This window comes from Ylistrum balloti, unplaced genomic scaffold (genome assembly GCF_031769215.1).
Source record: "Ylistrum balloti isolate Yb309-2 unplaced genomic scaffold, AGI_CSIRO_Ybal_v1 Utg370448, whole genome shotgun sequence".
Classification (NCBI taxonomy): domain Eukaryota; kingdom Metazoa; phylum Mollusca; class Bivalvia; order Pectinida; family Pectinidae; genus Ylistrum; species Ylistrum balloti.
The window spans coordinates 811,935-945,885 of record NW_026782298.1 but is presented as its reverse complement, the minus strand read 5'-3'; the positions used below and the strand labels follow the sequence as shown (position 1 = coordinate 945,885).

At 39.4% G+C, this 133,951-nt stretch overlaps 3 protein-coding genes across 3 annotated transcripts; 2 read left to right on the top strand and 1 right to left on the bottom strand.

Moving 5' to 3' along the window:
• Nucleotides 1-30,397: 30,397 nt before the first annotated feature.
• Nucleotides 30,398-79,569, top strand: LOC132554885 (aminopeptidase N-like). The gene is made up of 20 exons (XM_060219218.1): nucleotides 30,398-30,831; nucleotides 34,250-34,405; nucleotides 41,243-41,434; nucleotides 48,478-48,506; nucleotides 48,922-49,100; nucleotides 49,691-49,804; nucleotides 51,449-51,583; nucleotides 52,084-52,149; nucleotides 53,016-53,081; nucleotides 55,575-55,759; nucleotides 57,497-57,597; nucleotides 57,913-58,046; nucleotides 58,787-58,842; nucleotides 60,031-60,178; nucleotides 60,340-60,416; nucleotides 62,415-62,528; nucleotides 63,077-63,244; nucleotides 63,680-63,820; nucleotides 70,849-70,930; nucleotides 79,423-79,569. Exons 1-20 carry the CDS (start codon nucleotides 30,398-30,400, stop codon nucleotides 79,567-79,569), a joined length of 2,724 nt encoding a protein of 907 aa, XP_060075201.1.
• Nucleotides 79,570-86,096: 6,527 nt separating this feature from the next.
• Nucleotides 86,097-93,325, bottom strand: LOC132554848 (pulmonary surfactant-associated protein D-like). Its single transcript, XM_060219171.1, has 7 exons — nucleotides 93,176-93,325; nucleotides 92,534-92,623; nucleotides 92,241-92,292; nucleotides 90,226-90,261; nucleotides 89,268-89,482; nucleotides 88,726-88,912; nucleotides 86,097-86,833 (listed from the first exon to the last, which is right to left on the bottom strand). The coding sequence occupies exons 1-7, from the start codon at nucleotides 93,323-93,325 to the stop codon at nucleotides 86,097-86,099; spliced, it is 1,467 nt and encodes a 488-aa protein (XP_060075154.1).
• Nucleotides 93,326-93,412: 87 nt separating this feature from the next.
• Nucleotides 93,413-94,860, top strand: LOC132554847 (GATA zinc finger domain-containing protein 14-like). Its single transcript, XM_060219170.1, has 2 exons — nucleotides 93,413-93,416; nucleotides 93,722-94,860. Exons 1-2 carry the CDS (start codon nucleotides 93,413-93,415, stop codon nucleotides 94,858-94,860), a joined length of 1,143 nt encoding a protein of 380 aa, XP_060075153.1.
• Nucleotides 94,861-133,951: the final 39,091 nt, after the last annotated feature.

Here is a 133,951-nt window from a genome sequence, read left to right as displayed (position 1 = left end):
ACCATGTCACACCCTCTGTCACCTCAGGTGACACAACCATGTCACACCCTCTGTCACCTCAGGTGACACAACTATGTCACACCCTCTGCCACCTCAGGTAACACAACCATGTCACACCATGTCACACCCTCTGTCACCTCAGGTAACACAACCATGTCACACCCTCTGTCACCTCAGGTGACACTTACACTTATGTCACATCCTTAGTCACCTCAGGTAATACATCATTTGAGACAGACCCTTGTGGACACAAATCGTTTGAGACATACCCTAGTGGACACAAATCGTTTGAGACATACCCTAGTGGACACAAATCGTTTGAGACAGACCCTTGTGGGCACAAATCGTTTGAGACAGATCCTTGTGACACAAATCGTTTGAGACAGACCCTAGTGGGCACAAATCGTTTGAGACAGACCGTTGTGGACACAAATCGTTTGAGACAGACCCTTGTGGGCACAAATCGTTTGAGAAAGATCCTTGTGACACAATTCGTTTGAGACAGACCCTAGTGGGCACAAATCGTTTGAGACAGACCGTTGTGGACACAAATCGTTTGAGACAGACCGTTGTGGACACAAATCGTTTGAGACAGACCCTAGTGGACACAAATCGTTTGAGACAGACCCTAGTGGGCACAAATCGTTTGAAACACGGCCAGGTTGACACAATATTTTAGGATCAGTGTCTTTCTAAACATTTCTGTTTTGCTTCCTTTAATCTTTATTGTGATGGGAACGCGTCTGTATAATACTAGCAAGTTGTCATTTACAAAGAAAAGCTGTTCCTTGATGATGTTTTGGGAAACCTTCATTAAAACCATAGATCGCCAATAATAACAAATATTCAGACCATGATAATTAAAATATTATATGGACAATGTTTCCGTTCTTCTGTATATGTGATTCACTGTCTATCGCGTAAAGTCTTGTAAATATTGGGAAGCGGTTAGTGATGTAGCCACCGGTTACTCCAAAGATGCCCGGTCTGACCACGGTTGATCACGGTAGATAGATAGAGTTTGTTTGACTCTGCTAGAAATGTTGAGAGTGAGTTGTTCCCTTACCGGAGTTGGTTTGACACTGTTCAGAAATGTTTCGGTTGAGTTTTCCCCTCAATTGAGTTCGTTTTGCCACAAAAAACTGTAAGTTGTCATTTTCCTACTGCAGTCTTAGACTACAGTTTGTTTTACTACTTCAGTTTTCGATAAAGAAATTAGTTTTCTTCAATTAACATCTATATAATGCTGTCAAGTCTCCTGTAATCATTTACATCAATTTGTCATACTGATTTTAATCTCAAAGTTATCTGTGTTGTATAAGCCTTTCTCAAGAACAACCAAACCACTTCCTGGTCTGTAAAAGTCAATTTGACAAGCCGGATACACTTTAAAAGTTTACATAAATAACGATACGCATGAACGACACTTTCTATACCTTTTCCTGGTAGCCTCATTTTCTTTGTTTATCTCCTATGACACCCACGAGGACTTTTCTCTTTAACCATTAACTTATCTGTTCATTCCCCCTCTCTCGCTCTCACCATCAAGTTGTCCAGCCATTTTCCCCCTCTCACCATCAAGTTGTCCAGCCATTTCCCCCTCTTACCATCAAGTTGTCAAGTCGTTTCCTCCTCTCACCATCAAGTTGTCACGTCGTTTCCCCCTCTTACCATCAAGTTGTCAAATCGTTTCCTCCTCTCACCATCAAGTTGTCCAGCCGTTTTCCCCTCTCACCATCAAGTTGTCCAGCCGTTTTCCCCTCTCACCATCAAGTTGTCAAGTCGTTTCCTCCTCTCACCATCAAGTTGTCAAGTCGTTTTCCCCTCTCACCATCAAGTTGTCAAGTCGTTTCCCCCTCTCACCATCAAGTTGTCCAGCCGTTCCCCCCTCTCAACATCAAGTTGTCAAGTCGTTTTCCCCTCTCACCATCAAGTTGTCAAGTCGTTTCCCCCTCTCACCATCAAGTTGTCAAGTCGTTTTCCCCTCTCACCATCAAGTTGTCCAGCCGTTTTCCCCTCTCACCATCAAATTGTCAAGTCGTTTTCCCCTCTCACCATCAAGTTGTCAAGTCGTTTCCCCCTCTCACCATCAAGTTGTAAAGTCGTTTCCCCCTCTCACCATCAAGTTGTCCAGTCGTTTCCCCCTCTCACCATCAAGTTGTCAAGTCGTTTCCTCCTCTCACCATCAAGTTGTCAAGTCGTTTTCCCCTCTCACCATCAAGTTGTCAAGTCGTTTCCCCCTCTCACCATCAAGTTGTCCAGCCGTTTCCCCCTCTCAACATCAAGTTGTCAAGTCGTTTTCCCCTCTCACCATCAAGTTGTCAAGTCGTTTCCCCCTCTCACCATCAAGTTGTCAAGTCGTTTTCCCCTCTCACCATCAAGTTGTCCAGCCGTTTTCCCCTCTCACCATCAAGTTGTCAAGTCGTTTCCCCCTCTCACCATCAAGTTGTCCAGCCGTTTTCCCCTCTCACCATCAAGTTGTAAAGTCGTTTCCCCCTCTCACCATCAAGTTGTCCAGCCGTTTTCCCCTCTCACCATCAAGTTGTAAAGTCGTTTCCCCCTCTCACCATCAAGTTGTCCAGCCGTTTTCCCCTCTCACTATCAAGTTGTCAAGTCGTTTTCCCCTCTCACCATCAAGTTGTCACGTCGTTTCCCCCTCTCACCATCAAGTTGTCACGTCGTTTCCCCCTCTCACCATCAAGTTGTCAAGTCGTTTCCCCCTCTCACTATCAAGTTGTCCAGTCGTTTTCCCCTCTCACCATCAAGTTGTCAAGTCGTTTCCCCCTCTCACTATCAAGTTGTCCAGTCGTTTCCCCCTCTCACCATCAATTTGTCAAGTCGTTTCCCCCTCTCACCATCAAGTTGTCAAGTCGTTTCCCCCTCTCACCATCAAGTTGTCAAGTCGTTTCCCCCTCTCACTATCAAGTTGTCACGTCGTTTCCCCCTCTCATCATCAAGTTGTCCAGCCGTTTTCCCCTCTCACTATCAAGTTGTCAAGTCGTTTTCCCCTCTCACCATCAAGTTGTCACGTCGTTTCCCCCTCTCACCATCAAGTTGTCACGTCGTTTCCCCCTCTCACCATCAAGTTGTCAAGTCGTTTCCCCCTCTCACTATCAAGTTGTCCAGTCGTTTTCCCCTCTCACCATCAAGTTGTCAAGTCGTTTCCCCCTCTCACTATCAAGTTGTCCAGTCGTTTCCCCCTCTCACCATCAATTTGTCAAGTCGTTTCCCCCTCTCACCATCAAGTTGTCAAGTCGTTTCCCCCTCTCACCATCAAGTTGTCAAGTCGTTTCCCCCTCTCACTATCAAGTTGTCACGTCGTTTCCCCCTCTCATCATCAAGTTGTCAAGTCGTTTCCCCCTCTCACCATCAAGTTGTCACGTCGTTTCCCTCTCTCACCTTCAAGTTGTCAAGTCGTTTTCCCCTCTCACCATCAAGTTGTCACGTCATTTCCCCCTCTCACCATCAAGTTGTCCAGCCGTTTCCCCCTCTCACCATCAAGTTGTCAAGTCGTTTCCCCCTCTCACCATCAAGTTGTCCAGCCGTTTCCCCCTCTCACCATCAAGTTGTCCAGTCGTTTCCCCCTCTCACCATCAAGTTGTCAAGTCGTTTCCCCCTCTCACCATCAAGTTGTCCAGCCGTTTCCCCCTCTCACCATCAAGTTGTCAAGTCGTTTCCCCCTCTCACCATCAAGTTGTCAAGTCGTTTCCCCCTCTCACCATCAAGTTGTCCAGTCGTTTCCCCCTCTCACCATCAAGTTGTCAAGTCGTTTTCCCCTCTCACCATCAAGTTGTCAAGTCGTTTCCCCCTCTCACCATCAAGTTGTAAAGTCGTTTTACCTCTCACCATCAAGTTGTGTGGTCGTTTTTTACACCTCTAACCACTCACCAGTCCGTAGTGATATCGTGATTTCTCATCTCACCAGTAGGATTTGCTATCGTGTATTTTGCACTAACTAGTAAGTTGTGCTGTCGTGATTTCTGCACTCACTAGTAAGTTGTGCTGTCGTGATTTCTGCACTAACTAGTAAGTTGTGCTGTCGTGATTTCCGCACTAACTAGTAAGTTGTGCTGTCGTGATTTCTGCACTCACTAGTAAGTTGTGCTGTCGTGATTTCTCCTCTCACTAGTAAATTGTGCTGTCGTGATTTCTGCACTCACTAGTAAGTTGTGCTGTCGTGATTTCTACACTCACTAGTAAGTTGTGCTGTCGTGATTTCTACACTCACTAGTAAGTTGTGCTGTCGTGTTTCTCCACTAACTAGTAAGTTGTGCTGTCGTGATTTCTGCACTCACTAGTAAGTTGTGTTGTCGTGATTTCCGCACTAACTAGTAAGTTGTGCTGTCGTGATTTCTGCACTCACTAGTAAGTTGTGCTGTCGTGATTTCTGCACTCACTAGTAAGTTGTGCTTTCGTGATTTCTGCACTCACTAGTAAGTTGTGCTGTCGTGATTTCTGCACTCACTAGTAAGTTGTACTGTCGTGATTTCTGCTCTCGCTAGTATGTTGTGTTGTCGTGATTTCTGCACTAACTAGTAAATTGTGCTGTCGTGATTTCTGCACTCACTAGTAAGTTGTGCTGTCGTGATTTCTGCACTAACTAGTAAATTGTGCTAGCGTGTCTTCTCCTCTCGACATTTAGTTGTGTCGTGTTGTTTTCCCTTATAGCCTGTAACTTGTGCTGTCGTGTTTTTTCGGCAGAAAGTTGTGCTTTCGCCAGGAAAATGTTCCTGTCAGAGATAAAGTGCTCGTCAAAAGTAAGTTAGTTAGTTCGACTCTTGTTTCTATCTCAAACCGATAGAATCAAACAATCAAACTTCTCATTCCAATCGATTTCCTCCGTAATCGGGATTATACGCCCCTACTTCAGGGCGTGACGAGTTTGACAAGCATTAAAGGAGATATTCTTTGCATAAATCACGTTATTGATTGAGAAAATACGTGTAGTGTGTGTTCTGACAGTCCTTCACGGCAGCTCAGATTCAAAACCATCAAACTGTGTCTCTTGTCTATAAAACCCCCTTAATATCAAAACTGTTTCTAGACAATAGCATTCCTCATATAATAATTCTCTCGTTGTAGTTTTCAATATCCTTGATATGACACAGCGACAACCCTCATAAAGTAACAAAATTTCCTTGGCACGTTGTCTTCATAATATGGATAATATGGTAATTGACTTTTAGGTATCAAATCCACCTAATTATATAACACTGTACACAATGCTACATCCATAAAACTCTTGAACATTGAACACAATGCCGCGTCCCTAAAACTATAGAACATTGAACACAATGCCACGTCCCTAAAACTATAGAACATTGAACACAATGCCACATCCCTAAAACTATAGAACATTGAACACAATGCCACATCCCTAAAGCTATAGAACATTGAACACAATGCCACATCCCTAAAACTATAGAACAGTGAAAATAATGCCACACCCCTAAAACTAAAGAACATTGAACACAATGCCACATCCCTAAAACTATAGAACATTCAACACAATGCCACACCCCTAAAACTATAGAACACTGGACGAAATGCCACATCCCTAAAACTATAGAACAATGGACAAAATGCCACATCCCTAAAACTATAGAACATTCAACACAATGCCACATCACTAAAGCTATAGAACATTGGACACAATGCCACATCCCTAAAACTATTGAACATGGAACACAAAACCACATCCATAAAGCTATAGAACATTGAACACAATTCCACATCCCTAAAACTATAGAACATTGGACACAATACCACATCCCTTAAACTATAGAACACTGGACACTATGCCACACCTCTAAAACTATAGAACATTGAACACAATGCCACATCCCTAAAGCTATTGAACATTGGACACAATGCTACATCCCTAAAGCTATTGAACATTGGACACAATGCCACATCCCTAAAACTATAGAACATTGAACACAATGCCACATCCCTAAAGCTATTGAACATTGGACACAATGCCACATCCCTAAAACTATAGAACATTGAACACAATGCAACACCCCAAAAGCTATACAGGACTGAACTTCATTCCACATCACAGAAACCATGATTTAACAGTGAAAAAATATACGTATTCAATATGATAACGAAATCTTCCGTAAATCCAGTTTGATCACCTCTAGTCTGCTTGTGTATCCTCCAATATTTGCTAATTTCGAAGTTTGCGCCAATCGATAACGCATTTTAGCTGCAATGCTAATGAATCAGTCAGACAGTTTTTTTTTGTATCAATCTGATCAAGGCTTATCTAACAAGAACAGCTTATTGATAAGAGTTGTAATCATGTACACATACTTTTACCAAATACATGAAACCTCTTTTTATTTATTTTTCTAGTAAAGAGTCTCCTGATTATCTGACTATTATTCAGTAAAGAGACCCCATGTTGTCTAATTATTATCCAGTAAAGAGACTCCATGTTGTCTGATTATTATCCAGAAGAGACCCCCATGTTGTCTAATTATTATCCAGTAAAGAGACTCCATGTTGTCTAATTATTATCTAGTAAAGAGACTCCATGTTGTCTAATTATTATCCAGTAAAGAGACTCCATGTTGTCTAATTATTATCTAGTAAAGAGACTCCATGTTGTCTAATTATTATCTAGTAAAGAGACTCCATGTTGTCTGATTATTATCTAGTAAAGAGACTCCATGTTGTCTAATTATTATCTAGTAAAGAGACTCCATGTTGTCTAATTATTATCTAGTAAAGAGACTCCGTGTTGTCTGATTATTATCTAGTAAAGAGACTCCATGTTGTCTGATTATTATCCAGAAGAGACCCCCATGTTGTCTGATTATTATCCAGTAAAGAGACCCCGTGTTGTCTGATTATTATCCAGTAAAGAGACCCCGTGTTGTCTGATTATTATTCAGTAAAGAGACCCCGTGTTGTCTGATTATTATCCAGTAAAGAGACCTCGTGTTGTCTTATTATTATCCAGTAAAGAGACCTCGTGTTGTCTGATTATTATCCACTAAAGATACCCAAGGTTGTCTTATTATTATCCAATAAAGAGACCCCGTGTTGTCTGATTATTATCCAGTAAAGAGACCCCGTGTTGTCTGATTATTATCCAGTAAAGACCTTATGTTTCTGATTATTATCCAGTAAAGACCTTATGTTGTCAGATTATGATCCAGTAAAGAGACCCCGTGTTGTCTGATTATTATCCAGTAAAGAGACCCCGTGTTGTCTGATTATTATCCAGTAAAGAGACTCTATGTTGTCTGATTATTATCCAGTAAAGAGACCCCGTGTTGTCTGATTATTATCCAGTAAAGACCTTATGTTTCTGATTATTATCCAGTAAAGACCTTATGTTGTCTGATTATTATCTAGTAAAGAGACTCTATGTTGTCTGATTATTATCCAGTAAAGAGACCCCGTGTTGTCTGATTATTATCCAGTAAAGAGACTCTATGTTGTCTGATTATTATCCAGTAAAGAGACTCCATGTTGTCTGATTATTATCCAGTAAAGAGACCCCGTGTTGTCTGATTATTATCCAGTAAAGAGACTCTATGTTGTCTGATTATTATCCAGTAAAGATACCCAAGGTTGTCTGATTATTATCCAGTAAAGATACCCCGTGTTGTCTGATTATTATCCAGTAAAGAGACCCCCATGTTGTCTGATTATTATCCAGAAGAGACCCCCATGTTGTCTGATTATTATCCAGAAGAGACCCCATGTTGTCTGATTATTATCCAGTAAAGAGACCCCCATGTTGTCTGATTATTATCCAGAAGAGACCCCCATGTTGTCTGATTATTATCCAGTAAAGAGACCCCATGTTGTCTGATTATTATCGAGTAAAGAGACTCCATGTTGTCTGATTATTATCCAGTAAAGAGACCCCGTGTTGTCTGATTATTATCCAGTAAAGAGACCCCGTGTTGTCTGATTATTATCCAGTAAAGAGACCCCGTGTTGTCTGATTATTATCCAGTAAAGAGACCTCGTGTTGTCTGATTATTATCCAGTAAAGACCCTATGTTTCTGATTATTATCCAGTAAAGAGACCTCGTGTTGTCTTATTATTATCCAGTAAAGATACCCAAGGTTGTCTGATTATTATCCAGTAAAGAGACCCAGTTATTATTATCCAATAAAGAGACCCCGTGTTGTCTGATTATTATCCAGTAAAGAGACGCCGTGTTGTCTGATTATTATCCAGTAAAGAGACTCCATGTTGTCTGATTATTATACAGTAAAGAGACCCGTGTTGTCTGATTATTATCCAGTAAAGAGACCCATGTTGTCTGATTATTATCCAGTAAAGAGACCCACGTGTTGTCTGATTATTATCCAGTAAAGAGACCCTATGTTGTCTGATTATTATCCAGTAAAGAGAATCTATGTTGTCTCATTATAATCCAGTAAAGATACACAAATTTGTCTGATTATTATCCAGTAAAGAGACCTCGTGTTGTCTGATTATTATCCAGTAAAGAGACCCCGTGTTGTCTTATTATTATCCAATAAAGATACCCAAGGTTGTCTTATTATTATCCAGTAAAGACCCTATGTTTCTGGTTATTATCCAGTAAAGAGACCCAAGGTTGTCTGATTATTATCCAGTAAAGAGACCCCGTGTTGTCTGATTATTATCCAGTAAAGATACCCAATGTTGTCTGATTATTATCCAGTAAAGAGACCTCGTGTTGTCTTATTATTATCCAATAAAGAGGTGTTGTCTGATTATTATCCAGTAAAGAGACCTCGTGTTGTCTGATTATTATCCAGTAAAGATACCCAAGGTTGTCTGATTATTATCCAGTAAAGAGACTCCATGTTGTCTGATTATTATCCAGTAAAGAGACCCAAGGTTGTCTGATTATTATCCAGTAAAGATACCCCGTGTTGTCTGATTATTATCCAGTAAAGATACCCTATGTTGTCTGATTATTATCCAGTAAAGAGACCCCGTGTTGTCTGATTATTATCCAGTAAAGAGACCCCGTGTTGTCTGATTATTATCCAGTAAAGAGACTCCATGTTGTCTGATTATTATCCAGTAAAGAGACCCTATGTTTCTGATTATTATCCAGTAAAGATACCCAAGGTTGTCTGATTATTATCCAGTAAAGAGACTCTATGTTGTCTGATTATTATCCAGTAAAGATACCCAAGGTTGTCTGATTATTATCCAGTAAAGAGACCCCGTGTTGTCTGATTATTATCCAGTAAAGAGACCTCGTGTTGTCTGATTATTATCCAGTAAAGAGACTCCATGTTGTCTGATTATTATCCAGTAAAGAGACCCCGTGTTGTCTGATTATTATCCAGTAAAGATACCCCATGTTGTCTGATTATTATCCAGAAGAGACCCCCATGTTGTCTGATTATTATCCAGTAAAGAGACCCCCATGTTGTCTGATTATTATCCAGTAAAGAGACCCCATGTTGTCTGATTATTATCGAGTAAAGAGACCCATGTTGTCTGATTATTATCCAGTAAAGAGATTATTATCCAGGGTTGTCTGATTATTATCCAGTAAAGAGACCCCGTGTTGTCTGATTATTAACCAGTAAAGAGACCCTATGTTTCTGATTATTATCCAGTAAAGAGACTCTATGTTGTCTGATTATTATCCAGTAAAGATACTCCATGTTGTCTGATTATTATCCAGTAAAGAGACCCCGTGTTGTCTGATTATTATCCAGTAAAGATACCCTATGTTGTCTGATTATTATCCAGTAAAGAGACTCCATGTTGTCTGATTATTATCGAGTAAAGAGACTCCATGTTGTCTGATTATTATCCAGTAAAGAGACTCCATGTTGTCTGATTATTATCCAGTAAAGAGACCCCATGTTGTCTGATTATTATCCAGTAAAGATACCACGTGTTGTCTGATTATTATCCAGTAAAGAGACCCCGTGTTGTCTGATTATTATCCAGTAAAGAGACCACGTGTTGTCTGATTATTATCCAGTAAAGAGACTCTATGTTGTCTGATTATTATCCAGTAAAGATACCCCATGTTGTCTGATTATTATCCAGTAAAGTAAAGATTAGTTGTCTTATTATTATCCAGTAAAGAGACCCATGTTGTCTGATTATTATCCAGTAAAGATACCCCATGTTGTCTGATTATTATCCAGTAAAGATACCCAAGGTTGTCTGATTATTATCCAGTAAAGAGACCATGTGTTGTCTGATTATTATCAAGTAAAGAGACCCCATGTTGTCTGATTATTATCCAGTAAAGAGACCTCGTGTTGTCTGATTATTATCCAGTAAAGACCCTATTTTTCTGATTATTATCCAGTAAAGAGACCCCGTGTTGTCTGATTATTATCCAGTAAAGAGACCACGTGTTGTCTGATTATTATCCAGTAAAGAGACTCTATGTTGTCTGATTATTATCCAGTAAAGAGACTCTATGTTGTCTGATTATTATCCAGTAAAGAGACTCTATGTTGTCTGATTATTATCCAGTAAAGAGACCCCGTGTTGTCTGATTATTATCCAGTAAAGAGACCCCGTGTTGTCTGATTATTATCCAGTAAAGAGACTCCATGTTGTCTGATTATTATCCAGTAAAGAGACTCCATGTTGTCTGATTATTATCCAGTAAAGAGACCCCGTGTTGTCTGATTATTATCCAGTAAAGAGACTCCATGTTGTCTGATTATTATCCAGTAAAGAGACCCCGTGTTGTCTGATTATTATCCAGTAAAGAGATTATCCAGTAAAGAGACCCCGTGTTGTCTGATTATTATCCAGTAAAGAGACCCCGTGTTGTCTGATTATTATCCAGTAAAGAGACCCCGTGTTGTCTGATTATTATCCAGTAAAGAGACCCCATGTTGTCTGATTATTATCCAGTAAAGAGACCACGTGTTGTCTGATTATTATCCAGTAAAGATACCCCGTGTTGTCTGATTATTATCCAGTAAAGAGACTCTATGTTGTCTGATTATTATCCAGTAAAGATACCCAAGGTTGTCTGATTATTATCCAGTAAAGAGACCACGTGTTGTCTGATTATTATCCAGTAAAGAGACTCCATGTTGTCTGATTATTATCCAGTAAAGAGACTCCATGTTGTCTGATTATTATCCAGTAAAGAGACTCCATGTTTCTGATTATGATCCAGTAAAGAGACCACGTGTTGTCTGATTATTATCCAGTAAAGAGACTCTATGTTGTCTGATTATTATCCAGTAAAGACCCTATGTTTCTGATTATTATCCAGTAAAGAGACTCTATGTTGTCTGATTATTATCCAGTAAAGATACCCAAGGTTGTCTTATTATTATCCAGTAAAGAGACTCTATGTTGTCTGATTATTATCCAGTGAAATGACACATATTTGATTAATCTGATTACCAAAGAGACCCAAATATCGTCGATTTCTTCTTCCTGTCATAAAACATGTTAGGTATTTGTAAACACTATAACCTCGGTCTGACGGCTTTCATTAAAAAACAGAAACTGAAATGAGAGATTTTTAAAGTAAAGTAGACATGAACCCTGTACAGAAACACATATCTCTCGAAGAAAAATTGATATAAAAATCAAATTATTTTTAACATCGCAAATAAATGTATTGCTACATGGGTGTAGTACAATTTCATTGTACGTTTGTTGTGAGTGTTAAACGAACACGATGTGCTGTCAGAGAGGCGATATCTGAAATATCTATGTATATCTGACAGAGAACAGATGTACGTGTGACGGGATTTCTGTAATCCCCAACATTCCGCTGTACTAGTTTACGGTTGGATGTCTGTGACTCTCCTCGCTTAATTTGGAAACTTATGGAACGATGTTATAATCTTTCTGCAGCATTTCCCTTGATACCGAATGGATATCTTATTATATATAATGGGGTCTATTTCCCGGGAAATTCATTGAGACGTGTCTGTTTTAAGTTTTAGTAGTTACTGAGATGTATGAGGCGCTCTACCAGAAATCTATCTAAGGGTTCTTCCTCTTTCTCGGTTTTTCCCTTCCCTTCATACCCCTCCATTACACATCCTACCAACTTTAATATCTCCATCAGCTCCCATTTGCTACTGTATTAATTTCGATTTTATTCTATTCTCCCTCTCTTCTTCCTAACACCACCCCTCTTTCCATAATCAGCACCCCTCCCATCACCGCCCCCTTACCTTCTCAGCACAGAAGTGACCGTGAAACAGAAGTGATGGAGTGTACACGATCAGATGTGCACAAACAAGGCCTCAATTAAAACAAATTAGGCAGGCAGGGGAGGCTATATTAGGAACAAGGGGGAGTAGGGGGACATGTATTCAGAGGGAGGTAAAGGTGGCTATACTAGAAACAGAGAGGAACGTGTATTTAGAGGGAGGTAGAGGTGGCTATACCGGGAACAGAGAGGGGACATGTATTTAGAGGGAGGTAGAGGTGGCTATACCGGGAACAGAGGGAACGTGTATGTAGAGGAAGGTAGAGGTGGCTATACTGGGAACAGAGGGGAACGTGTATTTAGAGGGAGGTAGAGGTGACTATACCGGGAACAGAGGGGGACGTGTATTTAGAGGGAGGTAGAGGTGGCTATACCGGGAACAGAGGGGGACGTGTATTTAGAGGGAGGTAGAGGTGACTATACCGGGAACAAAGGGGGACGTGCATTTAGAGGGAGGTAGAGGTGGCTATACCGGGAACAGAGGGGGCGTGTATTTAGAGGGAGGTAGAGGTGGCTATACCGGGAACAGAGGGGGACGTGTATTTAGAGGGAGGTAGAGGTGGCTATACCGGGAACAGAGGGGAACGTGTATTTAGAGAGAGGTAGAGGTGGCTATACCGGGAACAGAGGGGGACGTGTAATAAGAAGGCAGTTTGCGATTCCGTGAGATTGTCCCTTTGATAATTGAGAATGGCTGTGTGTCAGTAGTTTTGATATAGAGATAGGTTAACGTTAAAACACTTCACCATATGCTTACATCTCATTTAATTCTCATTCCAAACTGATGAAGGTCGACCACCAGTTTAACCTTCACAAAAAAAGTGTGTGCTCTTCTCCCATACACAGAGTGATCATCTACATATATATATATATCTTTCTTGGTACTTTTATCCGACTTCTCTATTCAAGTGATTAATAAAGAAAAGATGGGCGTGGCTTCAAGTAGTCATGATGTTTAACCATTTCAACTTGGCCGTTCTGTCTAGGTAGGATGTGTCGCCATTACACCAGGGACACCATGTCTGTCTTATCTAGGTAGGATGTGACACCATTACACTAGGGACACCATGTCTGTCTTATCTAGGTAGGATGTGTCACCATTACACCAGGGACACCATGTCTGTCTTATCTAGGTAGGATGTGTCACCATTACACCAGGGACACCATGTCTGTCTTATCTAGGTAGGATGTGTCACCAATACACCAGGGACATCATGTCTGTCCTGTCTAAGTAGGATGTGTCACCATTACACCAGGGACACCATGTCTGTCCTGTCTAGGTAGGATGTGTCACCATTAAACCAGGGACACCATTTCTGTCATGTCTAGGTAGGATGTGTCACCATTACACCAGGGACACCATGTCTGTCATATCTAAGTAGGATGTGTCACCATTACACCAGGGACACCATCATCAGACTGTGTATTGAGAGACACCCCATCAGACTGTGTATGGAGAGACACTCCATCACACTGTATGGAGAAACACTCCATCAGACTGTGTATGGAGAGACCCCATCAGATTGTGTATTGAGAGACACCCCATCAGACTGTGTATGGAGAGACACACCATCAGACTGTGTATGGAGAGACACATTCCATTAGACTGTGTATGGAGACACACTCCATCAGACTGTGTTTGAAGAGACACCATCAGACTGTGTATGGAGAGACACACCATCAGACTGTGTATGGAGAGACACATTCCATTAGACTGTGTATGGAGAGACATTCCATCAGACTGTGTATGGAGAGACACACCATCAGACTGTGTATGGAGAGACACACCATCAGACTGTGTATGGAGAGACATTCCATCAGACTGTGTATGGAGAGACACATTCCATTAGACTGTGTATGGAGAGACATTCCATCAGACTGTGTATTGAGAGACACCCCATCAGACTGTGTATGGAGAGACACACCATCAGACTGTGTATGGAGAGACACACCATCAGACTGTGTATGGAGAGACATTCCATCAGACTGTGTATGGAGAGACACATTCCATTAGACTGTGTATGGAGAGACATTCCATCAGACTGTGTATTGAGAGACACCCCATCAGACTGTGTATGGAAAGACACTCCATCACACTGTATGGAGAGACACCCCATCAGAATGTGTATGGAGAGACACCCCATCAGAATGTGTATGGAGAGACACCCCCATCAGACTGTGTATGGAGAGACACTCCATCACACTGTATGGAGAAACACTCCATCAGACTGTGTATGGAGAGACCCCATCAGACTGTATATTGAGAGACACCCCATCAGACTGTGTATGGAAAGACACTCCATCACACTGTATGGAGAGACACCCCATCAGAATGTGTATGGAGAGACACCCCCATCAGACTGTGTATGGAGAGACATCCCATCAGACTGTGTATTGAGAGACACTCCATCAGACTGTGTATGGAGAGACACTCCATCAGACTGTGTATGGAGAGACACCATCAGACTGTGTATGGAGAGACACACCATCAGACTGTGTATGGAGAGACACATTCCATTAGACTGTGTATGGAGACACACTCCATCAGACTGTGTATGGAGAGACACCATCAGACTGTGTATGGAGAGACACACCATCAGACTGTGTATGGAGAGACACATTCCATTAGACTGTGTATGGAGAGACATTCCATCAGACTGTGTATGGAGAGACACACCATCAGACTGTGTATGGAGAGACACACCATCAGACTGTGTATGGAGAGACATTCCATCAGACTGTGTATGGAGAGACACATTCCATTAGACTGTGTATGGAGAGACATTCCATCAGACTGTGTATTGAGAGACACCCCATCAGACTGTGTATGGAAAGACACTCCATCACACTGTATGGAGAGACACCCCATCAGAATGTGTATGGAGAGACACCCCATCAGAATGTGTATGGAGAGACACCCCCATCAGACTGTGTATGGAGAGACACTCCATCACACTGTATGGAGAAACACTCCATCAGACTGTGTATGGAGAGACCCCATCAGACTGTATATTGAGAGACACCCCATCAGACTGTGTATGGAAAGACACTCCATCACACTGTATGGAGAGACACCCCATCAGAATGTGTATGGAGAGACACCCCCATCAGACTGTGTATGGAGAGACATCCCATCAGACTGTGTATTGAGAGACACTCCATCAGACTGTGTATGGAGAGACACTCCATCAGACTGTGTATGGAGAGACACACCATCAGACTGTGTATGGAGAGACACATTCCATTAGACTGTGTATGGAGACACACTCCATCAGACTGTGTTTGAAGAGACACCATCAGACTGTGTATGGAGAGACACACCATCAGACTGTGTATGGAGAGACACATTCCATTAGACTGTGTATGGAGAGACATTCCATCAGACTGTGTATGGAGAGACACACCATCAGACTGTGTATGGAGAGACACACCATCAGACTGTGTATGGAGAGACACACCATCAGACTGTGTATGGAGAGACATTCCATCAGACTGTGTATGGAGAGACACATTCCATTAGACTGTGTATGGAGAGACATTCCATCAGACTGTGTATGGAGAGACACACCATCAGGCTGTATGGAGAGACACTCCATCAGACTGTATGGAGAGACACTCCATAAGACTGTATGGAGAGACACTCCATCAGACTGTGTATGGAGAAACACTCCATCACACTGTATGGAGAGACACTCCATCAGACTGTATATGGAGAGACACTCCATCAGAAAGTTCGGGAAGATGCCACATACGTGTATTAAATTTTTTTAATAGAAATGGATTAAAAAGCATTTTCCACGTGTACTCTTTGAGTCGTAATGATGATCGTGTTTTCATATTTGTCTTCAGGGAAATAAGGTGAACATCTTCTGTATCACATTTAATACAATACCAGTCAGCTGTCTGTTTCACTGATCACTCGGCCGTCTATTATTTCCCCACGGTAAATAACTTGTATCACATCGTGGACGAGATGTCGGGCAAAATTACCATATTTCTCCAACTTACTAAACGACGAGTTTCGTTTGCGGTAAAAAATGACATCTAAACATGACAATTAAAATTGATAGCAACGTCACAGCGAATCGAGTTTTCCGAGTAGTTTGAACTTCTCTGCATTAAAAAAAACGCCAGCGAGTACGAAACTACCACGTTTAAACACGAAATGAACACGAGACAATAATTTGACGATCGCTTTCTTTAGAAAATGTAACCATGTATTTATTCTTTATTTACCGATGTGCATTGAATTGAATACTAGGATGACTACAGAAGATAAATGATATACTTGTGATGTTATCGTACACAGGAAAAGTTCAATTATATTTCATTGAGACATACATATATCACTGTATCTTTCCTTAACAGTCGTTTTGCTATGCGACATAGCGGGTGCTTGTATCAGAAACTACCGCTATGACGTTCTGCTCATGTTTGATGTGAATATCTCCTATCAAAGGTGCAAGGTTAACAAAACGGTTGGCATGGTGACGATAATAATTCGGATTTAATGCGTTGATGTAGACACTGTACACACTGTGATTAAACTATTTGATATAGTCCAAGTTCGAATTAACAATCATGCAGAGTACCGGAAGTACACCACGGTTTTTAACAACGCATGGTTAAAAGTTCAAAAGAAAATTTCTTAATGGCTTTCATTTCTGCCAATATAACCATGATGATTGGCGATATTCTTTGTAATTGGCGGTAACACATAGAAACCGACCCCACCTCGTTCCGGGAACCTCGATCGGCTGGTACACATAGAGCAGCGACCCGCCTCGTCCCGGGAACCTCGATCGGCTGTAACACATAGAGCAGCGACCCGCCTCGTCCCGGAAACCTCGATCGGCTGTAACACACAGAACACCGACACAACTCGTCCCTGGAACCTCGATCTGTTGTAACGCATAAAGCAGCGACCCGCCTCGTCCCGGGAACCTCGATCGGCTGTAACGCATAGAGCAGCGACCCGCCTCGTCCCGGGAGCCTCGATCGGCTGATACACATGGAGCAGCGACCGTCCTCGTCCCGGGAACCTCGATCGGCTGTAACGCATAGAACAGCGAACCGCCTCGTCCCGGGAAATTCGATCTGCTGTAAAAAGACAGAACAGCAACTCGTCTCCTGCCAGGAAGCCCAAGGAATACTGTTATTTCACTGTATAACGGTGCATATTTAACTGTGGTTGATTTGCCGAGGGCGGAGTTACTTTAGTTGTGATGAATTAAGTCTCAAATATAGATCAGTGTAGGTCAGGGGTCAGGGGTGTCAGTATGTGATATCATATTACTGTAGGTCAGGGGTCAGGGTGTCAGTAAGTGATATTATATTACTGTAGGTCAGGGGTCAGTGGTTAGGGGTGTCAGTATGTGATACTATATATTTCTGTAGACAAGGGGTCAGTGGTGTCAGTATGTGATATTATATTACTGTAGGTCAGTGGTCAGGGGTGTCAGTATGTGATACTATACTACTGTAGGTCAGTGGTTAGGGGTGTCAGTATGTGATACTATATATTTTTGTAGACAAGGGGTCAGGGGTGTCAGTATGTGATATTATATTACTGTAGATCAGGGGTCAGGGGTGTCAGTATGTGATATTAAATTACTGTAGGCCAGGGGTCAGGGGTGTCAGTTTGTGATATTATATTACTGTAGGTCAGGGGTGTCTGTATGTGTTATTATATTAATGTAGGTCAGGGGTCAGGGGTGTCAGTATGTGGTATTATATTACTGGAGGTCAGGGGTCAGGGTGTCAGTATGTGATATTATATTACTGTAGGTCAGGGGTGTCAGTATGTGATATTATGTTACTGTAGGTCAGGGGTCAGGGGTCAGGGGTGTCAGTATGTGATACTATATTAATGAAGGTCAGAGGTTAAGGGTGTCAGTATGTGATATTATATTTCTGTAGGTCAGGGGTCAGGGTTCAGGGGTCAGGGGTGTCAGTATGTGATACTATATTACTGTAGGTCAGGGGTGTCAGTATGTGATATTATATTACTGTAGGTCAGGGGTGTCAGTATGTGATAATATATTACTGTAGGTAAGGGGTGTTAATTCTTATATTTCAGAGTCTACAGGTCAATAACACGGCTTTGTTTAGATTTCGTCACAATGTCTGTGGGTTTATTATCGGTCCTTAATTTTGTTCCCGTGCGTGTTTCTTCAAGACATTTGTGACGTAACAAATCAGACTACAAAACTGGAAAGAAATTGTAAAGATAATCACTACGGAGTCCCCTGGTGCGCTCACCGCTATTTTTATCCTCGCACGCCTAGAACTAATTACGATATTACAAGTGAGACACCTAAGGAATGCACGAGAGAATTCGTGCGTTTTTTGTGTATTGTTTGTATTTGTTGTTTACTTCTGTTCGTTGAATGACATTTACAATGGAGATATTTGATGTAGTAAGACAGTGCTAACTTTACTTTTTTTTCATCCGGGAACATCACGCTCCCTGCTCGCCTCTCTCTTTTTAAGACCCTAAGATCGGTAAACTCTTTTCAAACATATGTGTACATTTTTGTGTCTTGCTTCCTTCCACTAATCTGACTTGCTATCATTTACGTCTTTTCTGCACTACGCCGTCCTTTCACTCCACCGTCCCATAATTCATCAGCCAGACTCCTTTCGGTCAACCTTTCACTCCACCGTCCCATAATTCATCAGCCAGTCTCCTCTCGGTCATCCTTTCACTCCACCGTCCCATAATTCATCAGCCAGTCTCCTCTCTTTCATCCTTTCTCTCCACCGTCCCATAATTCATCAGACAGTCTCCTCTCTGTCAACCTTTCACTCCACCGTCCCATAATTCATCAGCCAGTCTCCTCTCTGTCAACCTTTCACTCCACCGTCCCATAATTCATCAGCCAGACTCCTCTCTTTCATCCTTTCACTCCACCGTCCCATAATTCATCAGCCAGTCTCCTCTTTTTCATCCTCTCTCTCCACCGTCCCATAATTCATCAGCCAGTCTCCTCTCTTTCATCCTTTCACTCCACCGTCCCATAATTCATCAGCCAGTCTCCTCTCTTTCATCCTTTCTCTCCACCGTCCCATAATTCATCAGCCAGTCTCCTCTCTTTCATCCTTTCACTCCACCGTCCCATAATTCATCAGCCAGTCTCCTCTCGGTCAACCTTTCTCTCCACCGTCCCATAATTCATCAGACAGTCTCCTCTCTGTCAACCTTTCACTCCACCGTCCCATAATTCACCAGGCAGTCCTCCTTGTGTCTTTCCACCTTCATTTACCCATATTATCCACTGTTCAGTTACCCAAACTCTCAGCTAATCAATTTAATCGTTACCAAAGTTTGCTATTGACAAAATTACCAGAAGTTGTGAAAAAAAAACCCTTTGAAAATGGATTATTGAGTTCCTGAACCGACTTAAGTAGAACTACGTGATTACTTTCACCTGGTGTCTTTCTCTGGCATTTTGGTCACATAGGCTTAATTATAATAGAGAATAAAAATTATAGGAATAATAATCCCCTGCGAGACGGTGTCGTTACTGTGAAGGGAATAAAATTCACGGTTTAGAACCCCGAGAAAATGATTTTGTAATGTGATGTTGAAAATACAATACCTCCCAGGGCATAGATTGGTTAGAGATTCTGTATCAATTTTCGTAAGCATCACGTAGATAGTGTGTATATATCGCGGACGTGTTTGTTGTGTAACATTGACATCCAGTATGGGAGGGTGATACATCACAAGTGTGGGTCACGCACCGGTGTCTCAACACCGCCATCTATCACACTCAACACAATCACCTAAATAATTCATGCGAGATCGGTTTGTGTTCCTTGCTAACTTCCAGCGTAGGTTTGAAACCCGGTAACCTGTTGAGTTACATTCATTCAAAGTATTGGTATAACATGTAAACCATTCTGAAGACAAGATAAACCCATTTCAGGGACGTACATATATTTGTCTGTAAATTATCGCTCTTCAGAAGTCTCGTCAATTCACTAAATCGCTCGGCAATAAATGAATGCTCTCCTTTTCTAATTTTATCATAATTGCATTGAAGTGGGTTGCCTAATAACCCTAATTAAAAGGGGGGAGTTATTGCGTGTGTCTACAAATAATAAAGTAATTTGGGTTAAGAACCTGACATAATTAAACCCTCGTGCTCCGTCAATCGACGTGATTGTCATGCATTAGTCACGTGATGTAATCTATCACCGCCATGACACAGACGTGCAAGGTGACCGGTAACTGTCAAATAAAAACACAGTTTCTTAAGATATCGAGTTAAAACAAGCAAAACGAAATACAAGTAGCCGTTCGTAATCAGCTGTTTCCTGTGTTCTAGTTCCTCGTCTGATCTAACAAATCTCTCGCGGACCTCGTTTCAATGTGAACTATTCTCTCTCTCTCACACCACGTCTGTATGAAACATACACCCCCGTTCCTCGTCTGTATGAAACATACGCTCCCGATCCTCGTCTGTATGTAACATACATTCCTGTTCCTCGTCTGTATGAAACATACGCTCCCGTTCCTCGTCTGTATGTAACATACACTCCTGTTCCTCGTCTGTATGAAACATACTCTCCCGTTCCTCGTCTGTGTGAAGCATCCTCTCTCTCGTACCTCGTCTGTGTAAAGCATCCTCTCTCTCGTACCAAGTCTGTGTGAACCATCTTCTCTCTCGTACCTCGTCTGTGTGAACCATCCTCTCTCTCGTGTCTCGTCTGTGTGAACCATCCTCTCTCGTATCTCGTCTGTGTGAACCATCCTCTCTCTCGTACCTCGTCTGTGCGAACCATCCTCTCTCTCGTACCTCGTCTGTGTGAACCATCCTCTCTCTCGTACCTTGTCTGTGTGAACCATCCTTTCTCTCGTATCTCGTGTGTGTGAACCATCCTCTCTCTCGTACCTTGTCTGTGTGAACCATCCTCTCTCGTGCCTTGTCTGTGTGAACCATCCTCTCTCTCGTGCCTTGTCTGTGTGAACCATCCTCTCTCTCGTACCTTGTCTGTGTGAACCATCCTCTCTCTCGTAACTCGTCTGTGTGAACCATCCTCTCTCTCGTATCTCGTCTGTGTATACCATCCTCTCTCTCTCGTACCTTGTCTATGTGAACCATCCTTTCTCTCGTACCTCGTCTATGTGAACCATCTTCTCTCTCAAACCTCGTCAGTGTGAACCATCCTGTCTCTCGAACATCGTCTGTGTGAACCATCCTCTCTCGTACCTCGTCTGTTTGAACCATCCTCTCTCTCTCGTACTTCGTCTGTTTGAACCACTCTCTCTCTCTCTCTCTCGTACCTCGTCTATGTGAACCATCTTCTCTCTCAAACCTCGTCTGTGTGAACCATCCTCTCTCTCGAACATCGTCTGTGTGGACCATCCTCTCTGTCGTATCTCGTCTGTGTGAACCATCCTCTTACTCGTACCTCGGGTGTGTGAACCATCCTCTCTCTCGTACCTTGTCTGTGTGAACCATCCTCTCTCTGTCTTACCTTGTCTGTGTGAACCATCCTCTCTCTGTCTTACCTTGTCTGTGTGAACCATCCTCTCTCGTACATCGTCTGTGCGAACCATCCTCTCTCTCGTACCTTGTCTATGTGAACCATCCTCTCTCTCGTACATCGTCTATGTGAACCATCCTCTCTCTTGTACATTGTCTATGTGAACCGACCTCTCTCTCGTACTTGTCTGTGTGAAACATCCTCTCTCTTATACCTTGTCTGTCTGAACCATCCTCTCTCTGGTACCTTGTCTGTGTGAAACATCCTCTCTCTGTCTTACCTTGTCTGTGTGAACCATCCTCTTACTTGTACCTCGTGTGTGTGAACCATCCTCTCTCTCGTACATCGTCTGTGTGAACCATCCTCTCTCTCGTACATCGTCTATGTGAACCATCCTCTCTCTCGTATCTGGTCTATGTGAACCGACCTCTCTCTCGTACCTGGTCTGTGTAAACCATCCTCTCTCTCCTTATCTCGTCTGTGTGAACCATCCTCTCTCTCATATCAACTTTCGGCTGTGAACTATATTTTGATACACGTTCCTCGTCAGTGGTTAACCTTAGTGTTACAGACGTTCCTAGGCGGTGAGGACTATCTGCCATACATTATGAGATATTCGGAATGTTTCGAAGTGACAACGGTTTGGAATGAAATGTCTTTAAGCTTCGTGCTATCAGTGGAGAAATCTGCATTACGTTTGGGCACGACGGAATATTTACAAAATATGAGAAGTCGCTGGTGTCTGTTTGCCAAGAAGTATTGGGGGATCTGAAGGATTAGATTTTGGTATGAAAGAGAGCAAATTTGTTAGAATTAAAATGACATGACTTAGCAGATATTCAGTCCGCTATTGTATGTGATGATATCTTCAGCATGACATGTGACCTGCCTAACCAATCTTAACAGCCAATACTCGTGACCTATCATACTATATACATATTACATACCTTTTTGTTTAAAGATTGTTACGAAATTCAACAGACCTACCCGTGACCCTTAATTCCTGTGACGAAACTGTGATTTTAGTGTCATTTAGTGTCATTTTAGTGTCACATACTTGTGTCATTTTGTTCCTAAATTCATCGTGAACATCGAACGTTTCCTTAACATTATTTCCAATCTACCGTGTAATATCGTTATAATCGCGCCTTACTCTAATTTACCAAGACTACTGCAGCGACCTGCTTCTGCTATTTACCGTCTGACTGTACCATCTGGGACGAGGGTCCGGTTACCATAATTCACACGTGAATTGTTTCTTGTCAGAAACAATGGGGTGTAGAAGTGTTTGCTTTAATAGTAATGGCCGACAGTATGGACTGTTTATAGTCTACTAAGAGAACCTCTGTCTCACTTCAAAGCTACACGGGGGTTCCGTCCTGTCCCATGGCTGAAAAGTGGCGTTCGGATGCACTCTTACTTATACATTAAACAAGGGAATATGCTCGTTATGGTGTATTTACGAGCACTTCTCAATCACTTGGGTCCGGTAATCCTGTAGTTAGTGTCCGGTATATTACTCCAGTTGTGTAAATAAATAACTTTATTGTACCGTGATATCTATAAACAAGGTAATTGAAATTTTTACTTTAAATAGAAATGTTGGTAATTTCAACAGAGATAAGCAACAGGGACGAAATATCCTAACTTTGTTTACAGTCCGGATGCTACACACTATATAAAACATTCCAGACTCCACTTTCCGACATTTTTAACAAGTCTTGTACATGCCGTGAGAATCCAACACCAGTCGAACCGCCTTTGTAGCTTGTCAAGGATTGTAAAACGATTAACCAGCGCTTAGTGAAAGCTTCAATTAGTTGTCACAGGGAATACAATTAAGGCAAAGTAAAAGCTCAACATTTGACAATCTGACCACCACAAATATAAAGCCATGATAAACGGTGTTCCCAATTTTGTTTAACACATGTTTGAAAAATTCGACTAACCATTGGTTATCTCTAACTGGTCCGATATATGTAGCTAGTTTCTACTGGTGTCACTATTATCAACTCTCTCTCTCTTTAACCTTTGGCCTCTAATAACTAGCCAATCTCTTAAAAACTTTTGGTATCTTATATCCAGCCAGTCTCTTTAACCCTTTGACCTCTAATATCTAGCCAATCACCTTTAACCATTGATCTCTGATATCTCGCAAATCTCTTAAACCCTTTACCTCTAATATCTAGCAAATCTCTTTAAAAATTTGGTATCTTATATCCTGCCAGTCTCTTTGACCCATGATTTCTGATATCTCGCCGGTCTCTCTAACCCTTGACCTCAAATATCTAGCCAGTCTCTAAAATACATTCGGTGTCTAATATCTAGCTAGTCCCTTTCACCCTTGACCTCAAATATCTAGCCAGTCTCTTTAACCCTTGATCTAGCCATATCTAGCCAGTCTTTCAAATCCTTTATTTCTCATATCTGGCCAGTCTTTTAAAGTTTTGATCTCTGATATCTAGCAAGTCTCTTTAACTTTTGATCTTTAATATCTGGACAGCTTCTTTATCCTTTTGATTTCTGAGACCAGCTTTTCTCATCCTTGACCTCAAATATGTAGCTTGGGACTCTAACTTTCGAACACTAATATCTAGCCTGTCTTTCAAACTTTTGGCCTGTATTATGAAGCTAGTCTTTTTCACCTTTGAATTCTAAAATCTCGCCTTTCTTTCACACACTGGGCATCTTGCCTGTCTTTGTAACCCATGACAACATCTAATATCTCTGATGTCTCTTGATCCTCGGAAATCTAGTCAGTTCATCATTGTGACAGAATCCAAAATATCTTTATTTTTCTCCAAAAAAGTCTAATTACTTTCATTTCCTCGTGAAAGCAGTGATTGACAGCACTGCTATAACGACATACATACATCGTGATCTTCACCACTGTCACTAACACCCTAAGATATGTACACACATTTACACGATTCGTTAAAGCAGGAGCACGCGCGAGCTCTGACAGAAAACATCAAGGACATTGACTGGAGTTAAACAAACAAAGTACGTGTATATATATTTATGTAGATGAGCATGTTTTTGGTTGTGATAGATCTCAGTCTCCCGTGTTTCGAGACGTCCCTTACTGATCCGCCGTGTGACCTTTGAACCCGAAGTTACGTCTTGAATAAATTACCATAAAGGTAATGACGTTGAGTACTGGTTGGTGTGTACAGAATACTTGTTGTTGGTGATCTGAACAGTCTATGTATACGGTGTTTTTTTATCGTCCGTGTTAAATGTCTCCTGCATCGTCTAATCCATGGAACAATGATGTATCACCAGCGGTACAACCACTCGTCAACTGTTGTGATATCAAATTTACATTCAAGTTCTCTTTGTTTTGATGTTCAATATTTCGAGCGAAAGTGTTTTGATTGAAAATAGTTCTGTAGATTAAAGCTCTGCTCGCTTCATGTTGTTGTTGGATGAAAATCCGCAAAAATTATGATTATGGAATATATCATTCTTTTATCATACAACTGTTAAATATTGAATATTGCAAAAGTATAGAACTATGAATCACTACTTTTGACAAAGAGTTGGATGTATGTCTTTAAGTCCCATGTCCTGTGTATCTGATGTTTAACGTTAAGGCACTCAAAACTCCGAAAGCTAGCTAAAAGAAATTATCTTGACCCATATTTAGGGTCACAGCGGTCAATTTTTTTTTAAACCTTCAAATGGCACCTTGTCCATAACCAAAAAGCCTACAACCACGATAAATTGCTGGTAGGATAAAATTGAAAGAAGTTTTCGAGAAAATGAACTTGATCCATATTCAAGGTCGGTCACAGGGGTCAAGGTCAGTCACAGGGGTCAATTTGACCGGTAAGTTCATGGGATGCAACTCTACAAAATTCAAAAATAAATTATGTCGATCTGTGTTCAAGATCACAAAGGGTATTTAAAAAAAACAACTTTCAGATGACTTCTTGAAAATAAAATGAGCCTAGGACAATGATATTGGGCAGGTAGATCCTGTGGTAAAGTCCGACAAAGTTTGTGAATGGCCTTATATTCAATGAATGGCACTGGTTAAGTTAAAACTTTTAATTCTGATTAATCAAACACATATACTCTTGACTGGGCAGATTTCTGGAGTGAAGTCCAACAAATTTAGCAAAAACGGGTGACCTTGATTCATATTCAAAGAAACAAGTACCACCTTTGTTTAAACCTTCAAACGACTTTTGATCAGTCAAAATGCCTAGGAGCTTGATACTGGGTTGATAGGTCACTGGGAGGATTGTCTATGATGAGAAGTAATAATGTATTTGTGAAAATGAATAGTAGGTGAGCGATGCAGGCCTATTTGGCCTCTTGTTAGGTAGTAACGCAGTCTTTTTCCAGCGTGTGGATCACACGCGTCTGTTCTGTATGCGAGTTTTCCTTCCGAACCAGTTTGATGGAACTCATCAGATAGTTTTCTTCTGTTTTTAAGCTAGCATTTGGTAAGATGAAGGAAGGAGAAAAGACTTCCGCCAAACGCGTATGAGGCGGAAGCGAATCGCCAAAGATCGTTTTATCATCAGATAAAAAATGAAACACTGTCTAGTGAATATGTCTGACTAGTATCTATAAATGTCCAGCTAGTACATGGTATACAGAAAGGTAATCCAGCAGGGCCAATACAAGAGGAATCAAATGAACTCTTTATAGAACAAAACAAGCAGGAGGTCGCTATACTGCCAACCTCGTGATACTTGTTATTACATTATGACGTCAAAGATTTACTATAACGTGACCTTCAGAAACAGTAATAACCCTGGATAGAGGCGGGTCCAGATGGCTACATTCCGTTCAACAAGGACGGAGAGTGAGCAACGTTTTCGGGTCTGTTGTGCGCTGTGTAGTCTAGAGGAAGTGTCCCGTTCGATCATAAAGAATGTCACATGTCGTTAAACAATGGTTTTCTTCAGATTCGGAATGTAAAGGACTTAGCAGACATAATCCAGTTCTTCATTTTAGTTCAGATTCTGCCTGTGGCCCCTCCATTCATTATCATTCGCTATCTACCTGGTACTTTGATGCTCACCATGTCAGTCAAAATAAGATAGGTGGTCGTCCCCGCAAGCCTGTGAATAAAGCCCTGTCAGAGATCGTAACAAAGTCTGGAATCCAGTCAGTGCACTGAGGGAATTAAAGCTGCTTATAATTTTGGAAGAGGGAAAGGGATATAGGGTAGGGGGTAGAGGGTAGGGAGTAGAAAACAGAGGGTAGAAATAGGGGTATGGTAGAGGGTAGAGGGTAAGGATTAGGGTGTAGAAAACAGAGGGTAGGAATAGGGGTATGGTAGAGGATAGAGGGTAAGGATTAGGGAGTAGAAAACAGAGGGTAGGGGAAGGGGGTGGAGGCACGTCTTTATCACTAAGCGTGCGCATCACTGACGTCCCCGTCTGTAGCACGTCTTTATCACTAAACGTGCCCATCACTGACGTACCCGTCCGCAGCACGCTTTTATCACTAAACGTGCCCATCACTGACGTACCCGTCCGCAGCGCGCTTTTATCACTAAGCGTGTGCATCACAGACGTACTCGTCTGTAGCACGCTTTTAACACTAAACGTGCCCATCACTGACGTACCCGTCCGCAGCACGCTTTTATCACTAAACGTGCCCATCACTGACGTACCCGTCCGCAGCGCGCTTTTATCACTAAGCGTGTGCATCACAGACTTACTCGTCTGTAGCACGCTTTTATCACTAAACGTGCCCATCACTGACGTACCCGTCTGTAGCACGCTTTTATCACTAAACATGCCCATCACTGACGTATCCGTCTGTAGCACACTTTTATTACTTAACGTGCGCTCACTGACATTCCCGTTTGTAGCACGCTTTTATTACTTAACGTGCCCATCACTGACGTACCCGTCCGCAGCACGCTTTTATCACTAAACGTGCCCATCACTGACGTACCCGTCCGCAGCGCGCTTTTATCACTAAGCGTGTGCATCACAGACTTACTCGTCTGTAGCACGCTTTTATCACTAAACGTGCCCATCACTGACGTACCCGTCTGTAGCACGCTTTTATCACTAAACATGCCCATCACTGACGTATCCGTCTGTAGCACACTTTTATTACTTAACGTGCGCTCACTGACATTCCCGTTTGTAGCACGCTTTTATTACTTAACGTGCCCATCACTGACGTACCCGTCTGTAGCACGCTTTTATCACTAAACGTGCCCATCACTGACGTACCCGTCTGTAGCACGCTTTTATCACTAAACGTGCGCATCACTGACATTCAAGTTTGTAGCACGCTTTTATTACTTAACGTGCGCTCACTGACATTCCCGTCTGTAGCACGCTTTTAACACTAAAGGTGCCCATCACTGACGTACCCGTCCGCAGCACGCTTTTATCACTAAACGTGCCCATCACTGACGTACCCGTCCGCAGCGCGCTTTTATCACTAAGCGTGTGCATCACAGACTTACTCGTCTGTAGCACGCTTTTATCACTAAACGTGCCCATCACTGACGTACCCGTCTGTAGCACGCTTTTATCACTAAACATGCCCATCACTGACGTACCCGTCTGTAGCACGCTTTTATTACTTAACGTGCGCTCACTGACATTCCCGTTTGTAGCACGCTTTTATTACTTAACGTGCCCATCACTGACGTACCCGTCTGTAGCACGCTTTTATCACTAAACGTGCCCATCACTGACGTACCCGTCTGTAGCACGCTTTTATCACTAAACGTGCCCATCACTGACATTCCCGTTTGTAGCACGCTTTTATTACTTAACGTGCGCTCACTGACATTCCCGTTTGTAGCACGCTTTTATCCATAAATGTGCTTACCACTGACGATGTCTCTGACACCTCTGAAGGGAAGTTCTATGAATGAATCAGAATGTTATGATCGTACGCAATACTATGTAACTGTTTATCAGATGTCTGCGGTTTTGTATATCAGAGACAGTGCTAATCAGTTTGAAGTAAACATGTATTATAAAGTCAGGACGCTCTCATTAATCGGCTTTAGTTCCTGGTGTTCGATGCTGTAAGTCTGTTTACGTATCCTCCGATATACAAACCACACAATGTGTCACAACATCAATAAGATGTTAATTAAACATGACCGACATAACCATTGTCGAGATTTGTCAGCTCTGGGGAATAAAATCATAAAAAAGCAAAACTCGGAAAGTACATGCAAAAGGATGTACAGAGCTTACACAAAGGATGTATAGAGCTTACACAAAGGATATATAGAGCTTACACAAAGGATATATAGAGCTTACACAAAGGATATATAGAGCTTACACAAAGGATGTATAGAGCTTACACAAAGGATATATAGAGCTTACACAAAGGATATATAGAGCTTACACAAAGGATGTATAGAGCTTACAAAAAGGTTATGTAGAGCTTACACAAAGGATATATAGAGCTTACACAAAGGATGTATAGAGCTTACACAAAGGATATATAGAGCTTACACAAAGAATATAAAGAGCTTATACAAAGGATATATAGAACTTACACAAAGGATGTATAGAGCTTACACAAGAATGTATAGAGCTTACACAAAGGATATATAGAGCTTGCACAAAGGTTATATAGAGCTTACACGAAGGATATATAGAGCTCACACAAATGATATATAGAGCTCTCACAAAGTATGTATAGAGCTTACACAAAGGATGTATAGAGTTTACACAAATGATGTATATGCCTTACACAAAGGATACATAGAGCTTACACGAAGGACACAAAGGAGTGTATTTGTTACTTTGGAAATTAAGTAACGAGAGACAAGCACTTGTTTGTGTGACCTTATTCCTTTGTATTGGGGTATCAGTGTCAATCCGGTCATTTCAGAAATACGTGGAAATATAAGAAATTCATTACAAATCATACTTAATATCAAATAAGTTTGTTCTCTTCAACGCAATACGCTTGTAGAAATCCCATCCCCTTTTAAGCTTCCAATTCGTGTGTTTGTTTGTTTTTGAAATAACAATTGATGTTTTAATGAGTGTCTAATTACAATATATGCGTTTGTTTTTATTGCTAGGATGTTTTATTAAACTGACAAACTTTCATTTAACTATTTCACTAAATTCTGTTCGGATAACCGGGGACTCGAGGCCTTGGAACAGACCTTCATAGTGAGAGTTGGTACACCCGACATGGAGACTGACCCATTGTCAATAGTTCATCATTAATTGTATCAATCTGGTTCTGTTTTTCATGAACTGTTGTTCTATCTAATAACTAGTTATAATAGCCTTTAATTGTTTATCGTTATGTCGACGCAGGCACGTGAAAGTCTACAAAAGTACTATAATGAAACTTAATTAATTTATTTTTTCAATTCCATTTCACCTTAAACTTTTTAAATAATATAACACATTAGTTCCTTTGTTGTAATGTATTAATGTTGTACTAATGAAATATATTTCCTAATGCAAGCTTTATTGCATTTTGTTAATTCAAATCTGTGATATTTATATGTTTTTTTTTCATAATAATAGCATTTCTGAGACAATGTCATTCTTTTCCTTGGGATGTACATGGCGTCCATTACTAAAGGGATTTGTGGCGTGTCACGAAATGGCGTCAAAGCGAGGCTCTCCGCCATCACAGTGAATTACCTAGGTTTTAAATTTGCTGGGTTGTTATGATCATTCTTTTTCATCATTACAGGTACCGCATGTCCGGCTGTGACGTCACCTCCAGATACGACAATGGCGCCATCTGTCACAACGGAAGCGCCCTCTCAGACTGTTGATGTACGGCTGCCCACTTCCCTGAAACCTGAACTGTATAAAGTCGAATTGAAACCGAACATGTACGCGGACGACCCGTCGACCTTCACCTTTGACGGAGACGTAGATATACGAATGGAATGTGTACAAGCCACTCGGAACATTACCGTACATATCAACCTTCTCAATATCACCGCCGGAAGTATACAAGTTACAGCGGAAGACCAGACTGAACCTGCGCTATCAATGACGAGCTTCGAGTTGGACACGGAACGACAGTTTTTGATCGTCCACCTCAGCAGGGATCTTGTACCGACTAAGTTTTATCATCTAGCTCTGGCTTTCGTGGGGCCATTGAAAGATGACTTGCACGGACTGTATCTGAGTTCGTACAAAAGGGGCAACGAATCTGTGTAAGTAACCGTCAGCTACAATTGAACTTAGTAAATAACTCCACCCCATGGTCATTATTAAGTTAAACTGTATAAATGGATTGATCTAAAGTCCCAATGACACACATACATGTTATGGGCAAACTCCCGCCATAGGCACAACATATCAGAGTCGTCTTATATGGTTTAGTATCGGCTTCTTCGTGGTTGTCATTTTCGTTCCCGCAAACCCAACTGGTCAGATTAGAACGACTCGGGACGGGATTGGACAGGAAAGAACGGTTCGGCACAGACTGGTCGGAGTAGAACGGCTCGGGACGAACTGGTTAGTGTAGAACAGCTTAGGACGGACTGTTTAGTGTAGAACGGTCCGTGACGGACTGGTCAGAGTAGAACAACTCGGGAAAACAGGTTTTAGTAAACTAGCTCGGGACGGTCTGGTCAGAGTAGATTGGCTCGGCTCCGACTGGTCGGAGTAGAACGGCTTGGGACAAACTGATTGGAGTAGAACGGCCGGGGACGGACTGGTTAGTGTATGATGGCTCGGGACGGACTGGTTAGTGTAGAACGACTCGAGGAAAACTTGTTAAAGTGGACTAACTCGAGACGGTCTGGTCAGAGTAGAATGGCTCGGGACGGAGTGGTTAGTGTAGAACGATCAGGACGGACTGGTTAGTGTATAATGGCTCGGGACGGACTGGTTAGTGTAAAATGGCTAGGGACGGACTGGTTAGCGTAGAATGGCTCGGGACGGAATGGTTAGTGTAGAATAGCTCAGGACGGAATGGTTAGCGTAGAATGGCTCGGGACGGACTGGTTAGTGTAGAATGGCTCGGGACGGACTGGTTAGCGTAGAATTGCTCGGGACGGACTGGTTAGTGTAGAATGGCTCGGGACGGACTGGTTAGTGTATAATGGCTCGGGACGAACTTGCTAGAGTAGAATGGCCGGAACGGACCGGTTAGTGTAGAATTGCTCGGGACGGACTGGTTAGTGTATAATGGCTCGGGACGAACTGGTTAGCGTAGAATGGCTCGGGACGGTCGGAGTAGGACGGCTCGGGACGTGCTATAGAATGTACATTTGTGACTCATTAAGTCCGTTAACTTCTCATTTTATTTTATCCTTGTACACATAACTCCAGCCTATTCTGAATCAGTACCTTTAGTGAAAGTCTTTTTTTATATTAGTTAATTCATTCATTTTGCAGACTTTTGAAATGTATCCTTTTTTGTTAACAGTACGATGACAATTTTTCAAACGATTCTCAGCCGAGAAAAACATTAACCCCTGAATTTTTAATGATACTTAAGAAAAAATGTCATTTTGCTTCAACATGAATTTACACTCTTTTCCAGCCAACTTTTTGGTAAGCAACCCCTATATATTTAGAATCATTGGAATACAAACTTTCTAATTCTTTTGACAAATAACATGTTTTACAAATGATTCCACTATGAACAGCTACAATGGCAAGCTAGTTAGACTTGTAAATAAACAACAAGGACTCAATAGGAATTGAAATTGGCCGTTTTTATTAACGACGTATATATATATATAAATGTACATATGTAAATTCTCCTGAATGTACATCATATATCAAATTATTTTGTTAACAATGTTATGAAAAAACATTAAACAAGTCTAAGATGGGAGTCAGAAAAACGCCCCTCGACATATGTACACCAAAACGCGTTTGTTAAATGAAACAATGAAATGGGAAAAAAAAACAGACAAGCAACTAGCCTTGAATGACGGAAAATAACCCCTTTATTGAGTATTTAAGATATATCTAAAGAGATATACAACATGTAATAAAGAAACTTCAGTTCACGACGAAGTCATAAGATAAGCAAATAAGAATTATTTCTTTAACCACTATAGGAAAATAAAAAGTAGGCCATAACAAAGTCAAAAAGTATGCAACAACTACAAGGTAGTTATTATGTAACCAACAGACAAAATAAGTACCACAATTAATGAAGATGACGGGAGGACCGCAGGGGGAGGAGGTGGGAAAAGGAATTTAAATGACAATAAACTTTGACAGCAAGTCATATAAATAAAAGATGCTACTGACCTTGTTCCTCCATGATGTCCGAAAGGTCTCTGACCAGTGGTGGTCAGTGCCCTTTACTTATATAGCGTGCTAAAAATAGCACCAAATTACTGCATCCCTAGACCCTATCACCTCCTTCCAAACGGTTAGCATCCGCTCACACATAACGTAACTACAAACATTATATAGTTCCATCTATAAACTTAGTCAACATAACAAAGAAATAAAATATATGTGGAACATTCATAAATGACATTAAACCAATGATTTAATAAGTATTTATCAATAATTATGTTACCATAGCAACCAGAATTTTGAAAATTTGAAAAAATGTTAATTTCATATTAAAAAGTGACATTAAACCAATGATTTAATAAGTATTTATCAATAATTATGTTACCATAGTGTAAGGTACACGTCTGGTACAGAGAGGTGTTTGGTGTTATAACATTGTAAGGTACACGTCTGGTACAGAGATGTGTTTGGTGTTATAACATTGTAAGGTACATGTCTGGTACAGAGATGTGTTTGGTGTTATAACATTGTAAGGTACACGTCTGGTACAGAGATGTGTTTGGTGTTATAACATTGTAAGGTACACGTCTGGTACAGAGATGTGTTTGGTGTTATAACATTGTAAGGTACACGTCTGGTACAGAGATGTGTTGGTGTTATAACATTGTAAGGTACACATCTGGTACAGAGATGTGTTGGTGTTATAACATTGTAAGGTACACATCTGGTACAGAGATGTGTTGGTGTTATAACATTGTAAGGTACACATCTGGTACAGAGATGTGCTGTTGACATTATGTACAGTATACTACTGATATACACATTTGTCGGGTTGTTAAATATGTCAGTAATTAAATATTTACATAATATCTATTAAGTAATCAATATCTTTTCTATTCTCTATTAGTATATTGATGGCGGGATGAATTTTGATCTACAATTTATCAACATGAATCCAGTGAGAAACCTTCTGTACAGGTTAACAGAACCCTATACTGCTGCTTTATTTTTATATACAAACGATTTCCTTAGGCACAATACTGTCCTGCTGATACCTCCATCACTTCACCGAATGACCGAAATTTTCACCTGATTTAGGAATGGCTGATAACATTCTGCTTATTTCACAAGGACATCCATGTGCAAATAACTGATAATGTTTTTCATAAAGTATATGATACATATCAGTCGTCGTATAGTTTCATAGTTTCAGAAAAGGATCTGTTGTCCGTGCGAAATAGAATATACAATGCGATGTGTATTCTTATTATAGACTCCCTCCCTAGTGACAGTAACTCACTTCGGACATTTATATCCATATTGGTCCCCCCGTTTTCTGTCCGAATAACCAAGCTTGTGTTTCAGGTACATAGCCACGACTCAGTTCCAGCCAACTGATGCCAGGAAGACATTTCCGTGTTTTGATGAGCCCGGGATCAAAGCCAGATTTGACATCGTATTGGTCAGAAAAAGTCACATGGTATCACTATCAAATATGCCAATTATCACGACAGAGAATAGGTGAGATTGATGAAGAATGCGCCATGAATGAATCGGAACACCTCTGCAATCTTGGCCATCTAATACACAAGATGCGAGAGGTTTCGATTGCTGTTTGTTACGTTACCGACCTCTGTATGGGCTGTTTTTTAACGCTACCCCACTAACAATTGTTGCATTTTAGCTTAAAACCTTTTGCCCCAGACTATCCAGCAGATGACCTGACATCCTTAACAGGAGAGACCATGGAGTAATCTCCCTTGTGTGTACTCTCCTGATAGCCCGTTTTGTGCTTTTCAGATACCTGTGCGCCACCTTCCTAGCCCCAGTGGCTGCTCGAAATGTCATTCCATGTTTCGACGAGCCCGCTTTGAAAGCCCGCTTTGACATTACTATAATGCGAAAAGGATCTGTAAAAGCCATATGTAATACTCCACTCAAATATTCAGAAGAAAGGTAAGATAGTGACCTTGACCTTTACAATTTGACCTTAACAAGATATAAATTTTAATTAATGTTTGTGCTCACGATTCCAACCATTAGGCAATAAACGAGTGATTAGAATTTGAAATATGAACTGCCACTCCCCCTCCCAATCCCCAAACCTGTAGTCGCTAGTTCAAAAACTATAAACATTTTTTCCCAAGTGTAATAGACTCTTCGGTCAGCTTGGATACGAAATAAATTGTAGGGGTCAGAGGGTCAAGGTCATAGTTTAATGTTTAAATTGTATTTGCTATACATTTTCGCCATTGAATGTTTTTTTGTTGAATTTTGGGCCGGAGTATTATATACGTGTATTTACGTTTCCTTTCATTTTATGCACAAGGCTCTGTATACCTCACTACTTGTCTACAACAATCACAGGCAGCGAGGATCCAAATCTAGCAATCATTTGATAAAGAATCAAGAAATTCCAAAACAATCGTAAATGCAATGTTTAGGCAACATGTCGCAGCCACGTCATCCTCCTACATGACGACGATGTAATCTCGTCATCATAACCAAAATGGTTTTGTGTCTCGGTATTGGTAGACGTGGTCCCTCCCCTGTGTATTGATATAGAGATACTGCATAAGATATAAAACTTTGTAACGCCAATTTGTCTTGTTTGTACGTCCTGTCTCTGTGTGTTGTTTGTATCTATGTAGGGGATGACTCTGTGACACATGTTGTTATATGTACGTCCTGTCCCTGTGTGTTGTTTGTGTCTATGTAGGGGGAGACTCTGTGACACACGTTGTTATATGTCCGTCCTGTCCGTCTGTGAGTATCATTGTTTGTATCTATGTAGGGGATGACTCTGTGACACATGTTGTTATATGTACGTCCTGTCCATCCTTGAATATCTTTGTTTGTATCTATATAGGGGATGACTCTGTGACACATGTTGTTATATGTACATCCTGTCCGTCCGTGTGAATCATTGTTTGTATCTATGTAGGGGGTGACTCTGTGACACCTGTTGTTATATGTACATCCTGTCCGTCCGTGAGTATCATTGTTTGTATCTATGTAGGGGGTGACTCTGTGACACATGTTGTTATATGTACGTCCTGTCCGTCCGTGAGTATCATTGTTTGTATCTATGTAGGGGATGACTCTGTGACACATGTTGTTATATGTACGTCCTGTCCCTGTGTGTTGTTTGTGTCTATGTAAGGGGAGACGTGACACATGTTGTTATATGTTGTTTGTATCTATATAGGGATGACTCTGTGACACATGTTGTTATATGTACGTCCTGTCCGTCCGTGAGAATCATTGTTTGTATCTATGTAGGGGGTGACTCTGTGACACATGTTGTTATATGTACGTCCTGTCCGTCCGTGTGTATCATTGTTTGTATCTATGTAGGGGATGACTCTGTGACACATGTTGCACAATTCAATGCAATTACGATATTCTGTGCATGGATATATAATTGAATTTAAATATGATATAATGAACTGAGGTTGAGATTTTCGGCATGGCATGAAAGACCTTTGAACATATTGCTAATCCTTTGTACCTCCTGTGTTCGCACGTCCATCTGTCCGTCGTTTATCACGTTTGAATGTTGGCATGTGTGGACGTAAATATTTAAACAAAGAGAAGGATGAATTGTAGTGATTCTTGCAGGTGGTTGAGGTTTTCCCTCAGCAAAATCGTTAAAATTCACTTGACCTTGATCCGCTTCAAAGGTCACCAATGCGAAATACAAACGTCATCATATTGAATAACGCCTATATGTGTGTTTTTGTAAGTATGTTTAAGGTACAGTAACCATAGCAATAATTCATCGTTATTCACAAGGGATCTGTTGACATTTACAGATCTATTGGTATTTACATAATTATTTACAATATCCGTGATGTCTCAAGGGAGCCCGTGTAAATAGTTTATATAATGCTGGCCCACAATACACGAATGTGACAGTGACAGTACGCGTGATGCGGCCGTGTGTCGTCCTGTTATAGTGTCAGCTACTGCCGGACACCGTTAACATTGCTCCAAGTACGGAAATTGATTTTCTCTTGATTGGCGATAGTTTAACGTGACAGAGGTGTCATTATCTCCCTTGATTCGAGAAAATTAGAGACAATGATCAGATAGCGTGTCAGTAATTAACGAACGAGAGCGTGATAATCAACCGAAATTTGAGGTACAGAGGGGTAAATTTACCCGACAGGAACTAGAAGGGAACGAGGCTGTATCGATAGTATCCAACAGATGGGAGCGAGGCTCTATCTGTACAACGTAGAATTTAACAGGTATAAATGAAGCTGTACTTGTTGTATTTAATAATAAGGAATAAGACTGTGAAAGAAGTATATATCTTTGCTATCAAATAGGCGGGAACGAGGCTGTATCTGTAGTATCTGATGGAAGGAAACGAGATTGTAGCGGCGGTATCTGATAGGCGAGAACGAGGCTTATTTGTTGGTGGAGGGAACGAGGTTGTACTTTAGGCAGAGGAAACAGGGCTGCATTTGAAAGAAGTTGGGTCAGTAAGTGGAGGGAAAGAAGTTGTATATATAGGAGGAGGGAAAGAGGTTTATCTGCAGGAGACGGAAATAAGGTTGTACCTATAGAAGAAGGGAAAGAGGTTGTATCGGTAGAAGAAGGGAAAGAGATTATATCTGTAGAAGGAGGGAAAGAGGTTGTAACTGTAGAAGGGAACGAGGACGTATATGCAGGAGGAGGGAATTTGTTTGTATCTGCAGGAGGAGGGAAGAAGGTTGTCTCTGTAGAAGGAGGGAAAGAGGTCGTATCTGTAGAAGGGAATGACGACGTATATGTAGGAGGAAGGAAAGGGGTTTTATCTGTAGGAAGAGGGATTGAGGCTCTATCTGTAGAGAAAGGGAAAGAGGTTATACCGGTATAAGAAAGGATCGGTCCTGTATCTGCTGAGAATAGGAAACGAGGTCAAACGAGGTCATACTAGTACCATACAGAACTCTCCATCAATAGCTATGTATGTTTAATGACACGGACGGGATACAAGATGGTCCCATGTATTTAAGGATCAGTTTAAATTATGTTTCCGTGTTTGTCATCCATAACATAAAAGATTAATGTACTCTAAATAAACCGCGCATTGGCAAAACTTGTTTATATGGATGTCCCGGTATACACAGAACGGTGTAAGAGAGGTATGGATGTCTCTGTATACACAGAACGGTGTAAGAGAGGTATGGATGTCTCGGTATACACAGAACGGTGTAAGAGAAGTGTGGATGTCCCGGTATACACAGAACGGTGTAAGAGAAGTGTGGATGTCCCGGTATACACAGAACGGTGTAAGAGAAGTGTGGATGTCCCGGTATACACAGAACGCTGTAAGAGAAGTGTGGATGTCTCGGTATACACTGAACGCTGTAAGAGAGGTGTGGATGTCCCGGTACACATAGAACGCTGTAAGAGAAGTGTGGATGTCCCGGTATACACAGAACGCTGTAAGAGAGGTGTGGATGTCCCGGTACACATAGAACGCTGTAAGAGAAGTGTGGATGTCCCGGTATACACAGAACGGTGTAAGAGAAGTGTGGATGTCCCGGTATACACAGAACGCTGTAAGAGAAGTGTGGATGTCTCGGTATACACAGAACGCTGTAAGAGAAGTGTGGATGTCCCGGTACACATAGAACGCTGTAAGAGAAGTGTGGATGTCCCGGTATACACAGAACGCTGTAAGAGAGGTATGGATGTCTCGGTATACACAGAACGCTGTAAGAGAAGTGTGGATGTCTCGGTATACACAGAACGCTGTAAGAGAGGTGTGGATGTCCCGGTACACATAGAACGCTGTAAGAGAAGTGTGGATGTCTCGGTACACATAGAACGCTGTAAGAGAAGTGTGGATGTCTCGGTATACACAGAACGCTGTAAGAGAAGTGTGGATGTCCCGGTACACATAGAACGCTGTAAGAGAAGTGTGGATGTCCCGGTACACATAGAACGCTGTAAGAGAAGTGTGGATGTCTCGGTATACACAGAACGCTGTAAGAGAAGTGTGGATGTCCCGGTATACACAGAACGCTGTAAGAGAGGTGTGGATGTCCCGGTACACATAGAACGCTGTAAGAGAAGTGTGGATGTCCCGGTACACATAGAACGCTGTAAGAGAAGTGTGGATGTCTCGGTATACACAGAACGCTGTAAGAGAAGTGTGGATGTCCCGGTATACACAGAACGCTGTAAGAGAAGTGTGGATGTCCCTGTATACACAGAACGCTGTAAGAGAAGTGTGGATGTCTCGGTATACACAGAACGCTGTAAGAGAAGTGTGGATGTCTCGGTATACACAGAACGCTGTAAGAGAAGTGTGGATGTCTCGGTATACACAGAACGCTGTAAGAGAGGTATGGATGTCTCGGTATACACAGAACGCTGTAAGAGAAGTGTGGATGTCCCGGTATACACAGAACGCTGTAAGAGAAGTGTGGATGTCTCGGTACACATAGAACGCTGTAAGAGAAGTGTGGATGTCTCGGTATACACAGAACGGTGTAAGAGAAGTGTGTATGTCGCGGTATACACAGAACGCTGTAAGAGAAGTGTTGATGTCTCGGTATACACAGAACGGTGTAAGAGAAGTGTGGATGTCCCGGTATACACAGAACGCTGTAAGAGAAGTGTGGATGTCCCGGTATACACAGAACGCTGTAAGAGAAGTGTGGATGTCCCGGTATACACAGAACGCTGTAAGAGAAGTGTGGATGTCCCGGTATACATAGAACGCTGTAAGAGAAGTGTGGATGTCCCGGTATACATAGAACGCTGTAAGAGAAGTGTGGATGTCTCGGTCTACATAGAACGCTGTAAGAGAAGTGTGGATGTCCCGGTATACACAGAACGCTGTAAGAGAAGTGTGGATGTCCCTGTATACACAGAACGCTGTACGAGAAGTGTGGATGTCTCGGTATACACAGAACGCTGTAAGAGAAGTGTGGATGTCCCTGTATACACAGAACGCTGTAAGAGAAGTGTGGATGTCCCTGTATACACAGAACGCTGTAAGAGAAGTGTGGATGTCCCTGTATACACAGAACGCTGTAAGAGAAGTGTGGATGTCTCGGTATACACAGAACGCTGTAAGAGAAGTGTGGATGTCTCGGTGTACACATAGAACGCTGTAAGAGAAGTGTGGATGTCCCGGTATACACAGAACGCTGTAAGAGAAGTGTGGATGTCCCGGTATACATAGAACGCTGTAAGAGAAGTGTGGATGTCCCTGTATACACAAAACGCTGTAAGAGAAGTGTGGATGTCTCGGTATACACAGAACGCTGTAAGAGAAGTGTGGATGTCTCGGTGTACACATAGAACGCTGTAAGAGAAGTGTGGATGTCCCGGTATACACAGAACGCTGTAAGAGAAGTGTGGATGTCCCGGTATACATAGAACGCTGTAAGAGAAGTGTGGATGTCTCGGTATACACAGAACGCTGTAAGAGAAGTGTGGATGTCCTGGTATACACAGAACGCTGTAAGAGAAGTGTGGATGTCTCGGTATACATAGAACGCTGTAAGAGAAGTGTGGATGTCTCGGTATACACAGAACGCTGTAAGAGAAGTGTGGATGTCTCACAGAACGGTATGTGGATGTCACAGAACGCTGTAAGAGAAGTGTGGCTGTAAGAGAAGTGTGGATGTCTCGGTATACACAGAACGCTGTAAGAGAAGTGTGGATGTCTCGGTCTACATAGAACGCTGTAAGAGAAGTGTGGATGTCCCGGTATACACAGAACGCTGTAAGAGAAGTGTGGATGTCTCGGTATACACAGAACGCTGTAAGAGAAGTGTGGATGTCTCGGTATACACAGAACGCTGTAAGAGAAATGTGGATGTCCCGGTATACATAGAACGCTGTAAGAGAAGTGTGGATGTCCCTGTATACACAGAACGCTGTAAGAGAAGTGTGGATGTCTCGGTATACACAGAACGCTGTAAGAGAAGTGTGGATGTCTCGGTACACATAGAACGCTGTAAGAGAAGTGTGGATGTCTCGGTCTACATAGAACGGTGTAAGAGAAGTGTGGATGTCTCGGTATACACAGAACGGTGTAAGAGAAGTGTGGATGTCTCGGTCTACATAGAACGTCTTTTGTGAAGAAAGTTTTTGCGTCTTAGTCTTTTAATTAATCCTATCATTATTAGAATTAAACGTTGAGAAAACCAAGGTTATTTCAGTAGTTCGGTATGTTTTCGTGAAAAGTCTTTAACGTTGTAAAAACCTCGCTTTCACTCGACGTTAAAACGATATTTACAAATTTGAGGATTGATTGTTTTATATAGAGTTTGATGTGATTTTTGCTCTAATTATTGAATGAAAATTTAGAGGGGAAAAGTGATTTTCTGACGATTTACATTACAGAGCCGATGGCTGGTTCGCCGACGTGTTCGATACAACACCGGCAATGTCGACATATCTCTTGGCCTTCATTGTATCCGACTTCGAGAAAACCAGTAATCTGACGCGAAACAATGTAATGGTGAGTCTCGAATTATCACAAGGAATAATAGAACGTAACGGCTGGTCTCAACCAATCACAAGGGACGTGACAATGTAACAGTAAGTCTCAACCAATCACAAGGGACGTGGCAATGTAACAGGAAGTCTCAACCAATCACAAAGAATATAACAATGTTACGGTAAGTCTCAACCAATCACAAGGGACGTGACAATGTAACAGAAAGTCTCAGCCAATCACATGGAACGTGACAATGTAACGGTAAGTCTCAACCAATCACAAGGGACGTGACAATGTAACAGTAAGTCTCAACCAATCACAATGAATTTGACAATGTTATGGTAAGTCTAAACCAATCACAATGAATTTAACAATGTTACGGGTGTCAGACATCCTTTAGTGCGTTATCAATAGACGATGAGTGCTGTTTCTACCGACCTCACGACACTCGTGGATCACGTGACTACCACAACATTTACTCCTTATTAGCAAAACGTTGTATGTCTTATGAACACTAATGAAATTTTAAACAATTGTACTTTTTCCGTGTGTACTATTCCCGTAGAAATTGGTGTTTCCTTTAATGAAAAAGAATCATGGCTTGATGGTCTATAGGGGCTATGAGCGGCGTGAACAAGGCTGCTAGCTAATGAAAAGTACACACTAATTTCTTTATCTAATTGTAAGCATCAATTGTGCCTTATGTTTTGCATTCATTTGAACGCCGTGTTAATTGGATTGTCAATCAGGGATATACAGAGACAGAGTGGTTAGTCGAGGCCAAATCCTTTAAGACGTGTTAAATCGCATATCTAGTTCGAGGTTAAAATTGAAAATGTGATCTGTATGTAATCGGCCTGCCGTCTTCAGCAGTCAGTCTTTACGTGTAAGTTAAGATAAACGTTATTTCCGGGAGCTTTATAACAAAGTAAACCGGAAGCATTCCAATATTTTGATAACAGATGTGTTAATCATACATTGTTTACTCCGTAAAGTCTTATTAAAAGTTGATACACAAGAATTTTACGATATGGTCTAAGTACAGAAATAAGCTTTTATTTCTATTTGTGATGCTTGGAATGTTGACTTTGGATGATCATACTAAGGAAAGACTTTCGCTATCACCTATACGCCACTGGTTGTAAAATTAGGACCCCTCACCTGTACCCCACTGGTGTTAACATTAGTACCCCTCACCTGTACCCCACCGGCCTTAACATTAATACCCCTCACCTGTACCCCACTGGTGTTAACATTAATACCCCTCACCTGTACCCCACTGGTGTTAACATTAATACCCCTCACCTGTACCCCACTGGTGTTAACATTAATACCCCTCACCTGTACCCCACTGGTGTTAACATTAATACCCATCACCTGTACCCCACTGGTGTTAACATTAATACCCCTCACCTGTACCCCACTGGTGTTAACATTAATACCCCTCACCTGTACCCCACTGGTGTTAACATTAGTAACCCTCATCTGTACCCCACTGGTGTTAACATTAATACCCCTCATCTGTACCCCACTGGTGTTAACATTAATACCCCTCACCTGTACCCCACTGGTGTTAACATTAATACCCCTCACCTGTACCCCACTGGTGTTAACATTAATACCCCTCACCTGTACCCCACTGGTGTTAACATTAATACCCCTCACCTGTACCCCACTGGTGTTAACATTAATACCCATCACCTGTACCCCACTGGTGTTAACATTAATACCCCTCACCTGTACCCCACTGGTGTTAACATTAATACCCCTCACCTGTACCCCACTGGTGTTAACATTAGTAACCCTCATCTGTACCCCACTGGTGTTAACATTAATACCCCTCATCTGTACCCCACTGGTGTTAACATTAATACCCCTCACCTGTACCCCACTGGTGTTAACATTAATACCCCTCACCTGTACCCCACTGGTGTTAACATTAATACCCCTCACCTGTACCCCACTGGTGTTAACATTAATACCCCTCACCTGTACCCCACTTGTGTTAACATTAATACCCCTCATCTGTACCCCACTGGTGTTAACATTAATACCCCTCACCTGTACCCCACTGGTGTTAACATTAGTACCCCTCACCTGTACCCCACTGGTGTTAACATTAGTACCCCACACCTGTACCCCACTGGTGTTAACATTAGTACCCCACACCTGTACCCCACTGGTGTTAACATTAGTACTCCTCACCTGTACCCCACTGGTGTTAACATTAGTACCCCACACCTGTACCCCACTGGTGTTAACATTAATACCCCACACCTGTACCCCACTGGTGTTAACATTAGTACCCCACACCTGTACCCCACTGGTGTTAACATTAATACCCCTCACCTGTACCCCACTGGTGTTAACATTAGTAACCCTCATCTGTACCCCACCGGCCTTAACATTAATACCCCTCACCTGTACCTCACTGGTGTTAACATTAGTAACCCTCATCTGTACCCCATAGGCCTTAACATTAATACCCCTCACCTGTACCCCACTGGTGTTAACATTAGTAACCCTCATCTGTACCCCACCGGCCTTAACATTAATACCCCTCACCTGTACCTCACTGGTGTTAACATTAGTAACCCTCATCTGTACCCCATAGGCCTTAACATTAATACCCCTCACCTGTACCCACTGGTGTTAACATTAGTAACCCTCATCTGTACCCCACCGGCCTTAACATTAATACCCCTCACCTGTACCTCACTGGTGTTAACATTAGTAACCCTCATCTGTACCCCATAGGCCTTAACATTAATACCCCTCACCTGTACCCCACTGGTGTTAACATTAGTAACCCTCATCTGTACCCCACCGGCCTTAACATTAATACCCCTCACCTGTACCTCACTGGTGTTAACATTAGTAACCCTCATCTGTACCCCATAGGCCTTAACATTAATACCCCTCACCTGTACCCACTGGTGTTAACATTAGTAACCCTCATCTGTACCCCACCGGCCTTAACATTAATACCCCTCACCTGTACCTCACTGGTGTTAACATTAGTAACCCTCATCTGTACCCCATAGGCCTTAACATTAATACCCCTCACCTGTACCTCACTGGTGTTAACATTAGTAACCCTCATCTGTACCCCACCGGCCTTAACATTAATACCCCTCACCTGTACCTCACTGGTGTTAACATTAGTAACCCTCATCTGTACCCCATAGGCCTTAACATTAATACCCCTCACCTGTACCTCACTGGTGTTAACATTAGTAACCCTCATCTGTACCCCATAGGCCTTAACATTAATACCCCTCACCTGTACCCCACTGGTGTTAACATTAGTAACCCTCATCTGTACCCCACCGGCCTTAACATTAATACCCATCACCTGTACCCCACTGGTGTTAACATTAGTAACCCTCATCTGTACCCCATAGGCCTTAACATTAATACCCCTCACCTGTACCCCACTGGTGTTAACATTAGTAACCCTCATCTGTACCCCACCGGCCTTAACATTAATACCCATCACCTGTACCCCACTGGTGTTAACATTAGGACCCCTCACTTGAACCCCAGGTTAGCATTTCCCCCCTTCTCAACCTTCTATATCTAGACCAACAGCTAATTTACAAAATGTACCAAAACACATTAAATTAAGTAAATTACTTAGACGATAATTTGTAATTTGAAAAGTTCCGTGGTCGTAAATGTAATATCTATTAGAAATGAGTTTTTTATGGTGTTAACACCTGCTATTACTTTTTCTAGAGTGAAACTAAATCCGAAAGTTACGGCAGTCGTTGATTAGTTACAAGAAACTTAAGGCATACATTCTCAGGTATAGAAAGGTCTTTAATACCACTTTGATAATACTTCTACTAATTTAATGTCCCACAAACATAGATGGATTTTCGCAAGAAACCATGTTGAATCATACTCGTCGTAATTCCCGGAGAACGATTTGTCCATTTTTCACAGAAAAATAAACTTCCAACCCCAAACAGAAAGAAATATTCATTTATGATTCAACGCGTGTAGTTTTCTTAGTAACAACATTGAGGTTTGATCCAAATTACTCCTCAGAAAAAAAAACGGAACGAAAACAAAAATTCTCACACGTTAACCGGAATTAGAATTGACATGACTCTATAAGTTTTAATAACCAATGTACAGTTACTGAGGTTGATGAATTCGTGAAAGTTTGATTTGATGACCAAATTTCACGAGATCTTATTATGGAGGGGCTGAATTTAGTAGTAGATTTGTAATCGGAGACGAATCCGTCATTAATTTCATTCCCCTTACATAGTGCAAACTAATGAGAAGGCCGATGTAGCAATGTCACTCTCCTGTATCACAAGGTGGGTATGTTAATGACATATACAATGTTCATGGGGCCACACGATATAGCTTTAATACATGACAATGACAAGAAACGTCATGGTAACTATACAAGAAAAAATGTCAGGGTAACTATACAAGAAATCAGTTACTGTCAGGGTGACTATGACAAGAAATGTTGAAATGTCAGGCAACTTTAGGCAAGAAATGTCAATGACTAACTATGTGACTAACAAATGTCAGGGTAACTATACAAGAAATGTTGAAATGTCAGGGTAACTATACAAGAAATGTTGAAATGTCAGGGTAACTATGAAAATATGTTGAAATGTCAGGGTAACTATACAATTATGTCAGGGTATAAAATATGTGAGATGTCAGGGTAACTATTCAAAAGAAATGTCATAACTTACGTATGTATGGACAGAACTACCTAGGTATGTATGGACAGGAGATCCTACCTAGGTATGTAAGGAACTATCAAGTCATGGTAACTGTACCTAAGTATGTACTATACAACAAATGTAGGGTAACTATACAAGAAGTGTGGAAATGTCAGGGTAACTATACAAGAACCTGAAATGTCAGGGTAACTATACAAGACCTATGTTGAAATGTCAGGGTAACTATACAAGATGTATGTTGAAATGTCAGGGTAACCTACAAGTAAATGTCATGGTAACTATACAAGAAATGTCAGGGACAACTATACAAGAAATGTATGTCAGGGTAACTATACAAGAAGTGTGGAAATGTCAGGGTAACTATACAAGAAATGTTGAAATGTCAGGGTAACTATACAAGATATGTTGAAATGTCAGGGTAACTATACAAGAAATGTCAGGGTAACTATACAAGAAATGTCAGGGTAACTATACAAGAAATGTCAGGGTAACTATACAAGAAATGTTGAAATGTCAGGGTAACTATACAAGAAATGTCAGGGTAACTATACAAGAAATGTCAGGGTAACTATACAAGAAATGTCAGGGTAACTATACAAGAATGTGGTCAGAAATGTCAGGGTATGAATGTCAGGGTAACTATGAAATGTCAGGGTAACTATGGACAAGAAATGTTAAATGTCAGGGTAACTATACAAGAAATGTCAGGGTAGGTATACAAGAAATGTCAGGGTAACTATACCTAGAAATGTCAGGGTAACTATACAAGAAATGTCAGGGTAACTATACAAGAAATGTCAGGGTAACTATACAAGAAATGTTGAAATGTCAGGTTTACTATACAAGAAATGTGGAAATGTCAGGGTAACTATACAAGAAATGTCAGGGTAACTATACAAGATATGTCAGGGTAACTATACAAGAAATGTCAGGGTAACTATACAAGAAATGTTGAAATGTCAGGGTAACTATACAAGAAATGTTGAAATGTCAGGGTAACTATACAAGAAGTGTGGAAATGTCAGGGTAACTATACAAGAAGTGTGGAAATGTCAGGGTAACTATACAAGATATGTTGAAATGTCAGGGTAACTATACAAGAAATGTTGAAATGTCAGGGTAACTATACAAGATATGTCAGGGTAACTATAAAAGAAATGTCAGGGTAACTATACAAGAAATGTCAGGGTAACTATACAAGATATGTCAGGGTAACTATACAAGATATGTCAGGGTAACTATACAAGAAGTGTGGAAATGTCAGGGTAACTATACAAGAAATGTTATAATGTCAGGGTAACTATACAAGAAATGTCAGGGTAACTATACAAGAAATGTTGAAATGTCAGGTTTACTATACAAGAAATGTTGAAATGTCAGGGTAACTATACAAGATATGTTGAAATGTCAGGGTAACTATACAAGATATGTTGAAATGTCAGGGTAACTATACAAGAAATGTTCAAATGTCAGGGTAACTATACAAGAAATGTTCAAATGTCAGGGTAACTATACAAGAAGTGTTGAAATGTCAGGGTAACTATACAAGAAATGTTATAATGTCAGGGTAACTATACAAGAAATGTTGAAATGTCAGGGTAACTATACAAGAAATGTTATAATGTCCGGGTTACTATACAAGAAATGTTGAAATGTCAGGGTAACTATACAAGAAATGTTGAAATGTCAGGGTAACTATACAAGAAATGTCAGGGTAACTATACAAGAAATGTCAGGGTAACTATACAAGAAATGTTGAAATGTCAGGGTAACTATACAAGAAATGTTGAAATGTCAGGGTAACTATACAAGAAGTGTTGAAATGTCAGGGTAACTATACAAGAAATGTTGAAATGTCAGGGTAACTATACAAGAAATGTTGAAATGTCAGGGTAACTATACAAGAAGTGTGGAAATGTCAGGGTAACTATACAAGAAATGTCAGGGTAACTCTAAATGTCAGGGTAACTATACAAGATATGTTGAAATGTCAGGGTAACTATACAAGAAATGTCAGGGTAACTATACAAGAAATGTTATAATGTCAGGGTAACTATACAAGAAATGGGGAAATGTCAGGGTAACTATACAAGAAATGAGGAAATGTCAGGGTAACTGATCCATCATGGTTGATGGGAGATAACTCTAACATTGTGTGGTTTTGATATAACACAGATCGGTAATAAGTATTCGGTAATATAGAAGCGAGATACACACACTTCTGAGAGATTACCAAATTTGGTCATCGGCTGGCTGCGTGGAAAATTTCTTTACCAAATTTTGCAAAGGAAGCGAACAGAATACAGTATTCAATTATTTGAAGGGAGTGATTTTCGATAAAGTTGTTTAGAGAGTTAATGTTTCATATTCTCTGTACTTCGATAACAACAAAGTTGAAAGCTCGGACTCCAGATACGTTTAAGTTATGTAATGTCTGTTACAGTGAAGTTGTGTGTCGTATAGATAGATGGAATTCCGGATAAGTTTTAGTCACATGATGTCTGTTACAGTGAAGTTGTGTGTCGTGTTGGTAAATGGAATTCCGGATAAGTTTTAGTCACATGATGTCTGTTACAGTGAAGTTGTGTGTCGTGTTGGTAAATGGAATTCCGGATAAGTTTTAGTCACATGATGTCTGTTACAGTGAAGTTGTGTGTCGTGTTGTTAAATGGAATTCCGGATAAGTTTTAGTCACATGATGTCTGTTACAGTGAAGTTGTGTGTCGTGTTGTTAAATGGAATTCCGGATAAGTTTTAATCACATGATGTCTGTTACAGTGAAGTTGTATGTCGTGTAGATAGGTCTTGTCCCGGTTTAGTTATGAGACGACGTTATCAAAATGTCGCTGTTAGATCATCGTAAAGAGTGCTTTACTGTTTCTACACCGCAGACATGATCGCTATCCCTGACTTCGCTGCTGGCGCCATGGAAAACTGGGGACTAATAACCTACCGAGAGACAGCCATGTTGTACGACCCAATGGAGTCATCAGAGGTTAACAAACAAAGGGTTGCTGTAGTTGTCTCCCACGAACTTGCTCACCAGGTATATATGAGTAGCTGTTGTTTCAGAGGTATACTGTCTCACAAGGTAACGACCAGGATCTGTAGTTGTCTCACGTGAACTGACTCACAAGGTAACGACCAGGATCTGTAGTTATCTCACGTGAAGTGACTCACAAGGTAAAGACTAGGGTCTGTTGTTGTCTTACGTGAACTGTCTCACCAGGTAACGACCAGGGTCAGTTGTTGTCTCACGTGAACTGACTCACCAGATGACGACCAGGGTCTGTTGTTGTCTCACGTGAACTGACTCACCAGATAACGACCAGGGTCTGTTGTTGTCTCACGTGAACTGACTCATCAGGGTCTGTAGTTTTCTCTCGTGAATTGACTCCGCCTGTTAATTACCAGGAGTTGCCCGATCCTATAACCACAATGTTTGCAAACTTGATTGTGTTATGATTGTCTTTAACCTGCTTGCACTTTGTAAGTAGTGTTGTATCAATTATCTGTAACATCTAATTTTTATAATTTTTGCGTACTAATCATATCATATTTTCCCCTGACATATGTTGTTCTAATAACAGATAATTACCTGTTTAAATACTATATCAACATGTCTTTGTGTTACAGTGGTTCGGGAATCTTGTCACGCCGTCCTGGTGGGACGATCTATGGCTCAACGAAGGATTTGCCAGCTTTGTGGAGTACATGGGGGTGGATTATGTTCATCCAGACTGGAAAATGGTTTGTACCCCACTAGATATATAGATTATATAACTGTTGTCCTCAGTGTTCACGTACAGACTGGAAGATGGTTTGTCCCCCACTAGATATATAGATTATATAACTGTTGTCCTCAGTGTTCACGTACAGACTGGAAGATGGTTTGTCCCCCACTAGATATATAGATTATATAACTGTTGTCCTCAGTGTTCACGTACAGACTGGAAGATGGTTTGTCCCCCACTAGATATATAGATTATATAACTGTTGTCCTCAGTGTTCACGTACAGACTGGAAAATGGTTTGTACCCCCACTAGATATATAGATTATATAACTGTTGTCCTCAGTGTTCACGTACAGACTGGAAGATGGTTTGTCCCCCACTAGATATATAGATTATATAACTGTTGTCCTCAGTGTTCACGTACAGACTGGAAGATGGTTTGTCCCCCACTAGATATATAGATTATATAACTGTTGTCCTCAGTGTTCACGTACAGACTGGAAGATGGTTTGTCCCCCATTTGACATGAAGATTATTTAACTTGTCCACCCTTAAGTGTTCACGATCGCGCATTCACTGATTTAATAGTGTTTTCTGTATAATTCTTGCAGTGGTATTCCGTTGTGCAGTTTTCAAAACTTTCATCGCATTCAATTCAGAGATTTGGGCTGAGCAGATTTAAATATGACTGAGCTGACGATATCGTTATAAATCTTAATGTATTTGCCAATATTTGCGTTTGGCTGTAAAAGTCCATAGCGCTTAACGTACCCAGATTTAAAGGATATAAAATGCATTACAATTTGATAAATAGATGGATGTCGAGTTTATGTTAATTTTTATAAAATTAAGCGTGTTGTGATGGATATATGTAAATATTTAGAGCGCGTGCGTAATGATGGAGAGAGGACGTGAATATGTTAACGTATAAAGTGTAGGGAGAGCTAACCTCTGTACTGGTCACATGTGCAAGATCACATTTAGTTCACATCAAAGACGAGATCCCAGGACATGATCCATTCGGAACTGAAAGGCATGGAGCTTCCGAAAGTAAAGGTCATAGAGCATAGGTGATCTGCACTTTACCCGTAGCTAACATTAGTATTAATATTAATTAGCTCTATACCGGTAACATATGTAAACCACGCTTAGTTCCTGTCTAAGACGAGAGGTCCCAGGATTTAATCCATCTGAGAAAAAATATTATGTAAGTGAAAGGGCATGGAACATCCCAAAATGAATGACATGTTTTCTGCCCTTTACCCGTAGCTAACTTTATTACTGATCAAAATACTATGACAGCATTTTCGCTTTGATTGTATAGCTTCTAAATTTCACTAAATATATCGATGATTTAATATAAATTGGCAGAATTAATATCAGTCAAGCAGTGCACGAAAAACGTCACATTAATAGTGAGATCGATCACTCGCTGTAGCGCTCCAATTCCTCATCTCTTGAATCACTGACCATGATGCTTTCAACCGAGTATGTCATTGTGGCATGTAAGTTCGGCTCTTTAAAGGCACTGCCCGATTCCGAGTTTAACCAGTTATACTGATGTAAATTATTTATTTATACTTTAAAACATGATAATTTCAGCTTTTTGTATCAGTTTACAGCTTTATTTCACTCGGCTTTTAATGTTGTTTTCTAACAGTTTGACCAGTTTGTTGTTGAGGATGTGCAGAGCGTTTTCAACTTTGACGGACTGGTGACGTCACATCCGGTGTACGTTCCAGTATCACATCCTGACGAAATCAATGAAATATTTGACCGTATATCGTATGGGAAGGTTTGTAATCATCGATGGAGAATCTCTAAATACGCCATTGTGTCTGTCTGTTTGAAACTTATTGAATAGAATGGAAAAACTTTATGGAATATTTTAAATCTGTTGTATATAACCTGTCTGTAGTTTGTCAGTAAAAGCTAATATAGAGACCTGTGCCACTGACTATAGTAAATTGTGTTCTTGAGATAAACCTGTTTATTGACTCTCAGCATAGATACTATGTTCTCCTATAAGCTGACCTTTTCAGTTCTTACTTTGGTATATCTTATTCCGGTTCGTGACGTCATCACCTATTCGTATTTTCTAATAAGAAATCGAGATTTCTTTTGATTTGACTTATATCTATCAAATGTAATGCTGTTGTTTTATTTCCTAATAGATGTATATATATATATATATGTTTTGAGGGACACATCCTTGTCTACTGCATCTCAATTATAACAATTCACCAGTAATTCACTATATATATATATATTGTGTCCGTTGTGTGTTGTTGACAGGGAGCGAGTATCATCCGTATGATGCGGTTCTTTCTTGGTGAGGACACGTTTAAACGAGGACTAACGGTAAGCTATCAACAGTGGGCTACAGACCACACATATCCTGTCACTTATATCATCCCAAACTGACACATATCCTGTCACTTATACCATCCCAAACTGATACATATCCTGTCACTTATACCATCCCAAACTGACGCATATCCTGTCACTTATACCATCCCAAACTGATACATATCCTGTCACTTATACCATCCCAAACTGACACATATCCTGTCACTTATACCATCCCAAACTGATACATATCCTGTCACTTATACCATCCCAAACTGACGCATATCCTGTCACTTATACCATCCCAAACTGACACATATCCTGTCACTTATACCATCCCAAACTGACACATATCCTGTCACTTATACCATCCCAAATTGACATATATCCTGTCATTTATATCATCCCAAACTGACACATATCCTGTCACTTATACCATCCCAAACTGACACATATCCTGTCACTTATACCATCCCAAACTGACACATATCCTGTCACTTATATCATCCCAAACTGACACATATCCTGTCACTTATACCATCCCAAACTGACACATATCCTGTCACTTATATCATCCCAAACTGACACATATCCTGTCACTTATACCATCCCAAACTGACACATATCCTGTCACTTATATCATCCCAAACTGACACATATCCTGTCACTTATATCATCCCAAACTGACACATATCCTGTCACTTATATCATCCCAAACTGACACATATCCTGTCACTTATATCATCCCAAACTGACGTCTTTGTAGTATACTCACTAACTGTGACTTCTGATTGAAATCACACAAACATGTTCACGTTGATCCTTATATATTCTACTGATTTCTCCACCAGTACAGTTTACTTATTATCTTTCCACAGGCGTACCTCAGTAACCTGGCCTACGGGGCAGCTTTCCACGATGACTTGTGGTTCGCTCTTGGAAACGTAAGTAACGAAGTTAAGTGTGTTTTCAACCAGTTAGAAAGTACCGGCACACCCACTGACAAATCACTGTGACTTTTTACCAGCACACCCACTGACAAATCACCGTGACTCTTTTACCAGCACACCCACTGACAAAACACTGTGACTCTTTTACCAGCACACCCACTGACAAAACACTGTGACTCTTTTACCAGCACACCCACTGACAAATCACCGTGACTCTTTTACCAGCACACCCACTGACAAAACACTGTGACTCTTTTACCAGCACACCCACTGACAAATCACCGTGACTCTTTTACCAGCACACCCACTGACAAATCACCGTGACTCTTTTACCAGCACACCCACTTGACAAAACACTGTGACTCTTTTACCAGCACACCCACTGACAAATCACCGTGACTCTTTTACCAGCACACCCACTGACAAATCACCGTGACTCTTTTACCAGCACACCCACTGACAAATCACCGTGACTCTTTTACCAGCACACCCACTGACAAATCACCGTGACTCTTTTACCAGCACACCCACTTGACAAAACACTGTGACTCTTTTACCAGCACACCCACTGACAAAACACTGTGATTCTTTTACCAGCACACCCTCTGACAAATCACCGTGACTCTTTTACCAGCACACCCACTTGACAAAACACTGTGACTCTTTTACCAGCACACCCACTGACAAATCACCGTGACTCTTTTACCAGCACACCCACTGACAAATCACCGTGACTCTTTTACACAGCACACCCACTGACAAATCACTGACAAATCACCGTGACTCTTTTACCAGCACACCCACTGACAAATCACCGTGACTCTTTTACCAGCACACACACTTGACAAAACACTGTGACTCTTTTACAAGCACAACCACTGACAAAACACTGTGACTCTTTTACCAGCACACCCACTGACAAATCACCGTGACTCTTTTACCAGCACACCCACTTGACAAAACACTGTGACTCTTTTACCAGCACACCCACTGACAAATCACCGTGACTCTTTTACCAGCACACCCACTTGACAAAACACTGTGACTCTTTTACCAGCACACCCACTGACAAATCACCGTGACTCTTTTACCAGCACATCCACTGACAAATCACCGTGACTCTTTTACCAGCACACCCACGGACAAATCACCGTGACTCTTTTACCAGCACATCCACTGACAAAACACTGTGACTCTTTTTACCAGCACACCCACTGACAAAACACTGTGACTCTTTTTACCAGCACACCCACTGACAAATCACTGTGACTCTTTTACCAGCACACCCACTGACAAAGCACTATGACTCTTTTACCAGCACACCCACTGACAAAACACTGTGACTCTTTTACCAGCACACCCACTGACAAATCACTGTGACTCTTTTACCAGCACACCCACTGACAAATCACCGTGACTCTTTTACCAGCACACCCACTGACAAATCACTGTGACTCTTTTACCAGCACACCCACTGACAAATCACTGTGACTCTTTTACCAGCACACCCACTGACAAATCACTGTGACTCTTTTACCAGCACACCCACTGACAAATCACCGTGACTCTTTTACCAGCACACCCACTGACAAATCACTGTGACTCTTTTACCAGCACACCCACTGACAAATCACTGACTCTTTTACCAGCACACCTACTGACAAATCACTGTGACTCTTTTACCAGCACACCCACTGACAAATCACTGTGACTCTTTTTACCAGCACACCTACTGACAAAGCACTATGACTCTTTTACCAGCACACCCACTGACAAAGCACTGACTCATTTTACCAGCACACCCACTGACAAATCACCGTGACTCTTTTACCAGCACACCCACTGACAAATCACCGTGACTCATTTTACCAGCACACCCACTGACAAATCACCGTGACTCATTTTACCAGCACACCCACTGACAAATCACCGTGACTCATTTTACCAGCACACCCACTGACAAATCACCGTGACTCATTTTACCAGCACACCCACTGACAAATCATTTGATGCTACTCAATGTTGTTTCGAACAAGATAGATCCTAGCGTAACAGCGCAAACTTCCAGATCAAAGACATGACGGATGAACTGGAATTTGTCAATGTATTTCATTTTCATGCTTCAACACTGTCATGGGTTTTGCAGTGTCTGTAATTGTCACTGTAGAACACTTGGAGAATTCTATAGCCACTCCCCACAGAGTCTAAAGCGGTGTACATTGTATCAGAGACAGTCGAATGGGTTACTTATACTTCTCAATGCACCCCTCTCTAGCAACACATTAAGGATGGAGAGACTGTGTAACTAATATTTGTCTGTTTCTATAGCAACACATTAAGGATGGAGAGACTGTGCAACTAATATTTGTCTGTTTCTCTAGCAACACATTAAGGATGGAGAGACTGTGTAACTAATATTTGTCTGTTTCTCTAGCAACACATTAAGGATGGAGAGACAGTATATCTAATGGTTGTCTGTTTCTCTAGCAATCTATGAAGGAGAACAAACCACGGACTGACGTGAAGGAAATCATGGACACATGGACACTTCAGATGAATTTTCCGGTTGTGACTGTTACCAAAAACGGCGCCACTGGCCTTAAGGCTACGCAGAAGCGATACCTACGGGACTACAATGCCGTGGATCCAGGGACTTATCCGTCTCCATTTAAGTAAGTGGGACATCCGGTTACCTATCAACCCTAACAAGTGCTAGTCAACGCTAATCTGATTCTTATTCCACGCCCTCCATTTGTGTTTAAGCCGACTACACAGTATCACTCCGTTATCTAGTTCACACCCTCCATTTGTGTTTAAGCCGACTACACAGTATCACTCCGTTATCTAGTCCACACCCTCCATTTGTGTTTAAGCCGACTACACAGTAAGTGTATCACTCCGTTATCTAGTTCACACCCTCCATTTGTGTTTAAGCCGACTACACAGTATCACTCCATTATCTAGTCCACACCTCCATTTGTGTTTAAGCCGACTACACAGTATCACTCCGTTATCTAGTCCACACCCTCCATTTGTGTTTAAGCCGACTACACAGTATCACTCCGTTATCTAGTTCACACCCTCCATTTGTGTTTAAGCCGACTACACAGTAAGTGTATCACTCCGTTATCTAGTTCACACCCTCCGTTTGTGTTTAAACCGACTACACAGTATCACTCCGTTATCTAGTCCACACCTCCATTTGTGTTTAAGCCGACTACACAGTATCACTCCGTTATCTAGTCCACACCCTCCATTTGTGTTTAAGCCGACTACACAGTATCACTCCGTTATCTAGTCCACACCCTCCATTTGTGTTTAAGCCGACTACACAGTATCACTCCGTTATCTAGTTCACACCCTCCATTTGTGTTTAAGCCGACTACACAGTATCACTCCGTTATCTAGTTCACACCCTCCATTTGTGTTTAAGCCGACTACACAGTAAGTGTATCACTCCGTTATCTAGTTCACACCCTCCATTTGTGTTTAAGCCGACTACACAGTATCACTCCGTTATCTAGTCCACACCTCCATTTGTGTTTAAGCCGACTACACAGTATCACTCCGTTATCTAGTTCACACCCTCCATTTGTGTTTAAGCCGACTACACAGTATCACTCCGTTATCTAGTCCACACCTCCATTTGTGTTTAAGCCGACTACACTGTATTACTCCGTTATCTAGTCCACACCCCCATTTGTGTTTAAGCCGACTACACAGTAAGTGTATCACTCCGTTATCTAGTCCACACCTCCATTTGTGTTTAAGCCGACTACACAGTAAGTGTATCACTCCGATATCTAGTCCACACCCTCCATTTGTGTTTAAGCCGATTACACAGTATCACTCTGTTATCTAGTCCACACCCGCCATTTGTGTTTAAGCCGACTACACAGTATCACTCCGTTATCTAGTCCATACCCTCCATTTGTGTTTAAGCCGACTACACAGTATCACTCTGTTATCTAGTCCACACCCTCCATTTGTGTTTAAGCCGACTACACAGTATCACTCCGTTATCTAGTCCATACCCTCCATTTGTGTTTAAGCCGACTACACAGTATCACTCTGTTATCTAGTCCACACCCTCCATTTGTGTTTAAGCCGACTACACAGTATCACTCCGTTATCTAGTCCACACCCGCCATTTGTGTTTAAGCCGACTACACAGTAAATATATCACTCCGTTATCTAGTTCACACCCTCCATTGTTGCATAAGGCGATTCTTCATTAAGTGCAACACAACAGTACCCCTCCCACATCCTTCTTTTGTGACATAGTAGTAAAGAGTTCCGTAATCTGTATCAAATTTTAAATACTTTTGCCAGATCTAATCAAAATTATTCAATTTATGTTACTGATGTGACATAACATTAAATCCATTGACGTCATATGTTATTTTTAGCTACCGTTGGGAGATCCCATTTACCTACACAACATCCACCAGCCCGGTGTTTGACCAGACGGACGCCGATGTTAAATGGATGCGTAGAGACTCGGACACAAGTAAGAATTATTTCAATCAATCGTCTTTTCGTCTTCTTTGAATTCTAAATCATGCTTTTGAAAAAAAACCTTTAGGATTTGCTACCCTGTCTCTAATGACGTATTGCACAACTTCAGAATACGAAGGGTACTTACAGGTTGTGACAGGTCGAGCTGTTCTGGTTTGTTTTACCAATACCGTACGTTGATAAATCGCATTTTCAGCCTTTCCAATACTTTTATAGTAACGGCGAATGTCTCCGGATGATTTGTTTACGTCACTATGAAATTTTGCCACATTAACTAACACTAATGTTAAAAGATACTATTTTCCAGTTTATATTGCTAACGCTGTAAGCAGTGGTGACACATGGTTTATCGCTAACGTGAAACAGTATGGATACTACCGTGTAAACTACGACTCGGAGAACTGGGCAGCGATAGTACAGCAGCTGAAAACTAACCCTGGGGTGAGTACAGCAGCTGAAAACTAACCCCGTGGTGAGTACAGGAACTCAAAACTAACCCTGTGGTGAGTACAGCAGCTGAAAACTAACCCTGTGGTAAGTACAGCAGCTGAAAACTAACCCTGTGGTGAGTACAGCAACTGAAAACTAACCCCATCGTGAGTACAGCAACTAAAAACTAACCCTGTGGTGAGTACAGCAGCTGAAAACTAATCCTGTGGTAAGTACAGCAGCTGAAAACTAACCCTGTGGTGAGTACATCAACTGAAAACTAACCCCGTGGTGAGTAAAGCAGCTGAAAACTAACCCCGTGGTGAGTACAGCAGCTGAAAACTTACCCCGTGGTGAGTACAGCAGCTGAAAACTAACCCTGTGGTGAGTACCAACTGAAAACTAACCCTGTGGTGAGTACATCAACTGAAAACTAACCCTGTGGTGAGTACATCAACTGAAAACTGATTACCTGGTAAGTATTCTAGTTATAAATAGAGGCTTTGATAAATTAACCCTCAGTAAGACCAGTAAGTCTTTAAAATCCAACCCTAATTACTATAAAAAGGCGCATGTGTCTGGAACTACATGCAAACTGCTGTATTTCTAATGTAATAATTCTCCTGTCCTTGACAAGGTAAATCTTGACCTTCTGTTTCATTATATCTTCAAGTTTCCGAGAAATCTAATATTTTGTTATATAGGACGAGATATGATTACGTTGTTTTAATTCTAATGGTCTGACTTCACAGGTGATCGACCCTGTCAACCGAGCACAGATAATCAACGATGCGTGGAATCTCGCGAAGTAAGTCTATTGGTTCATCTCTAATGTATTTAACAAATATTGTTAGACTCCTAAGTGTTTGTAGTTGGTATCCAGTTTAAATTTCTGTACCAAATGACATACAATGTCTTCACTTGAATAACTGTTTGAAATAAGGATATTTCTACATAGGTTACTATAAGACCGAGGTATGTTTGAGAAAATTGTGTAGTTTATATCGATCAGAAATGAACGGGTACAGATTAGTCCAAAGATGATTTTGAGAAGCCCGGGTACATATATAGTGAACTTTTTCATGCTGGTATCCATTAACCCTTTAGGTACAAACAAAACGGTTATGAAATGTGAAGCCCTTGTTATCCTCGTCAATTACAATTATTTTAGACATCACATCCACGAAGTCTAACAGTCTGTATATTATACGTCTCCGTGGTATTTAGACATCACATCCACTAAGTGTAACGGTCTGTATATTATACGTCTCCGTGGTATTTATACATCACATCCACGAAGTCTAACAGTCTGTATATTATACGTCTCCGTGGTATTTAGACATCACATCCACTAAGTCTAACAGTCTGTATATTATACGTCTCCGTGGTATTTAGACATCACATCCACTAAGTCTAACAGTCTGTATATTATACGTCTCCGTGGTATTTAGACATCACATCCACTAAGTCTAACAGTCTGTATATTATACGTCTCCGTGGTATTTAGACATCACATCCACTAAGTCTAACAGTCTGTATATTATACGTCTCCGTGGTATTTAGACATCACATCCACTAAGACTAACAGTCTGTATATTATACATCTCCGTGGTATTTAGACATCACATCCACTAAGACTAACAGTCTGTATATTATACGTCTCCGTGGTATTTAGACATCACATCCACTAAGTCTAACAGTCTGTATATTATACGTCTCCGTGGTATTTAGACATCACATCCACTAAGACTAACAGTCTGTATATTATACGTCTCCGTGGTATTTAGACATCACATCCACTAAGTCTAACAGTCTGTATATTATACGTCTCCGTGGTATTTAGACATCACATCCACTAAGTCTAACGGTCTGTATATTATACGTCTCCGTGGTATTTAGACATCACATCCACTAAGTCTAACGGTCTGTATATTATACGTCTCCGTGGTATTTAGACATCACATCCACTAAGTGTAACGGTCTTTTTGTTTTACAGATCGGGCGATCTACCAATAGAGACAGCTTTAAGCACAGTAGAATATCTTGACAAAGAGCCGGAGTATATTGTATGGGACTCTGCCCTCGGGGAGCTTGGCTATGTCAAGTCTATGCTAGAGAGAACTGAACTATATGGCTCCTTTAGCGTAAGTATGGCGAACTTTCACGTTAGGCTTGTGGAAATAAAAACGTCTCACTTCTGTAGCTGTATGTGGTATGACTATAAGTTGGTTGGATTAGAAAACATGCACACTTGTCGTCCGATATTTCCTGTAGGCATTCTGTATCTACTTTGTTTTTATTTCAGAAATTTATGGAAAATAAGGTGAGGGAACCTTTTACGAACATAACATTGGATAATACTGGTGCATCTCATCTAGAGGCGTAAGTATTCAAGGTCAAAAGGTCTCAACTGTCAGAAAACTGTTAAAGGATATGGTACCTCATCTCAGACCATGCTACTTTTTATTGTGTACCTAAAACCCGCGACGTCACCACAACTGGTGTACATGTACATTTACTGTATGCGCGTAGCGACAGCGTTAACAGGGGTCGGTATCTGAACTAAGTTCATACAAATATGTAACAAATACATATCAACAAAAACTCCATTTACTTTTGATGAAAGGGTGCAAAATAGGACCAAAAGAAAATATTCAATGACGACGCATATAAATAGTGACGTCATGATACTGTAAATCAAGATTTCTCTTCAGGTTACGGTAGACATCAGCGTATCTCACAGTCCGGTATCAGGAACATGAAAACGTAAGATTAATAAAAACCTATCCCGGACGTAATCATAGGAGTCTTTTAATGACTACAGCGGAACATTTAGACCGAACTTTGGCCACAAAGGCGCGGTGTCACGGGTTGACTACAGCTATACGAGTTGACCCAAATTACTTCCGGAATTTTGTTACTTTGTGAACGGTTTTCGTGTCGCGGCTTTCAGGTCGCGGTATTCGTGTCGCCCCTCTCAGGTCGCGGTATCCGTGTCGCCGCTTTCAGGTCGCGGTATCCGTGTCGCCGCTTTCAGGTCGCGGTATTCGTGTCGCGGCTTTCAGGTCGCGGTATCCGTGTCGCCGCTTTCAGGTCACAGTATCCGTGTCGCCGCTTTCAGGTCGCGGTATCCGTGTCGCCGCTTTCAGGTCGCGGTATTCGTGTCGCGGCTTTCAGGTCGCGGTATTCGTGTCGCCCCTCTCAGGTCACAGTATCCGTGTCGCCGCTTTCAGGTCGCGGTATCCGTGTCGCCACTCTCAGGTCAGGTCGCGGCTTTCAGGTCGCGGTATTCGTGTCGCCCCTCTCAGGTCACAGTATCCGTGTCGCCGCTTTCAGGTCGCGGTATCCGTGTCGCCGCTTTCAGGTCGCGGTATTCGTGTCGCGGCTTTCAGGTCGCGGTATCCGTGTCGCGACTTTCAGGTCGCGGTATCCGTGTCGCCGCTTTCAGGTCACGGTATTCGTGTCGCGGCTTTCAGGTCGCGGTATCCGTGTCGCCGCTTTCAGGTCGCGGTATCCGTGTCGCCGTTTTCAGGTCACAGTATCCGTGTCGCCGCTTTCAGGTCACGGTATTAGTGTCGCCCCTCTCAGGTCACAGTATCCGTGTCGCGGCTTTCAGGTCGCGGTATCGTGGTACCGTGACCTGAAAGCGGCGACCTAGTCATGTGTTGTGAGGAATATTAGAAATAGTATTTTGGTACGAGACCTAGTCATGTGTTGTGAGGAATATTAGAAATAGTATTTTTGGGTACGAGATGGCTAGGTCTCGTACCCAAAAATACTATTTCTAATATTCCTCACAACACATGGTTATATCTCGTACCCAAAAATACTTTATCAAACATTCCTGACGATACATGGTTTTGTGGTGCTTACCTTTTAAGGAAACTGCTGATTTAGATAAGTCGAGTCGACACGGTCAATTAATGTCTTGTTTTTGTAAAGTTAAAATAACATTGATAACTATCTAACACTGACAGTTATCTCCCCCTAAAATTTCTCCAAATAAAGCTGTCAGGAGGCCCTCTGTGTTATATACACTTAAAACCTATTATTGTGACATATATACTTACTATGTAATTATTTCATAACATTATATCTTGCAAGATAATTCTTCACGGAGTATAAATTACATAAAACTAACATATTGTATGTATAATCATAATTTGTAAAATCTACATTAAGTTCCACCCTAATTGTATGCTTTTCAAGTTGATTTATTTTGTAATTTGTATGTAATGCTCTTCATCTTTGGAGGAAATAAAGACAATAATAATAATAGTAGTATGTTAACACAATCGGTTCGATTCCAATAGCTTGGTTGACAATTTACTTTACGATTTCTTTTCTCCAAACAAATGATATGAAGTGCTTACCTTGTAGATATCTGCGGGCGACGCTGGCGTCCCAGGCATGTCATTATGGTATCGACGAATGTGTGCTAGAGGCTAAACGGTTGTTCGAATCATGGCTGCAAAATCCGGACGCACCTAATCCGTAAGAAATATTGTTACATTTTAAATCTACTGTTAAAATGAAAAAAAAATTATAACCAGATATTTACGACAACTCATTACAGGTGCTCCTTTCTGGATGTTTTGATTGGTGAATATGTTGTACTTTATAATTCAGTATTGAAATAATCGACGAACAACAACGTCATCATTCGATTCCCACCCGCAAACATGTGTCATTGTCATGTTTCTCTTCAGTATATAGCCACATGTGTTTAGTTACAATATAAAAAGTTATGTTGTCGCCCACGTTAAGGTACGATGGTATAAGTATGGTGCTTACTAATATCTAATGAATTCAATGACCAATGGGGAAGCGAGATTGCGATATCACGATACCACGATGCGATATCACGATATCACAATGCGATACCACGATATCGCATCGTGCTATCGTAGTATCGCATCGTTCTATCGTAATATCGCAATCTCGCTTCACATTAATCGAAGCGATATTACGATGTCCCGAATCAGCCACCATACCTATTATATAAGATGCCCATGGCTCGCTTGATTTCCCTTTTTGTGTAGGATTGATGCGTCGTTACGAGGGACCGTGTACTGTACAGCGATTGCTCATGGCGGTATAGAAGAGTGGGATTTCGCCTATCGTATGTTTAAGGCGTCTAACGTGGCTGGCGAACAATCCCGACTCATGGCTGCCCTGGCGTGTAGCAGAGAAACCTGGGTCCTTAGCAGGTATGACGTCATTAATCACTAACACGTGATATATGGTTACCTTGAGCAGATTTCAATACCTTACAACTTTATAATATAGACAAAGCAATACTTTGGAACCAGGTGCGCGTTACGGTAATTTGTTGTTTTGTTTGTTTTTGTTTTCCTTTTGCAATTTCTGATGCTGCGGAATTTACAGGTGAGTGTGTGATATAAATATAAATATAAACTTTATTTATTTTACAACAATTGCGAAACAAGTTATTTCAACTTATACTAATCACTCTTGTTGGCCCGGATGTAAGCGCGCGAGGGGTCTTATTGTGGGAGGAAACCGGAGTACCCGGGGAAAACCCACGTGGTCGGGCAGGTGACCCCTTACCTGACCACGTGGGGTTTCCCCGGGTGAGTGTGTGACGTGTTTGTTCCTTACTTCCTCCTGTCCATCTATTCCAGGTATCTGGTATATTCCATAAGTCCCGACAAGATCCGGAAACAGGATGCGACCAGTGTTATAGTGTATATAGCTAACAACCCGATCGGTAGGGCCCTGGCCTGGGATTTTGTGAGGGAACATTGGAATTTCCTTATGAATGAGTAAGTATTGCAGAATGATTATGACACATTGATAATCACTTCTGTTATTTATCTCTTACCTATAGGTTGGAGTTTATATTGTAAAGTCATCTGACTGGACATGACATGTGTGTAAGCTATCTCTTACCTAAAGGTCTCACTGACTGTCTGTCTCCTCCACCCTCTCTATGTTTCTCACTCTCTCTCCTCCACCCTATCTATGTTTCTCACTGTCTCTCTCCCCCACCCTATCTATGTTTCTCACTGTCTGTCTCCTCCACCCTCTCTCTGTTTCTCACCGTCTCTCTCCCCCACCCTCTGTATGTTTCTCAGTGTCTCTCTCCCAACTCTCTCTCTATGTTTCTCACTGTCTCTCCCCCGCCCTCTCTATGTTTCTCACTGTCTCTCTCCCCCACCCTCTCTATGTTTCTCACTGTCTCTCTCTCCCCACCCTTTCTCTGTTTCTCACTGTCTTTCTCCCAACTCTCTCTCTATATTTCTCACCGTCTCTCTCCTCCACCCTCTCTCAGTTTCTCACTGTCTCTCTCCTCCACCCTATCTATGTTTCTCATTGTCTCCCTCCTCCATCCTCTCTATGTTTCTCACTGTCTCCTCCACCATCTCTCTCTCTCTCTCTCTCTCTCTCCCCCCCTCCCCCCTTCTCTCTCTCTAGAAAGGCGTTTCTTGATGTTACGAGTACGACGTTAACTGTCATTTGAAGTTAATATGAATATCATATTTCATATACGATAAAACGACGTATTGTTTGATGCTTTTCTCCTATGTTGCGATTCCGTTGACACAAAGGTGCAAAATCCATATCTTATTTATATTTTAAAAAACCAGATTATTTAAATTGTTTATATATAAACTATTATTACAGAAATTCAGGTGGATTATCAAAGTTTGGAAAATTGATATCTGGTGTAACTGCAAACTTCAACTCAAAGTTAGAATTACAACAGGTATTATGTCGTCGTTTAAAGCATGACAGACTATCATCTCACCTCTCCAGCTCTCAACACACAGACAGGTGCTGTGTCACACTTCAATGTTATCCTACTCATGAAATAGCGAAACCAAGAAATATTTCTGAAAAAGCGTCAAAAGTTGTGAATATTAGAGTATTTAATGATACCGCGCGCACTTTACTTTTTGTATTATTACCAAGTAACAGCTAAACTACTTTCAGGTCATCATGATGTGTACTTTTAATGAATATCGGACAGTTTAAAAAAAACTCGGTTATAAACTGACGCAACGAGGTCTGTGACGTAACTCTTAATGTAATAACGGCGCTAATGTAATAATTGTTACATTAAGCGTTGCGACCGTTACGCTTAATGTAATAAACTTATCTTTATTACATTCAGAGTTGCAATTGTTACGCTTAGAGTAATACAAAATAAATTATTACACTAAGGGTTGTGGTTGCATTTAAATTACCGCTAATGTAACAATTTTTTGCGGCGCGTAATGTAATAATAAAAATTATTATTACATTAAGCGTTACAGTTGCCCCGCTTAATGTAATAAAAATAACTTAATTACATTAAGCATAGCCGTTGCAACGCTTATTGTGATAATTATTTCATTAAGCGCAGTTTTACATTAAGAGTTGCATCAGTCTGTAAGCGACTTCAACAGGACCGGGGAAATCCGCGGCAGATCCAGTTAGCGACTGGATATCGTCAAACATTCTACATACAATCTATTACAAAACTGTTTAAAATGGTGATTGATTTTTTTTCTGTGGCTTAGCCTCAAAATGGAGATATTTACAGAATCATAAACAGCCAGCTATTAGAAATAGAAAAATCCATGATTTATTTGGGTATGGTGACAATGTATCTAGCTGAGAGTTATCCCCCATGAAGTCGCAGATTCAGATTATATTTAACAAATATACATACACTGTGTACATTGCGTTGTGACCGCTTGAGAGGGTAGACGGAGTTCAATGACAACAATACTTACGTTTAGGTAAAAATAAGGAAAAACATTTACTGGTGATTTCGCACGGACACCAGACTTTGTATTATTTCCGAAGTAAACACGTCTGCTCGCAGACTAACAGGCCATCATCAAAAGATATATCAAATTCGATAACATATGCAAAGAAATACAACGCATACATTTCAATTTCTTTAATGATGTTCGGACTGTCTAATAATTATTGTGAGCTGGAGAGGTTTGATGTCTGTGTTGATGGTGTCGTGTATGAGACAGTATTTTTGTTAGTTTTTCGTAAAGCTTTCACTTCGAAATTGTGATCAGTTCCACAGCTTTTGTTACTGTAACAAAGCGCTTCTGTTATCAACTTGCTTCAATGCTAGAAAAGGTACAACACTGGACAACTAACATCAAAACGCTTACAACCAGTAGTGTAACGCTTATAAATAATGACAGACAATGGAAGTCACTATACTGACAACCAGTAGTGTAACACTGATAAATAATGACAGTCAATGGAAGTCATACTGACAACCAGTAGTGTAACACTGATAAATAATGACAGTCAATGGAAGTCATACTGACAACCAGTAGTGTAACGCTGATAAATAATGACAGTCAATGGAAGTCACTATACTGACAACCAGTAGTGTAACACTGATAAATAATGACAGTCAATGGAAGTCACTATACTGACAACCAGTAGTGTAACACTGATAAATAATGACAGACAATGGAAGTCACTATACTGACAACCAGTAGTGTAACACTGATAAATAATGACAGTCAATGGAAGTCATACTGACAACCAGTAGTGTAACGCTGATAAATAATGACAGTCAATGGAAGTCACTATACTGACAACCAGTAGTGTAACACTGATAAATAATGACAGTCAATGGAAGTCACTATACTGACAACCAGTAGTGTAACACTGATAAATAATGACAGTCAATGGAAGTCACTATACTCACAACCAGTAGTGTAACACTGATAAATAATGACAGTCAATGGAAGTCATGCTGACAACCAGTAGTGTAACACTGATAAATAATGACAGTCAATGGAAGTCATACTGACAACCAGTAGTGTAACGCTGATAAATAATGACAGTCAATGGAAGTCATACTGACAACCAGTAGTGTAACGCTGATAAATAATGACAGTCAATGGAAGTCACTATACTGACAACCAGTAGTGTAACACTGATAAATAATGACAGTCAATGGAAGTCACTATACTCACAACCAGTAGTGTAACACTGATAAATAATGACAGTCAATGGAAGTCATACTGACAACCAGTAGTGTAACACTGATAAATAATGACAGTCAATGGAAGTCATACTGACAACCAGTAGTGTAACACTGATAAATAATGACAGTCAATGGAAGTCATACTGACAACCAGTAGTGTGACGCTGATAAATAATGACAGTCAATGGAAGTCATACTGACAACCAGTAGTGTAACGCTGATAAATAATGACAGTCAATGGAAGTCATGCTGACAACCAGTAGTGTAACACTGATAAATAATGACAGTCAATGGAAGTCATACTGACAACCAGTAGTGTAACGCTGATAAATAATGACAGTCAATGGAAGTCATACTGACAACCAGTAGTGTAACGCTGATAAATAATGACAGTCAATGGAAGTCATGCTGACAACCAGTAGTGTAACGCTGATAAATAATGACAGTCAATGGAAGTCATACTGACAACCAGTAGTGTAACACTGATAAATAATGACAGTCAATGGAAGTCATACTGACAACCAGTAGTGTAACGCTGATAAATAATGACAGTCAATGGAAGTCACTATACTGACAACCAGTAGTGTAACACTGATAAATAATGAAAGTCAATGGAAGTCACTATACCGACAACCAGTAGTGTAACACTGATAAATAATGACAGTCAATGGAAGTCACTATACTGACAACCAGTAGTGTAACACTGATAAATAATGACAGTCAATGGAAGTCATACTGACAACCAGTAGTGTAACGCTGATAAATAATGACAGTCAATGGAAGTCACTATACTGACAACCAGTAGTGTAACACTGATAAATAATGACAGACAATGGAAGTCATACTGACAACCAGTAGTGTAACGCTGATAAATAATGACAGACAATGGAAGTCACTATACTGACAACCAGTAGTGTAACGCTGATAAATAATGACAGTCAATGGAAGTCACTATACTGACAACCAGTAGTGTAACGCTGATAAATAATGACAGTCAATGGAAGTCACTATACTGACAACCAGTAGTGTAACGCTGATCAATAATGACAGTCAATGGAAGTCATACTGACAACCAGTAGTGTAACACTGATAAATAATGACAGTCAATGGAAGTCATACTGACAACCAGTAGTGTAACGCTGATAAATAATGACAGTCAATGGAAGTCACTATACTCACAACCAGTAGTGTAAGTTCTGTCCACACCGTCAGTCCCTGTCAGAGAATACGGTGATTTCTGTTACAGGTTTGGTGGGGAGTTCAATATTTTAGGGAAGATGTTACGTGGAATAACGTACGAATTCAACACAAACATTGATTTACTTCAGGTAGGACGTGCTTACATGGTGTGACTAGAGTGTGTCCCAATAGTAGCAGTTACCGCCCCTCTCACATGTCCCTAATATCTGTTGTATTAACCGTCTGACTGAGCTATGGTAGTGTTATCAAGTTAATACCTGACCTTGCCTGTTTTGTTTTACATTAGGACCTGTACCCTGACATAACAACTTAATACATTGAACATTTCAGGGATGGACGAACTATTTCTGATACCAATATAAAATATTTCTTTATACTAAAACAAAATTTTACATTTTACCAAAGGTGGGGTCAACATTTGGCCCCCACACAGATTTCTGTTGTTTTTTCGCGATATGTAGATATATGAAAATAACCTACAACTGCATAAATGATTAGTCATTATAACTACTTATAGTCATACTGGACCTCCTTGTATAACACCAGGTTGAGTGACAAAGGTACCCTAACATAATGGCAAATACTTGCTACATGAGAATTTTAAATGAAATTTTTTATATACCAGCCTAAAGTACATAAAATGGCCGTTATTTTGATACCACATATGTTATATTGGCATAGAAATTTGTAAGCATATTTGATTTTTAAAAAAATATGCAAAATTTTCAAAAAATAAAGAATATATCAAAGATTGTCAAGTTCATTTTGTATAGTTGCAATCTCAGTCTATATTTCATACTTAATTAAAAAACTTTCTACGTATATATGCCTGCGGATCATACCAGTTGAAAGTAGCACCCGATATATTGCTGAACATCTGATTCCTGCTGGAGACTTTGAAGTTTGGGTCTATCAGCACGCTGAAAATCTTCTCCGAGGCCAAATCCATTCAAGGCACAAATCAGTCAAAATACTTTGTTTCGATTGCGTTTGACGGAAATGATCAAGATGACCATGTCAAAGATTACTACTGTGTCTGTCCAGCGGGCAAGCGAACCGTTGGAATGTGTGCACATGTCGCGTGCATTTTGTATTTCTTGGGCCTTGTTCAGCAAACTCCAGTCCATGCAACACTCAAGTTCAAACAGGCAATCACTTGAGCAGTTCTGCTATACTAAAACGCAATGTAATGTGCTGCAAACTGCAACTGTTCTATATCTTATTAGCTTCTAAAAGTGCCACACATTATTGATCGGAACTGATAAAGGCAAAACCCGTCACTATTACTGTACATAATCTAACTAATAAGGTCACTTTATTGACCTTCATCAAAAGATAACTTAATCTTCAAATTGTGAAACTTGCACAAAAATGTCTTTATTTTAACAAATTTCATTTGTATGACCTTGAACAAAGGTCATGTTCAGCAATGTTACCCAAACTGATACAAATTGACATGAACAAACACCTTATCAAATGGCAAGACCTACAGACTTTTGGTTATTAAGCTGTCACTATTTAACGAAAATGAAAAAAAAAATCAGTGTTTCTCTTTTTTTTAAAGCAAATGTGTAAAATGACAAATTTACCGGTTTTCATTTTTGCCAAGAATCCTCCTTTTGAAAGATATTATCTTTAAAGCAAGTAAGAAAAATAGACTGGTTTTGGAAGTATGAAAATGGAAGTGTCCAAAACAGTACTTTTCTCAAAAGTATTGGCTTTTTATATGATTTTTGGCTGCATTTTTCAACATAAAATAAACATTTTTCCTGAAATAGTGTGATATGTGGTATCTAAATGTTAGTTGGTACAATGTGCACACATTAATGACATAATTTTATTGAAATTGCCTTATAGCAATGTACTGGAAGGAATTATATAACAACTACTTTAACATCCACCAATGTGTTAGTCAAGGAGCTCCCATTTTATAAGAAATCAATTCCAAGACTAGCTTTTCCGTATTTAAGCTTCTGATACCCATATCTGTTTATGGTTATCATATTTTGGAATTCCAAGTTGGGAGGGGGATGCTAATGTTAAATTCCCATATATGTTGACCCCAGCTTTAAAACTGGTGAGTTTGATTTCTATTTTTTCTATGAAAATCAGCATAGTTCAGTATTTCTTCGAATGTTCACAACTGATGTATGAAATACTGGTAATTTAGCTTAATTTCTCATTAGAATGTATTTCGTAGTGTCTTTGATGCACGAGTTTTATATCTTAACATTGTTGTGTGTGTTCGTGTCTTTATGAACATTGTGTTCTGAAGGAGTGTACTTTTGAACATTGTGTTCTGAAGGAGTGTACTTTGGAACATTTTTGATGCACGTGTTTTACTTTTTAAACATTGTGTTGTGTATTCTGTAACATCTTGATAGTGTACAAATACTTGTTTATCTAGCTATGCTGTTGATGATATTTGTGTCTCTTGTTTGGATGATTTTACAAATTCTTTGAAGCATGTTTCCAGCTGTGTTTGACTGATGCCGGTTACAGGTAAAGTATACGGGTTTAGAGTAATCAGTATGGTTTACAGATATTTGAGATGTATGTATTCATTATTTCTACATATGTTTAACATGCTATCTTGCTAAGAAACAATATTCATTGAACTAAATGGTCTCAACATTTCAGCTTTGGCGGGGGATTATTTTCCTTCAGTGGTTTAATATCCGGACTAAGTTCAAAATTCAACACTGATTTTGATATTCAGCAGGTAAACAAGACTAGGAAAATCTGATAATGACAAAATAGATTCTTGTAGGTAAGCTAGTCTTACAGCTTCGCTACTCATACCACCAACTTAGTCATACAGTAAAGTTATTCATACCGCCAACTTAGTCATACAGTAAAGTTATTCATACAGTAAAGTAATTCATAGAGTAGAGTTAGTCATACAGACCAGTTAGTCATACAGACAAGTTAGTCATACAGACAAGTTAGCCATACAGTAAAGTTATTCAAACAGACAAGTTATTCATACAGACAAGTTATTCAAACAGACAAGTTATTCATACAGTAGAGTTATTCATACATTAAAGTTATTCATACAGTAAAGTTATTCATACAGACAAGTCAGTCATACAGACAAGTTAGCCATACAGTAAAGTTAGCCATACAGTAGAGTTATTCATACAAACAAGTTATTCATACAGACAAGTTAGTCATACAGACAAGTTAGTCATACAGTAAAGTTATTCATACAGACAAGTTAGTCATACAGACAAGTTAGCCATACAGTAACGTTATTCATACAGACAAGTTAGCCATACAGTAAAGTTATTCATACAGACAAGTTAGTCATACAGACAAGTTAGCCATACAGTAACGTTATTCATACAGACAAGTTAGCCATACAGTAAAGTTATTCATACAGACAAGTTAACCATAAAGACAAGTTAACCACACAGACAAGTAAGCCATACAGTAAAGATATTCTGAGAGACAAGTTAGTCATACAGACAAGTTAACCATACAGACAAGTTAGCCATACAGTAAAGTTATTCATACAGACAAGTTAGTCATACAGACAAGTTAGCCATACAGTAACGTTATTCATACAGACAAGTTAGCCATACAGTAAAGTTATTCATACAGACAAGTTAACCATAAAGACAAGTTAACCACACAGACAAGTAAGCCATACAGTAAAGATATTCTGAGAGACAAGTTAGTCATACAGTAATGTTATTCATACCGCCAACTTAGTCATACAGTAAAGTTACTCATACCGCCAACTTAGTCATACAGTAAAGTAATTCATACAGTAAAGTTAGTCATACAGACAAGTTAGTCATACAGTAAAGTTAGTCATACAGTAAAGTTATTCATACAGACAAGTTAGTCATACAGTAAAGTTATTAGTCATACAGAAAGTTATTCATACCGCCAACTAAAGTTAGCCATACAGTAAAGTTATTAGTCATACAGTAAATTTATCATACAGTAATGTTATTCATACCGCCAACTTAGTCATACAGTAAACTTAGTCATACAGTAAAGTAATTCATACAGTAAAGTTAGTCATACAGACAAGTTAGTCATACAGTAAAGTTAGTCATACAGTAAAGTTATTCATACAGTAGAGTAATTCATACAGACAAGTTAGTCATACAGACAAATTAGTCATACCGCCAACTTAGTCATACAGTAAAGTTATTCATACCGCCAACTTAGTCATACAGTAAAGTTACTCATACCGCCAACTTAGTCATACATTAAAGTTACTCATACCGCCAACTTAGTCATACAGTAAATTACTCATACCGCCAACTTAGTCATACAGTAAAGTAATTCATACAGTAAAGTTAGTCATACAGACAAGTTAGTCATACAGTAAAGTTATTCATACAGTAGAGTAATTCATACAGACAAGTTAGTCATACAGACAAGTTATTCACAGACAAGTTAGCCATACAGTAAAGATATCCATACAGACAAGTTAACCATACAGTAAAGTTATTCATACAGTAGAGTTAGTCATACAGACAAGTTAGTCATACAGACAAGTTAGTCATACAGTAAAGTTAGTCATACATTAAAGTTATTCATACAGTAAAGTTATTCAACCAGACAAGTCAGTCATACAGACAAGTTAGCCATACAGTAAAGTTATTCATACAGTAGGGTAATTCATACAGACAAGTTAGTCATACAGACAAGTTAGTCATACAGACAAGTTAGCCATACAGTAAAGTTATTCATACAGACAAGTTAGTCATACAGACAAGTTAGCCATATAAAGTTAGTCATACAGACAAGTTAGTCATACAGACAAATTAGTCATACAGACAAGTTAGCCATACAGACAAATTAGTCATACAGACAAGTTAGCCATACAGTAAAGTTATTCATACAGACAAGTTAACCATACAGACAAGTTAGCCATACAGTAAAGTTATTCATACAGACAAGTTAGTCATACAGACAAGTTAGCCATACAGTAAAGTTATTCATACAGACAAGTTAGTCATACAGTAAAGTTATTCATACAGACAAGTTAACCATACAGACAAGTTAACCATACAGACAAGTTAGCCATACAGTAAAGTTATTCATACAGACAAGTTAGCCATACAGTAAAGTTAGCCATACAGTAGAGTTATTCATACAGACAAGTTATTCATACAGACAAGTTAGCCATACAGTAAAGTTATTCATACAGTAGAGTTATTCATACAAACAAGTTATTCATACAGACAAGTTAGCCATACAGTAAAGTTATTCATACAGTAGAGTTATTCATACAAACAAGTTATTCATACAGACAAGTTAGTCATACAGACAAGTTAGCCATACAGTAAAGTTATTCATACAGACAAGTTACCCATACAGACAAGTTAACCATACAGACAAGTTAGCCATACAGACAAGTTAGCCATACAGTAAAGTTAGTCATACAGACAAGTTAGTCATACAGACAAGTTAGTCATACAGTAATAGTAAAGTTAGCCATACAGTAGTGTTATTTATACAAACAAGTTATTCATACAGACAAGTTAGTCATACAGACAAGTTAGCCATACAGTAAAGTTATTCATACAGACAAGTTAGTCATACAGACAAGTTAGCCATACAGTAAAGTTATTCATACAGACAAGTTAGTATACAGTAAAGTTTTTCATACAGACAAGTTAACCATACAGACAAGTTAACCATACAGACAAGTAAGCCATACAGTAAAGATATTCTTAGAGACAAGTTAGTCATACAGACAAGTTAGCCATACAGTAAAGTTATTCATACAGACAAGTTAGTCATACAGACAAGTCAGTCATACAGACAAGTTAGTCATACAGACAAGTTATTCATACAGACAAGTTAGCCATACAGTAAAGTTATTCATACAGACAAGTTACCCATACAGACAAGTTAGCCATACAGACAAGTTAGCCATACAGTAAAGTTAGTCATACAGACAAGTTAGTCATACAGACAAGTTAGTCATACAGTAAAGTTATTCATACAGACAAGTTAGTCATACAGTAAAGTTAGCCATACAGTAGTGTTATTTATACAAACAAGTTATTCATACAGACAAGTTAGTCATACAGACAAGTTAGCCATACAGTAAAGTTATTCATACAGACAAGTTAGTCATACAGACAAGTTAGCCATACAGTAAAGTTATTCATACAGACAAGTTAGTCATACAGTAAAGTTTTTCATACAGACAAGTTAACCATACAGACAAGTTAACCATACAGACAAGTAAGCCATACAGTAAAGATATTCTTAGAGACAAGTTAGTCATACAGACAAGTTAGTCATACAGACAAGTTAGCCATACAGTAAAGTTAGCCATACAGTAAAGTTATTCATACAGACAAGGTAATTATACGGTACATACAGATATACTGTTAATTAATTATGGCGTGACGTTTGTTATACAATCAGGCTTTTATACGATAAATCTAACTTAACAGATAGTAATACTGAACTTATAACACAGTTAACTTAGGTTTCTAAGACTGCTAGTTAAGCTTATCTCGATGAGTTGGTGGTCTTTTCCTGCATGGAGTAGTATCTGCTTTAAAATGTTATTACTTTGTTTTACTTATCTTAGAAATTCAGGTGTAATCCTGACCTCTTACTCTATCAACTCCTTGTTTGTAATAGATACTCTGTTGACTCCTATATTGTTGTACTCTGTTGACTCCTATATTGTTGTACTCTGTTGACTCCTATATTGTTATACTCTGTTGACTCCTATATTGTTATACTCTGTTGACTCCTATATTGTTGTACTCTGTTGACTCCTATATTGTTGTACTCTGTTGACTCCTATATTGTTGTACTCTGTTGACTCCTATATTGTTATACTCTGTTGACTCCTATATTGTTGTACTCTGTTGACTCTGTTGACTCCTATCTTGTTATACTCTGTTGACTCCTATATTGTTATACTATGTTGACTCCTATATTGTTGTACTCTGTTGACTCCTATATTGTTATACTCTGTTGACTCCTATATTGTTGTACTCTGTTGACTCTGTTGACTCCTATATTGTTATACTCTGTTGATATTGTTGTACTCTGTTGACTCCTATATTGTTGTACTCTGTTGACTCCTATATTGTATATTGTTGACTCTATATTGTTGTACTCTGTTGACTCCTATACTCCTATATTGTTATACTCTGTTGACTCCTATATTGTTATACTCTGTTGACTCCTATATTGTTATACTCTGTTGACTCCTATATTGTTGTACTCTGTTGACTCCTATATTGTTGTACTCTGTTGACTCCTATATTGTTATACTCTGTTGACTCCTATATTGTTGTACTCTGTTGACTCCTATATTGTTGTACTCTGTTGACTCTGTTGACTCCTATATTGTTGTACTCTGTTGACTCCTATATTGTTGTACTCTGTTGACTCCTATATTGTTATACTCTGTTGACTCCTATATTGTTGTACTCTGTTGACTCTGTTGACTCCTATATTGTTATACTCTGTTGACTCCTATATTGTTGTACTCTGTTGACTCTGTTGACTCCTAAATTGTTGTACTCTGTTGACTCTATATTGTTGTACTCTATATTGTTGTACTCTGTTGACTCCTATATTGTTATACTCTGTTGACTCCTATATTGTTATACTCTGTTGACTCCTATATTGTTGTACTCTGTTGACTCTGTTGACTCCTATATTGTTGTACTCTGTTGACTCCTATATTGTTGTACTCTGTTGACTCCTATATTGTTGTACTCTGTTGACTCCTATATTGTTGTACTCTGTTGACTCTGTTGACTCCTATATTGTTGCACTCTGTTGACTCTGTTGACTCCTATATTGTTATACTCTGTTGACTCCTATATTGTTATACTCTGTTGACTCCTATATTGTTGTACTCTGTTGACTCTGTTGACTCCTATATTGTTGTACTCTGTTGACTCCTATATTGTTGTACTCTGTTGACTCCTATATTGTTGTACTCTGTTGACTCTGTTGACTCCTATATTGTTGTACTCTGTTGACTCCTATATTGTTGTACTCTGTTGACTCCTATATTGTTATACTCTGTTGACTCCTATATTGTTGTACTCTGTTGACTCCTATATTGTTATACTCCTATATTGTTGTACTCTGTTGACTCCTATATTGTTGTACTCTGTTGACTCCTATATTGTTGTACTCTGTTGACTCCTATATTGTTGTACTCTGTTGACTCCTATATTGTTGTACTCTGTTGACTCTGTTGACTCCTATATTGTTGTACTCTGTTGACTCCTATATTGTTGCACTCTGTTGACTCTGTTGACTCCTATATTGTTGCACTCTGTTGACTCTGTTGACTCCTATATTGTTATACTCTGTTGACTCCTATATTGTTGCACTCTGTTGACTCTGTTGACTCCTATATTGTTATACTCTGTTGACTCCTATATTGTTGTACTCTGTTGACTCCTATATTGTTATACTCTGTTGACTCCTATATTGTTGTACTCTGTTGACTCCTATATTGTTGCACTCTGTTGACTCTGTTGACTCCTATATTGTTATACTCTGTTGACTCCTATATTGTTGTACTCTGTTGACTCCTATATTGTTGTACTCTGTTGACTCCTATCTTGTTATAGTTCTACAGTTATTCCCGAAAACTTAACACTGGTTCTCACGACTGCTATATGAATCATTATATCAAACTGTAATTCTATTTCTCCATTTAATGATACATGTTTATTGGTATCAAAATACAATATGATTGAAAGGCATGACAAAAATCCTTGTATAGGAGACAGATTAGGCTAATTAAACTACATAACACAATTGTTTCGTCCTTCTAGGACTCGTCATTGATGCTACATCATACAGCTGTTTCGTCCTTCTAGGACTCGTCAGTGATGCTAAATCATACAGCTGTTTCGTCCTTCTAGGACTCATCAGTGATGATACATCATACAGCTGTTTCGTCCTTCTAGGACTCACAGTGATGCTACATCATACAGCTGTTTCGTTCTTCGAGGACTCGTCCGTGTCACTGCATCATACAGTTGTTTCGTCCTTCTAGGACTCGTCAGTGATGCTACATCATACAGCTGTTTCGTCCTTCTAGGACTCATCAGTGATGCTACATCAAACAGCTGTTTCGTCCTTCTAGGACTCGTCAGTGATGCTGCATCATACAGCTGTTTCGTCCTTCTAGGACTCATCAGTGATGATACATCATACAGCTGTTTCATCCTTCTAGGACTCACAGTGATGCTACATCATACAGCTGTTTCGTCCTTCTAGGACTCATCAGTGATGATACATCATACAGCTGTTTCGTCCTTCTAGGACTCACAGTGATGCTACATCATACAGCTGTTTCGTTCTTCGAGGACTCGTCCGTGTCACTGCATCATACAGTTGTTTCGTCCTTCTAGGAATCGTCAGTGATGCTAATGGTCTTAATCGTGAAACGTTTGAGGTGACCGAAGAAAATCAAAGTTAGCTAGAAACAAAAGTAAATTAATACTCTGCCTTTAAACCGCTTACTTGTTAAATTTCAGATTGGGAGGTGTGGTATTCCAGTTTGTGTTAGATTGACGAGTTTTCACGTCAGCACTGAAATAAAAAAAAAAAAACGAATATGACCCCAGAGCTAGGACTATAAAACGTTTACCTGTTTCAGATTGGGAGGAGCGGTATTCCAGTTTGCTCAGCTGTTATCAGGATTACTGAAAAATTTCAATACACAAATTGAGCACGATCAGGTATTGCACTGTGGAGAGGTGTATTTCTCCTGTTGGGGACACTAAATGAACACGCTTCGCTCAATGGGTCATTAGTGTACTATTAACTAGATGTTTGCTTATTGATCGGCAAAATGTATTGGGGATGATATATGGAACTAGGAAGGTAACGTACATGTGTATGACTGGATGCACGTGTATGACTGGGTGCACGTGTATGACTCGGTGCACGTGTATGACTGGGTACACGTTTATGACTGGGTACACGTGTATGACTCGGTGCACGTGTATGATTAGGTGCACGTGTATGTCTGGGTGCACGTGTATGATTCGGTACACGTGTATGATTCGATGCACGTGTATGACTGGGTGCACGTGTATGATTAGGTACACGTGTATGATTAGGTACACGTGTATGATTAGGTACACGTGTATGACTGGGTGCACGTGTATGATTCGGTGCACGTTTATGACTGGGTGCATGTGTAGGACTGGGTGCACGTGTATGATTCGGTGCACGTGTATGACTAGGTACACGTGTATGACTGGGTGCACATGTATGATTCGGTGCACGTGTATGGCTTGGTGCACGCTTGCTTGTGTAATTGTCAGCTGCTTGCATGGTTATATGTTGTTTTATATACAATGACTGCATGTTGCTTATTCATTTAGTTAATAACGTACTTAAGCATGGTTCCCCATCATTACAAGTTTGCCTGGCCGGAGGAAGAAATGAGGTAACGTAAGGGCGCAACGTTCTATCATTGTTCGTCAACTTTATCGTTGTATGAAGTTTTCATGCGATCTAGGTTTTTTGGTTTTTTAAACAGCAGGTTCTGCTGGTGAAGCCCTAAACGCTTATTGTCCTTAATCATGGTCACCGCGTCACATTTTCTCATTTACGCGAGACCTAGAGATCATGGCGAATTTTGTTTATCAGTATTTGCTAGATATATTGGCTACTAGGGGAATGACACTGATTCATTTGGCCTCAATAGTAAGACCAATATCTACATATAGGACAGACTAGCAGTGTTATTTAAATATCTAAAAACTTTTAAAGTGTAAACATATTTCCTGAGAATATTGCTGATCAAGGTAAGAAACAAAGTGGAAAACATGCCTTTTTAATGTGTTAGAGACACCAGCCTATATTATTTATAAATGAGAGATGAAACATGACTTAGACACGTCAACAATTGTCTGATTATTACAGTATTTAAATATCTCGGCTTCGGATAATATCGGATTTAGAAAGGAAAGTGTTGTTGATATCATGTAATAGCGTTTGTAATAGCGCCCCTTCGACATATTTCTAATATTGAGAATTGTAAGTTTTATTATAAATTAATTCTATTAAATGTCTTTATAACATTAACAAGAAGTTAATTTACATCGTCTTTATTCACTTGTACTATTTACTATTAAAACTGAAATAATTTGTAAGTTTTATCTCAGAGCTGTATTAATAGCATGTATTTAACAAGGAACGGTTATATTAAGGAATATTTTACTTTCTTATCAGCTCAATGACTTCCTTGAGAAGAACCCAGATATGGGGTCAGGCACGCGTGCCTTCAAGCAGGCCATCGAGAAGACCACCAGCAACGTCCGATGGATGAATGAAAACTACGGCAAGGTCGAAACATGGCTCCGAAGCCAAGGCTATTGAACCAAAGGTCAAAGGCAGGTCAAGGAAAGGTCAAGGTGAAGAACAGTTCAATCAAACAGCAAAACCGCTTGTTACCATGTAGAGTGATAGAAAAAGATATATTAGTATGAAAATGATTGTACTGTAAACGTCCGGTAATTTCAAATTAAACTTTGATGAAAATGTAAACGGACTGACAGGGACTATAATGGTTTGTAGTATCAGTGAACTTGTGAAGGTAAACAGCGATATTTTGTGGTGCTTGTGGTCTAGACTAATTTCTATCTCAGTTTATTATCGTGCGATTTCAAGTGTAGATATGATCAACTAACAATCGACTGAGGGCTGATTTGGGAATCAGTGATATTGAACATTAAAATTATGCAAAATAATCAGAAAGTATTATAATGAGGAAAACCTCCCACGTGAGAATCCCATCAATGAAAATGACGATAGAGCCTGAAATCACTTTTGTACAAATGACTTATGGAGAACGTGTTCCTGCTGATCATACGCCATGATCTGGATTACTTCATCTGGCGTAATTAAAACTGGTTAAGCAAACAATTATTCACACAGTGACACAGTGACAATTTCAATATTAATGTTGTTTCTTATGTTAATCATGCAACACATGCCGTTTGTCGGATATAAGCCCTGCTGTTATGATGGGTCACGTGATCAAATTAGTTTTAATAAATTCTAGTTAGACCTACAAGAATTCCAACTGAGAAACCATGAAGTGTTTGTTACAACTGTATAACTGGATTTAAAATTTGTATTATTTTTACTAAGCAGATATTGACTTACTGACAGAGTTTACTTTCTAGATGATCGATGACGTCATGTTCTTCAGGTGAGAATTGACGTCACATGAAGGTTGTATTATTGTAACCATGATAAGGTATAATTTTACATCATTTCTATCATCATGTGACTAGTTGTTGTTATAAAGCTAACTAGTTCTTATAACACGGTAGTTTTACTACGTGACGAGTAAAGTTCTAACATCGGGCACCTGTTGCTCAATTTTGTATAAATAACCAGCAGTTAGTGATCATCACCAACAGGTATTGATTTCACGAACCACAAGACAAGCCAAGCTCTGACTAACAGATCAATGTAAGATACGGGTTTTACATTAAGATAACATTAATGTTCAGTACTACTTAGTCACATTGGTTAATTATATAACAGTATGTTATATCGAGTTATCGATAATTTTCTGGAACTTTACCTCTATGTGGGTAAGAAAACCACTAAACAAGATGAACTTTATTTTGTCGATATTTCAACACGAAATTCTGAAGGTTTTCCCGGATTCCTATAGGTAATTTGAATGTTTCCACAAATGTTTGGATCGAAAGGTTTCAGCAGGTGTATTTCCAAAACCTAAACATAATCTTTTATCAACGTGACAAATAATCGTTCCCAATCACACACAGAAATATAAATCGATGGCTTATAACAAATACATGCTGAAATGGAAATACTGACAGTTTTACGAAATAGTTTACTTATTTATATATAGGAGCGCTATAAGCCTGTCTGTAACATCAATCTAAAAATAGGTCACAAAACATCCGGGTACCACAAACGACGAAAACGTAGATCTCGGACATCTCAGAATTCCGTTCAAACAGATTATAGCAATGCTACATAAACATACAGAGTCACAACAATAGTAGTTACAGATAGTAAACACATACACAGTCACAACAATAGTAGTAAACACATACACAGTCACAACAATAGTAGTAAACACATACACAGTCACAACAATAGTAGTTACAGAAAGTAAACACATACACAGTCACAACAATAGTAGTAAACACACACACAGTCACAACAATAGTAGTTACGGATAGTAAACACACACACAGTCACAACAATAGTAGTTACAGAAAGTAAACACACACACAGTCACAACAATAGTAGTAAACACACACACAGTCACAACAATAGTAGTAAACACATACACAGTCACAACAATAGTAGTAAACACATACACAGTCACAACAATAGAAGTTACAGATAGTAAACACATACACAGTCACAACAATAGTAGTTACAGATAGTAAACACACACACAGTCACAACAATAGTAGTTACAGATAGTAAACACACACAGAGTCACAACAATAGTAGTAAACACATACACAGTCACAACAATATTAGTAAACACATACACAGTCACAACAATAGTAGTAAACACACACAGTCACAACAATAGTAGTAAACTCATACACAGTCACAACAATAGTAGTAAACACATACACAGTCACAACAATAGCAGTAAACACACACAGTCACAACAATAGTAGTAAACATATACACAGTCACAACAATAGTAGTAAACACATACACAGTCACAACAATAGTAGTAAACACACACAGTCACAACAATAGTAGTAAACATATACACAGTCACAACAATAGTAGTAAACACATACACAGTCACAACAATAGTAGTAAACACACACAGTCACAACAATAGTAGTTACAGATAGTAAACACATACACAGTCACAACAATAGTAGTTACAGATAGTAAACACACACACAGTCACAACAATAGTAGTTACAGATAGTAAACACACACAGAGTCACAACAATAGTAGTAAACACATACACAGTCACAACAATATTAGTAAATACATACACAGTCACAACAATAGTAGTAAACACACACAGTCACAACAATAGTAGTAAACACATACACAGTCACAACAATAGTAGTAAACACATACACAGTCACAACAATAGCAGTAAACACACACAGTCACAACAATAGTAGTAAACACATACACAGTCACAACAATAGTAGTAAACATATACACAGTCACAACAATAGTAGTAAACACATACACAGTCACAACAATAGTAGTAAACACACACAGTCACAACAATAGTAGTAAACACATACACAGTCACAACAATAGTAGTAAACACACACACAGTCACAACAATAGTAGTAAACACACACAGAGTCACAACAATAGTAGTAAACACATACACAGTCACAACAATAGTAGTAAACACACACAGTCACAACAATAGTAAACACACACACAGTCACAACAATAGTAGTAAACACATTCACAGTCACAACAATAGTAGTAAACACATACACAGTCACAACAATAGTAGTAAACACACACACAGTCACAACAATAGTAGTAAACACACACACAGTCACAACAATAGTAGTAAACACATACACAGTCACAACAATAGTAGTAAACACACACACAGTCACAACAATAGTAGTAAACACATACACAGTCACAACAATAGTAGTAAACACACACACAGTCACAACAATAGTAGTAAACACATACACAGTCACAACAATAGTAGTAAACACACACACAGTCACAACAATAGTAGTAAACACATACACAGTCACAACAATAGTAGTAAACACACACACAGTCACAACAATAGTAGTAAACACACACACAGTCACAACAATAGTAGTAAACACACACACAGTCACAACAATAGTAGTAAACACACACACACAGTCACAACAATAGTAGTTACAGATAGTAAACACACACACAATCACAACAATAGTAGTTACAGATAGTAAACACACACACAGTCACAACAATAGTAGTTACAGATAGTAAGCACACACGCAGTCACAACAATAGTAGTAAACACATACACAGTCACAACAATAGTAGTTACAGATAGTAAACACACACACAGTCACAACAATAGTAGTTACAGATAGTAAACACACACACAGTCACAACAATAGTAGTAAACACATACACAGTCACAACAATAGTAGTAAACACACACACAGTCACAACAATAGTAGTAAACACACACACAGTCACAACAATAGTAGTAAACACACACACAGTCACAACAATAGTAGTAAACACATACACAGTCACAACAATAGTAGTAAACACACACACAGTCACAACAATAGTAGTAAACACATACACAGTCACAACAATAGTAGTAAACACACACACAGTCACAACAATAGTAGTAAACACACACACAGTCACAACAATAGTAGTAAACACACACACAGTCACAACAATAGTAGTAAACACACACACACAGTCACAACAATAGTAGTTACAGATAGTAAACACACACACAATCACAACAATAGTAGTTACAGATAGTAAACACACACACAGTCACAACAATAGTAGTTACAGATAGTAAGCACACACGCAGTCACAACAATAGTAGTAAACACATACACAGTCACAACAATAGTAGTTACAGATAGTAAACACACACACAGTCACAACAATAGTAGTTACAGATAGTAAACACACACACAGTCACAACAATAGTAGTAAACACATACACAGTCACAACAATAGTAGTTACAGATAGTAAACACACACACAGTCACAACAATAGTAGTTACAGATAATAAACACACACACAGTCACAACAATAGTAGTAAACACATACACAGTCACAACAATAGTAGTTACAGATAGTAAACACACACACAGTCACAACAATAGTAGTAAACACACAGTCACAACAATAGTAGTAAACACACACACAGTCACAACAATAGTATTAAACACATTCACAGTCACAACAATAGTAGTAAACACACACAGTCACAACAATAGTAGTAAACACACACAGTCACAACAATAGTAGTTACAGATAGTAAACACACACACAGTCACAACAATAGTAGTTACAGATAGTAAACACACACACAGTCACAACAATAGTAGTTACAGATAGTAAACACACACACAGTCACAACAATAGTAGTTACAGATAGTAAACACATACACAGTCACAACAATAGTAGTTACAGATAGTAAACACACACACAGTCACAACAATAGTAAACACACACACAGTCACAACAATAGTAGTTACAGATAGTAAACACATAAATTGGTTTCGTATGTATTATATATATTATGTTCATCATTATGTTAATCAGGACTAGCTAGCTTTTCATATTAATTACTTATGTAGAGTATAATAAATCTTATTCAGTATGGTTGAATATCTGTCTTTACTGGTCACATATGCATGTACCAAATCTATACAGTAAACACGTGTCATTTAACCTCTACCATATCTGTACAGTCAACACGTGTCATACACCCATGTATCATATATATATACAGTAAACACGTGCCATACACTAATGTATCATATCTATACAGTAAACACGTGTCATACATAAGTGTTCCATATCTATACAGTAAACACGTGTCATACATAAGTGTTCCATATCTATACAGTAAACACGTGTCATACATCAGTGTTCCATATCTATACAATAAACACGTGTCATACATAATTGATCCATATCTATACAGTAAACACGTGTCATACATAATTGATCCATATCTATACAGTAAACACGTGTCATACATAAGTGTTCCATATCTATACAATAAACACGTGTCATACATAAATGTGCCATATCTATACAGTAAACACGTATCATATATATATGTAACATATCAATACAGTAAACACGTGTCATACACTCATGTATCATATATATACAGTAAACACGTGTGGCAATAAATTTTCTCTATATTGAGGACACATGTTATATATTGATGTATCTTTTTTATTAGTAAATGTATGTGAAATGTTCAGTTCTATATGCAATAATACCTCTTTGTGGTTTCTTATTGTTGTAAGTTAAGATTGTAAACGACAAATATCGGTCGCTTTTCTCGTGTTTTTTTTATCACTGATCGAAAACTGACATTATTTGAAATTGAATGTTCTATTTCTCTCGATTGAAAAGAGATGTTTAGAATTAAAGTGATCGCGCGCTGTAAATTCGTCCTACATTTGGTACTGTAATTTAGATCAGTAAGACGACATCAGGGTACAATTTATCCTGATTTGAAGGCTTGACGGTTATAATCGGTATTTGTCGTTTTGTTTATACAGTTTCGATTTACTTGTATATCAAACAAAATCATAACTTGAAATCCACTTCATTAAAACGGATTTTATTTACTAAATATGTCTGGCCTTTTTCCATTGGTATATCATATATGCCAAGCGACCAAACGATACTACAAATTCATAATTATCTTTGCGATGGAGACATGAAGACGACCGCTTTGTGAGGTGACTTATTGTAACGTCCACCCGTGATTAACGGATCGACCGCTTTGTGAGGTGACTTATTGTAACGTCCACCCGTGATTAACGGATCGACCGCTTTGTGAGGTGATTTATTGTAACGTCCACCCGTGGTTGACGGATCGACCGCTTTGTGAGGTGACTTATTGTAACGTCCACCCGTGATTAAAGGATCGACCGCTTTGTGAGGTGACTTATTGTAACGTCCACCCGTGATTAACGGATCGACCGCTTTGTGAGGTGACTTATTGTAACGTCCACCCGTGATTAAAGGATCGACCGCTTTGTGAAATGCCTTATTGTGACATCCACCTGTGATTAACGGATCGACCGCTTTGTGAGGTGACTTATCGTATCGTCCACACGTAATAAATTTATCGACCGCTTTGTGAGGTGACTTATTGTAACGTCCACCCGTGATTAACGGATCGACCGCTTTGTAAGGTAACTTATCGTATCGTCCACACGTAATAACATAATAAATTTATCGACCGCTTTGTGAGGTGACTTATTGTAACGTCCACCCGTGATTAACGGATCGACTGCTTTGTGAGGTGACTTATTGTAACGTCCACCCGTGATTAAAGGATCGACCGTTTTGTAAGGTGACTTATTGTAACGTCTACCCGTGGTTGACGGATCGACCGCTTTGTGAGGTGACTTATTGTAACGTCCACCCGTGATTAAAGAATCGATCACTTTGTGAGGTGACTTATCGTATCGTCCACACGTAATAGATTTATCGACCGCTTTGTGAGGTGACTTATTGTAACGTCCACCCGTGATTAACGGATCGATCGCTTTGTGAGGTGACTTATTGTAACGTCCACCCGTGATTAAAGGATCGACCGCTTTGTGAGATGCCTTATTGTGACATCCACCCGTGATTAACGGATCGACCGCTTTGTGAGGTGACTTATTGTAACGGCCACTCGTGAGTAAAGGATCGACCGCTTTGTGAGGTGACTTATTGTAACGTCCACTCGTGATTAAAGGATCGATCGCTTTGTGAGGTGACTTATCGTATCGTCCACGCGTAATAAATTTATCGACCGCTTTGTGAGGTGACTTATTGTAACGTCCACCCGTGATTAACGGATCGACCGCTTTGTGAGGTGACTTATTGTAACGTCCACCCGTGATTAAAGGATCGACCACTGTGAGGTGACATCGTATCATCCACACGTAATCAATTTATCGACCGCTTTGTGAGGTGATTTATTGTAACGTCCACCCGTGATTAACGGATCGACTGCTTTGTGAGGTGACTTATTGTAACGTCCACCCGTGATTAACGGATCGACCGCTTTGTGAGGTGACTTATTGTAACGTCCACCCGTGATTAACGGATCGACCGCTTTGTAAGGTAACTTATTGTAACGTCCACCCGTGATTAAAGGATCGACCACTTTGTGAAGTGACTTATTGTAACGTCCAACCGTGATTAAAGGATCGACCGCTTTGTGAGATGCCTTATTGTGACATCCACCCGTGATTAACGGATCGACCGCTTTGTGAGGTGACTTATTGTAACGGCCACTCGTGAGTAAAGGATCGACCGCTTTGTGAGGTGACTTATTGTAACGTCCACTCGTGATTAAAGGATCGATCGCTTTGTGAGGTGACTTATCGTATCGTCCACACGTAATAAATTTATCGACCGCTTTGTGAGGTGACTTATTGTAACGTCCACCCGTGATTAACGGACCGACCGCTTTGTGAGGTGACTTATTGTAACGACCACCCGTGATTAACGGATCGACCGCTTTGTAAGGTAACTTATTGTAACGTCCACCCGTGATTAACGGATCGACCGCTTTGTGAAGTGACTTATTGTATCGTCCTCACGTAATTAATTTATCGACCGCTATGTGACACAGGAATGAGCGGTATTATCTAGGTCATCAGTGACAGAAGGAACACGTTGTCTTAAAGACAAAATGAGCGGTATTATCTAGGTCATCAGTGACGTAGGAACACGTTGTCTTAAAGACTGAATGAGCGGTATTATCTAGGTCATCAGTGACGTAGGAACACGTTGTCTTAAAGACAGAATGAGCGGTATTATCTAGGTCATCAGTGACAGAAGGAACACGTTGTCTTAAAGACAAATTGAGCGGTATTATCTAGGTCATCAGTGACGTAGGAACACGTTGTCTTAAAGACTGAATGAGCGGTATTATCTAGGTCATCAGTGACGTAGGAACACGTTGTCTTAAAGACTGAATGAGCGGTATTATGTAGGTCATCAGTGACACAGGAACACGTTGTCTTAAAGACTGAATGAGCGGTATTATCTAGGTCATCAGTGACAGAAGGAACACGTTGTCTTAAAGACAAATTGAGCGGTATTATCTAGGTCATCAGTGACGTAGGAACACGTTGTCTTAAAGTACAAACAAGTAATAACCTACTATATAAGTACTGAATTTCTGGCTAAAATTTACAGATTTCAAAGATGTCTGAATGATTGTAACAAAACGTGTTATGATAGTAACTGGACTTACGAAAATAAGACAAAACAGTATACTGATACCAGTATGAAATATTCTGAAGATCAATTCATCGGTAGTATCTAGATCTGGACAAACTCGGCATGTGTCATTCCTGCCGGAAACGCGTTTTACTGAGCCGTTGTAGTATTACAGGTTTGTATCTGGTTTCCTGAGAGCTCGAACGATATCACCGCCATCAATACAATACAACATAACGAACAAGGTAAAGTTTATTTAACATAGTGCTCACTTTTCAACATGCAATATTGAAGATATGAGTTGACATCATGTGCTTGTGAAAAACCTGTGTTATACCGAGGGAACGGTTGGTGGAATTTTACCTGCAAAAATTTAAAAAAAAAAGGTTGATGAAACTTTTATAACACGTATTTGTCAAAAGAAATAAACATAGAAAAAATGAAGAAAGCAGAACATGTTATATAAACGGTGTATTGAAATAGACACTGATACGAAAATGCAAAATTGTTAAAATTAAACTATTCGGATATTCATAAGTTACAACTTCTGCAATAAAAATACAAATCAAAGCTTACGTATACAGGAACAGCCATCCGACAACATCCGCGTGTCAGTTCCGGCAGAACCTTGTACCCCAGGCGCCCCTTTGGTACCAGCAGGGCCCTGCAATCCAATGGTTCCTTTACTGCCCTTTGATCCAGTGTCACCAGTATCACCATAGTTGCCCTTTGACCCGGGTAGACCTGCACTTCCTTTCGGTCCCTACACAGTAATCCCTAATGTAAGTCTTATCTAACATATATATATAATCTTGATACTTTGTTATCACGCTGGATAAGATATTAACTAGGTTATCATCCCAGTAAGATGTTAACTAGGTTATCACCCCAGTAAAATATTAACTAGGTTATCACCCCAGTAAGATGTTAACTAGGTTATCACCCCAGAAAGATGTTAACTTGGTTATCACCTTAGAAAGATGTTAACTAGGTTATCACCCCAGTAAAATATTAACTAGGTTATCACCTCAATAAGATGTTAACTTGGTTATGACGCTGGATAAGATATTAACTAGGTTATCACGCTGGATAAGATATTAACTAGGTTGTCAACTCACACTACTTCCTTCAATTCCTCTTTGACCTTTATCACCGCGTTGACCTTTCTGACCTTTAGCACCCTGTAGTCCTCGTGGTCCGTTGTCACCTTGTAATCCTGGGTCTCCCTTCATGCCCTTTGCCCCAAGGGAACCTGGATCTCCTTTGGGCCCTGCCTTGCCCGACTGTCCCACTGGTCCTGGTGGACCGCGGTCTCCTTTTGGTCCCTGGTCCCCTGGATTTTATGATCAGCTAAGCTATATGTATTATAATTTTCTCTTTGACCAGTGTAATTATATGCCTCACTTTGAGACATATCAAGGATTTTACGTAAAACTTAATACATGATCAAACACTTGTTCAGTTGATAAATATTTACCTGTGATAAACGATATACCAAACCTAACATGATTTATGCTTTTGTCGCGGTATAGATCAACACTCTCGATGAATTAAAACAGTCGTTTGATTAGTTGATCATTGTCTACGTAAATCAACAGAGCCTACCTGTATAGTGGGACTAACCGTAGACCGACAATAACCAACAAAATAACTAATTACATGTCTGACTCCTTACCCCCCCCCCCCCCAAACGTGTGTTTACTTAAATGCACCTTATGTTCGCATACCTGAACATGATAACACAAACATTGGAACATTTTTATTATAGCCACTCTATAATCTTAATAAATGATATCGTATCCGTTGAATTTGTACTTTCTACACATCCAAGGCTTATACAAAAGGTCTGACAAGTGAAAACGCACTTTTCCAAACAAATTTAGCATTAGATATAGTAATAATAGGTTCTATAGCAATACGTTGTGGTATAGAATAAGCTGTATGACATTATTTAGCTGGATAAACATATGTAGCCCGGATGTCTGAAGGAAAAATGATTGGTTGAGCCAGAAATCAGACATGTGTACTCCAGATTCGTTGTTAATGTAATTTTAGAAATGAAATTAATACATTTACCTTGTGGACCTTCCACACCTCGGCTACCAGGGGCACCTAATGGTAATAAACAAATTATATTAGCTATGTGATATCACTTAATAGCCTAACAGTTCCTGATTTTCACCTTTGATTTCTGTTTCATAAAACGTTACTTAGTTTTTCTCCGTTGTCAAAAATCCATCAGTTCAAAATCAATTTATCCCCGTTTGGAAATTTTCACAATTTCAAATTCTGTCGGTAGGAGTGAGGGGTAATGTTTGAATTTTTTAATGCTATTTCTGACTTTGGTAAAGAAGATGACAACGTGGTTTGATGTCACATTCTCCTAATCTTCTTTTCATCTGACAGCAGTACTGTGTTACCATCATCTCGCTTACATACATGTAGACTGTTACTGCCACACGTGACGGTCACAAGGAGAGTGACATTGTATGAAAGGTCTGGTTATATCTACTGTTAATTCAGATAAAACGGATGGTTGATCATGTGACATTCCTCAGTGATGTATAGTTATACTGAAAGTGACACAAAGACACGTGTACAGAAATACCCAAAGAATTAGCAGGGAACGATATGAATTCAGAATTTTAATGGTTGACTCGTCCATTCCGAGTGCAGCATGAGTATAACGTGTCAGAGCTGTATGTCAGTGCTGTGACCGAGTACTGTGTGTCAGAGCTGTGTGTCAGTGCTGTGTCCGAGTACTGTGTGTCAGAGCTGTGTGTCAGTGCTGTGTCCGAGTACTGTGTGTCAGAGCTGTGTGTGTCAGAGCTGTGTGTCAGTGCTGTGTCCGAGTACTGTGTGTCAGTGCTGTGACCGAGTACTGTGTGTCAGAGCTGTGTGTCAGTGCTGTGTCCGAGTACTGTATGTCAGTGCTGTGACCGAGTACTGTGTGTCAGAGCTGTGTGTCAGTGCTGTGTCCGAGTACTGTGTGTCAGTGCTTTGTCCGAGTACTGTGTGTCAATGCTGTGTGTCAGTACTGTGTCCGAGTACTGTGTGTCAGTGCTGTGTCCGAGCACTGTGTGTCAGAGCTGTATGTCAGTGCTGTGTATGTCCGAGTACTGTAAGTCGGTGCTGTGTCCGAGTACCGTGTGTCAGTGCTTTGTCCGACTACTGTGTGTCAAAGCTGTGTGTCAGTACTGTGTCCGAGTACTGTATGTCAGTGCTGTGTCCGAGTACTGTGTGTCAGTGCTGTGTCCGAGTACTGTGTGTCAGAGCTGTGTGTCAGTGCTTTGTCCGAGTACTGTGTGTCATAGCTGTGTGTCAGTACTGTGTCCGAGTAATGTGTGTCAGTGCTGTGTCGGAGTACTGTGTGTCAGATCTGTGCCCGTCCGAGTACTGTGTGTCAGTGCTGTGTCCGAGTACTGTGTGTCAGTGCTTTGACGAGTACTGTGTGTCAAAGCTGTGTGTCAGTACTGTGTCCGAGTACTGTATGTCAGTGCTGTGTCCGAGTACTGTGTGTCAGTGCTGTGTCGGAGTACTGTGTGTCAGAGCTGTGTGTCAGTGCTGTGTCCGTCCGAGTACTGTGTGTCAGTGCTGTGTCCGAGTACTGTGTGTCAGTGCTGTGTCCGAGTACTGTGTGTCAGTGCTGTGTCCGAGAACTGTGTGTCAGAGCTGTGGGCCAGTGATGTGTGTCAGTGCTGTGTCCGAGTACTGTGTGTCAGTGCTGTGTCCGAGAACTGTGTGTCAGAGCTGTGGGCCAGTGATGTGTGTCAGTGCTGTGTCCGAGTACTGTGTGTCAGTGCTGTGTCCGAGAACTGTGTGTCAGAGCTGTGGGCCAGTGATGTGTGTCAGTGCTGTGTCCGAGTACTGTGTGTCCCGCTGGATTTAATGATACGTATCACCCCGTGCTGGGGGTATCTAATACACCTTATTTGACCCGTTTCCTGTCTCTATATTTAGTTCTGATTATCACATATATATTGTTTTTTTTATACAACAAAATACAAACAAATAGATATAAACATTCAGCGAAGCGTATATGAAAAATAGTATTTGAAATCTCCCGATTTTGTGTTTCCTTGTTAACTTACCATTAGGACAAGTCTTATTATGATCCAGACAATGTTGCTCCAGAACCTGGGCCTGTAAAGAAACTTAACAATTAACATTTTGTGTTAAAACGAAGATGTCATATCAACTGAACACCATCATTAACGGGACTCATCAAAATTCCCAATCAAAATTGGTGATTACATCAAATGCAAACTGAATCAGAGAGCATTTTATTGTCTGTATAATTGAATGGATCATAAACAAATGAAATTTTCGAAATTTTCAATTTTGTCTTCAAATGTAGAGCGATTTGTAATCAATAAGAACAAACCTGTGCGGAAAGAAGGTCTGAGATAAAAGTTGAAGCTCTTTTCACTCTGCTGTTTATGTTAGGATCCTCGTCGAAGCGACTGTACAAGTTCTGAAAACACAACTTCTCTAAAAGTATCTCCTACAATATGACACGAGTAGCTTAGCATAAACAACATTTGATGTCAAACATTACCGTGACCGTAATACCATGTACAACACGAGTGCGACATTATATAAACAACATTTGATGTCAAACATTTCCTAGACCATGATACCATAAAAAAACACGAGTACGGCTTAATATAAACAACATTTGATGTCAAACATTTCCTAGACCATGATACCATAAAAAACACGAGTACGGCTTAATATAAACAACATTTGATGTCAAACATTCCCGTGACCGTGATACCATGTCAAACACGAGTACAATATAGTGAAAACAACATTTAATGTCAAACATTACCGTGACCGTGACACCATGTCAAATATGAGTACGATATTGTATAAACAACATTTGATATCAAACATTACCGTGACCCTGACACCACGATAGACTAGAGTACAGCAGAAGTTTCACTCTTAACCTGAAAGGCTAGAATTACCATGGAACCAGGCATTGGCATCAAACCGATTCATGCTGGAGACAAGAATTAAGTACCTGGAGTCCATTTTTCAATGCCGTATCAAGACCGTCGATCTGGTTAAGATTGCTGAACTGGACAATGGTTACCGTTATAAACGAGAAAGTATGTACACAAGTTAGAAGAAAAAGAGTGGAGAACCATGGGGAGGTCTTGTAGTCCGCCATCTTACTTCTTATCATTAGTTCACCTAGACATCACAACGTTATCATTCTTATCATAGCTCGGAACAACTGGTGCGAGGGTTCAATAAGATGTGTAATTAAAATACTTTATACTTGGTTAATGTAATTATACTATTTATACAATTGATGAACTTGGAAAGTTATGTTTTTACCAGAATGTTTCCCAGGCATGGAAACATTATTTTTATAGAATCATGAATAGTTCGATGAGTTAGAATCAACATACAAAATATGTATAGCAAAACACGCCAAACACAACAACACTAACCCCGCCAAACACTACAACACAAACCCCGCCAAACACAACAACACTTACCCCGCCAAACACAACAATAATAACCCCGCCAAACACAACAACACTAACCCCGCCAAATACAGCAACACTTACCCCGCCAAACACAACAACAATAACCCCGCCAAACACAACAACACTCACCCCGACAAACACAACAACACTAACCCCGCCAAACACAACAACACTCACCCCGCCACACACAACAATAATAACCCCGCCAAACACAACAACACTCACCCCGCCAAACACAACAACACTCACCCCGCCAAACACAACAACACTCCCCCGCCAAACACAACAACACTCCCCCGCCAAACACAACAACACTAACCCCGCCAAACACAACAACACTCACCCCGCCAAACACAACAACAATAACCCCACCAAACACAACAACACTCACCCCGACAAACACAACAACACTAACCCCGCCAAACACAACAACACTCACCCCGCCAAACACAACAATAATAACCCCGCCAAACACAACAACACTCACCCCGCCAAACACAACAATAATAACCCCGCCAAACACAACAACACTCACCCCGCCAAACACAACAATAATAACCCCGCCAAACACAACAAAACTAAACCCGCCAAACACAACAACACTCACCCCGCCAAACACAACAATAATAACCCCGCCAAACACAACAACACTAACCCCGCCAAACACAACAACACTCACCCCGACAAACACAACAACACTAACCCCGCCAAACACAACAACACTCACCCCGCCAAACACAACAATAATAACCCCGCCAAACACAACAACACTCACCCCGCCAAACACAACAACACTCCCCCGCCAAACACAACAACACTACCCCGCCAAACACAACAACACCCCGCCAAACACAACAACACTAACCCCGCCAAACACAACAACACTCACCCCGCCAAATACAACAACACTAACCCCGCCAAACACAACAACACTAACCCCGCCAAACACAACAACACTCACCCCGACAAACACAACAACACTAACCCCGCCAAATACAGCAACACTTACCCCGCTAAACACAACAACACCAACCACGCCAAACACAACAACACTTACTCCGCCAAACACAACAACACTCAACCCGCCAAACACAACAACACTCAACCCGCCAAACACAACAACACTCAACCCGCCAAACACAACAATAATAACCCCGCCAATCACAACAACACTCACCCCGCTAAACATACTTTTACACGGGGATCATAGTACAAATAAAACTATGATATTATTGTAAAATACTAGAATTCATCATTGAACCTTGACATAATTGTCTGCTATAAATAGAATGTTCTGCAGATAACAGTTCTAATGTGGCAGACTATGTCAGTTCCCTATTGATAAGCTCTAGTCAGTAAACGCCATGGTCAACGAGAATCAAATCGCCGCTAAAATTCCCTCCATCCTCGCCCTTCTCTTCGTCACGCTCCACTTGTCAGCGTTTGTATCCGTCACGATTCTGCAATTTCGTCATGTGTATGATTTGGAGAAGACGTTGTCTGTGCGGCGAGCAGACATCGATCACCTGACCGGGTCGTGTGGAAGTCCTGATCAACAGTCCCTGGTATGTGTACACGATCTCACACCTCTTACCTCAGTCAGGTTGGGCAATTTAAGAAATCCTTATTATCAACGTCATCTTGGCTTCCACGTATTTGAAAGCGAGATTTCAGCATGGAAATCTCACCCAGTCCAGAGTGTTTGGGAGTAATGGAAGTGATCCAGTCAAAACATAATCACTGCTGAAAAGTGAGGGAAACAATAAACTATAAAAAGTTAAGATGTCGCATCATCGACACTAAACTAGGACGATGGGTGGAGAACAACATGGTTGAAAAGTACAAAACATTTTAGAATGGACGGTGTCAATGAGTACAGATATTGATGTGTATTTGGGAGATGTCAGAATGTATGTGAGGGTTAGAGATATAAGTAATAGATTCAACGTCAGACCAGAGATATATATAACACAGAGATTGGAAACTCCTTCAATACGATACTACGGTATTCCGAAATCTCGCGTGGGAACGAGATTCAACGAGAACGAGTTATATACGTCTCTAGTCAGACAAACAAAAACCGGGTTCAACTCAATCAATCAAAAATCTGAAAAGTTATCAATTGACTTGGGTTAATTTCGTAACGCTTTACTTTCATGTGAATATTCTTGGTATCCTGAACACTGAGGCCTATTCCGATAGTGGTTATAGAGACATGACGGTCACGGGAACCATTACTGGTACAGCTTAAGGCTAGATATACAATATTATGGTCTGTGTCACCAGTAATCTATTTATTGAAATGTTTCCGTGTTTTAAGTTGTCATTAGATATCACAAATTACTATCGCTTCCATCTGATAAAGGATTGTATGAGAGAACATCGTGTACTGTAAAAATACCACAATCTGTGTAGCTTGACTGACTCAAAATCAACCGTAGTGCCGCCATTACGCAACGTCATATATTGACGTACTTCTCTTAAAATCCAGTGTAAATTCAAGCGTTCGCTCGACCTACCTTATACATGGTTGTTTCTTTTACATTTCAGGGTAAATTCAAGCGTTCGCTCGACCAACCTTATACATAGTTGTATTTCTTTTACATTTCAGGGTAAATTCAAACGTTCACTCGACCACATAGCAAAGACAAACGCTGATTTCCAGGTGACATGGAGACGTGTGAACTCGCGGCAAACCTCTTCTGTGTCATCACTGATGTCAAGCGTTTTACAAGCTCAAGTAAAGGGCCAATTAAACCTATTCTTTTCATTGTAAAAGAGGATTTGATGTGTAAAAATTTGCAACTTTTACAATCGCAGATATCGTTAGTGTCACATATACGGCAGTAGTCTAAAACTATTGCCTGCTATCAATAAAGATAAGTTAGGTTTCTGGTAGTAGAAAAGGTTGCCTACTACGGACAAAAAGGCAGTTAAGGATTTTGAGGGGACAAAATATAGTCTTTTATAAACAAAACTTTTGATAAGGATTCTGAGAGGACAGAATGTCGCATATATACAGACTATAGGCAAAGCTTGTAAATGTCGAATAAGTTGGAGTAATAAGCTTGTAAATGTCGAATAAGTTGGAGTAATAAGCTTGTAAATGTCGAATAAGTTGGAGTAATAAGCTTGTAAATGTCGAATAAGTTGGAGTAATAAGCTTGTAAATGTCGAATAAGTTGGAGTAATAACCTTGTAAATGTCGAATAAGTTGGAGTAATAAGCTTGTAAATGTCGAATAAGTTGGAGTAATAAGCTTGTAAATGTTAAATAAGTTGAGATGATCAGCTTGTAAATGTTGAATAAGTTGAGTAATAAGCTTGTAAATGTTGAATAAGTTGGAATAATAAGCTTGTAAATGTAAAATAAGTTGAGATGATCAGCTTTAAATGTTAAATAAGTTGGAATAATAACCTTGTAAATGTTAAATAAGTTGAGATGATAAGCTTGTAAATATTAAATAAGTTGGAGTAATAAGCTTGTAAATGTTAAATAAGTTGGAGTAATAAGCTTGTAAATGTTGAATAAGTTGGAATAATAAGCTTGTAAATGTTAAAATAAGTTGAGATGATCAGCTTTAAATGTTAAATAAGTTGGAATAATAACCTTGTAAATGTTAAATAAGTTGAGATGATAAGCTTGTAAATATTAAATAAGTTGGAGTAATAAGCTTGTGAATGTTAAATAAGTTGAGATGATAAGCTTGTAAATGTTAAATAAGTTGAGATAAGCTTTTAAATGTTAAATAAGTTGGAGTAATAAGTTTGTAAATGTTAAATAAGTTGAAATAATAAGCTTGTAAATGTTAAAATAAGTTGAGATGATCAGCTTGTAAATGTTAAATAAGTTGGAGTAATAAGTTTGTAAATGTTAAATAAGTTGAGATGATCAGCTTGTAAATGTTAAATAAGTTGGAGTAATAAGCGTGTAAATGTTAAATAAGTTGGAGTAATAAGTTTGTAAATGTTAAATAAGTTGAGATGATCAGCTTGTAAATGTTAAATAAGTAGGAATAATAAGCTTGTGAATGTTAAATATATTCAGAAAATAAGTTAATGTAAATACTTTTCGATGATAAGTTTGTATTTTCGATATCACTGTCTTAACTTTCTTTGAGACAATGTTTGTAATCGACCTATCTCGGGATTGTCTGTGATATTGAAGACAAACCCGGGATCACTAGTCCTCTTTCTGATAACGTAGAATATAATGTTTATTTTTATTGTTACATTTTGTTAATGTCTGGTCGGATCGTGTTTTTGGGATGTTGCTTTGATTGTTGATGTTCCTGTTTTTTAGGAACAGCAGCTCATACAGAAATGTTCAGGAGACGTAAAAATCTGCCTCTCTGGTGAGTAGATCATCTGCATGGAAGTAATGGTAATGTGTTTAGATAATTTATCTGCAAATAGAAAATGGTGATGTGTTTAGATAATTTATGTGCAAAAAGAAAATGGCGATGTGTTCAGAAAGATTATTTGCAGAGAGAAATTGTGGTGTGTTCAGACAGATTATGTAACACGTTCATGAACATTGATATTTAAATGATATATAACAGTTTGTAAATATTCCTGTCAATAATGTCTTTCACGGTTTCAGGTGATGTCGGGAATAAAGGTGACAAAGGGGACAAAGGTAACCTAATTACTTCATATAGATCCTACCACCGACAGTACTCATCAACACAAGTTTGTGTTATAACTTTGTTGGTATCCGGTACATCGTTAACCAAAGTAAAATACTGGAAAAATACCATCAATAGTTGTAATGTGTTGATAATGTTATAATAACATTGTTATCCCAGTCTACAGACCACAATACAGGTAACATTGTTATCCCAGTCTACAGACCACAATACAGGTAACATTGTTATCACAGTCTACTGACCACAACACAGGTAACATTGTTATCCTAGTCTACAGACCACAATACAGGTAACCTTGTTATCACAGTCTACAGACCACAATACAGGTAACATTGTTATCACAGTCTACAGACCACAATACCGGTAACATTGTTATCACAGTCTACAGACCACAATACCGGTAACATTGTTATCACAGTCTACAGACCACAATACAGGTAACATTGTTATCACAGTCTACAGACCACAATACAGGTAACATTGTTATCACAGTCTACAGACCACAATACAGGTAACATTGTTATCACAGTCTACAGACCACAATACAGGTAACATTGTTATCACAGTCTACAGACCACAATACAGGTAACATTGTTATCACAGTCTACAGACCACAATACAGGTAACATTGTTATCACAGTCAACACACCACAATACAGGTAACATTGTTATTACAGTCAACACACCACAATACAGGTAACATTGTTATCCCTGTCTACAGGCCACAAATACAGGTAACATTGTTATCACAGTCTACAGACCACAATACAGGTAACATTGTTATCCCAGTCTACAGACCACAATACAGGTAACATTGTTATCCCAGTCTACAGACCACAATACAGGTAAAATTGTTATCCCAGTCTACAGACCACAATACAGGTAACATTGTTATCACAGTCTACAGACAACAATACAGGTAACATTGTTATCCCAGTCAACACACCACAATACAGGTAACATTGTTATCCCAGTCTACAGACCACAATACAGGTAACATTGTTATCCCAGTCAACACACCACAATACAGGTAACATTGTTATCACAGTCTACAGGCCACAATACAGATAACATTGTTATCAAAGTCTACAGACCACAATACAGGTAACATTGTTATCACAGTCTACAGACAACAATACAGGTAACATTGTTATCCCAGTCAACACACCACAATACAGGTAACATTGTTATCACAGTCTACAATACAGGTAACATTGTTATCCCTGTCTACAGACCACAATACAGGTAACATTGTTATCCCAGTCAACAGACCACAATACAGGTAACATTGTTATCCCTGTCAACAGACCACAATACAGGTAACATTGTTATCCCTGTCTACAGACCACAATACAGGTAACATTGTTATCCCAGTCTACAGACCACAATACAGGTAACATTGTTATCATAGTCTACAATACAGGTAACATTGTTATCCCTGTCTACAGTCCACAATACAGGTAACATTGTTATCACAGTCTACAGACCACAATACAGGTAACATTGTTATCACAGTCTACACTACAGGTAACATTGTTATCACAGTCTACAGACCACAATACAGGTAACATTGTTATCACTGTCTACAGACCACAATACAGGTAACATTGTTATCACAGTCTACAGACCACAATACAGGTAACATTGTTATCCCTGTCTACAGACCACAAAACAGGTAACATTGTTATCACAGTCTACAATAAAGGTAACATTGTTATCCCTGTCTACAGGCCACAATACAAGTAACATTGTTATCACAGTCTACAGACCACAATACAGGTAACATTGTTATCCCTGTCTACAGACCACAAAACAGGTAACATTGTTATCACAGTCTACAGGTAACATTGTTATCCCTGTCTACAATACAGGTAACATTGTTATCCCAGTTCTTACTTCTGAGTTCTATTTGGTAATTTGGAGACGGGGTGTGTGTTTAAAACACTTATTGGGAAGTGAAGAAGACTGAGAATTGTGTATCACTGATCACATGTCTTTTGATTAGATAACGATGGTTTCCAAAGTCATGACTGAAGATTGTTATAAAACATGTTCACTGTTCTACACAATATACAAGTTAATGAATTTGTTTATCACAGGTCTTCTTGGCACTAAGGGGGATACTGGAGCACGCGGTCCCTCAGGCGTTCAGGGCCCGGTAGGGTTAAAAGGAGACACTGGTGCTAGTGGCACGACTGGTTCAAAAGGGGTCAGTGGCAGGAAAGGTTCAGTCGGACCCCATGGTCCAAAAGGTGAAACCGGAAATAGCGGTCCAAAGGGCACTTTAGGTCCCAGTGGTGCTCTGGGACCAACAGGTGCAGGAGGTGATGGAGGGGAAAATGGAGACAAGGGCTCGATAGGTCCAAAAGGTGACCCAGGTCTTAAAGGGAAGCAAGGAACATCCGGGAGTCAAGGTAATGGTTCACCAGACAGTGTATATACGGTTCGTGGCGATATTGAGGATGTGATAAATAGTTGGGTAATTTATAACAGGGAATGACTTGTACTGCTGTGGACATTGATTATAACCTGACCATATTCTACAAACAAGTAACAGGACGTTTGTAGTCAGTAATCACTGGTATATTACCTCATCACAAGGTCACACTAGTAACAGAAATATTCTGTAGTCAGTAATCACTGATATGTTACCTCATCACAAGGTCACACTAGTAACAGAAATATTCTGTAGTCAGTAATCACTGATATGTTACCTCATCACAAGGTCACACTAGTAACAGAAATATTCTGTAGTCAGTAATCACTGATATGTTACCTCATCACAAGGTCAAACTAGTAACAGAAATATACCCGAGAAAATTAGAGAGAGACACTGATTACAATGTGACATTAGTGAGAGACACTGATTACAATGTGACATTAGTGAGAGACACCGATTACAATGTGACATTAGTGAGAGACACTGATTACAATGTGACATTAGTGAGAGACACTGATTACAATGTGACATTAGTGAGAGATACTGATTACAATGTGACATTAGTGAGAGATACTGATTACAATGTGACATTAGTGAGAGATACTGATTACAATGTGACATTAGTGAGAGACACTGATTACAGTGTGACATTAGTGAGAGACACTGATTACAGTGTGACATTAGTGAGAGACACTGATTACAATGTGACATTAGTGAGAGACACTGATTACAATGTGACATTAGTGAGAGACACTGATTACAGTGTGACATTAGTGAGAGACACTGATTACAATGTGACATCAGTGAGAGACATTTTTACAATCATCTTTACATAAACACTGAATCACTCTTGAAATAAACATGTTCATCTCTGCAAGATGATGTTGAAAATATTGTTATTTCAGGACCTGTCGGTTTAAAAGGAGAGGTTGGTGATGTTGGACCAGATGGCGCCCCCGCTGTGTATTCTGGACCCGTTTGTGACTGTGTGGGTATGTACTCTCTCTTCCATACAGCTCTGTTAAGTGCTACATATACCCGTGTCTTATATGTTACTATTAAAGATAATCCCAGAATAGGGAACTGCTGTCGTCACCATTGAGAAGAACCGGAAGTGTGTGTCGTAAAGTAGTTAAAACTGATGATCGTTTCAGCGGCACCATACTTATCCTCATCACAAGACACCGTATCCGGTACCCTAGGGACCAGTCTGAATCTATCTTGTTTAGCAGACGGAAGTCCTGCATCCTCAGTCACATGGTACAAGATCAGCCAGCCCGGATGTAAAATCAATGGTACTTCCGGTAACGTCCTAACAATAGCCAACCTTGAGCCATCCGACATTGGTCAATATGTGTGTGTGGCTTCAAACAGCCATGGTAACGCATCAAAAACTGTTGACGTCACTACTTCAGGTGATCTTTTTACTTCACATATGATAGATCGGTCTTTGAAAAGTGGAATGTTCCATTTATAACTTTTAATTTAGCAAAAGAGCCTAATTAAGTTAAATATGTGTGAATGTAAATTTTCTCGAATGAAGGACTTTTAATCGTTTGTTCATATAAAGTATGAAGTTTAGATATACAGTCTCTGCTTTTAATTTACAAATGAAGAATTTGAATATTAATTGAATTGTTAATTGACTTTTCGATTGTTTTCTTGTAGATTCAATGCAAGTGATGGACTGTAATTTTGAGAATCGTTGTCGTTGGATAAATTCTGAAAACAACCAAGTCGACATGACGATACATACTGGACCAACCAGAAATCCCTCTACTGGTCCAAATGTTGACCACACGCTCTTAACTGGTATGGTAATACTACGGGTAATTACTGGTATCGACAGTAATTATATAAACCGGGCTAATTATGGCGGTAGTCAACATAACCAATATGAAATATTATGTGGTCATATCTGACATAAAGAAGCACCTGTCGCTGAATGTGACGTTGATGTTTGTATTTATTCATCAAATGTTGCAGCTGCTGGTCACTACTTGTATTTGGAATCTCTTGCCACGACCAATCAGATCTCTCGAATCGAGTCGATGACGGTACCAGCCAATCAGATACAGTGTTTCACAATGTGGTACAACATGTACGGCAGAACTATAGGCAATCTCGAGATCTACAAACAGGTACATTTTACACTAGTTCCGGTAAAACGGCAAACGCTCTATTCTGTGGATGGAAATTCAACTTGGTTAAAAAGCATTTTTTTTCAAAAATGCATATATGATCACCTTGTATAGCTGGCTGCAGGAGCTTTGATTTCAGTACAGAATGAAAATTTTCTATCCGTTGATTGGACAAAAATATCTTGACCGAGAAAATGTTTTTCCAAGCTTCCATCTTGAAATTAATGTGAAAACATTCTTAATGTTTTTATTAGTTCCAATAAGTTCTAAGAACATCAACAATAAAGTTTCAAACGCACGTTGCCGAAAAAGTAGAATTTTAGTCAAGATAAGAGCAGAACTGATATGCTGTATACCTATAACGTGTTCCATTCCGCGGAGCGTTCCAGTTGTGCCACTTTCAACTGGTCCGCCAAATGGAACAATCACTTTTTCCGTACATGCGAATCAAACATGGCGGACACAGTTGCTTGTTGTCAGTTTTGCCGCGATCGGCGTGGGATGAAAACGCACCAGAGTTGCACTCTGAATCTATCGTTACAAGCTATAATGAGATGGAACACCAATGTCATTTTTTTCATGGCGCGGAAATCTAATGATTTGAACGTATAACTAATCTTCGCAACATGTAAAGTTGCAATAGCCCCTGAGTGTGGACAAAAGCTTACTACCGTAGGTAATCACCTGAGTGGTTCAGTTGCAAAACCGTTAAAACCGCAAATACTCTATTGAACATTCTCACCGTAACCTCGGAAAGGGTTGTGTTAGCTATAGTATTGAAGCAGCAGGAAGATATTTGGATAAAGTGTTGATTAATAAATCTTTGTGAAATTTAGAAGCCATAAAAAAATCAAAATAATTCAATGACGACACTGTTGGATCCACCTCGGTACCTTCATGTGAGCCGTTTTCACGAACCGGTTCGTTTCACTAGAACGTCACGTTACATTTATCAGAACGACTGGTTCGTGCCGTCACAACTGGAACATTCCGCTAAATGGAACACAATACTAATTTCAAGTTTTACGTTTGGCAAACCCTTCGTCGCTTTCCGTAAACGAGAACTACATATCTCTGAAACGAAAGGTGCCGAAGGGTCCCGATTTGACATCAAACTTACCGCTGTATTATTTGGGTACCGTTTACATTACATTGTATGATAACACGTGATTATTAAAATTCAGTTTCTCTCTTAAATGACCTATAAACGTCATGAAACAAGCAGTTCAAAATTATAAACAATGTATACAATATTTGTATGTATATAAATGTTTCTCTTTATCAATTAGCGGTCGCTGTTCAGCGGCTCCTCTCTGATGGCCTCATTCGTGGCATTCATATTTACGGAGTGGTGTTCAATACGTACTATTTCAGAATTGTGGAAATTCTCAAGAACAGCTGTTGTGGAATAAAGCCGGAAATCAAGGACCACAGTGGCAAAAAGTCTCGGTGACGCTTCCGGCGGATCCTGAAAACGGTGTCAAACTCATCATACAAGCCACGGCTGGGGCGAACAAAGAGGGTGACATTGCTATAGATGATTTAAGCCTGACTGACGGACCATGTAATGTGCGTAAGTACCGTTTAACCAATAAACAAAATATACAGTGAAGTTTTGCATTTGCGATTTTTAGGACAATAAACAGAAAGAAAATATATATGGAATCTGTCGTCTATCCTGACTTTTCTGCTATATTGAAGGCCAGTTTTACTTCCCATGCCTTCATTGCAGGCGGTCACTGTCACAAAGTCCGTTGTCCACAAAGCATTCTGAACAGAAATCTTTGGCCAAAACTTACACACGAAAAAACAACATATTGTTTTAAAACCGTGCCGGCGCAGTTCTCGACAAGAGAGTGGAGAACTCTTCACTTTAAAATTTTGTTATATGATTCCAAGGGAAGCAAATAACCATTACGGTAACAGCGGTAGGGAGTCAGTCATATTGAGATTTCAAATTCAAATTTCAGAGAAAATTGTTCAATAACTTGCGAGAGTCCAGGCCAACAAAGATGACTTAGAAAAATAAATACAGCAAAAAAGGGAGATAATCTAAAGTGACTTTTGATATTTATGTCGTAGTAACGTTTCCGTAGTTATCCATGCATTTCTATCTAAATATAGCACTTCCTGTCATCGCTGGCCCTTCAAACGTCTCATTGACTACGACTATTGGGGCGCACGAGGTTTTGAGCTGCAATGCGAGTGGAAATCCGGATCCAACGATTACTTGGTCCAAACCAACGTCATGTCACACATTATCCGAGACTGGGAACTCTCATTCTATAAACGCTGCCACGTTTGCTGATGGAGGGAAATACACGTGTACAGCGACCAACACAGCTGGAAACGCTACACACGAGATTACAGTGACTATTAACGGTAACATGCTCCTTTCGCGTAAGGAATTTCATTTGATGAGTATTTGAGGTTAAAATCAAAGCGTTTAATTAGGAAGATAATTTTGGAGTTTAACAATCACAGTATCATCTATTGCTGATATATCTGTAGTGTGCGAAATTAATTTAAATCCCATATTAACCAGACATGTTACTGAGTGTATATGAGTGTAATGTTGTAACACATTGTTGTGGGTTATAATTTCATTACATTTTATAAGACAGCATATTGTTGGTTTGTCAGGAAATCTAATCTGTCCCTTTGAGCAAAATAACCTTTGTGGATGGTCATCAGAGACACCTCACACGGATACCTGGCTGTTTCACTCTGGGAACACGGCCTCCAGCGGCACGGGACCGACCCACGATCACACAAAGGGCAACAGTAAGTCAACAGTTTTCGATATTATGACTCTCTGTAGTAAATCACTTGATATTTTGTATAAACATTAAGCATCGTGTACGCGGATTGATTGATAAGTTGTGAGCCTTGTATATAAGAAGTTAAGGGATTTTCTATTTCAGCTCTACTAATCCCTGACTAGTTAAGGATATGCACCCGAAGACTGGTGTCATTTTATCAGTCTATGTTGAAGAGTAGCACTCTAAAGTAAACAAGGCAAGTTACTTTTGCAAAGTGGACAAAATTATTGAAAAGCAGTGATTTAATATTTACGTAAGAAAGGTCTAGCACCTCAGGATATCAATACTGATATGGTAGCAAAACTTGGGAATGATACCCCTTCGTATGCTACAGTAAACACGTGGGTGGCGGAATTTAAAGGTGACAGACCAAATATTACTCTAAACGATGTAAGCACCCTGGTTCACCCCCACTAAAGTAGGCAAAGACTGTTCCATTTGCTGTAAAGGTTATGGCCTCGGGTTTCTGTGATTCTGATGGTAGATTATCTGCAAAAGAGACAAAGAATCATTGACTCATATTATGCATCATTTCTTGGGCAGTTAAGAGAAAACGCAAGCGCCGCAGAAAGCTCAGTGAAGTTGTGTTGTTCCATCGATAATGCCCCTGTTCACAAGTCTGTCGTTGCTACGGCTGCCATTAACGCTTATGGCTTTGAACTGACTGAGCATTCGCCTTATTTACCCGATCTCGCTCCATCAGACCTTCATCTTTTTCCAAAATATAAAATTGCCATTTCCGGTACCCACTTTCGTCACGAAAAGGACTTCTTTGAAAGGTCCTTAAACAGTGTATAGATATTGAAGGAGATTATAATGAAAATATTGCAAGATGTCCGCCAAACCCTTAAATATGAGGCTCACAACCTGCTCTCACATAAACACACCTAAGAAATGGTGTTAATTATCTAGATTAATCATAATTATCTATGATTACCTTATAAGGTATAGGGACGTACCTGTATATGGAAGCGTCCTCTAGATCACCTAACGATACCGTGGTCCTCGTGTCGCCTGACCTCCCGGCCATGAACGATGTCTGTCTTACCTTCTGGTACAACATGAACGGAGCGGAAATTGGGAGTCTGAACATCTACACCAAGGTATGGGAGTCTGAACATCTATACCAAGGTATGGGGCGCTAATACTGTTACATCTACACCAAGGTAGGGGGCGCTAATACTGTTACATCTACACCAAGGTCTGGGGCGCTGATACTGTTATATCTACACCAAGGTAGAGGGCGCTAATACTGTAACATCTACACCAAGATAGGGGGCGCTAATAATAATACATCTTCACCAAAGTAGGGGGCGCTGATACTGTAATATCTACACTAAGTTAGAGGTAGCTAATACTGTTACATCTACACCAAGGTAGGAGGCGCTTATACTGTTACATCTACACCAAGGTAGGAGGTGCTAATACTGTTACATCTACACCAAGGTAGGGGGCGTTAATACTGTTATATTTACACCAAGGTAGAGGGCGCTAATGCTGTTATATTTACACGAAGGTAGAGGGCGCTAATACTGATACATCTACACCAAGGTAGGGGGCGCTAATGCTGTTATATTTACACGAAGGTAGAGGGCGCTTATACTGATACATCTACACCAAGGTAGGGGGCGCTAATACTGTTACATCTACACCAAGGTAGGGGGCGCTAATACTGTTACATTTACACTAAGGTAGAGGGCGCTTATACCGTTATATTTACACCAAGGTAGAGGGCGCTAATACTGTTACATCTACACCAAGGTAGGGGGCGCTAATACTGTTGTATTTGCACTAAGGTAGAGGGCGCTAAAACCCTTATATTTACACCAAGGTAGAGGGCGCTAATACTGATACATCTTCACCAAGGTAAGGGGCGCTAATACTGTTACATCTACACCAAGGTAAGGGGCGCTAATACTGTTACATCTACACCAAGGTAGGGGGCGCTAATACTGTTACATCTACACCAAGGTAGGGGGCACCAATACTGTTATATTTACACCAAGGTAGAGGGCGCTAATACTGTTACATCTGCACCAAGGTAGGGGCGCTAATACTGTTACATCTGCACCAAGGTAGGGGCGCTAATACTGTTACATCTACACCAAGGTAGGGGGCGCTGATACTGTAATATCTACACCAAGTTAGAGGTAGCTAATACTGTTACATCTACACCAAGGTAGGGGGCGCTTATACTGTTACATCTACACCAAGGTAGGGGGCGCTAATACTGATACATCTACACCAAGGTAGGGGGCGCTAATACTGTTACATCTACACCAAGGTAGGAGGCGCTAATACTATTACATCTACACCAAGGTAGGAGGCGCTTATGTTTACATTTGCACCAAGGGTAGGGGACAATATACAAAACAAAATAACAAACACTCGCTACAGTTGATCCGTGTATATACGCGATTTCAATTATACATATGGTAAAAATGGATGAATACCCGCCTAATAACACGCGAAATCTACAACTCCAAGGAATTGTATAAGTTGATTTCGTTTGCATATTTCTGATAGATGTGCTATCGACTAATTTACTTGGACAATGTTGAATTTTAGGACTGCCGTGGTGTAAAAACCAAAATACTCTCGTTTGCTGGCGATAAAGGAGATGTGTGGCGACATAGCTGTTCTAAAGTTGCTCCTCTTGACTATCAGTACAACTTACTTATAGAAGGAGTTATAGGCAGTGGTTACCGTGGAGATATCGCTATTGACGATGTTCAGTTGTCTTCCGGCGGAAGCTGTGTCTGTCCTTCCAGTAAGTACTTCCGTAACACGCTGGGGATCATCATCTGTGTCAGTTGTAAATTGTCATGTTGGTTATCACTTTTAATCATTCATGCTGGTGTCATCTCTTTTCAGTCATGGTAGCGTCATCACTCTCGTCAATTACAAACGTCATGATGACGTTATCTCTCTTTTCAGCTATATGATGTGTACTCATCAGATGTTTTGACCGGAAGTAAGACATAATTCAGTATAAAATGAATTCCAATATAATATCTAAAGCTTTTGCCTGTTTAAATACTTTATCATTAGTTGTACTTATAAGTTGAAAACGTGCGATTTATATGACGCTTTGAAGAATTCTGGTCGTGCGGCGTGATACGGTTAACAGCGTCAACAATTTCAATGCTTTCTGGTTGCTAAGTACTTCTCTTGAGTATAACTGGGGTAGTCTTAAGTAGATTCTGTACTAAATTTTGCATGAATTATCAATGCTATTCAAATATTTCAAATGGTGACGACTTTCCCGGATCTTCAAGTCCCGAAAATAAATATTTCAATTGGTTTCTTGACCTTGGAAAAACAGGCTTTTTGAGTGAAAATTGCGAAAAAAATTAATGCACAGGGACCTCCTGTTTTTTAATCATGGCAATTTCTCTATCATATCCAAAGGTGTATCTTGATAATAGAAGATGATCAAATGAAAAGATGGATGTCGGTTTGCACATTTTCATTCTTTGTTAGTAATGTAATTTAAACATCTTTGAATCAAATGAAAAATGTTCGATTTATTTTTTTTTCGATATCAAATTATCATACTCTTACTTTGTAATGAAAGACGAAAAAAAGTTACCGCGAAAATAAAAAAGGTGATTCCGGAAAAATAAGGGTAATCTAAGGAAGCGGATTATTTCGTGTTAAACATATTCTAACGCCTATAACGGAAAAGTAGTACAGCAGCATCTCGATTTTTTTTTTTTTTTTTTTTTTTTGCTTTTAATCAGTTTTCTAAAACTAAGCCTTTCAAAAAATAATCATCAGAAAAAAAAAGTTAATAACTGGAATATTTTACTTTTAGTGGAGAACATACATAAAACGTAGCAGAGCTCTTGTCAGTATTTACATACAGAACGACATCGCAAATTGTCCCTTTCATCATATGTTCCATGGTGTGCTTATATATACCTTATCAGTTTGTAAAATAAAAAGTTCTTTTTAGATTCACACAAATGTTTTTATAACTGTTAGTGGTTGCGCCCGCTACATAACTTCAACATTTTATTTTAAAGATTTTTCGTCATGTGACTTTGAGATCGATACGTGTACATGGACACAAGACAAGACTGACAACTTTGATTGGATACTAAACAGTGGAGCAACAGCATCACTTAACACTGGACCGAGCGGGGACCATACCACAGGTATTCCTATGCTATAGTGTCATCTATAGTGTCATCCTATGTCATAGTGTCATCCTATGTCATAGTGTCATCCTATGTTATAGTGTCATCCTATGTCATAGTGTCATTTATAGTGTCATCCTATGTTATAGTGTCATCCTATGTCATAGTGTCATCCTATGTTATAGTGTCATCCTATGTTATAGCGTCATTCTATGTTATAGTGTCATCCTATGTTTTAGTGTCATCCTATGTTTTAGTGGCATCTATAGTGTCATCCTATGTCATAGTGTCATCCTATGTCATAGTGTCATCCTATGTTATAGTGTCATCCTATGTTATAGTGTCATCCTATGATATAGTGTCATCCTATGATATAGTGTCACCCTATGTTATAGTGTCATCCTATGATATAGTGTCATCCTATGTTATAGTGTCATCCTATGTTATAGTGTCATCCTATGTTATAGTGGCATCTATAGTGTCATCCTATGTCATAGTGTCACCCTATGTCATAGTGTCACCCTATGTTATAGTGTCATCTATAGCGTCATCCTATGTTATAGTGTCATCCTATGTTATAGTGTCATCCTATGTTATAGTGTCATCCTATGTTATAGTGTCACCCAATGTCATAGTGTCATCCGATGTTATAGTGTCATCTGTAGTGTCATTCTATGCCATATTGTCATCCTATGTTATAGTGTCACCCTATTTATAGTGTCATCCTACGTTATAGTGTCATCCTATGTTATAGTGTCATCCTATGTTATAGTGTCATCCTATATTATAGTGTCATCCTATGTTATAGTGTCATCCTATGTTATAGTGTCATCCTATGTTATAGTGTCATCCTATGTTATAGTGTCATCCTATGTTATAGTGTCATCTATAGTGTCATCCTATATTATAGTGTCATCCTATGATATAGTGTCATCCTATGTTATAGTGTCATCCTATGTTATAGTGTCATCCTATGATATAGTGTCATCCTATATCATAGTGTCATCCTATGTCATAGTGTCATCCTATGTTATAGTGTCACCCAATGTCATAGTGTCATCCTATGTCATAATGTCATCCTATGTTATAGTGTCATCCTATGTTATAGTGTCACCCTATGCTACAGTGTCAACCTATGATATAGTGTCATCCTATGTTATAGTGTCATCCTATGATATAGTGTCATCCTAAGATATAGTGTCATCCTATGTTATAGTGTCATCTATAGTGTTATCCTATGTTATAGAGTCAACCTATGTTATAGTGTCACCCTATATTATAGTGTCATCCTATGTAATAGTGTCACCCTATATTATAGTGTCATCCTATGTAATAGTGTCATCCTATGTTATAGTGTCATCCTATGTTATGTATTTCATATTATCCTACCATAGATATCTGCTCACTGGAGAACAACTATTTATTGTATTGTACAGTGATCGGTTATCGTACGCAATTAAAGATGTGCGTTAAGTGCGAAAAATCTCACATCAAAACTTTGCCTTAACATTTTTCCAAATCTACAATTTAATTAAGCAATCAGAAGATACAATTTTACACTATAATTTTGTTTCCGTAGTCAGAGGTAGCTGATACAGCGTAGACAGAAAAACAGAGGAGTTCCACAGATATACTAAAAACATTGTTGATTTTCCAGATATACAATAAAACATTGTCGATTTTTCGTTTCATTTCGAAAACATTTCATAAATCATATTTATACTTGACACATACCTAAACGTCATGTCCGCTACATACGAGGCCGGACCTCTGTAAACTTGTTGTCAAATTAGTGTAAATCCGTTTTTGCGTATATTTTTTTCGTTTTTAATTTTGTGATTATATTTTGTATCAACTAGAAATCGATATATGAATATCATGTCTGTGTTGTATGTATTTGTGATCAGAGAACTTCTCCGTGTGTAACAGGCGCTGGTCAATACGTGTACATTGAGGCATCCAGTCCCCAGAAAAGCGGTCACGTGGCCAGATTACTGTCGCCCGTCCTGGAAACAGGTCAACAGTACTGTCTGGATTACTGGTACAACATGCATGGCGCCAACATGGGCAGTCTTAGTGTATACACAAAGGTGAGTGATGTTTACACACAGGTGAGTAATGTTTACACACAGGTGAGTGATGTTTACACACACGTGAGTGATGTTTACACAAAGGTGAGTGATGTTTACACACAGGTGAGTGATGTTTACACACAGGTGATGTTTACACACAGGTGAGTGATGTTTACGCAAAGGTGAGTGATGTTTACACACAGGTGATGTTTCCACACAGGTGAGTGATGTTTACACGAAGGTGAGTGATGTTTACACACAGGTGAGTGATGTTTACACACAGGTGAGTGTCTGGAAAATTTGTACCACATGTATGGCGCCAAAACGGACACATTTAATGTTTACTCAAAGGTGGGTGATGTTTACACACAGGTGAGTGATGCTGTTGTCTTGATTACTGGTACCACATGTATGGCGCCAAAACGGACACACTTAATGTTTACACAAAGGTGAGTGATGTTTACACACAGGTGAGTGATGTTTACACACAGGTGAGTGATGTTATTGTCTGGAAAATTTGTACCACATGTATGGCGCCAAAACGGACACATTTAATGTTTACACAAAGGTGAGTGATGTTTACACACAGGTGAGTGATGTTTACACACAGGTGAGTGACGCTGTTGTCTTGATTACTGGTACCACATGTATGGCGCCAACATGAGCACACTTGTTGTTGACATAGGACTGTGATCTATATCACCCCGTGTTGTTGACATAGAGCTGTGATCTCTATCACCCCGTGTCGTTGACACAGAGCTGTGATCTCTATCACCCCGTGTTGTTTACATAGAGCTGTGATCTCTTTCGTGTTGTTGACATAAAGCTGTGATCTCTTTCGTGTTTTTGACATAGAACTGTGATCTCTATCACCCCGTGTTGTTGACATAGGGCTGTGATCTCTTTAACCCCGTGTTGTTGACATAGAGCTGTGATCTCTCTCACCCCGTGTTGTTGACATAGGGCTGTGATCTCTATCACCCCGTGTTGTTGACATAGAGCTGTGGTCTCTCTCACTCGGTGTTGTTGAGATAGGGCTGTGATCTCTATCGACCCGTGTTGTTGACATAGGGCTGTGATCTCTATCACCCCGTGTTGTTGACATAGAGCTGTGATCTCTCTCACCCCGTGTTGTTGACATAGAGCTGTGATCTCTATCACCCCGTGTTGTTGACATAGAGCTGTGATCTCTATCACCCCGTGTTGTTGACATAGAGCTGTGATCTCTATCACCCCGTGTTGTTGATATAGAGCTGTGATCTCTATCACCCCGTGTTGTTGACATAGAGCTGTGATCTCTATCACCCCGTGTTGTTGACATAGAGCTGTGATCTCTATCACCCCGTGTTGTTGACATAGAGTTGTGATCTCTCTCACCCCGTGTTGTTGACATAGAGCTGTGATCTCTATCACCCCGTGTTGTTGACATAGAGCTGTGATCTCTATCACCCCGTGTTGTTGACATAGAGCTGTGATCTCTATCACCCCGTGTTGTTGACATAGAGCTGTGATCTCTATCACCCCGTGTTGTTGACATAGAGCTGTGATCTCTATCACCCCGTGTTGTTGACATAGAGTTGTGATCTCTATCACCCCGTGTTGTTAACATAGAGCTGTGATCTTCCTGTCTTACTCCACAATGTTTACACAATGCTTGTAGCCTTACAAAGATGAGTTACATGTAGAATGTGTCTAATATCATTACAGTTACATGTTCAATAAACCTTTATGTTTACAGCTAACCTTTTCTACCGATGAATGTATGATTTCGCTACAATCGTCATTTTCTTTTTACTCGCACTATTTTGTCAGTCTCCCAGTACCCAGACACGGTTACACACGCTGAGCAGTGAGAACGGGGACAAAGGTAACAACTGGTTACATGGCCACCTGACCATTCCTGCGGAGAGACTACCATTCCAGGTGGTGTTTGAGGGGAGGATTGGAACAGACTACTCCAGCGATATGGCTCTGGATGATGTCAAGTTGTCCGGCGGTCCTTGTCAATAAAACTGGACTCTAGATTGTTTGATGTTATTATACTGACACACTTCTAGTGTTGGTACAAGTTAGAATGAAAACACAGGGGTTTTTTTTATTGTTATAGACTCGCATGTGAATTTGCCTTTTACATTATATCTTTGAAGTAAAAATGTTTGATATCACCATAAACTCTATCTGTTTAATTTTGCAAATACATGAGAAGTTATTTCACTAACAAGCATGAAAGAACTTATACTTTCATTTAATTGTTAATTGTAAATGTAAATGAATAAACGGAACATTGAGCTCTCAACACAAGACAATACCGACAACAAGGGTATCAGCTGCCGGTCAAGTCATTCAGCTTCAAAAAACAAACTAAGAATATTCTATGTGGGTATAGGGGTCCATAGTCAACAAAGGCCAACTATCAGGCTTGAGACCAGATATCTACAATGGCCAACTGTAAGGCTTGAGACCAAATATCTACAATGACCAACTGTAAGGCTTGAGACCAGATATCTACAATGACCAAATATAAGGCTTGAGACCAGATATCTACAATGGCCAACTGTAAGGCTTGAGACCAAATATCTACAATGACCAACTGTAAGGCTTGAGACCAGATATCTACAATGACCAAATATAAGGCTTGAGACCAGATATCTACAATGGCCAACTGTAAGGCTTGAGACGAGATATCTACAATGACCAACTGTAAGGCTTGAGACCAGATATCTACAATGACCAACTATAAGGCTTGAGACCAGATATCTACAATGACCAACTATAAGGCTTGAGACCAGATATCTACAATGACCAACTGTAAGGCTTGAGACCAGATATCTACAATGGCCAACTGTAAGGCTTGAGACCAGATATCTACAATGACCAACTATAAGGCTTGAGACCAGATATCTACAATGGCCAACTATAAGGCTTGATACCAGATATCTATAATGACCAACTATAAGGCTTGAGACCAGATATCTACAATGACCAACTATAAGGCTTGAGACCAGATATCTACAATGACCAACTATAAGGCTTGAGACCAGATATCTACAATGGCCAACTTTAAGGCTTGAGACCAGATATCTACAATGACCAACTACAAGGCTTGAGACCAGATATCTACAATGACCAACTATAAGGCTTGAGACCAGATATCTACAATGACCAACTATAAGGCTTGAGACCAGATATCTACAATGACCAACTATAAGGCTTGAGACCAGATATCTACAATGACCAACTATAAGGCTTGAGACCAGATATCTACAATGACCAACTATAAGGCTTGAGACCAGATATCTACAATGACCAACTATAAGGCTTGAGACCAGATATCTACAATGGCCAACTATAAGGCTTGAGACCAGATATCTACAATGGCCAACTATAAGGCTTGAGACCAGATATCTACAATGGCCAACTATAAGGCTTGAGACCAGAAATCTACAATGACCAACTATAAGGCTTGAGACCAGATATCTACAATGACCAACTATAAGGCTTGAGACCAGATATCTACAATGGCCAACTGTAAGGCTTGAGACCAGATATCTACAATGACCAACTATAAGGCTTGAGACCAGATATCTACAATGACCAACTATAAGGCTTGAGACCAGATATCTACAATGGCCAACTTTAAGGCTTGAGACCAGATATCTACAATGACCAACTATAAGGCTTGATACCAGATTTCTACAATGGCCAACTATAAGGCTTGATACCAGATTTCTACAATGGCCACCTGTAAGGCTTGAGACCAGATATCTACAATGACCAACTATAAGGCTTGATACCAGATATCTACAATGACCAACTATAAGGCTTGATACCAGATTTCTACAATGGCCACCTGTAAGGCTTGAGACCAGATATCTACAATGACCAACTATAAGGCTTGATACCAGATTTCTACAATGGCCAACTGTAAGGCTTGATACCAGATTTCTACAATGGCCAACTGTAAGGCTTGATACCAGATTTCTACAATGACCAACTATAAGGCTTGAGACCAGATATCTACAATGACCAACTACAAGGCTTGAGACCAGATATCTACAATGACCAACTATAAGGCTTGAGACCAGATATCTACAATGACCAACTATAAGGCTTGAGACCAGATATCTACAATGGCCAACTATAAGGCTTGAGACCAGATATCTACAATGACCAACTATAAGGCTTGATACCAGATATCTACAATGGCCAACTTTAAGGCTTGAGACCAGATATCTACAATGACCAACTATAAGGCTTGATACCAGATATCTACAATGGCCAACTTTAAGGCTTGAGACCAGATATCTACAATGACCAACTGTAAGGCTTGAGACCAGATATCTATAATGACCAACTATAAGGCTTGAGACCAGATATCTACAATGGCCAACTATAAGGCTTGAGACCAGATATCTACAATGGCCAACTGTAAGGCTTGAGACCAGATATCTACAATGGCCAACTGTAAGGCTTGAGACTAGATATCTACAGTGACCAACTGTAAGGCTTGAGACCAGATATCTACAATGGCCAACTGTAAGGCTTGAGACCAGATATCTACAATGGCCAACTGTAAGGCTTGAGACTAGATATCTACAGTGACCAACTGTAAGGCTTAAGACTAGATATCTACAGTGACCAACTGTAAGGCTTGAGACCAGATATCTACAATGACCAACTATAGGGCTTGAGACCAGATATCTACAATGGCCAACTGTAAGGCTTGAGACCAGATATCTACAATGACCAACTGTAAGGCTTGAGACCAGATATCTACAATGACCAACTATAAGGCTTGAGACCAGATATCTACAATGACCAACTGTAAGGCTTGAGACCAGATATCTACAATGACCAACTATAAGGCTTGAGACCAGATATCCACAATATTCAACAATAAGGCTTGAGACGAGATATCTACAATGACCAACTGTAAGGCTTGAGACCAGATATCTACAATGACCAACTATAAGGCTTGAGACCAGTTATCCACAATATTCAACAATAAGGCTTGAGACCAGATATCTACAATGACCAACTATAAAGCTTGAGACAAGATATCCACAATAACCATCTATATGATATACGTAAAGTCCTAAATTAAAGAGAAAGTATTATCAAAACAGTGGCCATATTTATGTAGCAGCATGGGGTTACTTGTCCTCTTCACCCTCATGTTCAATTCAAACCTGGTCCAAACACGGTAGCTGTGTGTCCTTGTTTGTGTACAACTCTTTATCAAGGACACATAGGATGTTTCAGTTAACATACTGATAAATATAGACCCTATTATCAGTCCTATGATATTCTACATCTTCTTACATACTAGTCATATTCACCTTTTGAAATAGAGTTTGTAATACAAAAGTTACCCTAAGGATAGATACACTCTCTCCGATTTATATATCGAGATTATTTGAAGTGTTACTATCACTTGATCAGAAGCTGACACATCTAAACTGTCCGAGTAAGACAGATTAAATGACTGGTGTCTCGGACTTTCATCCTACCATTATCAACTGGTAAACCATCATTGTTGTTACTGTTGGTGCTTAAACACGTGGAGAACTATACCAGTACGGATTATAGTGTGCTACCATGTGTCACGTGATCACACGTGAAGGAACTGCTCTAATCTACATAATGTCTACTTTTGTACTATCTGAAACATCTACATTTAATATACATCTGACACTACTCACCTCTACTCCAATCTACTGTCACGTGACATATTTACATGAATGTCATGTTAATGACTGTTACATATGTAATATATGTAAATACTCGTGGCACTTTCGGGTATATTTGAAATGAAAAAATTCAAATTCATAATCCGAGACTGGTGAACTTGAGATATGCTAACTTCACATTATGCTTATCTCATTTTTTAACAGATAGCGCTGTAAGTGAAAAGTCACACAGATGTAAAATATCGATACCCTGCCTTAAAACTTCACATTTTGGAGAGCCTGTTGTCAGTGTCTGGGGACTGAAAATGTGTAATGAACAGGTAAGAGAATGTTGGTCGATATACCATGTATTAGTATTAACAATGTTGTGTCTGTCTACCTGTAGACGGAGAATTTAGGTTTATATACCATGTATTAACAAAGTTGTGTCTGCCTACCTGTAGACGGAGAATGTTGTCTGTCTACCTGTAGACGGAGAATGTTGTCTGTCTACCTGTAGACGGAGAATGTTGTCTGTCTACCTGGAGACAGAGAATGTTGGTTTATATACCACGTATTAACAATGTTGTGTCTGTCTACCTGTAGACGGAGAATGTTGGTTTATATACCACGTGTTAACAATGTTGTGTCTGTCTACCTGTAGACGGAGAATGCTGTCTGTCTACCTGTAGACGGAGAATGTTGGTTTATATACCACGTATTAACACTGTTGTGTCTGTCTACCTGTAGACGGAGAATGTTGTCTGTCTACCTGTAGGCGGAGAATGTTGTCTGTCTACCTGTAGACGGAGAATGTTGTCTGTCTACCTGGAGACAGAGAATGTTGGTTTATATACCACGTATTAACAATGTTGTGTCTGTCTACCTGTAGACGGAGAATGTTGGTTTATATACCACGTGTTAACAATGTTGTGTCTGTCTACCTGTAGACGGAGAATGCTGTCTGTCTACCTGTAGACGGAGAATGTTGGTTTATATACCACGTATTAACACTGTTGTGTCTGTCTACCTGTAGACGGAGAATGTTGTCTGTCTACCTGTAGGCGGAAAATGTTGGTTTATATACCACGTATTAACAATGTTGTGTCTTTACTGATGTCCAGATCTTGTTCTGCGGAAATTGTTTTTAGCATTAGACCATGCTTGTACTTTTAAAGAGAAAAAAAAGTGTACTGTTATAAAATCGAGTGGCTTAAATGAGTGATGAGTTATCGTAAGAGGTTTTCACCATTTTTGAAAAAATCTATTGTTATTGTTATTTTTCTTCTTATTATCATCATTCCGACACTTGTGGACTCCAAATTGTTTTATCGATATGAGATAGGTCAGTAGGTTTTTTAGCGTTTAAGTTGGTCAAAAAAATAATAGGGACGCCATGACACCATAGGTTTAAAACATAGCAAACGTTTCCATTCCCAATCAGGTTAATACAAATGTGTGAATAAAAACGCTCTATGGTGGGTCAAAAGTCAAAATTATTTTTCGTTTCTCTTGAAAAACATTTTCACATATCGCTGCATTCTGATGAATCTGATGTCTTCAGTTTTTCTTAAACATTTAGCGTTTACATTTGATGCCATTTTGAAAATTTATTTTAATCTTTTTAAAGGTAAAATTTCTTTTAAACCTTCATCAGAAACTTCAATGTCACTTAATTGTTATGGAAAAGGTGTCCCCAGATGTTCTCAACCATTTAGTGACATTTTCAACCTCATCAGAAAAACAAATGGTCGACACGACGTCATATCCTATTTTACCAATAATTGCAATATTTCATTAACGACTGAATGTATTGAATTCATTTTTTTTGTAAAATGCCAACCTCAAGTTTTTGGCAGGGATCAGTATTGCAACTAAAAATTTATAAAACATTTTTTTTTTCAAATTCTTAAATTCTACAAGGCCTAGAGGCTAGTTATTCCAAATCAATTATCTTCACGTCATTGGCTATTAAATTTGATCATATAAATGACCTGGATCAAGATTCATTAATTATATTAAAATTACTTAACAGTATTTTCTCAATAACATTGAGGCACAGGGTGATGAATTTTACCATTAGCATACTGTGTTTAACTGCTATTGAATGTATTGATAAAATCTTGTCAGAATAGTCAGTTTCTAATTCTCGATAGGTGTCAAGGTTGAAAATTGCTGTTTTGTGTCACAAAATTTGAAAAAAAACTTCTTCTGAAGTTCCCCGAGGTCTACAGCTCTGGTCATAGGTTATCAAATGAGTGAAGGTCACAGGGTAACAAACTTGAAAAAAAGTCTTTTCAAGTTCGACAATATCTAGAATTGTTTACATTTCACATGTAACATTTCCCGGCCGTTAGCTATCACATTTGATAATATGTATGACCTTGACCCAATTTCCAGGGCATAGAAGTCAATTTTGCTAAAATCTTGTAATGGCTTCTAGTCAATAACGAAGAAGTACAGATGGTAATATTTGGTCATTTGCATATTGTGCTCAATTACTATTGATAGCAGTAAGGAAATGATCTGTAATGTCAGCTTCTGGTTTTCAGGTAGCAAAAAACAAATATTCTGACGTTGTAAAGTCTTCTGTCTAGATATGTTATATATAAAATGCTGGAATGGTCGGCTATTAAGTTTGTGGAAATGATTGACTTTTTTTGTAAGATGATGAATATTAGTAAAAAGCCCAACAGTTTCTAGTTATATTACAACACCGTCAGACAGACGCACTGACGATAGAAACGTCTGTTTAGTTCTGGAGCCGCACGATAACTTAATCAGAACACCGGAAATATAGAGGTACGATGCCTTCCGTGTGCAGCTACACGGACTCCTCGAAATTGTACTTGTACTACAATGTCATCTCATAACACTGCGTAACACATGGTGAAGTATACTTTTTATCTGTCTATGTTAACGTATTGATGTAAAAGTCTGATTTGAAATAGAAAAAAAATGGAATATTGTCTCTTAAAAGCTGAAACAACTTTTACAACAAAATTGATCATTACTTTTTATCATCTAAACATATTTATGTCGACAGTTATGAATAATACTATGCATTTCAATCATATGTTTAGCAAATGTATATATTTATTATGTTTTATAAAGTAATCGAGAAGTTAACTTCCTTAGAAAAGTCAAAATCTGGATCAGAAGTGGTGACATATGTATTTTATGTGTTTATTTTATCGTAAGTATACCTTTAAAATAAATAACATTTAATTGAGAATACATACATAAAAATGACTACATTTGTCACAAAGATTGCGTACAATAAGATAATAGATTGTGTCATATTTTGAACACTAACATATACAGATACTTACTGGGGTTCTCCATATTATTGAGTATGTCAGTCGTGATTTCATCTGCTAAAGACTCGTGAACTTAGAACATATTAATGAGAATATAAGTTGTTATTTCAGCTAAAGACTCGTGAACTTAGAACATATTAATGAGAATATAAGTTGTTATTTCAGCTAAAGACTCGTGAACTTAGAACATATTAATGAGAATATAAGTTGTTATTTCAGCTAAAGACTCGTGAACTTAGAACATATTAATGAGAATATAAGTTGTTATTTCAGCTAAAGACTCGTGAACTTAGAACATATTAATGAGAATATAAGTTGTTATTTCAGCTAAAGACTCGTGAACTTAGAACATATTAATGAGAATATAAGTTGTTATTTCAGCTAAAGACTCGTGAACTTAGAACATATTAATGAGAATATAAGTTGTTATTTCAGCTAAAGGTATGTGAACTTAGAACATATTAATGAGAATATAAGTTGTTATTTCAGCTAAAGGTATGTGAACAAAAAACATATTATTGAGAATATAAGTTGTGATTTCAGCTAAAGGCACATGAACAAAAACATAGTATTGAGAATATAAGTTGTTATTTCAGCTAAAGACTCGTGAACTTAGAACATATTAATGAGAATATAAGTTGTAATTCTAGCTAAAGGCACGTGACCGAAAAACATAGAATTGAGAATATAAATTGTGATTGCAGCTAAAGGCACATGAACAAAAACATAGTATTGAGAATATAAGTTGTAATTTCAGCTTAAGGCACACGGACAAAAACATAGTATTGAGAATATAAGTTGTAATTTCAGCTTAAGGCACATGAACAAACACACATTATTGAGAATATAAGTTGTAATTCTAGCTAAAGGCACGTGAACATAACACTTCAGTTAGTTAGTATATAAGTTATTCAGCTTAGAACTGGTAAAAATAAAACCATGTGTAATAACATATGTTTAAGTGCCTTATTAAATGTAACAACTTTAGAATCTACATAAACAAACACCTACCTCAGACTGTCACGTTTGTTTTTATATACTTATATCATATTCAACGACATTACCTACAATTCACGTGGTAATCATAACTTTTCTTTCTTTCTTAAACGATCGATATTTTCTTCTTTCCAGAAATGTCGATAACTAGGAGAATGTTGTCTGTCTACCTGTAGATAGAGAATGTTGTCTGTCTACCTGTAGACGGAGAATGTTGGTTTATATACCACGTATTAACAATGTTGTGTCTGTCTACCTGTAGACGGAGAATGTTGGTTTATATACCACGTATTAACAATGTTGTGTCTGTCTACCTGTAGACGGAGAATGTTGTCTGTCTACCTGTAGATAGAGAATGTTGTCTGTCTACCTGTAGACGGAGAATGTTGGTTTATATACCACGTATTAACAATGTTGTGTCTGTCTACCTGTAGACGGAGAATGTTGGTTTATATACCACGTATTAACAATGTTGTGTCTGCCTACCTGTAGACGGAGAATGTTGTCTGTCTACCTGTAGATAGAGAATGTTGTCTGTCTACCTGTAGATAGAGAATGTTGTCTGTCTACCTGTAGACGGAGAATGTTGGTTTATATACCACGTATTAACAATGTTGTGTCTGTCTACCTGTAGACGGAGAATGTTGGTTTATATACCACGTATTAACAATGTTGTGTCTGTCTACCTGTAGACGGAGAATGTTGTCTGTCTACCTGTAGATAGAGAATGTTGTCTGTCTACCTGTAGACGGAGAATGTTGTCTGTCTACCTGTAGATAGAGAATGTTGTCTGTCTACCTGTAGATGGATAATGTTGGTTTATATACCACGTATTAACAATGTTGTGTCTGTCTACCAGTAGACAGAGCATGTTGTCTGTCTACCTGTAGATGGATAATGTTGGTTTATATACCACGTATTAACAATGTTGTGTCTGTCTACCTGTAGACAGAGCATGTTGTCTGTCTACCTGTAGATGGATAATGTTGGTTTATATACCACGTATTAACAATGTTGTGTCTGTCTACCTGTAGACGGAGAATGTTGTCTGTCTACCTGTAGACGGAGAATGTTGTCTGTCTACTTGTAGACGGAGAATGTTGGTTTAAATACCACGTATTAACAATGTTGTGTCTGTCTACCTCTAGACAGAGAATGTTGGTTTATATAACACGTATTAACAAAGTTGTGTCTGTCTACCTGTAGACGGAGAATGTTGTCTGTCTACCTGTAGACGGAGAATGTTGGTTTAAATACCACGTATTAACAATGTTGTGTCTGTCTACCTCTAGACAGAGAATGTTGGTTTATATAACACGTATTAACAAAGTTGTGTCTGTCTACCTGTAGACGGAGAATGCTGTCTGTCTACCTGTAGACGGAGAATGCTGTCTGTCTACCTGTAGACGGAGAATGTTGGTTTAAATACCACGTATTAACAATGTTGTGTCTGTCTACCTCTAGACAGAGAATGTTGGTTTATATAACACGTATTAACAAAGTTGTGTCTGTCTACCTGTAGACGGAGAATGCTGTCTGTCTACCTGTAGACGGAGAATGCTGTCTGTCTACCTGTAGACGGAGAATGTTGGTTTATATACCACGTATTAACAATGTTGTGTCTGTCTACCTCTGTCTACCTGTAGACGGATAATGTTGGTTTATATACCATGCATTAACAATGTTGTGTCTGTCTACCTGTAGACGGAGAATGCTGTCTGTCTACCTGTAGACGGAGAATGTTGTCTATCTACCTGTAGACGGAGAATGTTGTCTGTCTACCTGTAGACGGAGAATGTTGTCTATCTACCTGTAGACGGAGAATGCTGGTTAACATACCACGTATTAACAACGTTGTTTCAGTGAAGATTGTCGTTTTTTGGTTTTCATTGTTAAATTTTCCTGAAGGTTGATATCCCTCTCCATTTCATATATACACATAAAAAAAGACTTGTATAGGTAGGAAAAGTTTGTCAGGATGACTTGAGTGAGGTATCTCAGATGGACGCCGTTGTCAATCTCTAGTGTCACAAGGTCACCAACCCCAGGAGTCGTTCTCATTATCGTGTCAGGTTTATAACCAAGCCTGATTATTGATACTCTATGGGTTTTGATTGGATAACGTTTATCTTCTGACGTACCCAGCAGTACCTAGGTACAGGTAAGTGATTCCCAACCACTTTGTACCTTATGAATTAAAGCTTCTACTAATCACTTCATCAGTTGTATTTAACACACCTAGCCCATACCATTTACAAATTTCATTTGGAGATGGCTTAATATAAGATTTATAATCTTGTTGCCAGATCCATTTTCAATTTTATAATTTGTGTATGTGTATGTTGTAAATGAAAATCTGAAAATAAAATATTGTTTAAACCAAATTTCATTCCCTATTCTTAGTATACAACTCCTAACCCTCAATACTCATCCCCTTTTTATTCGGATTTACTCTTAAGATAAATGCTGTCGTAAGTTTATAGAGAAACCTGTTTAATATTCTCCTGTGTGCGGTTAGTTCATCAGGGTGTATTTTGTAGTTTATACAGACCGTGTGGTATAATAGGTATGATAAGATATAGGCGACTCATTCACTCATTAACTTTACATTGTTTATCGTACAGACCGGACCAGTTGCCTTTAAACAAATCATCGTAGTCTCCTTTTTTATTATAGTCTCGAAATTGACTTTGTGTTATGTTATCTATACCTTTCCAATGCTTCCCCAGCCTGTTGTATTTAAGTGTCGCAGATGTTTTGTTGTTCGGTTATTTCTTCCAAATATCGATGTTTCCCTGCAGTATCTAAACAGATGATGGATAAAGTCACAGTTCAGGGGTTCGAGAAAAGCAAGTAAGGGAAGAGTTTTGGTCGCTATGGTAATCTCATAGGGAAATATTCGATCTTGTGTGATATGAAGCGTGACGTATTTGAAGGTCGTTAGTAAGCCCGTTGGATAAGCTGTGTGATATGAAGCGTGACGTGTTTGAAGGTCGTTAGTAAGCCCGTTGGATAAGCTGTGTGATATGAAGTGTGACGTGTTTGAAGGTCGTTAGTAAGCCCGATGGATAAGCTGTATGATATGAAGTGTGACGTGTTTGAAGGTCGTTAGTAAGCCTGTTGGATAAGCTGTGTGATATGAAGTATGACGTGTTTGAAGGTCGTTAGTAAGCCTGTTGGCTAAGCTGTGTTATATAAAGCGTGACGTGTTTGAAGGCCGTTAGTAAGCCTGTTGGCTAAGCTGTGTGATATGAAGCGTGACGTGTTTTAAGGTCGTTAGTAAGTCCGATGGATATGCTGTGTGATATGAAGTGTGACGTGTTTGAAGGTCGTTAGTAAGCCCAGTGGATCTGCTGTCAGACATGAAGTGTACAGTGTTTGAAGGTCGTTAGTAAGCCCGATGGATATGCTGTGTGATATGAAGTGTGACGTGTTTGAAGCTCGTTAGTAAGCCCGTTGGATATGCTATATGATATGAAGTGTGACGTGTTTGAAGGTCGTTAGTAAGCCTGTTGGCTAAGCTGTGTGATATGAAGCGTGACGTGTTTGAAGGTCGTTAGTAAGCCCGTTGGATAAGCTGTGTGATATGAAGTGTGACGTGTTTGAAGGTCGTTAGTAAGCCCGATGGATATGCTGTGTGATATGAAATGTGACGTGTTTGAAGGTCGTTAGTAAACCTGTTGGCTAAGCTGTGTGATATAAAGCGTGACGTGTTTGAAGGTCGTTAGTAAGCCCGTTGGATAAGCTGTGTGATATGAAGTATGACGTGTTTGAAGGTCGTTAGTAAGCCTGTTGGCTAAGCTGTGTTATATAAAGCGTGACGTGTTTGAAGGCCGTTAGTAAGCCTGTTGGCTAAGCTGTGTGATATGAAGCGTGACGTGTTTTAAGGTCGTTAGTAAGCCCGATGGATATGCTGTGTGATATGAAGTGTGACGTGTTTGAAGGTCGTTAGTAAGCCCGATGGATCTGCTGTCAGACATGAAGTGTACAGTGTTTGAAGGTCGTTAGTAAGCCCGATGGATATGCTGTGTGATATGAAGTGTGACGTGTTTGAAGCTCGTTAGTAAGCCCGTTGGATATGCTATATGATATGAAGTGTGACGTGTTTGAAGGTCGTTAGTAAGCCCGATGGATAAATTGTGTGATATGAAGTGTGACGTGTTTGAAGGTCGTTAGTAAGCCCGATGGATATGCTGTGTGATATGAAATGTGACGTGTTTGAAGGTCGTTAGTAAACCTGTTGGCTAAGCTGTGTGATATAAAGCGTGACGTGTTTGAAGGTCGTTAGTAAGCCCGTTGGATAAGCTGTGTGATATGACGTGTGACGTGTTTGAAGGTCGTTGGTAATTCTGTTGGATAAGCTGTATGATATGAAGTGTGACGTGTTTTAAGGTCGTTAGTAAGCCCGATGGATATGCTGTGTGATATGAAGTGTGACGTGTTTGAAGTTCGTTAGTAAGCCCGATGGATATGCTGTGTGATATGAAGTGTGACGTGTTTGAAGGTCGTTAGTAAGCCCGATGGATAAGCTGTATGATATGAAGTGTGACGTGTTTGAAGGTCGTTAGTAAGCCTGTTGGATAAGCTGTGTGATATGAAGTATGACGTGTTTGAAGGTCGTTAGTAAGCCTGTTGGCTAAGCTGTGTGATATAAAGCGTGACGTGTTTGAAGTTCGTTAGTAAGCCCGATGGATATGATGTGTGATATGAAGTGTGACGTGTTTTAAGGTCGTTAGTAAGCCCGATGGATTTGCTGTGTGATATGAAGTGTGGCTTGTTTGAAGGTCGTTAGTAAGCCCGATGGATTTGCTGTGTGATATGAAGTGTGGCTTGTTTGAAGGTCGTTAGTAAGCCCGATGGATTTGCTGTGTGATATGAAGTGTGGCGTGTTTGAAGTTCGTTAGTAAGCCCGATGGATTTGCTGTGTGATATGAAGTGGATTTGTTAAGGTACATGAGTTGTACAATCTTCAATGACAAGACGCAGAACAAGGGGGCGGGGATTAACTGTGTGACCAAATCAGATTACATAATTATCTTTATATCTAGCAGGCTTGTTTAAAAGACATATTTAGAATTACATACAGCACAGCCAATGGACGAAGTAAACTGCATCAAACACCTGTTTCGTTCATCTCTTCATTGTCGAGGAGGCCACGGAAAATCAAAACAGGCGAAAATGAAGATAGGAAGGTGTGTTAATCTTTCAAGTCTATCTGAAGTCAAACACGTGTATACACTATGAATTATGAAACTTAACGAATACTTGCAACGTGACATGTTACGGTTCATCTCGTGGACTTATGTCCAACAGAATAAAATCTACCAACTGCAATATCAATGCATGATCTTATGTGTCGTTTTTCATAGTGTAATACACCGCTATAGTATGTGCCGCCACGTACGTATAGGTATAAAATAGGATGCTAAGGGTCCAGGAACTCAGGGGCACGTGCACGGACGAAACATCAAATGATTGTTGTAGAGATGTTCATGTTACTGACAATCACCCTGGTGCATGTTTATAGATAACCGTGTCAAACTTTATCACATCCTTAATTACGTCACTATTCCACCATTCTTAGGCTGTCACGCCATCCATGGTTCTAATGACGACACGCCATAGAGTCGAAACTTGTCAACTTCATTTAAGAAAGCCAATCAAAACAGCGACACATTGTAATGGTCATCTTTACCTAATGACAACACACCAAGGTAAGGTAACGTCCATTTGTATGTCGTAATATCCTCATCAAATGGTAGGTAACATTTGTTTGATGTGTTGGTGTCTCATATGCTGACGCTGTTACATCTCGTTTCATGCGGATGTGTATGCAGGAGTGGGTATCTTGTTTAATATATATATATATGTGTGATAGAATGTACAATAAATTCAGAAAAAAGCAAAAAAAAAAAAAAAAAATTTAATGAGACATGGTTTATCGCTTTTAGGCAGTGGTTATTTCATACTATCATACCTTTCCAATGATGATATAATTTTGTAGCGATGTTTTCTGGCCACTGTTTCGGACGTAAGTGAAGCGAAGGTTGAATAAGTTGACATATTTTCCATCCAACAAATTTCCAGTACATTACTGTTTTTATTGATTTGATTTTATAAATGGATCTCGCTAGAAAACACATATAAAGGTAAACACAATCGAAGCAGCCGATTCAAAATGGCGTCGTATTGTTGTCAAGAGTAATGTCAAATTATCTGGCACGGTTGTTCAAAGGCTGGTCAGAGATAACTAGTGGTTTGTAAAAGTGTTCAAACATGATGTTTTTTAAAGAAAGGAAGCTTTCTTTATCATTTCACAGCTGTATGTTTGTTAAGACAGGTCAGACTGATGTATTGTCAATGTTGTTTTAATTGTTTATTTGGTTGCAATAATTTGAAGTTTTCACTAACCACTGGTCAACTCCAATTGACTCTGGAAAAACCAGTGCACGATGTCAAAGAACCGCAAATATTTCACGAACCCTTTTTAAATATAAACTTTATTTATTTTACAACAAATGCGAAACAAGTTGGCCCAGATGTAAGCGCGCGAGGGGTCTTATTGTAGGAGGAAACCGGAATACCCGGAGAAAACCTTTTTGACAGCCATCTTACCCAGTTTGCCGCTAAAACGCTCCCAGAGTACATTGCGGCACTACAATCACGGTTTGTGTGTGTTAAGGAACGATAACTCGGGTAGAGATTGAAAAACCGTCAGAATACGTCACAAAGTGTTAAAGTTTGCTGTAACAATGTTTACACGATTTTATTTAATGAGTCAATTAGTCACTAAACCACTCATCGTTTATTAGGAGTTTATGATAAATCATATTTTGTGATTTTCGAAGGCTTTCGATCGTTTTGGCGCCATGGGCAAAATATGGCATCACGGAAAAGTTGTTGAAATGGTTTGAACATTACCTATTGCAAAGAAAAAAGTCACCTGTTATGAAAATATGCACTTCTTTAGAAAATGTTCTAAAAGGTGGTGTTCCACAGCTCCAGTTATCTGGTTGTTTGACTGGTCCTTGGTGATACTGCATTAGCATGTTCAGCTACAAAACAATAGCACTGAAATAAATTATAAATTTTGATTGAGAGCAGCTAGAACTGGTCTAAAAAATGGTTGATTGTTTAAATACACAGAATACCAAATCACTGTTGAAAATCTTTATCTTATGAAACAAAATTTAATTTTGACGGAAACTCGATTCCGATAGTCGATTCTTACATTAGTGGGGACATAAATGGAGTTGTCATATCTCTATCATTATGCAAGAATTACACGTGTATAACAGGTTTGTCTCGTAAATCTCGTTCATATTATCTATTTAACTGATAATACTTAAAGCAGCGAATAATGTACAGATAACTCGGTCAGTCAGGAAATTCGCCTATCTTACGTCTCTTCTTCCCCTCTAAATGTCGGATATATTTTAAGAAATAGAGAAGACAATTATATTCCTCACAATGTTATGCGCCTAGTTGATGACCTCGTTTTGATTTCTGAGTCCGTTATCTAGTTTCCGTTTCACTTTCTATTCAAAAAATTCTGAAACCTTGTAACATATATCATGTACTGGTCGTTGTAAGGTCAGTGAAAGGTCATTGTAAGGTTTTACCAATGCTTTGCATTTGTATACTTGTATTATGGAGAGGACATTGATAAGTTGTGATAACCTGTGTCCGATCTATCTGTATACTTGTATTATGGAGGGGACATTGATAAGTTGTGATAACCTGCGTCCGATCTATCTGTATACTTGTGTTATGGAGAAGACATTGATAAGTTGTGATAACATGCGTCCGATCTATCTGTATACTTGTATTATGGAGGGGACATTGATAAGTTGTGATAACCTGCGTCCGATCTATTTGTATGCTTGTATTATGGAGGGGACATTGATAAGTTGTGATAACTTGCGTCCGATCTATTTGTATGCTTGTGTTATGGAGAAGACATTGATAAGTTGTGATAACATGCGTCCGATCTATTTGTATACTTGTGTTATGGAGAAGACATTAATAGGTTGTGATAACCTGTGTCCGATCTATTTGTATACTTGTGTTATGGAGAAGACATTGATAAGTTGTGATAACCTGTGTCCGATATATTTGTATACTTGTGTTATGCAGGGGACATTGACAAGTTGTGATAACATGCGTCCGATCTATTTGTATACTTGTGTTATGGAGAAGACATTGATAAGTTGTGATAACCTGTGTCCGATATATTTGTATACTTGTGTTATGCAGGGGACATTGATAAGTTGTGATAACATGCGTCCGATCTATTTGTATACTTGTGTTATGGAGGGGACATTGATAAGTTGTGATAACCTGCGTGCGATCTATTTGTATAATTGTATTATGGAGAGGACATTGATAAGTTGTGATAACATGTGTCCGATCTATCTGTATACTTGTGTTATGCAGGGGACATTGATAAGTTGTGATAACTTGCGTCCGATCTATCTGTATACTTGTGTTATGGAGAGGACATTGATAAGTTGTGATAACCTGCGTCCGATCTATTTGTATACTTGTATTATGGAGGGGACATTGATAAGTTGTGATAACCTGCGTCCGATCTATTTGTATACTTGTATTATGGAGAAAACATTGATAAGTTGTGATAACCTGCGTCCGATCTATTTGTATACTTGTGTTATGCACGGGACATTGATAAGTTGTGATAACCTGTGTCCGATCTATTTGTATACTTGTATTATGGAGGGGACATTGATAAGTTGTGATAACCTGCGTCCGATCTATTTGTATACTTGTATTATGGAGGGGACATTGATAAGTTGTGATAACCTGCGTCCGATCTATTTGTATACTTGTATTATGGAGAAAACATTGATAAGTTGTGCTAACATGCGTCCGATCAATCTGTATACTTGTGTTATGGAGAGGACATTGATAAGTTGTGATAACTTGCGTCCGATCTATTTGTATACTTGTGTTATGGAGAGGACATTGATAAGTTGTGATAACCTGTGTCCGATCTATTTGTATACTTGTATGTTGGAGAGGACATTGATAAGTTGTGATAACCTGTGTCCGATCTATCTGTATACTTGTATGTTGGAGAGGACATTGATAAGTTGTGATAACATGCGTCCGATCTATTCATATACTTGTGTTATGGAGAGGACATTGATAAGTTGTGATAACTTGCATCCGATCTATTTGTATACTTGTGTTATGGAGAGGACATTGATAAGTTGTGATAACCTGTGTCCGATCTATTTGTATACTCGTATGTTGGAGAGGACATTGATAAGTTGTGATAACTTGCATCCGATCTATTTGTATACTTGTGTTATGGAGAGGACATTGATAAGTTGTGATAACTTGCATCCGATCTATTTGTATACTTGTGTTATGGAGAGGACATTGATAAGTTGTGATAACCTGTGTCCGATCTATTTGTATACTCGTATGTTGGAGAGGACATTGATAAGTTGTGATAACTTGCATCCGATTTTTTTCATATATATTGTTTTACAATACAACTGCTTTCAACTCGGATTCAACCGCTGTTTTTACGATGCTGCTCTCTGTATAAGTTTAACCTCCATTCCTTGTATTAAGTCTGGTAAACCTGATTGCCAGGAACGGAACACAGTTCCCACGATACTCTTTTGTCGTGGTTCTTGTCTCGCAAGTAAGACATAAATAAATTCGGAGTGTTCTTGTGTCCTCCTCGAGATGTTTTGGTATTTCTACAATAGGTAGTAGGGTGAATGTTTTAACAGAGAATAACATACTCTTTAACTTATCATTAATCAATCAGTGTTAATATTTACAGCACGAAATGTCAGCTCAACCAAACAACGACGCTGAACCAGAAACAACCCCTGTCATGAAACCAGTACATACTCATCAACTTATATACAATGTGGACGAATGGCCACCAATCGCTATAGCAATATCTGTAGCGTGTCAGGTGAGGTTCGGCGATGCGTTTGAATCATTACACCATATAGGTTCAGTATTAATGTATTAAACACCAATGGTACATCCATCATCGTCAACTAACTGTACCCACTCTAAATTAAACGACCAGGAATATTGTTTTCATCCCAACTTTTGGGAAAATCAAAATAATTATTGCTGACCACCTACACAAGTTCATTTAAAACCACCAATATGAATCATCAATTCATTAGGGACCAGCAAAATAAATAAGAATTTATCTATAAACAATTTGTGCAATATTCATTTCTCACGTTGACTATGTTAACCTTTGTTGATCATTCTGACGTTGACTGTGGATATCTTTGTTGATCATTCTGACGTTGACTGTGTAAACCTTTGTTGGTCATTCTGACGTTGACTGTGTAAACCTTTGTCGATCATTCTGACGTTGACTGTGTAAACCTTTGTCGATCATTCTGACGTTGACTGTGTAAACCTTTGTCGATCATTCTGACGTTGACTGTGTAAACCTGTGTCGATCATTCTGACGTTGACTGTGCAAACCTTTGTTGACCATTCTGACGTTGACTGTGTAAACCTTTGTTGATCATTCTGACGTTGACTGTGTAAACCTTTGTTGATCATTCTGACGTTGACTGTGTAAACCTTTGTCGATCATTCTGACGTTGACTGTGTAAACCTTTGTCGATCATTCTGACGTTGACTGTGTAAACCTGTGTCGATCATTCTGACGTTGACTGTGGATATCTTTGTTGATCATTCTGACGTTGACTGTGCTAACCTTTGTTGATCATTCTGACGTTGACTGTGGATATCTTTGTCGATCATTCTGACGTTGACTGTGCAAACCTTTGTTGATCATTCTGACGTTGACTGTGGATATCTTTGTCGATCATTCTGACGTTGACTGTGCTAACCTTTGTTGATCATTCTGACGTTGACTATGTTAACCTTTGTTGATCATTCTGACGTTGACTGTGTGAACCTTTGTTGATCATTCTGACGTTGACTGTGCAAACCTTTGTTGATCATTCTGACGTTGACTGTGGATATCTTTGTTGATCATTCTGACGTTGACTGTGCTAACCTTTGTTGATCATTCTGACGTTGACTATGTTAACCTTTGTTGATCATTCTGACGTTGACTGTGTGAACCTTTGTTGATCATTCTGACGTTGACTGTGCTAACCTTTGTTGAACATTCTGACGTTGACTGTGCTAACCTTTGTTGATCATTCTGACGTTGACTATGTAAACCTTTGTTGATCATTCTGACGTTGACTGTGCTAACCTTTGTTGATCATTCTGACGTTGACTGTGTAAACCTTTGTCGATCATTCTGACGTTGACTGTGTAAACCTTTGTTGATCATTCTGACGTTGACTGTGCAAACCTTTGTTGACCATTCTGACGTTGACTGTGCTAACCTTTGTTGATCATTCTGACGTTGACTGTGTAAACCTTTGTCGATCATTCTGACGTTGACTGTGTAAACCTTTGTTGATCATTCTGACGTTGACTGTGCAAACCTTTGTTGACCATTCTGACGTTGACTGTGTAAACCTTTGTTGATCATTCTGACGTTGACTGTGTAAATCTTTGTCGATCATTCTGACGTTGACTGTGCAAACCTTTGTCGATCATTCTGACGTTGACTATGTTAACCTTTGTTGATCATTCTGACGTTGACTGTGGATATCTTTGTTGATCATTCTGACGTTGACTGTGTAAACCTTTTGTCGATCATTCTGACGTTGACTGTGTAAACCTTTGTCGATCATTCTGACGTTGACTGTGTAAACCTGTGTCGATCATTCTGACGTTGACTGTGCAAACCTTTGTTGACCATTCTGACGTTGACTGTGTAAACCTTTGTTGATCATTCTGACGTTGACTGTGGATATCTTTGTTGATCATTCTGACGTTGACTGTGTGAACCTTTGTTGATCATTCTGACGTTGACTGTGCTAACCTTTGTTGAACATTCTGACGTTGACTGTGCTAACCTTTGTTGAACATTCTGACGTTGACTGTGCAAACCTTTGTTGACCATTCTGACGTTGACTGTGTAAACCTTTGTTGATCATTCTGACGTTGACTGTG

Bases quoted from the DNA above. Each gene is read 5' to 3' on its own strand.
- LOC132554885 (XM_060219218.1), top strand. From the start codon at position 30,398: ATGGCGCCATCTGTCACAACGGAAGCGCCCTCTCAGACTGTTGATGTA. The intron at 49,101-49,690 runs GTATATATGAGT...TTTGTGTTACAG, and splicing joins CCCACGAACTTGCTCACCAG to TGGTTCGGGAATCTTGTCAC. The intron at 63,245-63,679 runs GTATGACGTCAT...CATCTATTCCAG, and splicing joins GAAACCTGGGTCCTTAGCAG to GTATCTGGTATATTCCATAA.
- LOC132554848 (XM_060219171.1), bottom strand. From the start codon at position 93,325: ATGGCGGACTACAAGACCTCCCCATGGTTCTCCACTCTTTTTCTTCTA. The intron at 92,624-93,175 runs GTACTTAATTCT...TTGTGTTTTCAG, and splicing joins CATTGAAAAATGGACTCCAG to AACTTGTACAGTCGCTTCGA. The intron at 86,834-88,725 runs GTAAGCTTTGAT...GTCACCTCACAG, and splicing joins GGATGGCTGTTCCTGTATAC to TGGTCGATCCTTTAATCACG.